Raw genomic sequence first — 144179 nt, 5'->3', positions numbered from 1 at the left:
CTAAAAAAGATACAAGTCTAGTATTATTGGTGTCATCTTTTTCTTTTATTTTTTTTTTTGATAGGATGTGTGTGTATGTGTGTATGTGTGTGTGAATACATGTGTGTAACAATGTTTCCCTCATGATCCATAGTTTTGTCTTAATTTGTCCATTGTTAGAAATTTGATACCCATTATTTCAGTTCTTTCTTGTCACACTTAGTAAAAAAATAAAAATGTGTCTTTTTATCATTATCATTTTCTTAATATTTAGTAGAGGTGAGAAAGTAAATCAAAAGAAAGCACTTTAAGGTTGACTAAAACCACATTAAATTATCTTTACAAAAGATGGTTATAGACTTATTTACAGTTTCAGTGAAATGTACATTTCAAAGTGGTGGGAGGGGGGTTCAGGGTTGGGAACTCATGTACACCTGTGGTGGATTCATGTCAATGTATGGCAAAACCAATACAGTATTGTAAAGTAAAAAAAATAAAATTTAAATAAAAAAATAATAAATAAAATAAAAATGAACAAATAAAAAAAAAACAGAAAGATAACTAGTCAAATAATTTACATTATTTTTTCTAAATTATATTTGCCCTTTGCTTTTTTGTGAACCTGTCCCTACCAGCACCAATAGGGCACTCTAAATGCAGAATTAATAAATAAACAAAAATGAATTATGAAAGAAAAAATAATGTTCACAGTGTTCATTGTGATTCAATTTTTCATTTACAGCAATTTAAGAACACTAAAAATGTCACTACAGCTCTGTTCCCCCATCTTAGACACTCAAATACACAGATTTCACATAAATCTGAAACAGTGGGCTCAAAGTAATGCTTAGGAACTTACCACATGGAATTTAATAAAAGATTGATACTCAGACTGTTCTCCATTGCATACACGTGTCTTTTATTAATGAAAAAGAATGTGCAACTCTCATCACATTCAATATGACCAAAATTACAGTTGTAACCCTGTAATGAAAAGAAAACCCTGTCACAGTTTATATGTATACAAAAATATAAGATTGCATTATATTACAGAGGTTAAATCTCATTCCAGTTCTATGAAAGTATTAAAAAAATCAACCAGGCCACAATCATTTCTATGAATCTTGCCTTTTATACAGTATTCTATGAATGAAAACAAAATAAGTCACTTTTGTGAGTATTGCAATATTCTTGACATAACATTATGAGAGCATGAAAAATTATACCTTTTAGAAGCATAAAGAAGGAAATATAGAAAAGAAATAAATTAGGTGATCAAAAAAACCATAATTTTCTAAATAACAAACTAAGTTTTACCAAAGATAGTAATCAAAAGAAATTAATTACACATATTCAAGGAGGATTGAATATGTACTCATAAATATAGGCATTCTCAACACTCACTGAGTTAGACTTTTTGCATCTATCTTTATTCAGTAAACTATACTTTATTTTTTTGTAGAGCCTAGACTTTTCCCACATAATATCTGACCCCTCACATAACCTGTAGCTTATGCTGTTAATGTTAGTAGCTTCAGTTGTTAATGTATCAACTTGAACAAAGATGACAATTGTGCAGCCATACTATTTTGGAAAATATCAACTTTCTCCTAAGTTGTTCCATTTCTTGTGGGAGGCTCTTCCCTGGCCTGTCACTCATAAGAGCTTTTGCATTAACCTCAGTCTAAAGCCATTTCAATCACACAGACTTCCTCTTACATGGACATCCTTGCCAAGCAAATTGAGAGAAGAGTAATTGAATGAGAGTGAAATGGTATAATCTATTGCACATAGCTGAGACCCTTATAAAACTCCCAGTTTTTCCTATGAATGCACTCTGTCTAAAGATGAGAAAGCATTGTGGTGGCCTTTTGTTACTTCTCTAAGTTTGTACAAAAAGATAAGGAAAATATGCCAGTCTTTGGGGTGACAGGATGTAACTGACAGATCTTGTTATTGAAGGAAAGTGTTATTTTTAGGAGATATATGAAAATTTTCACACCCATACCAGGTTGCTTTGGGCCCAGCCCTAGGAAAGAAGCACACCTACAGAAAGGACAATTCTGTATTCTATCATTCATTTTTTTGGTTCAGTGGGAAAAGAAATGTAATTATAAATAAATACCTGTTACTAAATTAAAAAAAAATTCTCAGTACATTCTCAGTGATGTATATATAAGAGTGGTGTACATTTAAAACAGGAATCAATGTAAGTATAGTATAAAGTCTATTTCAATAACTATTTATCTATTTTTAAAATTTATTTTTTATTGAAGGATAATTGCTTTACAGAATTTTGCTGTTTTCTGTCAAATGTCAACATGAATCAGCCATCAGTTCAGTTCAGTTCAGTTCAGTCGTGTCCGACTCTTTGCAACTCCATGAATTGCAGCCCGCCAGGCCTTCCTGTCCATCACAAACTCCCAGAGTTCACTCAGACTCGCATCCATCCAGTCCGTGATGCCATCCAGCCATCTCATCCTCTGTCGTCCCCTTCTCTTCCTGCCCCCAATCCCTCTCGGCATCAGAGTCTTTTCCAATGAGTCAACTCTTCGCATAAGGTGGCCAAAGTATTGGAGTTTCAGCTTTAGCATCATTCCTTCCAAAGAATCAGCCATAGATATACATATATCGCCTTCCTTTTGAAGCTCCCTCCCATCTCCTGCCCAGCCAACCCCTCTAGACTGATACAGAGCCCCTGTTAGAGTTTCTTGAGCCATACAGCAAATTCCTGTTGACTATCTATTTTACATATGGTAATATAAGTTTCCATGTTACTCTTTCCATACATCTCACCCTCTCCTCCCCTCTCGCCATGTTGATAAGTCTGTTTTCTATGTCTGTTTCTCCATTGTTGCCCTGTAAATAAATTCTTCAGTACCATTTGTCTAGATTTCATGTATATGGAATATATATATACATGTGTGTATATATGCATTAGAATATGATATTTATCTTTCTCTTTCTGACTCAATTCACTCTATATCATTAGTTCTAGGTCCATCCACTTCATCAGAACTGACTCAAATGTGTTCCTTTCTATGACTGAGTAATATTTCATTATGTATATGTGCCACAATTTCTTTATCCATTCATCTGACAATGGACATCTAGGTTGCTTCCATGTTCTAGCTATTGTAAATTGTGCTACAATAAACAATGGGATACATGTATCTTTTTCAATTTTGGTTTCCTCAGGGCATACGCCTAGGAGTGGGATTGCTGAGTCATTTGGTGGTTTTATTCCTAGCTTTTTTGGGAATCTCCATACCGTCTTCTATAGTGGCTATATCAATTTACGTTCCCACCAACAGTGCAAGAGCATTCCCTTCTCTCCACACCCTCTCTAGCATTTATTGTCTGTAGACATTTTGATGATGGTCATTCTGACTGGTGTGAGCTGATATCTCATTGTACTTTTGATTTGCATTTCTCTAATAGTAAGTGATGTTGAGCATCTTCTCATGTGTTTGTTAGACATCTGTGTATCTTCTTTGGAGACATGTCTGTTTAGGTCTTTTTCCCACGTTTTGATTGGGTTGTTTCTTTTTCTTACATTGAGTAGTATGAGCTACTTGTATATTTTGGATATTAATCCTTTGTTAGTTGTTTCATTTGTGATTATTTTCTCCCATTCTGAGGGTTGTCTTTTCACCTTGCTTATAGTTTCCTTTGCTGTGCAAAATCTTTTAAGTTTAATCAGGTCCCACTTGTTTACTTTTGTTTTTATTTCCACATTCTAGTAAGTGGGTCATGGATCTTGCTTTGATTTATGTCATCGAAATTTCTGCCTACGTCTTCCTCTAAGAGATTTATAGTTTTTGGTCTTACATTTAGGTCTTTAATCCATTTTGAGTTTGTCTTTGTGTATGGTGTTAGGAAGTGTTCTACTTTTATTCTCTTACATGTAGCTGTCCAGTTTTCCTGGCACCATTTATTGAAGAGGCTATCCTTGACCCATTGTATATTCTTGCCTCCTTTGTCAAAAATAAGATACCTATAGGTGCTTGGGTTTATTTATGGGCTTTCTGTCTTGTTCCATTGGTCTATATTTCTGTTTTTGTGCCAGTACCATACTGTCTTGATGACTGTACTTTTGTAGTATAATCTGAATTCAGAACGGTTGATTCCTCCCGCTCCATTCATCTTTCTCAAGACTGCTTTGGCTATTCAGGGTCTTTTGTATTTCCACTTGAAGTGTGAAAATTTTGGTTCTAGTTCTGTGAAAAATTCCATTGGTAATTTGATAGGGATTGCATTGAGTCTGTGGATTGCATTGAGTTTGTAGATTGCATTTAGTAGTATAGTCATTTTCACAATATTGATTCTTCCTACCCAGGAACATGGAATATCTCTCCATCTGTTCATGTCATCTTTGATTTCTGTCATTAGTGTCTTATAAATTTCTGTGTACAGTTCTTTTGTCTCCTTAGGTTTATTCTTAGATATGTCATTCTTTTTGTTACAATTGTGAATGGGATTGATTCCTTAATTTCTCTTTCTGCATTATCATTGTTAGTATATAAAAATGCAAGTGATTTCTGGGTATTGGTTTTGTATCCTGCAACTTTGCTAAGTTCACTGACTAGCTCTAATAATTTTCTTATACTATCTTCATGGTTTTCTATGTAGAATATCATGTCATCTGCAAATAGAGCTTTACTTCTTTTCCTATCTTGATTCCTTTTATTTCTTTTCCTTCTCTGATTTCTGTAGCAAGGGCTTCCAGAACTATGTTGAATAATAGTGATGAAAATAGAGATCCTTTTCTTTTTCCTGATCTTAGGGGGAAAGATTTCAGTTTTTCACCATTGAGAATAATGTTTGCTGTAGGTATATCATATACAGCCTTTACTATGTTAAGGTAGGTTTCTTCTATTCCCATTTTGTGAAGAGTTTTAATCATAATTCGGTGCTGAATTTTGTCAAGGGCTTTTTCTGCATCTATTGAGATGATCATAGGGCTTTTATCCTTCAGTTTGTTAATATGGTGTATCACAGTGATCGATTTGCATATACTGAATAATCTTTTCATTCCTGGATAAATCCAAATTGATCATGGTGCATGAGCTTTTTGATGGGTTGTTGAATTCTGTTTGCTAAAATTTTGTGGAGGATTTTGGGGCCTTGGTTCATCAGTGATATTGGCCTCTAGTTTTCTTTTTTCACATTGTCTTTGTCTGGTTTTGGTATCAGGGTGATGCTGGCCTTGTAGAATGAATTTGGACATGTTCCTTCATCTGCAAGTTTTTTCAAAGAGTTTTAGAAGAATAGGCACTAGGTCTTCTCTAAATGTTTGATAGAATTCTGTGAAGCCATCTGGTCCTGGGCTTTTGTTTTTTGGGAGATTTTTTTTTTCACAGCTTCAATTTCAGTGCTTGTAATTTGCTTGTTCATTATTTCTTCCTGGTTCAGTCTTGGAAATTGAACTTCCTAAGAATTTGTCCAAACCTTCCAAGTTATCCATTTTATTGTCATATAGTTGTTCATAATAGTCTCTTATACTCTTTTGTATTTCTGCATTGTCTGCTATAACCTCTACTTTTTAGAACATTTCTAATTTTGTTGATTTGATTCTTCTTTTTTTCTTGATGAGTCTGGCTAAAGGCTTGTTAATTTTGTTTATCTTCTCAAAGAAGCAACTTTTAGTTTTATTAATCTTTTTTGTTGTTTCTTTCTTTTTCATTTATCTGCTCAGTTCTTTATGATTTATCTCCTTCTACTAATTTTGGGGCTTTTTTGTTCTTCTTTTCCCACTTGTTTTAGGTATAAAGTTAGGTTGTCTACTCGATGTTTTTCTTGTTTCTTGAGGTAGGATTGTATTGCTGTAAACTTCCTTCTTAAAACTACTTTTGCTACATCCAATAGGTTTTGAGTTGTCATGTTTTCATTTGTTTCTAGAAACTTTTTGACTTCTCTTTTGATTTCTTCAGTATCCTGTTGAGAAGGTGTATTCTTCTGCATTTGAATGGAAACTCCTAAACATCTCAATGAGTTCCATGTCATCTAATGTATCATTTAAGACTTGTGTTTCCTTATTAATTTTCTGTTTTGATGATCAGTCCATTGGTGTGAGTGGGTTGTTAAAGTCTCCTGCTATTTTAGTGTTATTGTCAATTTATCCTGTTATATGTGTAATGGTTTGTCTTATGTGTTGAGGTGCTCCTATGTTGGGTGCATAGATATTTACAATAGTTATGTCTTCCTCTTGGACTGATCCCTTGATCATTATGTAGTGTCCTTCCTTATCTCTAGTAATCTTCTTTATGTCAAGGTCTATTTTGTCTGATATGAGGATTGCTACTCCAGCTTTCTTTTGATTAGCATTTGCATAGAACATATGTTTCCATCCTCTCACTTTCAGTCTACGTGTGTCTTTAGGTCTGAAATGGGTTTCTTGTAGGCAGCACATATATGGGTCTTGTTTTTGTATCCATTCAGCCAATCTGTGTCTTTTGGTTGGAGCATTTAATCCATTTAATTTAAAGTAATTATTGATATATATATTCCTATAGCCATTTTCTTAATTGTTTGGGGTTGATTTTGTAGATCTTTATTCTTCTTTTGTATTTCATGACTATATAAGTTCCTTTAATATTTGTTTTAAAGCTAGTTCAGTGACACTGGATTCTATTAACTGTTGCTTGTCTGAAAGAAAAGCTTTTCATTTCTCTATCAATTTTTGAATGAGATCCTTGCCAGGTAGAGTAATCTTGGTTGTTGATTTTTTTTCCTTTCAGTACTTTAAATATATCCTGCCATTCCCTTCTTGCCTGCAGAGTTCTGCTGAAAGATTAGCTGTTAAGCATATAGGGTTTCCCTTATATGTTACTTGTTGCTTTTCCCTTGCTGCTTTTAATATTATTTCTTTGTGTTTAGTCTTTGTTAGTTTGATTAGTATGTATCTTGGCATGTTTCTCCTTGGGTTTATCCTGTATGGGACTCTTTGTGCCTCTTGGACTTGATTGACTCTTTCTTTTTCCATGTTGGGGAAATTTTCAACTATAATCTCTTCAAAAATTTTTCTTATACCCTTTCTTTTTCTCTTCTTCTGGGACCTCTGTAATTCAAATGTTGGTACAATTGTTATTGTCCCAGTTGTCTCTGAGACTATCCTCAGTTCTTTTCCTTCTTTTTACTTTATTCTACTTTTCAGAAGGTATTTTCAGCATTTTATCTTCCAGCTCACTGATTCATTCTGCTTCAGATATTCTGCTATTGATTCCTCCTAAAGTACTTTTAATTTCAGTACTTATGTTGTTTATCTCTGTATGTTTATTCTTTAATTCTTCTAGGTCTTCATTAATTGACTCTTGCATTTTCTGCATTTTATTTTCAAAGTTTTTGATCATCAATATTACTATCAATATTCTGAATTCTTTTTCAGGTAGTTTGTGTATTTCTTCTTTGTTTATGTGGACCTCTGTGTTTCTAGTTTATGTAGTATTTCTCTGGCTTTTCTTTCTTTTCTTTTTTTTTTTTTTAACTTATTGAGTTTGAGGTCTCCTTTTCCCAGGCTTAAAGGTTAAATTATTTCTTCCTTTTAGTGTCTTCCCTCCTAAGTTTGGTCCAGTTTTTTTCTGTAAGATTATAAAATGAGATTTGTGCTGAGATTTTGTTTGTTTGTTTGTTCTTCGTTTGATTGGCAAGGCTAAGTGAGGTGGTAACACTGTCTGCCGATGATTTGGTTTGTATTTTCATTTTGTTTGTTGTTTAGATGAGGTGTCCTGCACAGGGTGCTACTGGTGGTTGGGTTATGCCAGGTCTTGTATTGAAGTGGTTTCCTTTGTGTGAGTTCTTATTATTTGATACTCCCTAAAGTTAGATCTCTGGTAGTCTAGGGTTGGAGTCAGTGCTTCCACTCCAAAGGCTTAGGGATTGATCTCTGGTCAGGAACAAAGATTCCACAAGTGGTTTGTTATGGCAAAAATGAGATTAAAACAAACTCCCATGAACGAGAAACCAAAGATGAATCCTAGACAAATGGCCATTACAAAATCAGACAAATGATAATTAAAATGGCAGAATATACACCTACACATATACAGCAGTGAGCAAAGTCAACACAGTCCAACAAAAAAACAGTAGATTGATCTGACATACAAAAGAAATCAAAAATTATATTTACTTGTTAAGAACAAACCTTTCTAAAGCACAAACTGGAAAACAAAACTAAAGAAAGGTGCCGAGTGGGGAATAAAGGAATGAAAACAAAACTAACAAATATGTTAAGAGGAAAGGAATGAAAAAAAAAAAAAAAGAAAAAAGAATAGATATGCAAAGTTAAATAGCAGTCGATAAGGAAGATTTATATACATTAAAGATTAACTGCAAGGGGAAAAGAACAATAGGATAGGCAAGCAAAGGAATAAATGTAGAAATATATGATAGATTAAAAATTAAAATTATAAAAAAGAAAAAAGAAAATGGAAGAGGCTAGAAAAAAGGGGGGAAAAAATGGAACACACAGAACTGCAAAAGCCCAAAGTAGAGGCAGAGGTTCATAGCAACAGTAAAAAGTGTGACTGAATTTACACATACACATACATACCCATAAGCAAAATCAACAGTCAAACAAAAGTAAAGTACAATAGATTGATCAGGTAAAGAAAGGAAACCAAAAATTATATCTACCAGAAAAAAACTAACTAAAGCACAAACTGGGAAAAAAAAAAAAAAAAACTAAACAAGGTGCCAATCTGGGAATAAAGCAATATAAAAAAAAAAAACTAAGAAATATATAGAGAGGAAAGGAAAGAAATAAAGAACAGATATGCAAAGTTTAATAGAGGTAGATAAAGATATATATACATTAAAGATTAACTGCAAGGTGAAAAGAACAGTAGGGAAAGCAAATAAAAGAATAAATATAGAAAAAATAATAATAGGTTTAAAAATTAAAATAAAAGAAAAAACAGGAAAACTCCACAGAACTGCAAAAGCACAATGAAAAGGCAAAGTCTTTTCAGTTCAGTTCAGTTCAGTTCAGTCACTCAGGCGTGTCTGATTCTTTGCCACCCCATGAATCGCAGCGTGCCAAGCCTCCCTGTCCATCACCAACTCCCGGAGTTCACTGAAACTCACATCCATCGAGTCAGTGATGCCATCCAGCCATCTCATCCTCTGCCATCCCCTTCTCCTCCTGCCCCTGATCTCTCCCAGCATCAGAGTCTTTTCAAATGAGTCAGCTCTTCGCATGAGGTGGCCAAAGTATTGGAGTTTCAGCTTTAGCATCAGTCCTTCCAATTAACCCCCAGGATTGACTCCCTTTAGAATGGACTGGTTGAATCTCCTTGCAGTCCAAGGGACTCTCAAGAGTCTTTTAACAACAATAAAAAATGTGACTGAGAAAAAAATTTCAAAAGCTTAATTAGATTTCATAGTCCAATAAAATCAACAACTACAACAGAGTTGGGGGGAAAAGGAAGAGAAAAAGAAAAAACTCCAAAAGAATCTACAGAACAAGTCAAATCATACGAATAATAAATGTTTTTGTTAAGTCACTGCTGTCAGAGTCCTTTCCCTCACTGGGAGTCACAATCCACCTCTCCTCCTTAAGATGCCCTCCAATACTGTGCTGATCTCTGGACTTGCTGTGGGGCTAGCTCAGATTCTAATCTGGCCTTACTCCTGTGTGTTTTTGCCTCCAATGTCCACAACTATCAGAACTAGTGCATTTTCCTTTGTGGGAGCTCTCAATGACATTTTATATATTCCGTAGACACAGAGTCTGCCTAGTCGATCATGTGGATTTAATCTTCAGCTTTTACACCTGGTGGGAAGGTTTTGGGTCTTCTTCCTTAGCCACACTGCCCCTGGGTTTCAATTGTTTTATTACCACCTCTGCCTGTGGGTCGTCCACTGGGGTTTGCTCCTGAGGCTGCCCTGGAGGACTTGGGTTTGCGTCTGTCAGGGACAGATGTGAAGATGGTGCAGCTGCTTGTGTTACAGGGGTTCTGGCAGCACCAGGTACTGAGGGGTGTTGGCGGCTAGGGAAGCAAGGAATATAGTACTCTAGAAGGGTATGGCAACCAGTATTGGCTATGTTCCAGTACTCTTGCTTGGAGAACACCCCCACCCTAAAAGAGGAGCCTGACAGGCCACAGTCTACCGGGCTGCAAGGAATCAGACATAGACATAAGAGTCAAGGAGCATAGACACAAGACCTTTTTTGGCCTGTGGCAGCTCTGCCCCAGTGAGAGTTGAGCATGAAGGTAGTGTAGCTGCTTGGCTTATGGCGACACTGGCAGCACCAAGTGTGCAGGGACACAGACTGCTTCTGCCGCAAGAGTTATGCCACTATAGAGTCTTTTTATGAGCCTCTTGTAGCTGGTGATCAGAAGACCTCTTTGGAAGTTTTTCTCCATAGCTTTGCCTGTTCAGGCACTTAGAGGGCTCCCTTGCCTGGGGTACTTCTCTGTTGTTTGGTGTATGAGGCACATAGAGAGGCCCCCTGGCTGGGGTCCTACTCTGTTGATTGGCTCCAGGCACTTAAATCGGCACCCTGGGAGGGGTTCTACACTATAGTTCAGAGTATCAGTCACTTAAAGGAGCAGAGTGAGTGGGGTCATGCTCTGTAGTTCAGTGAGTCAGGCTCATTTGATGGGCTAGCCTGTCTGTTATTCAGTTGCCGATGCTGGCATGTTGGGAGAGAGAGGGGTGATGGCTCCCCCCTCCACGCACGACTCAGAAGTATCACCTTGCTTCTATGGCTGCCCGGCTTTCTTCCACTGGCATTTCCTACCACAGCCTCCTCCCTCACCTCCCTTTGATCTGGCTCTCTGCAGTCAACAGCAGCCCTTGCCTAGGAGTACTCCACAATCCCTTAACTCCAGCTCCTAGATGTTGCACCTTCCAGGGGACCTGCATCCCTGTCCAGGGTACGTATGGCTGTGGCAAGGTCTGATTCTCATCCATTTAGGCTGCCGCAGATCAGCTATTTCATTCTCAGCTTTAAATGTTTCTCCTCTGACTCAGACAGTTGTCCTGTTGTGGGGATCAGATCCCTGCTGAGGGCAGGTTCTGTTTTACTAACACTTCCCCCTAATTCTTTTGTCCCACCAAGCTTTACATTATTCTATATATTATTTTCTTCTGGTCAGTTACTCCTGTCTGCTCTCAGCTGATGTTCTACATGCACTTCTGTGTCCAAAAGTGTATTCCTGATATATCCGTAGAGACAGATGTACAGCATGTCCACCTACTCCTCCACCATCTTGTTCTCTCCTATATCTATTCATCTATTTTTATGTGTTAAGAATTTTTAAAACTTTTGATTCTTAAATATAACCCCACTATTTATAAATCCACTTTGGGTGTATCACACAGATGTAGCTGCAAAGGCCAATTAACTGTATTCCTTATCCTCCTCTCTAGATATTGGTCAGAGAGTATTATATGATAATTCAGAAAATCATCTGCCTTTTTAATAGGGCAGGAAATTTGTAGAGTTTCTTATATTTGACATTCTGATTAGTTTATAACTTTAACTTGCAAATTCTGACAATTATCAAGTATTCTTAATGCTTTTGTATTGCATAACTGCTTCTTAGAATCATTCCAATTACATCACTCTTCCTTTATTTAAATTCTGTCTAAATTCAGAGCAAACCTTTTATTCTGCCAAGGAACCTAAAAATCTCAGATCAGAAGAAACTCTAGGGCTGAACCATCTGCTGGAATTTCAATCCTGTTACTTCTCTGAATTGATAATTTAAGAACTGTAAGTGGAAGGAAAGTGGTGGATTAGAGATGCCAAAATAAAACTAAATAGAGGAAATATCTTTTAGGTATAAAAAATTAACTTACAACTTTTAATTGTGGATTTTAAAAGGTACTGAGATATTTTTATGGAGAAAGTTGTCACAATTTTGGAAATGCTTAAAGGCAATCGGTGCCTGTGATAGCATTGAATAGGGGGAATAGTTACTTCCATAATGTAACAACTCAATACACATTTACTGAACACTCCTCAAATGTGTTCAATCTGCTATAAAAGGATGAATTATTATTTTATAGAGAAGTAACTGTAGCTCCAAAAGAGAAAAGGATGTTCCTGAGGTCTCATAAGCAGTATTTGGAAGAAATGTAAATAAACTTTGATTAAAAAAAAAAAAAAATCCACAACCTTTGGGTTTTCTTTAAGATTTCCTTACACACTGGGGAAAGTGAGAAGACCAGATATCATGAAAAATGTGAAAATCTCGTATAAATGAACTGGTTGATTGTAGTGTCCCTTCAGGGAGCATTTGATTTGTCCTACAAAATTTTATTTATGCTGAAATGTTATTAGTATGAAAATAATAACCTACAATTACATATACGGAACATAATCTAAAAAATGGATCACTATTCATACTGTAATGTGTGCGTTACAATCCCACATTAAGCTCCCTATTAAGTCTGTCTCTTGAATGACTTTTATTATATGTAGCAATCTTAAAATGCATGCATTCTTTCATTTCATGCATTAATGTACTGTCTAGAAATTAGCTTGTATGTGTGTGTGCATCTGTTTATGTTTCATCTGGATTTGTTTCTCTTTTTCTCTACTTGCTTCTTTTCTTTTCTTTTAGCCTATAACTATGTGTATCTGAATGGCAGATAAAGGCTTGAAAGTTATTGTTTCTTTTTGTTACTATTCAAATTTCTTTTTTTGGTTTTATTCTGACGACCTTGCCAAAAAAGACATACATATTTTTTTAAGATACTCACAGACTCAGACAACAAACAATTAATTTAAATCTGACATTTTGTTAACTATCTGGGTATAGATATACAGATTTGTCTACAAGAACCCAAGAGTAAATTGAACAATGAGACAGTCTTTATGTCAATGTATGGCAAAACCAATACATTATTTTAAAGTAAAATAAAGTAAAAATAAAAATACAAAAAAATTAAAATACAAAAAATGAATAAGATAAAAGGAAAATTTACAATTGCACAGTAATATAAAAAATGTACACCCATGTAAACAAAACAAATGCAGCATAATTAAATTACAATTCATAAGGATGTGATACAGATGGTGTCAGTTTCACCCATGCATGCTTTGATAAAATATTCTACACACACTTGGTTAAAGGGAAATAGATGGGGAAACAGTGGAAACAGTGTCAGACTTTATTTGGGGGGGCTCCAAAATCACTGCAGATGGTAACTGCAGCCATTAAATTAAAAGACACTTACTCCTTAGAAGGAAAGTTATGACCACTTAGATAGAATATTGAAAAGCAGAGACATTACTTTGCCGACTAAGGTCCATCTAGTCAAGGCTATGGTTTTTTCCAGTGGACATACATGGATGTGAGAGTTGGACTGTGCAGAAAGTTGAGCACTGAAGAATTGATGCTTTTGAACTGTGGTGTTGGAGAAGACTCTTGAGAGTCCCTTGGACTGCAAGGAGATCCAACCAGTCCATTCTGAAGGAGATCAGCCCTGGGATCTCTTTGGAAGGAATGATGCTAAAGCTGAAACTCCAGTACTTTGGCCACCTCATGCGAAGAGTTGACTCATTGGAAAAGACTCTGATGCTGGGAGGGATTGGGGGCAGGAGGAGAAGTGGACAACAGAGGATGAGATGGCTGGATGGCATCACTGACTCGATGGACGTGAGTCTGAGTGAACTCCAGGAGCTGGTGATGGACAGGAAGGCCTGGTGTGCTGCGATTCATGGGCTGGCAAAGAGTCAGACACGACTGAGTGACTGAACTGAACTGAACTGAACTGAACTGAAAGTGACTTGTAGTAAAGAATTGCATCTTGTTTAGCAGTCAGCTCTCAGAGGCCACTCGTTATTTACACATGCTGCAAATTGATACTATAAAATATATTTCTAGTGGTTGAGATTTTGCCTGTTTAATTTGTTTAGAAGCATTACAATAGGAACTATGAAGATTGGGGTCCCAGCTAAGAGACTGATTCCTTGAAATGTTAATCACTTGTAGACTCACTGTTCTTATGACACTTCTTTGTCCTCAACTTTGTGAACAGCTACATTAATTGCAAGATGAATGATTGCCTAAAATACCAATTTGCAAAACAATTCCTTTTCAAATGACTATTTTGAAAAGCTAAGACTACCTGTATGTTACATTCTGATATTTAAAAAGCAGCAAAGATAAATGGGAAATAGAGAAACAAAATCATCATTCACACCCAGAAATTAAGAAACAAAAACCCAGTGTGTTAAAATAGCAATTTTCTTCATTATTTTATGCTACTGGAATGTTGTCTGTCTTTTACTATTAAGATGTACATCTAATTAAACCCTAGGGGTTTATTACTTTTGTTCTTCAATAAAGGGCACAATCTCATTTTAATATTGAAAGCGGATGTTTTTAAGTTTTTTTTTTTTTTACTTTCTGTATTATTTCAAATAATATTGTTTAAAAAATAATTGAAAAGAACAATAGTCATTAATGCAATGCTATATATTTTCCTCAGTTGAGAAACATGACTGATAATGTGTTGCAAGAATGTATATCAAAGTTTAGCAATATATTCAATAATAAGTTTGCAAATAAACCACTATAGTATTCAGTGTTTGGATGCTACTAATTAGCCCATAATAATTAATGCCAGTGACTGTACCAACACATCCAGAGTTCTCCATTGTTTCATATATTCCAAGAAAATGCCTGTTATACCAACCTATTATTATGCTTCCATTAGAAAATAATGGGGTTATGATTTTTTTTTTTAACATTACAAAGACTGTTTGTGCAATGGAACACATACCAATTTGAAAATCAAAGTGTCATAGTCCAAAGCTTGGTCTATTGATTAGCTATATATTCTTTGGTTAAGTCACATAATCTCCATTTTTCATCAGCAAAAGGAGAGAATTTGAGAATTGTTGTATCCCAATTTGTACTCAAGGAACAACTGATCTGAACCGTTGGTATTATCTAATATGTACATAGTAGTTCCAATGTCATTCTTTATATGAAAATAAGAATCCAATTCTCATATGCCCCTAAGATTCTTATGCATATTAAAAGATGAAAAAACCTGTCTACATTAGCTCTGCAGCTCCTTCAAGGTCCAATATTCTATGATTCTAAATTTTAATGAAATGATTACACACACCAAGTTTCAAGTAAAATCAAATCTAGTCTTAAGTAAGGAGAGGCTTAATTGGAAAGGATTACTGCAATAAGGAGTGGAGAATAACTGTAACAGGAGGAGGAGACTGTTGTAATAGAGAGATTTGCAAGAATCCTGAAGGTTAAGTAGACAAATGCTTTTATAAGGCAACAGAATGTGGCATGAGGTAGTAGGATGACAGGGTGGCATGATGGAACAGTTAATCAAGGAATGTCTTTCCTTGAAGTTAGCTGATTCCTAGGAAGGTCCCTTAAAGAAGGTTTTTATGCTAGCTCAGGCTGATAAGGGGTCAAAATTCAAGAGGGTAGAGAGAGCAGAAACCTAACTTGGTCAATCCCTTAACAAGGATTTGTTTTAATTGATCTTCAAACAGTGTTGCTGATCTTCGTGAAACAAAGAATAGAAATCTGAACGATCTGTGTGTAGCCTTGTCACAGGTAGTTATATGTCACAGTGAGTCATATGGGGAAAAGGGTTTCCTTGCACTAATTCATTTCTTGAATACAAATTTTGTTGTTGGTGGTGGGTTCTTAATATTTCTGTTTTCTAGGGCTCAGGTACAATTCAGAACTGTCAAAATCAAATTCTGAGTTAGAAAAATAAACCCTCTGAAACTGGTACAAAAACGAGCACTCTGTTTCAAAACTCCACAGGGGGAGGAATTGTTAAATTGAGGTCTCACTTCAGCAAAAACTTTAAGGATTTGAGTTTTCACAAAAGCAGAATACAATTTAGTCCAGCACCTCATTCTCACAGGGTGCTCTTCTGTAAAAGCATCCCACTTCACCTTTATTTCATGAATAATATACTTGGCCTTTATCAAATAGAGATTTTATATATATATATATATATATATATATATATATATATATATAGTGTCTATATGTTTTGTGAATATACACAAAGTTCCTTGTCAGCTTAGTGTCCCCAGCACAGGAAGGCTAGGAGAACTACTGATTTAGAACAAAAGCAGTGAATCTGGGGCATCATGCTCCCAAACTGCTCCAAGCAGAGTCTAAACTACCTTGTATAGCAATGGAAAGCATTAAACATATACACAGCTGCTTGTTATCAGAATTGCTTATCTTGTAGATTTTAATAATAACTCACTTGATTTCCTGTAGTGCATGGTTACTACCTAGAAAGAATTATCCTTAACTTTTTCTTTCCCTTAGGTATTTCTTCCATTTATTCCAGTCTGCCTTCTCTTGTCCTCCAACACACACACACACACACACACACACACATGCATGCATGCATGCACACAAACATATGCTCATGCTCTGATAATGAGCCACTCAAAGACGAAGATGTAGAGCAGTTTGAAGACAGAGAATGTGTATCATGCTCTCATAGAAACTGAGTGTTATTTATGGGCATGACTTGACAATTCATCTAGTATATGCTTTGTTTATAGGAAGGGTTTGGTTGACATAGTAAATAATTTCTTCTTAGATGTATCTGTGTTGTTATTGCTTGCAGACTATGTATGTTTGGATCTCTAAAAGAGTTTTCTTTCTTGAGGAGTACATGAGACAATAGGAAATCATTCTCAGACTTGAAGCTCATTAGCTACTTATATAATGCTCACTTTTACAAAAGGAGTGTGATAGAGGTGGAGAATGTGTCCATACTGAAGATCAAGCTTAATACTTAGGATTTTTTTAGTACCCTTTAAAATATATTGACATGTCAAATCACCTAACTCCTGACCTTGACTTAGTTCAGAAATAATTATCTTAGGATAATTCTTTGATAATTACAGGAAAGAAAGATTTTGGAAATACTGTATGTAAGCTGGATGTGGTCTATTGTTAAAATATACTAATAATATAAATTACAATTAATTCAAAAATATTAATGGTATCTACTGTGTTTATTTCATTTGAACAGTACTTTACAGTGTTGGATTCTTAAAAAATTTAATCATGTAAATATCACTATATCTGATTTTAGATGAAGAAAATGAAGGTAGAAAGACAGTATCATGTGGTTGTTAAAGGCATAAATTCTAGAGTTTGAATGCCTAGATTAGAATCTAAGTTCATTTAATATGCATATACATGAACTTTTAAAAAGGAAACATATTAAGAATGATAGTCATATGTAATCTATATGATTGGGTCGTTATGAGAATTAAGTTAAATTTTACAGCTAAAATATTTTCAAAACAAAGATTATGCCTGACAGAGTTAACTAGGTAAGTAAAGCTTTATTCAAGGCTACTACAGTAGGGGAGAGATAATAAAATGGAATCTGAACTCAATTCACCAAATAATATTTGTCAAGGGAGCCAAAAAAATCAGTGGAGAAAGGACAGTCTTTTTAGCAAATGATGTTGGGGAAATAGGATAAGCAGATGCATAAGAATGAAGTTAGACCCCTATTTTACACCCCTTCAAAAAACTAACTCAAAATGGATCAAAGACTTAAGCATAAGACCTGCTACCATAAATACCCTAGAAGAAAAGTAGGAAAGAAACTGCGGACATTGATCTTGGCAGTGATTTTTCTTTGGATATGACACTAAAAGCATAAGGCTCTAAAGAAAAAATCAACCAGTAAGATTACATCAAACTCAAAAGCTTCTGCTTAGCAAAAGAAACAATCAGCAGAATGAAAAAGCAACATATGGAGTGGGAGAAAATGTAAGAAAATGTACATTTAATTACATTAAATTTAGTTACATTAAATGTACATTTTCTTACATTTAAATATATTAAATGTAATTGGAGAATTTATAAAACTCTTACAATTCAATAATAGAAAAAATCTGATATGAAAATGAGAAAAGGAACTAAATAGACATTTTTTCAAAGAATATACACAAGTGGTCAACAGGTATATGAAAAATACTCAACATCACTAATAACAGAGGAAACACAAATCAAAACTGCAGTAAGGTAAAGCTCACAATTTTTAGAATGGTTATTATCAATAAGAAAAGAGATAACAAGTCTTGGTGAGGATATGGAGAAATGGGAACACTTGTGCACTGTCAGTGGGAACATAAATCAGTATAGGCAGTATGGAAAATAGTTTGGAGTCTCCTGAAAAAGTGAAAAATAAAACTACCACAAGATCAAGCAATCCTAATTCTGGATATATATCCAAAGAAAATGAAAACAGAGTTTCAAAGAGATATTTGCAATCCCATGATTATTGATCATTATTCACAATAGCCAAGATATGAACATTGTTTCTTTCAACTGATAAACGGAGATGACAAGTGGCAGAGAAAGAATTTATAATGATAAATTTTCTAAAATAAATACTCTAAGGAAAGGAAGGCTAGGGACCTAGACTTAGAAAAAATAAGCAGTCTAAAATTTAGTCAAGTTGAGGAGAATATTAAGGCCCTCTTGGTTAACACTTAGAAAGCTGTTTGACCCTTCTTAGGGTATGAGAAGGCAAATCATCTGTCCATGATGATAATGTAATTCTCAAATCAAATTTGTGAACCACTGGCTGCTTAATTTTAATGTGCATGAACTTAACTTCCTTGCTAACCTAGAATAGTAATTTAGGGGACCCCTTTTTATTTAGGGGATCTCATCTAGAGCACGTGGCTTGGTAACTTGCACTTAGTAGGTGTGTTTTTAAATGCTCTTTTATGCTATGAAATGCACTGCCTTTGGAAAATGTAGATTGCAGACAGCACTTGTTGAGAGGTTTCCAGAAAATAATTCTGCAATCAGAAACTCTTTTGAGCAGGACATTTCAAAAAAATCTTTGCTCAATATTCCCTATCTTGTGAAATAATCTCAAGGCAATAGGATATCTTAGTCAATAAAATTCAGTCCCTCAATAGGACAATTAAGATTGATTGTACATGGAAAGCAGTCAATTAATATTCCTCTGGTTTGCTTTCTGCTTCTTTTGGACAGATAAACAGAACCGGTCAAACGTGAAATCAGTTTCCATAGTTTTACAATTCTGTAATTAGATAAGAAGCCGAAAAAACTTGAAGGATGTTTTACCTTTGGGCAGGTACCCGAGGGCAAGCTAAAAATAAACAGATTTAAAAACTGTGAAATGTAGCATATGTACAAAATGGCACACACTTCATATGCTTAAGACAATGAATAGTTACAAAGTTGAACACTCCTGAACCACCTTGGAAGGAAGCCATGCTGACAGTCTCAGGGAGTTTCAACTTGTTTTTGATTAACATCTCGGGAGATTGAGAGGTTCACAAGAGAATTTAAACTCTGATCTTAATCTGAATGAACATTTCTGCCTGTATTTTTCTGAAGCTTTTCTCCTCATTATTCTATGAAAACTGCAATCTGAAATTCTCCTCCACTAGTTATTTCTGTATCTGTAAAGCCTCAGGACTATCCTTAACGGTCCTGTTAAAATCAATGTTCTTTTCCCTCTATCAGCAGAATCAAGTTGTTATTTTGAAATTAATTTAAGTCACTTTTCTTTGCACTATTCACTGAGATCCATCTTGTCACCCACATTTCACAGTGTGACATCTTGTCAAAGCCATTTTGCTGCAAGCCTTTTGAAACCAATTTCATAAGTCAAATGCCTGGTCTATATACTAAGAATAAGATTTTGTCCAGTCAGCTAAAATGTGGCTATTGTCATTTTAAATGAAACTGTCCTATAAGAGCAAAACAACCAACTCTGGCAGACTCATATATACTTATACAGGTATAAGACAGGTCTAAATGAATTCATCTTTAAATAAAAATTGAAACTGATTGCATATTTAGATAAGCTAATTTAATAAACACCGGCGGGGGGGCGGGGGGGGGACCCTTGTGTGATAGAAATGATATCCCTATAATTGTTTTGCTTTTGTCCGATCTGCCACTTGAAAGAATTAGGAAAAAGACTGCCAGTAGAATGGTACAGAAGATCAGCAAATTGTCTTTCTAGATAAGAATGCAAAGCCAGCACTCTCTATTTCCATCAGTCAGAAGGATAATTCAGTTCCCTTGCATCAGAATCTATTTTCTACCAGATTATAGGGACATATTCTTTTTAATTGTCAAATTTCCCTAATAAAGGACAGCTGTTGACTCTCCAGAGAGTAATTATATTCCAATATTCTAATGCAGCCTTGAAGATGTAAGCCATAGAAACAAACAAATAAAAAAATCACTGGGTAGTTGGCCTGAATAGATTAAAAAATATAAATGAAATACCTTAGGGGCTCTTTCATCAAATGAGCTCAATTGAGGCTATTTGCTTCTCTCAGTGCAAAGGAAAATCAGACACTTTATTTTGAGTGGTTCTTTTGAGGTTTTATTTTTTGACAATACAACTGTATTATATATTTGCCCAGGGATTTTTACTGAATCTTTAGGTAGTGCTTTACTGTATTCAAAGTCACCAAAGATCACAATCACTGTATAGAAAAATTGAGAAACACTAAATATTAGGTGTGACAAAACCAGAAGATTCTGTTTCTGGAATTTCAGGTAAAAGTCAGCATAACAAACTGAGGTTCATCTTCTATAGAACTAATTCTCAATTATAGATGATTTATTACTGACCTATAGAAATACGATTTTTTTCAGTCTTATTTTAATTAAGCAAAGTTTTCTATAATTCTCATTAAGGAATTATAGTGAAATATTATGGCTACAAATTAGAATATGATAGTTATTTAAAGTAAGTACTATCAAATCACCAATGTACAAGTCTGTATGGGATCAAGAAAAAAGAAATATAGAAAATAAGATTTTATGTATAATGTCTGTGTCAGAGCAGAAAAATCATTAAGTCATATGCTGTTTCCTTAAATTTTATTTCTTTTTTTTGGTGGGGGGGGCAGAGAGAGGGGGAGGAGATTGGCAAGCTATGACCATGTCACATACATGGCCTGTTGTTTTTATTTACTTTTTCCTTTCAGGACATGTTACTAAGAATATTTTTTTTTCCATTTTATGGCTAATAGGAACCGGATACATAAAGTCTTATATTGAATCCTCAACTTTGACTCTTGAACCCCAAAGAGTAAAATCTTTAACCATCTGGCTCTTTAAGAAAGTTTGTTGGTCTCTCTTTTGCTGATCATAGAGAAATTACAGTTGAAGTTTCTCATATAAATACTTTTTTTAAGCAACTTAAGGTCCCTTCTAAGTTTCATTTCCTAAGGGATTTTTAATAGCAACTGAAAGGTATAAAATAATGGCATTCATTGAGATGATCATATGTTTCTGTTCCTTTAATCTGTATATGTGGTTGATCACACTGATTTATTACTACTGAATGCTTCAAATTCAGGTGGTAATACTACTTTACAATTATAGATTATTATTTTAAAATAATGATGAAATAGGTTAGCTAATATTTTATTGAGAAACTTTGTAACTAATTTGATAATTAAAATGGACCTTTAATTTTCTCTCTCAGTCTTGCTCTCTTTGTTTTGTATTAATCTAATTTTTTCAGTAGTTACATGAACGTTATAAGACAAGATGGGTTTTAAAAAATTGTTCCAATTTTTGGGTAAACTTGCATATCATATAAACGAATTATTCTTTGAATATTGTAAGATGTGAATTATGAAGCAATATGAGCCTGGGTTTTTATTTGGAAGGCATATTTGTTATCTATTGTTGTGAAACAATGTGAAATGTAGAGAAAATATTTTTATATTTCTACATAGTTAGGGCTTTCTGAAAAAAAAAAAATGTACTTAACCTCAGAACCTATGTTACACAGCAAGCCACAGAAGTTAATTTCAAGCTGTACACATATGAAAAACTCTACAGAGATTTACGTAACTACAGAGGTACCTTTTCACACTTCACATTTTCTTTCGATTGTAAAGCTTGAGGCAATGGCTTTATATTTTCCCTAGAGAGGATTATTTACATTCCAAAGTATTAAAGTAGAAGTTTTCAAGAAGACTATGATGGATAGAGGAAGTTGTCTGCCTATTCTTTCTGTATATAAGTACAGAAAATTTATATTCTATATCCCTTGTCTATGAGACAGACTTTATATTTGACCTGGATCTCATGTTGGTGTTAGTGAACAACTGAGACACAAGGACACAACATATTTCTTATTATTAAATGAAATCTGGTCTCATTTAGAAATTGCATGGGTCAAAATCAAGAGTGTTACATTCAGGACAAAATAATAAAGATAAATAAAAAGATCACATTCTGTCAAATAAAATTCTAGGAGTTTTCCCAGGGATTGAACCCAAATCTCCCACATTATAGACAGACACTTTACCATCTGAGCCGTCAGGGAAGTCCTCCATTAAAATTTTATCATCCAATAAGTAACAAATGGAGATGGACATTTGCTACATTGAGTCTTCTAATCAATGAACTTGAAAAGTCTCTTCATTTATTTAGTTTTCTTAAATTTTAATTTCTTAAATTAAAATTTTCTTAATTTTAATTTTTGCTGGTTATTATAAATGAAATTGTATCTAATTTTGATTCCTACATGTTCAATTGTTTATATATAGAAATGCAACTGATTTAACTGTAATAATTCTGTATCTTGCAAAATTTTATAACATATTTGTAAAGGCTTTATTTTGCAAATTTATTTTACTTTTAAAGGTCAATCATTTCATCTGCAAATAAAGAGCTATTTTTTAAAATTCTTAATTTGCATGCCTTTCAGAATATTTAAGTAATTTTATTTGAACTTCATTTCCTTAAACAGCATGCATCTGAGTCTTTTTTCCACTCTAAACTCTGCATTTTGAATGACATTTATACCATGGTTGTTGTTCAGTTGCTAAATTGTGATTGACTCTTTGCAACCCCATGGACAGCAGCACACCAGCCTTCCGTGTTCTTCCCTATCACCTAGAGTTTGCTCAAATTCATGTCCATTAAGTTGATGATGCCCTCCAACCATCTCATCCTCTGTCACCCCTTTATCCTACTTCCCTCAGTCTTTCCAGCATCAGGGTACTTGTCCAGTGAGTCAGATTTTCCACGTGAGATGGCCAAAGTACTGGGGCTTCAGCTTTCAGCAGGAGTCCTTCCGAAGAATATTCAGGGTTGATTTTCTTTATGATTGACTGGTTTGATCTAATTACCCTCCAAGGAATCTCAAGAGTCTTGTCAAGCACCACAATTTGAAAGCATCAATTCTTTGGCACTCAGCCTTCTTTATGGTCCAAATCTCCCATGACTACTACAAAAACCACAGTTTTGATGAAACATATTTTTTGTCAGCAAAGTGATATCTATGCTTTTAAAAGTCCAGTCTTTGTTGTCATAACTTTCCTTCCAAGGAGAAAGCATCTTTTAATTTCATAGCTGCAGTCACCATCTGAAGTGATTTTGGAGCCCAAGAAAATAAAATTTGTCACTGTTTACAGGTTTTCCCATTCTGTTTGTCATGAAGTATTGGGACCAGATGCCATGACCTTAGTTTTTTGAATGTTGAGTTTTAAGCAAGCTTTTCCACTCTCTTCTTTGACCTTCACAAGAGGCTCTCAGTTCCTCTTCACTTTCCGCCTTAGAGAGGTATCATCTGCATATTTGAGATTGTTGATATTTCTTCCAGCAATCTTGATTCTGGCTTGTGAGTCATACAAACTTGCATTTCCCATGATGTACTCTGTATATCAGTTAATTAAGCAGAGTGACAATATATGGTCCTCACATACTACTTCCCCAATTTTGAATCAGTCCATAGTTTCATGTCTGGTTCTAACTGTTGCTTTTTGAACTGTATAGATTTCTCAGGAGACAGGTAAGATGGTCTATTATTCCCATCTCTATAAGAATTTTTCATAGTTTGTTGTGATCCATACAGTCAGAAGCTTTGTAATAGTCAATGAAGCAGAAGTAGATGTTTTCGTCTGGAATTCCCTTGCTTTCTCTATGATGCAATGGATGTTGGCAATCTAATAGCAAGTTCCTCTGCCTTTTCTAAATCCAGCTGGCACCTCTGGGATTTCTTGGTTCCAGTCCTGTGATCACTGCTATTGTTGTTGTTGTTCAGTCACTCTGTCATGTCCAACTCTTAGCAACCCCATGGACAGCAGCACGCCAGGCTTCCCTGTCTTCATCTCCAGAAGCTTGCTCAAACTCATGTCTATTGAATTGGTGATGCCATCCAACTATCTCGTCATCTGTCAACGCCTTCTCCTCCTGCCTTCAGTCTTTCCTAGAATCAATGTCTCTTCTAATAAGTCAGCTCTTCGCATCAGGTGACCAAAGTATTGAAACTTCAGCTTCAGCATAAGTCCTTCCGATGAATATTCTGGACTGATTTCCTTTAGGATTGACTGGTTTTATCTCCTTGCTATCCAAGGGACTCTCAAGCATCTTCTCCAATACCTCAGTTCAAAAGCATCAAGTCTTCAGCACTCAGCTTTTCATATGGTCCAACTCTCACATCCATACATGACTACTGGAAAAATCATAGCCTTAACTAGTTGGAAACTTTGTTGGCAAAGTAATGTCTCTGCTTTTTAATATGCCATCTAGGTTTGTCATGGCTTTCCTTCCAAGGAGCGAGCATCTTTTAATTTCATGGTTGCAGTCACCGTTTGCAGTCATTTTGGAACCCAAGAAAATAAAGTTTGTTACTGTTTCCATTGTTTCCCCATCTATTTGCTGTGAAGCAAAGGGACCGGATGCTATGATCTTCATTTCTGGAATAGCACTTCAAGAGGAAAAAGATTTTTCACTCTTCTCTTTCACTTTCATGTAGAAGTTTTTTAGTTACTCTTCGCTTTCTGTCGTAAGGGTGATGTCATCTCCATATCTAAGGTTACTGATTTTCTCCCAGGAATCTTGATCCTAGCTTCTGCTTCATCCAGCCCAGCATTTCACATGATGCTTATAAGTTAAATAAGAAGGTGACAGTATACAGCCTTAATGTATCCTTTTCCCAATTGGGAATTAGTTTGTGGTTCCATGTCCGGTTCTAACTGTTGCTTCTTGATCTGCATACAAATATTTCAGGATTCAGGTAAGGTGGTGTGGTATTCCAATTTATCTAAGAATTTCCCACAGTTTGCTGTGATCCATACAGTTAAAGGCTTTAACATAGTCAATGATGCAGATATAGGTGTTTTTCTGGAATTCTTTTTCTATGATCCAACAGATGTTGGCAATTTGATCTCTGGTTCCTCTGCCTTTTCTAACCCAGATTAGATGTCTGGATGTTCTCAGTTCACATACTTTTGAAGCCTGGCTTGGAGAATTTTAAGCGTTATTTTGCTAGTGTGTGAAATAAGGGCAATCGTTTGGTAATTTGAACATTCTTTGGCATTGCCTTTCTTTGGGAATGGAATGAAAACTGAGCTTTTCCAGTCCTGTGGCCACTGCTGAGTTTTCCAAATTTGCTGGCATATTGAGTGCAGCACCTTCATAGCATCATCTTTTAGTATTTGAAACAGCTCAACTGGAATTGCATCACCTCCACTAGCTTTGTTCATAGTGATGCTTCCCAAGGCCCACTCGACTTTGCATTCCAGGATGTCTGGCTCTTGGTGAGCGATGACACTATTGTGGTTATCTGGGTCATGAAGATCTTTTTTGTATAGTTTGTCTGTGTATTCTTGCCAACTCTTCTTAATATCTTCTGCTTATGTTAGGCCCGTACTATTTCTGTCCTTTATTGTGGCCATCTTTGTATGAAAAGTTCCCTTGGTATCTCTAATTTTCTTGAAGAGATCTATAGTAGTCTTTCTGACAAAATGTGGTCCACTGAAGAAGAAAATGTCAAACCACTCCAGTATTCTTGCCTCAAGAACCCCATGAACAGTATGAAAAGGAACAGAGAAAAGGCATTAGAAGTAGAGCCCAACAGGTCAGTAGATATCCAATATGCTACTGGGGAAGAGGGGACAAATACCTCCATAACGAGAGCTGGGGTAAAGCGGAAAAGACACTCAATTGTGGATATGATTAGATGCTGAAAGTAATGTCTGATTATGTGAAGAGCAATATTGCATAGGAACTTTGAATGTTAGGTCCATGAATCAAGGTAAACTTGACATGGTCAACCTGGAGATAACAAAAGTGAACATCAACATTTTAGGAATCAATGAACTAAAATGGACTGGAATGGGTGAATTTAGTTCAGATGAACTTTATATCTACTATTGTGGGCAAGAATCCCTTAGAAAAACAAATTAGCCCTCATAGTCAACAAGAGAGTCTGAAATGCAGTACTTGGGTGCCATTTTCAAAAATGACAGACTGATCTCAGTTTGTTTCCTAGGCAAACCTTTCAACATTACATAATCCAAGTCTATGCCCCAACCACTATTACCAAAGAATCTATAATTTTGTGGTTCTATGTAGACCGACAAGACCTTCTAGAACTAACACACAAACATGCAAAATATCATTAATTTTTATTTATAATATTTTTAAATATTATGGTATTTGTCTGCCCTCATTTTTTTTTTCTGTTTCTGTTTCTCTCTTTATTTCCTTCCTCACTTTTCTCTACAGAAGGATGGTTTTTTAATACTTTGAAGATTTTTAGGAATCTTTCTTGATTTATTTACCATATTTATTGTTGCATCATTCTATATAGGTTTCACAATAGCTGCTATAGGTATTATAATACATACATATACACTACTTACCATGGTCTAGTGATATCCTTATTTTACCACTTCAAGTGAGTTGTAGAAATCTTACTGAAGTGCAGTTCTCTTCAGTGCATCAGATGGTATTATAATTTTTGTTCCTATCATCAGATATGATTTTAAAATCTTAGAACAGAAGATAGTCTTTTATATTTTCCTTAATTTTGTCCTTTTATTGTTCTTCCTTTTTCTGTTTTAGTCCCAGTCTTTCTTTGCTATATTGTCTTTGCTGATTGGAGCATTTCTTTTGGCATTCTTTAAGGAATGTTCTCCTAGTGACAAATGTTCATCATTTTAATTTGCATGAGAATGTGTTTGTTTTCTCTGAATTCTTGAAGGATATAGAATGCAAGATTGACATTTATTATCTCTCAGACTTTTAAGCATTATGCCACTTATTTTGGGGCTCCATTGTTTTGGATGAAAAATCTATTATCATTTAGTTGGTTTTCTCCAATGAATAACCAACATTCTTCTTGATATGTTATAAATTTTATTGTTTGTCAGAGATTTTTGGCTCAGCTTAGCATCTCTTACTGAATTCATGGGCCAACTAAATTTTAAAAAGTATTTCTGAAAAGATCTCAAAGGAGTTTTCTTCCAAATATTTTTATTAGAAAGAGAACAAAGAATCAGAATTTTAACTGCTGTACTTAAGCACTTTTCTCATCCATAGTTCCCAGGGACACTGTTAACAACTTTTTAGAGAGTGCCTGAAGAACTATGGATGGAGGTTCATAACATTGTACAGGAGCCAGTAACCAAAAGCATCCCAAAGGAAAAGAAATGCAAGGAGGCAAAATGGTTGTCTGAAAAAGCTTTTCGAACAGTGGAGGAAAGAAGAGAAGCTAAAGGAAAGGAAAAAAAGGTAAGATAAACCCAACTGAATGCAGACCTCCAGAGCACAGCAAGGAGAGATAAGAAGGTCTTCTTAAATGAACAATGCAAAGAAATAGAGGAAAATAATAGAATAGGAAAAACTAGAGATTGCTTCAAGAAAGTTGGAGATATCAAAGGAATATTTCATGCAAGGATGGGCACAATAAAGGACAGGAACTGTAGGGACCTAACAGAAGCAGAAGAGATTAAGAAGAGGTGGCAGGAATACACAGAAGAATTATGTAAAAAACTCTTAATGGTCCAGATAACCGTGATGCTTAGGAAGCATTACAATGAACAAAGCTAGTGAATGTGACAGAATTTTAGCTGAGCTGTTTAAAATCCTGAAAGGTGATGCTGTTAAAATTCTGCTCTTAATATGTCAGCAACTTTTAAAAACACAAGTGACAGAGGACTGAAAAAGTCCATTTTCATGCCAATCCCAAAGAAGGGCAATGCCAAAGAATGTTCAAACTACTCTACAATTGGGCTTATTTCACATGCTAACAAGGTTATGCTCAAAATCTTTCAAGCTAGGCTTTAGAAGTACGTGAACCAAGAACTCCCAGGTGCATGTGAACCAAGAACTTCCAGATGCACAAACTGGGTTTTGAAAAAGTAAATTACCCAGAGATCAAACTGCCAACATTTGTTGGATCATGTTGGATCCAACAAGGATGAATTCCTAAGCCACTTGAACTCATGCTCCAGGATGTCTGGATCTAGGTGAGTGACCGTACCATCAAGGTTATCCATGCCATTGAGTGAAGTGAGTGAGTGAAGTTGCTCAGTCCTGTCCAACTCTTAGTGACCTCGTGGACTGAAGCCCACCAAGCTCCTCCATCCATGGGATTCTCCAGGCAAAAATACTGGAGTGGGTTGTCATTTCCTTCTCCAGGGGATCTTCCCGACCCAGGGATCAAACCCAGGTCTCCTGCATTGCAGGAAGATGCTTTAACCTCTGAGCCATCAGGGAAGCCATCTGGGCCATTAAGACCTTTTTTTTTTTTTTTTTTTTTAAATATAATTTTTTTGTGTATTGCCTCTTCTGAATCTCTTCTGTTTCTATTAGGCCCCTACAGTTTCTGTCCTCTATTGTGCCCATACAACATTTGTTGGATCATGCAAAGGAGTTTCAGAAAAACATCTACTTCTGCTTCACTGACTACACTAAAGCCTTTATGTGGATCATAACAAACTGTGGAAAATTCTTAATGAGATAGATGAGACTACCAGACTACCTTATTGGTTTCATGAGAAACGTGTATGTGGGTCAAGAAGCAGCATTTAGAACTGGACATGAAACAACTGACTGGTTCAAAATTGAGAAAGGAGTATGTCAAGGCTGTGTGTTGTCACCCTACTCATTTAACATATATGCTGTGTGTATGCATGCTAAGTAACTTCAGTTATGTCTGACTCTGTGTGACCCTAAAGACTAGCCTGCCAGGATCCTCCCTGTCCATGGACTTCTCCAGGCAAGAATACTAGAGTATCTTGCCATTCCCTCCTCCAGATGATCTTCCTGACCAAGGGATTGAGCCCATATCTCTTAGTTATCCTGCATTGGAAGATGTGTTCTTTACCATTAGCACCATAGATTAAATCAGGCAAGATGCCAGATTTGGTAAATCACAAGCTAGAATCAAGATTGCCAGGAGAAATACCAATATTTCTGCCATCTCTCTAATGGCAGAAAGTGAAGAGGAACTAAAGAGCCTCTTGATGTTGGTGAAAGAAGAGAGTGAAAAATCTGGCTTGAAATTAAACATTTAAAGAAAAAGTAAGATTGTGGCATCTGGTCCCATAATGTCACGGCAAATAGAAGACAAAAAAGTAGAAACAATGGCAGATTTTATTTTGTTGGACTCAAATCGCCGTGATTGGTGACTGCAGTCATGAAATTAAAAGACACTTACTCCTTGGAAGGAAAGCTATGACAAACTTAGTGTCTAGACCTAAACATCAAAGATATGACTTTGCCAACAAATTTCCATTATAGTCAAAGCTATGATTTTTCCAGTGGTCACGTATGGATGTGAGAGTTTTACCATAAATAAGGCTGAGTGGTTGCACCATAAAGTGGCTAAAATATTGATGAATTCCAATTGTGATGCTGGAGAAGACTCTTCAGAAGACTAGCCAACTGTAAAAGAAATCAACTCTGAATATTCACTGGAAGGACTGATGCTAAAGCTGAAGCTCCAATACTTTGGCTACCTGAGGCAAAGAGCCAACTCATTGGAAAAGACCTGATGCTGGGGAAGATTGAGGGCAAAAGAAGAAGGAGGTGGCAAAGGATGAGATGGTTAGATAGCATCACTCAATGGAGATGGATTTGAGCAAACAGAGATACTGGAGGGCAGAGGAGCCTAGTGTACTACAGTCTATAAGATCAGAAAGAATCAGATAGTACTTAGCGACTGGACAACAACAACAAGCTGTATTTATGATGCTTGACCACCAACAGAACATATATTAGCTTTGAAAACCCCCTTGTTTCTTGGCCTGTTCTCTAGAGAGCTAATGTTTTGTTTTGTTTTTTCCTTATCTGCCATATCCATACATTAGATAAATTAGGTTAGTAAGATATTTCTAGTGAATTTCTTTTCACTTTGATACAAGTAAGTTGGATTCTGACTGTTTTAAAAACAAAAGTATCAGCTTTTGGTTAAATCCAATCATTCATTGGATAGGCTAGTCCCAAGCCTCTAAAGCTGAAAACATCTTTATCCTTTGATGAACAATGTGTATGTGATTCCCTAGTTTAGATGTTTAATCTTTAAAATGTTATTCAACATATTTCACATTTCAAGTTTGTCTATATGTCAGTAAGTTTTTGCTGTAAAACAAACTCCCCCAAAATTAGTGACTTAAAACAATAACCATGTATATAACTTACAATTCTCTGAATTAGAAATTTGGGCTGGACTCAGATAAGTGTTTTTACTGCTCTCTGCTGGGCACACAAAATCAGATGATGATTTAGCTGCCTGGCTATTCAGGCATCCTCAAGTTTAACTCTTTCATGTGTTTGATCCTTATCCTCCAAGCTATTCCAGGCCTTTCCACATGCAAAATCTCTTGTGGTCCTGACTCAGAACTGGCACTTCATTTCTGCTACATTCTACAGGCTGAAGCAAGCCAGTAGTCTAATATAAACCACAGAAGTGGGGAGATAGCCCCTAACCCTTGATGAATAGAGATTCACATATACATTATAAAGACAATCATACTGGAAAGAAATAAAGTATGGCCAATTTTCAAATCCAGTAGAGTATTTTTTTCATGTTTCCTGTTACTCCATTTAAATTTCTATTTGTTTTGTTTAATTTACATTAAAAATTACCTGAAAAGTTTTCTTTTTTTTATTTTTCAAATTGATCTAGAAACTCCCATTATAGAGAGTAATCACAATTTTTATGTCTATGGTGACATCAGTAGGGATAGTGTATGTATGTGTGTGTGCTTGTGTGTAGCAGTGCTGAAAATGGTGAAAGTGTCTCATTTCTTTTGTTATCTGAAAATTTTGCTTAAGACTGTTGAAGTTCTTTTTCTTTGTTTTTTATTTTTGTATTTTTCCCTGTATGTCCCTGAAGTTCTATGTGTCCAAGAGTGTTAGTGAAATATTCCTACATAGTACCAGTGGTATGAAATTTAATTTTATTCTATACCTACAAAAGGTCAGTTTTCATTCCAATCATGAAGAAAGGTAATACCAAAGAATGCTCAAACTACCGCACAACTGCACTCATCTCACATGCTAGTAAAGTAATGCTCAAAATTCTCTAAGCCAGGCTTCAACAGTACATGAACCGTGAACTTCCAGATGTTCAAGCTAGATTTAGGAAAGTCAGAGGAACCAGAGATCAAATTGCCAAAATCTGTTGGATCATCAAAAAAAGCAAGAGAGTTCCAGAAAATCATCTACTTCTGCTTTATTGACTATGCCAAAGCCTTTGACTGTGTGGATCACAATAAACTGTGGAAAATTCTGAAAGAGATGGGGATACCAGTCCCCCTGACCTGCCTCTTGAGAAATCTGTATGCAGGTCAGAAAGCAAGAGTTAGAACTGAACATGCAACAACAGATTGGTTCCAAATAGGGAAAGGAGTATGTCAAGGCTGTGTACTGTCACCTTGCTTATTTAACTTATATGCAGAGTTCTTCACGTGAAATGCCGGGCTGGATGAAGCACAAGCTGGAATTAAGATTGCTGTTAAATTCAGTCGCTCAGTCTTGTCTAACTCTTTGCAACCCCATGAATCGCAACACTCCAGGCGTCCATGTCCATCACCAACTCCCGGAGTTCACTCAGACTCACGTCCATGGAGTCAGTGATGCCATCACAGCCATCTCATCCTCTGTCCTCCCCTTCTCCTGCTGCCCCCAATCCCTCCCAACATCAAAGTCTTTTCCAATAAGTCAACTCTTCACATGAGGTGGCCAAAGTACTGGAGTTTCAGCTTTAGTATCATTCCTTCCAAAGAAATCCCAGGGCTGATTTCCTTCAGAATGGACTGGTTGGATCTCCTGGCAGTCCGGGAGACTCTCAAGAGTCTTCTCCAACACCACAGTTCAAAAGCATCAATTATTTGGCACTCAGCCTTCTTCACAGTCCAATTCTCACATCCATACATGACTACTGGAAAAACCATAGCCTTGACTAGACGGACCTAAGATTGCTGAGAGAAGCATAAATAATATCAGATATGTAGATGACACCACCCTTATGGAAGAAAATGAAGAAGAACTAAAAAAGCCTCTCGATGAAAGTGAAAGAGGAAAGTGAAAAAGTTGGCTTAAACTCCAACATTCACGTGGCATCCAGTCCCATCAGTTCATGGCAAATAGATGGGGAAACAGTGGAAACAGTATCAGACTATTTTTTTTTGTGCTTCAAAATCACTGCAGATGGTGACTGCAGCCACGAAATTAAAGGACACTTGCTCCTCAGAAGAAAAGTTATGACCAACCCTAGACAGCATATTAAAAAGCAGAAACATTACTTTGCCAACAAAGGTCTGTCTAGCCAACACAATGGTTTTTCCAGTAGTCATGTATGGATGTGATAGTTGGATTATAAAGAAAGCTGAGCACTGAAGAATTGATGCTTTTGGACTGTGGTGTTGGGGAAGACTCCCGAGAGTCCCTTGGACTGCAAGGGGATCCAACAAGTCCATCCTAAAGGAAATCAGTCCTGAATATTCATTGGAAGGACTGATGCTGAAGCTGAAACTCCAATACTTTTGGCCACCTCATGCGAAGAACTGACTCATTGGAAAAGACCCTGATGCCGGGAGGAATTGAGGGCAGGAGGAGAAGAGGATGACAGAGGATGAGATGGCTGGATGGCATCACTGACTCAATGGACATGAGTTTGAGTAAACTCCGGAAGTTGGTGATGGACAGAGAGGCCTGGCGTACTGGAGTCCATGGGGTGGCAAACAGTCGGATAGGACTGAGTGACTGAACTGAACTGATACCTACAGAATATTAACTTCTCAAAACATCAGGTAGAAATAACCACCCATGTTGCTTCTCAGTGAAAATAGCAGAATTTTCTTGTCTGTGTTTACTAGTGTGTGCATGCTCAGTTGCTCAGTCATGTCCAACTGTCCGTGACTTCATGGTCTGTAGTCTTCCAAGCTCCTCTGTCTGTGGCATTTTCCAGGCAAGCATACTGGAATAAGTTGCCATTTCCTCCTCCAGAGCATCTTCCTGACCCATGTATCAAAGCTGCTTCTCCTGATTCCACTTCATTGTTTTAAGACTTCAGTTGTTCAGACCTTTTGGTTTCATCTCCCCTATTTGGCCTGTGATGATAAAATATTGGCCTCAAACTCCCTCAGTGCTTATATCCTCAGTGTTTCCCACTTTCCTAGTATCAGCTTGTGATTTTGTTTCTTGGTTGAAATCTAAAATTTATTTTTGGTCACGGGATTTTTTTCTTTCTTTTATTTTTAATTTAAAATTTTCATTGCTGTTTGTGTATTTTATTTTAAAATTTCTGTGTGTTTGAAGCAGGATGGATAATCTGTATTAGCTCTGAAACTGTACCAAAGTAATTATAAGAGGTGCTTTTTGCTTGTTCTTATAAATCTTCCAGACTATAGGACACATTTAACTGACTTTAGGACCCATCAATAACCATGCATCATGAAAGTTCACTTTAGTGATTTAATAAGCCAGCCATGCCCATCTTAAACATTAGAGAGTGTTTCCATTTTAATTGAATCCTGATTTTTTTTTAAATCAAGAAACATGTCTCATTAGGAAATAGATACTATCTCCTTTTATCTACTGTGGCCTTTGAAGTTACTGAAATATTAAAGCATAATGGTGCTATATCTGGTTATACTCCCTTCTAAAATCCTGACTTTCTCTGTTTACAAATTCCATGTAGATTGTTGTCTCAGTATCAGAAGTGGTTTCACTAACCTCTTGAGTTGTCTTTTGTGTGTGCAGAGATTCTATAAACTTGTAGTTTTAAGTGGAACTTTAAGCTTTTACACAGCACATTGTAATTGTAGGATATGAACGTCTCTTCCAGGTAATATCTTATATATATATATTAGGGTAGAATAGAATATTTTTCAAACTGAGTTTTAACAAACACTAACCTCAGGAGTTTATTGAGTGAAAAAATGAGGCAAGGAGTCAAACTATTTTGAAAAATGCTATACACTATCCCATTTTAGGATATTCATAATGTATATTCAAATTATAAAACTTATAAAAATACTGTCATAAAGAACTTAGTTTTATTTTAAATCTTATATATTTTAAGACATATTAAAGAAGAGTTTTAGGTTTATGATAAAAAAGTGAGAAAGATACAGAAATTTTATATATGTTCTCTACCCCTGCACATACATAGCCTCCTCTGATATAAATATGCAGAAAGGTACTTTTTTATTTTTTTTAACAAAAGATCAACCTTCATTGTTAAAACAAAATTAACCAAAGTTTATAGCTTTCATTAGAGCTCACTGTTAGTGCTCTGAATTCTGTTGGTTGAACAAATATATAATACATATATCCATCCTTATAATATGATGCAGAATATTTTCACTACTCTAATAATCCTCTATGCTCTGCCTATTCATGTCTTTTCCTTTATCCCATAGCAATCACTGATCTTCTTACTCTTTTTATTATCTCCATAGTTTTGTCCTTTGCATAATGTCTTATAGATCAAATTATATAATGAGGCAGACTTTTTCAGTTTCGCTGCTTTCACTCAGAATTATGTATTTAAGGTACCTTCTTATCTCTTTTTATGGCTCCAGAGCTCATTTTCTTTTAGAGATGAATAATATTTCATTTTTTGAATGTACCACAGTTTGTTTATCCATATACCTCCCTAAGTATATTTTGCTGCTGCTACTAATTCACTTCAGTCATGTCCGACTCTGTGTGACCCTATAGACGGCAGCCCACCAGGCTCCCCAGTCCCTGGGATTCTCCAGGCAAAGAACACTGGAGTGGGTTGCCATTTCCTTCTCCAATGCATGAAAGTGAAAAGCAAAAGGGAAGTCACTCAGCCATGTCCAACTCTTCGCGACCCCATGGACTGCAGCCCACCAGGCTCCTCCATCCATGGGACTTTCCAGGCAAGAGTACAGGAGTGGGGTGCCATTGCCTTCTCCAAGGATGTCTTAAGTGCTACCAATTTTGGTAATTATGAATAAAGCTGTCATAAATATCTCTAAACAGGATTCTCCATAAATATAAATTTTCAATTTTCTTTGCCAAAGAGCATGATTGCTGTATCATATGAGTACCTATAGTTTTCTAAGAAGCTAACAAAATGTCTTCATACTGGCTCTTCCATTTTTCATTCACACCATCAGTAAATGAGAATTCCTGTTGCTCCATATATTACCCCACACTGTGGGTTGTCAGTGTTCTGGAGTTTGGCAATTCTAGTTGGCTGTGTAGTCTCATCATTTTAATTTGTATTTACCTGATGACACATGATGTGAAACATATTTTCATTTGATTAACTGTCATAAAAATATCTTGTTTGCTTGGGTATCTACTCAAGCCTTTGGTCCACTTTTTTGTATTCTTTTCTTGTTGTTTTAAAAGTTCTTCACATATTTAGGATATGTAATGATGTCCTTTATCAGATGTGCATTTTGCAAATATTTTCTCCCATTTTGAGTCTTGCTTTTTCATTCTCTTGACAGTATCCTTCACAGAGCAAGCTTTTTTTTTTTGTTTTTTTTTTTTTTTTTTTTTTGTGACACTGGATGGTTTATGGAATCTTAGTTTCTTGTTGTTGTTCAGTCACTGAGTCATGTCCAACTCATTGTGACCCCATGAACTGCAGGATTCCAGGCTTACTTGTCCTTCACTATCTACCAGAGCTTCCTCATACTCATATCCATGAGTCAGTGATGCCATCCAAGCATTTCATCCTATTGTTCCCTTCTCCTGCTGCCTTCAATATATCCCAGAATCAGGGTCTTTTCTAAGGAGTCAGTTCCCTGCATTAGGTGGCTAAAGTATTGGAGCTTTAGCTTCTGCATCAGTCCTTCCAATAAATATTCAGGATTGATTTCCATTAAGATTGACTGGTTTGATCTCTTTCCGTCAAAGGAAATCTCAAGAGTCTTCTCCAGTACCACAGCACAAAAGCATCAATTATTTGGTATTCAGCCTTCTTTATGGTCCAACTCTCACATCCATACATGACTACTGGAAAAACCATCACTTTGAATATATGAGCCTTTGTTGACAAACTAATATACCTGTTTTTTTAAATATACTGTCTAGTTTGGTCATAGCTTTTCTTCCAATGAGCAAGTGTCTTTTAATTTCATGGCTGCAGCCACCATCTGCAGTGATTTTGGAGCCCAATAAAATAAAATTTCTCACTGTTCCCATTGTTTCCCTATCTATTTGCCATGAAGTGATGGGACTGGATGCCATGATCTTCGTTTTTTGAGTGTTGAGTTTTAAGCCAGCTTTTTCACTCCTCTCTTTCACCTTCATCAATAAGCTCCTTAGTTCCTCTTCACTTTCTGCCAGAAGGGTAGTATCATCTGCATATCTGATGTGATTGATATTTCTCCCAGCAGTCTTGATTCCAACCTGTGCTTCATCCAGCCTAGCATTTCACATGATGTAATCAGCATATACAGATTCATAATGGTGGAGAGGTCTGACAAAATGTGGTCCACTGGAGAAGGGAGCAAACCACTTCAGTATTCTTGCCTTGAGAACCCCATGAACAATATGAAAAGGCAAAATGATAGGATACTGAAAGAGGAACTCCCCAGGTCAGTAGGTGCCCAATATGCTACTGGAGATCAGTGGGGAAATAACACCAGAAAGAATGAAGGAATGGAGCCAAAGCAAAAACAATACCCAGATGTGGATGTGACTGGTGATAGAAGCAAGGTCTGATGCTGTAAAGAGCAATATTGCATAGGAACCTGGAATGTCAGGTCCATGAATCAAGGCAAATTGGAAGTGGTCAAACAGGAGATGGCAAGAGTGAATGTCGACATTCTAGGAATCAGCGAACTACAATGGACTGGAATGGGTGAATTTAACTCAAATAATCATTATATCTACTACTGTGGACAGGAATCCCTTAGAAGAAATGGTGTAGCCATCATGGTCAACAAAATAATCCAAAAGGCAGTACTTGGATGCAATCTCAAAAACGACAGAATGACCTCTGTTTGTTTCCAAGGCAAACCATTCAATATCACAGTAATCCAAGTCTATGCCCCAACCAGTAATGCTGAAGAAACTGAGGTTGAACGGTTCTATGAAGACCTACAGGAACTTTTAGAACTAACACCCTAAAATGATGTCCTTTTCATTATAGGAGATTGGAATGTTAAATATAAGAAGTCAAGAAACATCAGGAGTAACAGGCATATTTGGCCTTGGAGTATGGAATGAAGCAGGGCAAAGGCTAAGAGTTTTGCCAAGAGAACACACTGGTCATAGCAAACACCCTCTTCCAACAACATAAGAGAAGACTCTACACATGGAAATCACCAGATGGTAAACACTGGAATCAGATTGATTATATTGTTTGCATCCAAAGATGGAGAAGCTCTATAGAGTCAGCAAATCAAGACAGGGAGCTAACTGTGGCTCCTTATTCAGATCATTAACTCCTTATTGCCAAATTCAGACTTAAACTGAAGAAAGTAGGCTACTAGACCATTTAGGTATGACCTAAATCAAATTCCTTATGATTATGCAGTGGAAGTGAGAAATAGTTTTAAGGGACTAGATCATAGACAGAGTGCCTGATGAACTATGGATGGAGGTTCATGACATTATACATGAGACAGGGATCAAGACCATCCCCATGGAAAAGAAATGCAAAAAAGCAAAATGGGTGTCTGGGAAGGCCTTATAAATAGCTGTGAAAAGAAGAGAAGCAAAAAGCAAAGGAGAAAAGGAATGATATAAGCATCTGAATGGAGAGTTCCAAAGAATAGCAAGAAGAGATAAGAAAGCCTTCCCCAGCAATCAATGCAAAGAAATAGAGGAAAACAACAAAATGGGAAAGACTAGAGATCTCTTCAAGAAAATTAGAGATACCAAAGGAACATTTCATGCAAAGATGGTCTCAAATAAAGACAGAAATTGTATGAACCTACAGAAGCAGAAGATATTAAGAAGAGGTGGCAAGAATACACAGAAGAAATGTACAAAAAAAATCTTCATGACCAAGATAATCATGAAGGTGCGATCACTCACCAAGAGCCATACATCCTGGAATGTGAAGTCAAGTGGCCCATAGAAAGCATCACTATTAACAAACCTAGTGGAGGGAATGGAATTCCAGTTGAGCTATTTCAAATCCTGAAAGATGATGCTGTGAAAGTGCTGCACTCAATATGCTAGAAAATTTGGAAAACTTAGTAGTGGCCAAAGGACTGAAAAAGTTAGTTTTCATTCCAATCCCAAAGAAAGGTAATGCCAAAGAATGCTCAAACTACCACACAATTGCACTCATCTCACATGCTAGGAAAGTAATGCTCAAAATTCTCCAAGCCAGGCTTCAGTAATACGTGAACCGTGAACTTCCAGATGTTCAAGCTGGTTTTAGAAAAGGCAGAAGGAACCAGAGATCAAATTGCCAACATCTGCTGGATCATGGAAAAAGCAAGAGAATTCCAGAAAAACAACTATCTTTGCTTTATTGACTATGCCAAAGCCTTTGACTGTGTGGATCACAATAAACTGTGGAAAATTCTGAAAGAGATGGGAATATCAGACCACCTGACCTGCCTCTTGAGAAACCTATTTGCAGGTCAGGAAGCATCAGTTAGAACTGGACATGGAACAACACACTGGTTCCAAATAGGAAAAGGAGTACCTCAAGGCTGTATATTGTCACCCTGCTTATTTAACTTCTATGCAGAGTACATCATGAGAAACACTGGGCTGGAGGAAGCACAGGCTGGGGTCAAGATTGCCAGGAGAAATATTAATAACCTCAGATATGCAGATGACACCACTCATCGCAGAAAGTGAAGAGAAACTAAGGAGTCTCTTGATGACAGTGAAAGAGGAGAGTGAAAAAGTTGGCTTAAAGCTCAACATTCAGAAAACGAAGATCATGGCATCTGGTCCCATCACTTCATGGGAAACAGATGGGGAAACAGTGGAAACAGTGTTAGACTTTATTTTGGGGGGCTCCAAAATTACTGCAGATGGTGACTGCAGCCATGAAATTAAAGGATGCTTACTCCTTGCAAGAAAAGTTATGACCAACCTAGATAGCATATTGAAAAACAGAGACATTATTTTGCCAACAAAGGTCCATCTAGTCAAGGCTGTGGTTTTTCCAGTGGTCATGTAAGATGTGAGAGTTGGACTGTGAAGAAAGCTGAACACCGAAGAATTGATGCTTTTGAACTGTGGTGTTGGAGAAGACTCTTGAGAGTCCCTTGGACTGCAAGGAGATCCAACCAGTCCATTCTGAAGGAGATCAGCCCTGGGTGTTCTTTGGAAGGAATGATGCTGAAGCTGAAACTCCAGTACTTTGGCCACCTCATGCAAAGAGTTGACTCACTGGAAGAGACTGTGATGGTGGGAGGGATTGGAAGCAGGAGGAAAAGGGGATGACAGAGGATGAGATGGCTGAATGGCATCACTGACTCGATGGACGTGAGTCTGAGTGAACTCCAGGAGTTGGTGATGGACAGGGAGGCTTGGCGTGCTGTGATTCATGGGGTCGCAAAGAGTCGGACACGACTGAGTGACTGAATTGAACTGAACTGAATCTGCATATAAGTTAAATAAGCAAGGTGACAATATTCGGCCTTGACATACTCTTTTCCCAATTTTGAACCCGTCCATTGTTCCATGTCGGTTCTAACTGTTGCATCTTGACCTGCGTAAAGGTTTCTCAAAAGATAAGTAAGGTGATCTCTTATTCCCATCTCTTTTAGACAGTCAACAAAGCTGAAGTAGATCTTTTTTCTGGAGCTCTCTTGCTTTTTCAATGATCCAGTGGATGTTGGCAATTTGATCTCTGGTTCCTCTACCTTTTCTAAATCCAGCTTGAACCTCTGGGAGTTCTCAGTTCACGTACTGTTGAAGCCTGGCTTGTAGAATTTTGTAATGACTAGTGTTACTTTGCTGGCATGTGAAATGAGTGAAATAGTGTGATAGTTTGAATATTCTTTGGCATTACCCTTCTTTGGGATTGGAATGAAAATGTACCTTTTCCAGTCCTGTGGCCACTGCTGAGTTTTCCATATTTGCTAGCATACTGAGTGAAGCACTTCCACAACATCATCTTTTAGGATTTCAAATAGCCCAGCTGGATTCCATCACTTCCACTAACCTTGTTCATTGTGATACTTCCTAAGGCCCACTTGCCTTCGCACTCCAGGATGTCTGGCTCTAGGTGCGTGATCACACCACTGTGGTTATCTGTGTTATTAAGATCTTTTTTGTATAGTTCTTCTGTGTATTCCAGGCTTCCCTTGTGGCTCACCTGATAAAGAATCTGCCTTCAATGCAGGAGACCTGGGTTTTATCCCTGAGTTGGGAAGACCCCCTGGTGAAAGGAAAGGCTACCCACTCTAGTATTCTGGCCTGGAGAATCCCATGCACTGTATAGTCCACAAGGTCACAAACTCAGACCCGACTGAGCAACTTTCACTTTCACTTTCAGTTTCTGTGTATTCTTACCACTTCTTAATATCTTCCCCTTCTGTTAGGTCTATACCGTTTCTGTCCTTTATTATACCCATCTTTGCATGAAATGTTCCCTTGATATCTCTAATTTTTTTGAAATGATCTCTAGTGTTTCCCTTTCTATTGTTTTCCTCTATTTCTTTGCTTTGTTCACTTAGGAAGGCTTTCTTATCTCTCCTTGCTATTCTTTGGAACTCTGCATTCAGATGTGTGTATCTTTCCTTTTATCTTTTGCCTTTTGCTTCTCTTCTCCTCTCAGCTAATTGTAAGGCCTCCTCAGACAGACATTTTACCATTTTGCATGTTTTTTTTCCTTGGGGATGGTTTTGATAACCCTGTTCTGCAGAGTATCATGTTAGTCCTCTGACCAGGGATTATACCCAGTCCCACAACAGTGAAAGCACTGAGTCCTAAACCTGAACTTCTAGGGAATTCCCTAAAGTATTTATTTAATGAAGTCCAGGTTACAGATGACTTACCTCATGGATTATGCCTTTGGTATTATATCTAAAAAAGGTAACAATATATCTCAAGGCAATAGAATTTCCCCCAAGGCAATAGAATAAGTTATATCAAGGTGCTGTATAATTGTATGTTCTACATTTAGATCTGTGACCCATGTAGAATTATCTTTTATGAATATTGTAATTTCTGTGTAAATTACTTTTTTAAATTTCCATTTAATCTCCCAATATTTGTTTTTTAAAATATTTGTTTTCTCCATTGTCAAAACATTATAAGTTGACCATATTTATGGGAGTCTATTTCTGCGCTCAGTATTTTGTTCCATTGATCTATTTGTCTATTCTTTCATAAATGTCAAGGTGTCTTAATTAGTTACTTTATAGACAGTCTTGAAGTTGCATAGTATTAGTCCTCTAGATTTCCTTTTCTTCTTCAATTTATGTTGTCTATTCTGAGTCTTTTGCTTCCCTATATAAGCTTCAGAATCAGTTTATCGTGTGTGTGTGTGTGTGTGTGTGTGTGTGTGTGTTAGTTGCTCAGTCATGTTCAACTCTTTGCGAACCCATGGACTGTAGCCTGCCAAGCTCCTCTGTCCTTGGAATTCTCGGCAAGAATGAAGTGGATTGCCATTTCCTTCTCCAGGGGATCTTCCTGACTCAGTGATTGAACCCAGTTCTTCTACATTGCTGGTGGATTCTTTACCATTTGAGCCACCAGGAAAGCCCCTTTAGTGCAACATATTCACTTTTAAAAACTTGCTGGAATTTTCATGGATATTGCATTGAATCTATGGATCAAGTTGGGAGTAAATGGTATTCTTAACACTATTTTGTCTTAGTATGAACACAGATTTTTTTTGATTTATTTACTTCATTGTTTTGGTTCAGTTTTGTTTACAGTTTTCATCTCCATTTTATTCATTACCTCTCTAATCTTTATAATATAATTCCTTTTCTGACTTTAGTCTATTTTTGTTTTTCTAATACTTTTAGCTGGAAAGCTAGGTTGCTTGAAATCTTTCCTGTTGATTGAGCACCCCATGTGGCTATGAACTTACCTCTTAGAACTGCTTTTGCTACATTCTGTAGATTTGGGGGAGCTGCATTTCCATTTTCATTTGTCTCTAGATATTTTCTGATTTCCTCTTTGATTTCATGGTTGGCTCACAGATTGAGCAGAATGTTGTTCAGTCTCCACGTTTGTGTTCTATGTTCTTTTTTTTTTTTGTATAAATTTTTAGTTTCGTACTGTTTTGTCACAAAAAGAAATACTTGTTATAATTTCTATCGCCTTAAATTTGTCAAGACTTGTTTCTGTGACTTACTCTGTGAACAACCTGTAGAACATTTCATGCACACTTGAAATGAATATGTATTCTACTTTTTCAGTACATAAAATCCTAAACATGTTACTTAAGTCCAACTGGTTCAATGTGTCGTTTAAGATTACTGTTGCTTATTGATTTTCTTTCTAGATGATCTATCCATTGATGTCAGTGTGCTGTTAAAGTCCCATACTATTTGTTCTTTAATTGTAAATTCCTCCACAATATCTGTTAGTATATATTTAGGTGCTCCTGTGTCATGTACTTTTATGTAACAAGTGTAATATCTTCTTCTTATATTGATCGCTTTACCATTATATAACCCCCTCCTTTGGGTTTTGTTATAGACTTTTATTTTAAAGGATCATTTCATAGGGCACAGAATGGGTTGATGTGTTATTTCTCTCAATATTTCAAAGATTTTGCTCAGCTTTTTTCTTTCTTTCATGCTTTCTGAGGAGTCAGATGTAATTCTTATATTTATTTGTCTATAGGTAAAGTTTATTTTTCTCCTCTGGGATTGTTCAGGATTGTTTATCTTTGTTTTTCTGTAGTTTGAAGATAATATAACTAATTGTAGTTTGTGGGCATTTTCCTAGTTTGTGTTCTCTAAATTCCTTGGATCTTTGTTTTGGTATGTGACATAACTTGGGAAAAATTCTCAGTCTTTATTGATTTAAATGGTATTTCTGTTTCCTGCTTCTTTTTCTCCTTCTCATATTTCTATTACATGTACTGTACAACTTTTGTAGTTGCCCCCAAGGTCTTTGAACATTATGTTTATTTCTTTTTTCAGTCTATATTCTCTTTGTTCTTTGAGGATTCTACTGATGTATGCTCTGGCACAGGTGGCCTCATGGTAAAGAATCCACCTTCCAGAGCAGGAGACATAAGAGATGCAGGTTGGATCTCTGGTTCAGGAAGATCCCCTGAAGTAGGGCATGGCAACCCACTCCAGTATTCTTGCCTGGCGACTCTGATGGACAGAGGAACCTGGTGGGCTACAGTCCATATGGCCACAGAAAGTTGGGCGTAACTAAAGCGAATTAGCATGCATGCAGCACTAGCACAGAAATTTTATATCTCATCTATGTTCAATCTACTAATGACTACTTCAAATGCATTTTTCATTTCTGTTATAGTTTTTAAAAACATCTTTAGTATTTATTTTTTGTTCTTTCTTAAGATTTGCATCTCTCTACTTATATTGTTTATCTGTTCTCACATGCTGTCTACTTTATCCATTAGAGCCCTTGGCATATTAATCATGAAAAAGAAAAGTGGGAGGTGCTACCTTGGAAGCCTGGCAGGCTACAGTCCATGGGGTCACAAAGAGCTAGACACAACTGAGTGACTGACACACACTGAACTTTAGCCGCCAGACTCCTCTGACCATGGAATTCTCCAGGCGAGAATACTGGAGTGGATTGCCATTCCATTCTCCAGAGGATCTTCCCAACCCAGGGATCAAACCTGGGTCTCCTACATTGCAGGCAGATTCTTAACTGTCTGAGAGTTGTTTTAACTTTCTGGTCTAAGAATCCAGCCCCACTGATGGGTCTGGTTCTGGTGCTTTCTCTATATCTTCAAATTATGTTTTTGCCATCTGGTGTGTCTTGTAATTTTTTTTTCTTACTGGCTAAAAACGAATTGCTGTAAATGGTTTTTTTCTTTCTTTCTTTTCATACTGTTTATGGGGTTCTCATGGTAAGAATACTGGAGCGCTTTCCCATTTCCTCCTCCAGTGGACCGCATTTTGTCAGAACTCTCTACTGTAACCTAACCATCTTTGGTGGCCCTACACGGCATGGCTCATAGATTCATTGAGTTTTGCAAGCCCCTCACTATGACAAGGCTGTGATCCATGAAGGGGAAAAAGACCCTGATGCTTAGAAAGATTGAAGGCAAAAACAGAAGGGGATGGCAGAGGATGAGATGGTTAGTTAGCATTACTGACTCAGTGGACATGAATCTGAGCAAACTCCAGGGGATGGTGAAGGACAGGGAAGCCTGGAGTGTTGCAGTCTACAGATTTGCTAAGAGTCGATACAACTTAGTGACTAAATAACAACAGGTTTTTAATCATGTGGTGTTGAAGTCTGAACGGAGAGGAAACTTTCTTTAGTTAGTTCTGTGATTTAATCTCCATTTTTGTGTGTGAACCTATGCCTTTGAAATATGAACTTTATAAGTGTTTATTATTTTTTGTCCTCTCCCTCATAGATTGGATAAAATGGCTAGCATGAAAGGGAATGAGTAATTTTCTTCCCCAGGTCACTCATGCTCCGGAAGTTTAGAGTCTTCTTAGTTAATTTTCCCAAAAGGCAGGCCTTGTTATAAATAGACTGCTTTGGCATATTTCAAAATGGGTTCTTGCCCCTGTACCTGCTGGAAGACTTAGGGTGCTTTTTCTGGTATTTACTGTGGGACCGTGGTAAAGCTCCTGGAGGTATGTCTCACATATTGTAGGGGTTCCCTAATGACTGGGTCCTCTTGAGTTTTTAATTTTCAGACTTGTCTGTACTAAAACTCCAGGTGTTCTTCAATTACAGTTCATGTTTTCCTAGCTAGGCACATTTCCTGTGGGAGTTTCTGCTTATGAATATGCTCTGGTGAAACGACTCCCTTTATTTGCCTATTTCTCCAGTATTGAGAGCAGGACTTTGCCCTGTGTTTGTGTCTTTCTTATGGATCCCCCTAAAGTGACTGATTTTCAGTTTGTTCAGTAGTTGCTTGTTAGGATGTGGCCCAGAAAAAGAAATCTTACAATACAACTGAATACAAAGATTAAAATGTCTTATGAAACCTACCTATATCCCTTTGCTAAGAATAATTGTCTTCCAAACTTTACTACAATGCTATGTATTATGTTTTATAAAATATTTTTATAGGTGATCTTTTTCTATGTTCTTATATTAATAAGTAGAAACCTGCCTCAAAATAATTATTACAGAAAGATTGGGTTTGTTTGGGAATATTCTGCTCATTAATGGCACTTTAAAAAAAAGGAAGCCACTTATTAATGATTATATTGTCAGATATTTTGCATTAATATGTTATTTATTTTGCAGAAGAAAAAGGAAGTTTCTGTATTCTGTACACCATTTGCTAAGTCTATACCAAGGGACTGAATACTCAATCTAAACAGAAAAATGACTTAAGGAGAAAATGTAAGATAATAAGAAAGGTTAATTCATGACTAATTCCAAACTTTTACTAAATCCCCCTGTGTCTCAATCACTATGTAGATATTACAGATACAAGTAGAATGATTAGACTTTGTGTTTCTCTCTGGTCTTCTAGATATTATCTAAAACTGTATCCCAGTTTTAGTTTGTCCAGCTGAATTATTTTCAGTTTGTCCAACTAACATGTTCTATGATGCTTCTCTCTTGTATTCAATCTCTTCAGCCTTCTAAGATTAATTTCTTATACCACCCTGGGTGTAAATGTTTTATAATTTTTATCTATTAGCCATGACAGAGTCTCTATCTGTTTCAGAAGAGCCCTATTATACCACCAGCTGGAAATCTTTACATTTGCTGGTTTTTCAACCGCTTGTGCAGAATTCTAATCTCGCATCATCTACCCTATAACCCTGAAGCTAAATTGGCAATATTTCTTAAGACACCATGTAGAGAGATTTAATCCTAAAGCAACCATGTAAAATAATGCATGTGCTAACAATTTAAGTGCTGCACTTTATGTGTGCAGTTTGACGGGAGAAATTATACATTGTTGCAATGATATTGTAAGAAAACCAGGGAGTTTTCAAAGATCATAAAAAGCAGTACATTTATCTGCATTAATAATTAATAATTAATCTGACTAAACACTATGTAAAAATTGATTACATTGTAGAATTGTATTTAATTTTATTCAGTGTGAATTTGGGCACAGCATTTTACTTACTTAATTTCAAGTAGTGTATAACAAAGAGACAAGTGTTTGTTTTTTAGCCATAAGATTCTCCATGAAGAACTGCATACACTGATATAAAAAGCAACATATTCATTTGTTCACTTATCAATTTATCCAATATTATTAAGCAACAACTCTCTCCCTAAGGAACCCTGTAATTTTTTGTCATTCACAGATGGCTAACATAGGCTTATTTGCTCAATAACTGTTTTCAAAGGGGCTTTCATAAAATTATTTGTTTGAAAACAAATAATCATTTCCACTTTTCTTAGATTTGAAAAGAGCTTTAAAAAACAGTGATTTTGTATTCATACCAATTATGTCATTTTTCTATCCTGATTAAGCAAGTCAGGTAAACTTTCTGATACGAGATTTCCTTATGTGTTTATTGTTTATCAATCCACTTTAGATATCTGAAATATACCAGACCATGTGTTCTGCACAAATTTATATGAGTTGCCACTTGTTATATTATCTACAAAGATAATTTTTTTCTCATTTTCTCATTTTTAATTAAGGAAATGATGAAACAAATTAAATTCATTATGCATTTCTTAATATTAGGCAATCCTCCTTACTGTGGTGATATTGGGAATTCTACTTCAGAGTGTTGTGAGGATTTTTCAGCAACTGAGAAAATATCTCTGAATTCTTTTGAACTTATAGATGTCTACAAATGTAAAACATATATTCACAATCTACTTTACTATTTCTCCCAAAAGCCTTATAAACTTGAATATGTTTGTCTTCCTTATAAAATTTTTCTTTGATTTACATAGAGTTATTTTTATGTACAATATATGACTCTATGAATTAGTCACACAGTAATCAAAATATAAATACACATAAATGCAAATTTGGCAAATGAAATCTTGATACTCAAAGAAAAATATTTTAACTTTCCCCTGTTATTTAAAGTGATTAGAAAAAGGAAAGTAACTGATACTTTAAAACATTAAAAACTGCAGTATTTATTTTATTTCAGTTTCAAATCATTGATGACTCACAATGTCAAAATAAATTTGTTGAGTTGATATTAACTTTCTTTTATCTGAGACTACTAATTCCCCCGGCATATTTGAATAATAGTTTTGTGAGCTATGGGCTTCCCTGGTGGCTCAGGTGGTAAATAATCCACCTGTATTGTGGAAGACCTGGGTTCAATCCCTGGGTTGGGAAGATAGCTTGGAGAAGGGAACAGCTACCCACTCGAGGATTCTGGCCTGGAAATTCCATGGACAGAGCAGCCTGGCAGGGGAGTCCCTGGGGTTGCAAAGAGCTGGACATGACTGAACAACTACCACTTTTCACTTTGTGAACTATAAAATGCACTATTGACAATTATTTTCTTTCACCACTTTCTTCTCACCTCCATGGTTTCAAATGGAAATCTGTGGTTATTTGAATTGGCATTCCTATTAATGCTAACAAATAACCTCTCTCTCCTTTCAGTTTATTTATCTTTTTACTTTTTTCTATTCTAAGTTGACTTTTGATTAATCTTAAGGTGGAGTTCTTTGGAACTATACTGTTTGTGTTCACTCAGCTGCTTGGATCTGTAAATTTGTGTCTTTCCCAAATTTGGGAAGTTTCAGACATTATCTTTTCACATACTCTTTCAGCGCAAATCCCTTTTTCCTCTCCTCTGAAACTTCTGTGATACAAATCTTGGACCTTCTATAACAATCCATGATAACTGAGGCTTTTGTTATTCTTTTACTCCTTTTCTTCTCTGTCGTTTAGATTTGCTGAATATTGTTCTTCCCTTAAGTTCACTAATTCTCTCTTCTGATATCTGCACCAGAGCCCATCCAATGTGTGTTATATTCTGTTATTGTATTATTCACATCTATAATAACCATTTGTGTCTTTTTTTATAACACATTACTTTGCTAAGATTTTCTATTGTTTTCATTTGTTTCAAGAAAACGGTATTTAATTGTTTGAAGTGCTTTTTTTTTTTTCTTTATGATGGCTGCTTTAAATTCCTTGTCAGTTAAATCTACCTTCAGATATATCTCAATATTGGCATGAGTTAAATGTCTTTTCTCATTTAAGATATGCTGTTTGGTTCTTTACATGACAGGTGATTGTAACCTGAACATTTTGTCTATTATGTTAGGATTTTGTCTATTATGTTAGGAGAGACTGTGACCCAGATTAGGTTCAGCACTTGGGTCTTAAGCTTAATTTTCTGGGCTGTGGTTCCAATGACAGTTTAATATTGAGGACTTTGAGGTGTTATTCTAGTCTGATTGATTTGTCTTGTACCTCTGAGGCTCCCAGATGTGGCCTGAGGGGATGGATAATGTTTCTCTAGGCCTCGGGCTGTCTGATATGTCTGTGTGTAGGGTGTATTGAGACCTCATATCAGTGCCCTACATACTGCCAGATGTCTCTGAGCAATCAGGAGTCTTGTCCTACAATAATAAAGAGGCTTCCCATACTATGACTGTAACTGGATTCCACCTGACATTGAAGTGATACTAAACAGGATTTGTGGACCAGTTTGCTTCATGTAGTTTGGTCTCTCCTGTAAGGAGATCCAACCAGTCCATTCTGAAGGAGATCAACCCTGGGATTTCTTTGGAAGGAATGATGCTAAAGCTGAAGCTCCAGTACCTTGGCCACCTCATGCAAAGAGTTGACTCATTGGAAAAGACTCTGATGCTGGGAGGGATTGGGGGCAGAAGGAGAAGGGGATGACAGAGGATGAGATGGCTGGATGGCATCACGGACTCGATGGACGTGAGTCTGAGTGACCTCCGGGAGATGGTGATGGACAGGGAAGCCTGGCGTGCTGCGATTCATGAGGTCGCAAAGAGTCGGACACGACTGAGCAACTGAACTGAACTGTCATCTCTGCCTGCTACCATCCATATCTCTCAGTGTCATTGTCTCTTACATTATTACCAGGTTTATAGTATTGCCTAGTGACTAGGATCAAGGAGATACAAATCTATCTTGTTTGAAATGAAAGTCCAATGTTAATTTTCCTACTACCAGCAACATAAATCCAGGAAAACATATAATGTAACAATCAGTAAACTTCTTTCTATGTATTTTAAGAGTGCTTGTTGGTTTATTATCATTTAACTGAGAATAAATGTTCATATAAAATAAACACAACATCTACCATTTCTTAATGTTGTACCAATTCTCATTCTCCAATGTATTATTTAGCCTTGCTCATTTTAGGAAACTCTAACCCTTATTCTTAATGAATTACAAAATAAAACAGAATTCTTATGAGAATGAGTTGAGGTAAAAACCTGAAACTTACCTAACAAAGACCAAAGATTCTTTCTTTATTTCTGTCTAAAAATACTTTATTGAGTTATGATTAACAGCAAAAAGCTATACATTTTGAATGTATACCATTTGATGCTTAACGTATACACACATAAATCCATTACCATATTCAGTGTCATAAACTTATCTAGCATTTTCAAAAGTTTCCCATATTTATATGGTGAGAATGTTTAACGCAAGATCTACATTCTAGGCAATTGTTTAAGTATTAAATCCAATATTATCAACTACAGATTGTATGCTATATAATAGATTTCTAGGATTTATTCATCTCTCATAATTCATACATTATATCCTTTGACTAACACTCCCATTTTCCTTCTCCCCAGATCCTAGAAACCTCCATTTTACTCTGCTTCTATGAGTTGACAATTTTAGATTTCTCAGATTCTCTAGTATTTGCCCTATTATATCTGTCTTATTTCAGTTGTCATAATGTGCTCCAAGTTCAGCTCTGCTGTTGCAAATTGTGGGGCTCGCTTCATTTTAAAAGTTCAATAATATTCCATTGCATTTAAGAACAATATTTTCTTTGCCCATGTATCTGTCAATGGGCACTTCAGTTGCTTCAGTATCTTGGCTAATGTGAATGGTGGTGGTTGATTAGTCACTAAGACATGTCCAAACCTCGTGACCCCATGAACTGTAGCCCTCTAGGCTCCTCTGTCCATGGAATTTCTCAGCCAAGAATAGTGGAGTGAGTTGCCATTTCCTACCCTAGGGAATCTTCCTACACAGGATTGAACCCACAGATCCATGTCTGCCACACTGGAGGCAGATTATTTACTGCTGAGCCACTAGGGAAGCCCAGCTACTGTGAATAGTGCTGCAGTAAACATGGGAATACAGATAGCTCTTTGAGACACGCATTTTGTTTCCCTTGGATATGTACCTTAAAGTGTGATAACTAGATCATATTCTGTGTTTAATTTTTGTTGTTGTTCAGTCGCCCAGTTGCACCCAACTCTTAGTGACCCCGTGGACTGCAGCATGCCAGGCCTCCCTGTCCCTCACCATTTCCTGGAGTTCACCAAAGTTCATGTTCATTGCATCAGTGATTGGGTCCAACCACCTCTATTTAATTTTATATGGCCCCAAATAAGAAGGTCTTAGAGTGAACAGTGGGTAAACATCTATTGCCTGAAGAGAAAATTTACAGGAAGAAAAGAATGTTTTTTATCTTCTGTCTTCTGTAGACTATCTCTCCAGTTGTTTCCACAACACAACAATTTTCAATGTAATAGAACAAATCACTCCTGTGTTCAAAACTAACAGCTTTCATCATCACACTAAGTGTGCACTAAAGTAATTACAATGGCTCTGAGTCTTTATTATGGTCTTTGCCACCTCATCACTTTACCTTTCCTCACTCTCCCTGTCAGTTACCACAGTCTTGCCAAATAGATCTCTATGTTCTCCTTCATGCTCAGAAAGCAGACCCCATCATAATGTAAGTGGCATCTTACTCTTCCCTTCATGGGATGCTATTTGTGACATTTCATGACTCTCTCCTTCACCTCCTCTTGGCTCTATTGTCTTGCTAGACCTTTGCTAACTGTTCTATTTATTATTCTAGTTGCTCTGCATTCATGTTCTCTGTCGTAGATTCTCTGTGCCAGTTTTTTTCATTACAAAAGAGTATATATTTCATTTGTTTATGGACTTATACACTATCTTCTGACTTGAAAATCCAACTTCCACAAAAGTGATCACATCTGTCTTTTTCTTCATTACATCTATGTGTAGCAAATAATAATATCTTTTGAATGTATGAAATGCATAGAGGCTTTCAAGATATAAATATTATTATCTATTGCCATACTCTAATAGAATATCTGTTACTTTTTTTATGTAATTAATATTTTTCATGGTTACCTATAGCTTTTGGGTTGAGGTCAAGTTCCAGAACTCTCAAGACCTTTCATTTCTGATTTCTACCTAGTCACTTGACTCCACTTATTATTTTCTCCACACATACAGAGAATTATTTCAATTTTCTCCAACTCTATCCTGTAATTTCACACATTCTTCACATTATATATTATATATATATACAATAATATCATTCATTATATTATATATATAATATATATTATATATATTTCCACTTCTTTGGAGAAGATAGTTAATCCCGCTTATGTTTTTAATAATAATTATAAAATAATAATTAGAGAGTATGAGAAATTTAAAGGAGATTAATAAAATAAATTTCTGGGAGGAGAACAAGATGGTGGAGGAGTAGGTGTATATTCCTACTATATATCAGGAATATACCTTTAGACACATAAGTGTGTGCAGAACACCAGCTGAGAGCAGGCAAAAGTACCTGACCAACAGAAAAGAATATACAGAACCATGCAAAACTCAGTAGGATGAAGGAACTAGGGGGAAAACAGGAGTGTTAGTAAAACTGGACCTGCCCTCATCAGGTGGGGAAACTGAAGCAGGGGTCTGATCTCCACGTCAGGGCAACTGTCTGAGTCAGAGGAGAAACATTTAAGGCTGAGAGTTAAACAACTGATATGTGGCAGCCTAACTGGAATGAGAATCAGATAGTCCTTGGTACAGTCATATATACCCCAGATAAGTATGCAGGTATCCTAGAAATCACAGTGGTTGGGAGCTGGAGTTTAGGGATTGTGGAGCAATCCCAGGGTGAGCGCTGCTGTTGACTGCAGCAGGACCTGTGGAGGGGAGGGGAGGGAGGAGATTGTGGTGGGAAATGCCTGTGAAGGAAAGCCAGGTAGCCATGGAAGCAAGGCGATACTGCTGAGTCATGTATAGGCAGTGGAGTCATCATAATAGCCTCTCTCTCTCCTCAAGCCAGCAATGACAGCTGAATAATAGAGGCTGGCCCATCAAACACCTGACCCACTGAACTACAGACTAGGACACCACCCAGTGTGCTCTTTCAAGTGACTGATGCCACAAACTAGAGCAGGACCCAACCCAGGATGCCCCTTTAAGTGCCTGATGCCCTGATCTACAGAGTAGGACCCCACCAGTGGGACCCCACTATGTTCTGACCCGCTGAACAACAGAGAAGGACCCCAGGCAAGGGAGCCTTCTAAGGGCCTGAATGGGCAGAGCTATGTAGAAAGACTGGCCAAAGAGGCCTTCTGATCGCCAGCTACAAGAGGCTTGAAAAAAGACTGATGGTGCCATAACTCCTGTGGCAGAGGCAGTCCATGTCCCTGTACACTTGGTGCCACTAGGGTCTCCACAAGCCAAGCAGCTGAGCCACCTTCAATTCTCTGAGCCACATTCAACTCTCACTGGGGAAGAGCTACCACAGGCAAAAAAGTCTTGCATCTGTGCATTCAGGGTCACTTTAGTCGTGTCCAACAATTTGCAACCCTGTGGACTATGGCCTGCCAGGCTTTTCTGTTCAGGAGGTTTTCTAGGCAAGAATACTGGAGTGTATTGGCCAATACTGGTTGTCATACCCTTCTAGAGCACTACATTTCCTGCTGCCCTAGCCACCAACTCCCCTGAGTACCTAGTGCTGCCAGAATGCCTGCAACACAAGCAGCTGCACCACCTCCTCACCTGACCCTCACTGGGGCAGACCCAAGTCCTCCAGGGCAGCCTCAGGAACAAACCCCAGTGGATGACTCACATGCACAGATGGAAATAAAACCACAGTTGAAACCCAGGGGCAGTGTGGAAGAAGACCACTTAAGGAAGAAGACTCAAACCTTCCCTCCAGCTGTACAAGCTGCAGACTAAATCCGCACAATCAACTAGGCAGACTCTGTGTCTATGGAATATATAAAATGTCACTGAGAGATCCTAAAAAAGAAAATGCACTAGGTCTGATAGTTGTGGACATTGGAGGCAAAAACACATGGGAGTAGGACCAGATTAGAACCTGAGCTGCACCCACAGCAGGTCCAGAGATCAGCACAGTATTGGAGTGCATCCTAGGAAGGTGAGGTGGACTGTGTACTTTATTTTTATTGAACATTTTTCATTTTATTTTCATTCCTTTATTCCCCACTTGGCACTTTGCTTTAGTTTTGTTTTCCAGTTTGTGCTTTAGTGAGGTTTGTTCTTAAATGATAAATATAATTTTTGATTTCCTTTGTATGCCAGGTCAGTCTACTGTATTTTTGTTGGGCTGTTTTGACTTTGCTCATGGTATATATGTATATGTGTATATTCCATCATTTTAATTAGTATTTGTCTGATTTTGTAATGGTCATTTGTCTGGGGTTCATCTTTGGTTTCTCATTCATGGGAGTTTGTTTTAATCTCATTTTTTGCCATAACAAACCACTGTGGAAACTTTGTTCCTGACAAGAGATCAAGCTCTGAGCCTTTGGAGTGGGGGCACTGACTCCAACCATAGACTACCAGAGATCTAACTTTAGGGAGTATCAAACAGTAAGAACTCAAACAAAGGAAACCACTTCAATACAAGACCTGGCATCACCCAACCATCAGTAGCACCCTGTGCAGGACACCTCATCTAAACAACAAGCAAAACGAAAGTGCAGACCCAGTCTTAGCAGACAGGATTACCACCTCACTCAGCCTTGCTAATGAAAGGAAAAACAAACAAAAACTCAGCACAAATCTCACCCTATAAGTTTTCAGAAACCACTGGACCAAACTTAGGAGGTAAGAAACCAAAAGGATGAAAGAATTCAACTTAAAACCTGGGAAAGGGAGACCACAAACATAATAAGGTTTTAAAAAATAATGAAAAGGCAGAGAAATACTACAAAAATAAAGGAACAAACTAGAAACAGAGAAGTCCAAATAAAAGAAAGGGAAATAGGCAAACTACCTGAAAAATAATTCAGAATAATGATATTAAAGATGATCAAAAACCTTGAAAATATAATGGAGAAAATGCAAGAGTTAATTAACAAAGACCTAGAAGAATTAAAGAATAAACATAGAGAGAGAACAATTACCAAAATTAAAAATATTCTAAAAGGAATCAATAGCAGAATATCTGAAGCAGAAGAACGAATCAGTGAGCTGGAAGATAAAATGTTGGAAGTAACTTCTGAAGAGCAGAATAAAGTAAAAAGGATGAAAAGAGCAGAGGACAGTCTCAGAGACACGGGAACAATATCAAAAATGCACCAACATTTGAATTACAGGGGTCCCAGAAGAAGAAGATAAAAAGAAAGGGTATGAGAATTTTTTTTTTTTTTTTTTTTTTTTAGGAACTCCATCCAGGTTGTTTGCACAGAAAATTTTTGAAGAGATTATAGTTGAAAATTTCCCCAACATGGAAAAGGAAAGAGTCAATCAAGTCCAAGAGGCACAGAGTCCCATACAGGATGAACTCAAGGAGAAACATGCCAAGACACATGCTAATCAAACTAACAAAGATTAAACACAAAGAAAGAATATTAAAAGCAGCAAGGGAGAAGCAACAAGTAACATACAAGGGAAACCCAATATGAATAACAGCTAATCTTTCACCAGAAAGTCTGCAGGCCAGAAAGGAAAAGTGGGATATATTTAAAGTACTGAAAGGGAAAAATCAACAACCAAGATTACTGTACCATCAAGGATCTCATTCAGAATTGATGGAGAAATAAAAAGCTTTTCAGATAAGCAAAAGTTAAGAGATCCAGTGCCACCAAACTAGCTTTACAACAAATGTTAAAGGGACTTATATAGTCAAGAAATACAAGAGAAGGATAAAGATCTACAAAATCAACCCCAAACAATTAATAAAATGGACATAGGAACATATATATCAATAATTACTTTAAATGTAAATGGATTAAATGCTCCAACCAAAAGACACAGGCTGTCTGAATGGATACACAAACAAGACCCATCTATATGCTATCTATGAGAAACCCACTTCAGACCTAAAGACACATACAGACTGAAAGTGAGAGAATGCAAAAATATATTCCAGGCAAACGGGAAGCAAAAGAAATGATTAGCAATCCTCATACCTGACAAAATACACCTTAACATAAAGAAGATGACAAGAGATAAGGAAGGATACTATATAATGATCAAGGGATCAATCTAAGAGGAAGACATAACAATTGTAAATATCTATGCATCCAACATAGGAGCTCCTCAATACATAAGACAAACACTAACAGACATAAAAGAAGAAATTTACAGTAACATAATAATAGTAGGAGACTTTAACACCCCACTCACACCAATGGACAGATCATCAAAACAGAAAATTAATAAGGAAACACAAGTTTTAAATGATACATTAGATGAGATGGATGTCATTGATTTCTTTAGGACATTCAGTGTGATCCTTATCAAATTACCAATGGCATTTTTCATGAAACTACAACAAAAAATTTCATAATACTTATGGAAACACAAAAGAATCCAAATAGCAAACGCAGAATGGAGCTGGAGGAATCAACCTTCTTGACTTCAGATTATCTTGCAAAAGTACTGTCATCAAGACATATGGTTCTGCCACAAAAACAGAAATATAGACCAATGGAACAAGATAAAAAGCTCAGAAAAAGACCCATGCACATTTGGGTTCCTTAGTTTTGACAAAGGACGTAAGAATATACAATGGGTGCAAAGACAGCCTCTTCAATAAATGGTGCTGGGAAAACTGGACAGTTACATAGAAAAGAATAAAATTAGAACACTTCCTAACACCATGCACACAGATAAACTCAAAATGGATTAAAGACCTAAATGTAAGACCAAAAACTATAAAACTCTTAGAGGAAAACATAAGCAGAACAATCAATGACATAAATCAAAGCAAATTCCTCTATGACCCACCTCCTAGAGTCACAGAAATAAAAACAAAAGTAATCAACTGGGACCTGACTATACTTAAAAGCTTTTGAACAGCAAAGGAAACTATAAACAAGGTGAAAAGACAACCCTCAGAATGGGAGAAAATAATAACAAAGGAAACAACTGACAAAGGATTAATTTCCAAAATATACAAGCAGCTCATACAACTCAATGTCAGAAAAACAAACAGCCCAATCAAAAATCGGAAAAAAAGACCTAAACAGACATTTCTCCAAAGAAGACACACAGATGTCTAACAAACACATGAAAAGATGCTCAACATCGCTCACTATTAGAGAAATGCAAATCAAAACCTACAATGAGATATCACCTCACACTAGTCAGAATAGCTATCATCAAAATTTCTACAGACAATAAATGCTGGAGAGGGTGGAGAGAAAAGGAAATGCTCTTGCACTGTTGGTGGGAATGTAAATTGATACAGCCACTATGGAAAATGGTATGGAGATTCCTTAAAAAGCTAGGAATAAAACCACCATGTGACTCAGCAATCCCACTCCAAGGCATATACCCTGAGGAAACGAAAACTGAAAAAGATACATGTATCCCATTGTTCATTGTAGCAGAATTTACAATAGCTCGAACATGGAAGCAACTTAGATGTCCATTGACAGATAAATGGATAAAGAAGTCGTGGTACATACACACAATGGAATATCACTCATCCATAAAAGGAACACATTTAAATCAGTTCTAATGAGGTGGATGAACCTAGAATCTATTATACAGAGTGAAGTAAATCAGAAAGAGAAAGGTAAATATTGTATTCTAATGCTTATATATGGAATTTAGAGAAATGGTACTGAAGAATTTATTTACAGGGCAACAATGGAGAAACAGACAGAGAGCACAGACTTATGGACATGAGGAGAGGGTAGGAAAGGGTGAATTGTATGGAAAGAATAACATGAAAACTTACATTACCAGATGTAATAGATAGCTGATGAGAATTTACTGTATGGCTCAGGAAACTCAGAGGCTCTGTATCAACCTAGAGGTGTAGGATCCAGAGAGAGACGGGAGTAAGGTTCAAGAGGGAGGGGATATATGTAGAGTTATGGCTGATTCATATTGAAATTTGACAGAAAATGACAAAATTATGTAAAGCAATTATCCTTCAATTAAAAATAACTTTAAAAATGAATTTCCAATTGTATGCCACTCTGGTTAAGAAATAGAACATTTCCATTAGCTTGCAAGGGCTTCTCAGTCCCTCTTAAGTCACATTCATTCTATTCTCTTCTTCACCCCTTCTCAGTGATAAAACAGTACAATTCAGTCATTCAATCATGTCCGACTCTTTGCCACTCCATGGACTGCAGCATACCAGGCTTCCCTGTCCTTTACCAACTCCCAGAGCTTGCTCAAACTCATGTCCATCGAGTTGGTAATGCCATCCAACCATTTAATCATCTGTTTTCCCTCTTTCCTCCTGCCTTCAATCTTTCCCAGCATCAGGGTCCTTTCCAAAGAGTCAGTTCTTCGCATAAGGAGGCCAAAGTATCAGAGTTTCAGCTTCAGCATCAATCCTTCCAATGCATATTCAGAACTAATTTCCTTTAGGCTTGACTGGTTTGATCTCCTTGCTGTCCAAGGGATTCTCAAGGGTCTTCTCTAATACCATAGTTCAAAAGCATCAGTTCTTCGGCACTTTCTTTTTAGTCCAATACTATAAAGACTATAGTCCAATAGTCTACACTCCTTTATAGACTATAAAGCTTTCTTTATAGTCCAACTGTCACATCCATACATGACTACTGAGAAAACGATAGCTTTGATTTGAAGGACCTTTGTTGGCAAAATAATGTCTCTGCTTTTTAATATGCTTTTTCAGTTGGTCATACGGTTTCTACCAAGGAGCAAGCATCTTTTAATTTCCATGGAAACAGTGAGAGATTTTATTTTTGGGTTTCAAAATCACTGCAGTTGGTGACTGCAGCCATGAAATTAAAAGTGATAAAACAATTATTAATTATTTGTTAAGCACTCTCTTGCTCTATGTTTAGTTTAGCCAAGTAGGTATTTAGACTAAAGTAATATGGGGTTAGAGTTGGACATGAGTGAGTGACTAAGCACAACACAATATATATTTTAGATTTTCTTGTGATAATACTTTTCTTGTTTTAATACTTTTCAAATGTGGAACTGCATGAGCTCTTTGAATGTGAAGGAGAAATAGAGATAGGTCAAGAAAAGGAAAAACAAAGAGTGTGCTAAATGTGGTAGGATAAAGCAGGGTAAATCTAAAGGCATAGAGTCATTTATAAAGGAAAGGAAATATAATAATCTGAAAACATCAATGGAGAGTTGTCAAGACAATCCAGAGACTGTAACCATCACCTTCTTATAATATGTCTTGCAGCTGGTCCCTCTTTTCCTCCTAGTCATTTAGTCAAGACTGTCTTTCTGAACTTGAATTTAGCTTCATTCTGTCTTCCATGTTTGCTGTTTCTGACTATTGACCCTAGATTCCATTCTTGCTTTCTTTCTCTTTGTGCATATTAGTTTGGATGTTCCATTGTTTTTCGTGCTTACCTGGAGCATGGGCAGCAATCACACTTTCTCAGAGCTCAAGATTCGTATGTTAGTCTTACTTACATTTTACCAAACTATCCAAAACCTTCAGTTTGTGCTAGAATCCCAAACATTCCCAAACATTCTGTAAAAGAGGGTGAACTGCACTATGCAAACATTTATATTCAATCTTCTCAAACTGAATTAGATAGAGATGGATTATACTTTTGACTGACATATTTATCTTTGTTTCAATATTGCAAACTAATGACCTCCTACTACCATTACCAACCTCTACCACTAATGTTTGGCTCATGGTTGGTTCTCAATAAATTCTTACTACATGAATTAAAGAATAAATGATTGAATGCCAGTTGCAAAATGTTACAATTTAAACAGAAATAGGATAACTGTTCCAAGAGTTAAACTTGCATTCTTAGAGTCACATCATAATCCTTTCCTTTATGGTTCTGTGACCTTGGACAAATTACTTATTGTTCTTGAATCTGCTGCTGCTAAGTCACTTCAGTCATGTGCGACTCTGTGCGACCCCGTAGGTGGCAGCCCACCAGGCTCCCCCATCCCTGGGATTCTCCAGGCAAGAACACTGAAGTGGGTTGCCATTTCTTTCTCCAATCTATTTATCTGTAAAATGAGAGATAATAACAAACCTATCTCATTGAATTTCTATTAAAATTATCAATAGCTGAGTCCAGTGCCTGATAAAAGTTATTAAAACAATGTGCTTTTTTAAAAAAAATCCATTTATCTATTTATTTAATTATATATTTGTTTATTATAAGAAGCTATTACACAGAATGGAATACAAGTAAATCTGTTGGGGATTCTATTTTTAAATGTCACTTTTTAAAAACTAATTTGCTTGTATTCATTTGTTTTCCTTGAGTACAAAAAAAAAAAGTTTCATCTATCTGGATTCTTAGCACACCTCTGCCAAATTAATTAGAAGAGATGTACTCCTCACTACATTAAAAATAGTAAGTCACACTATAGAAATCTGAATGACTTTATTATTGCCTTACTTTTTTTCCTTTGAAATAGGCAACAGAGTGTCTATTATACACAGAAAGAGATTACTTGGAAACATAACTGTGGAAACATTTTTCTTTTTTTGTATTTGCAAGAGATGTCTATTTCCTACTTGAACACTGCTTTTTCATTTAGTAACCAGGAAAAAGCTTACTGCGGTAATATATTTAAGTTTTTGGTCTACTTCTGCATAATCTAATTTTTATATACTCTGCACAAATTGTAGCCACTTCATCAATGTCTTGCTATTTTTTCTCTTAACAATACAATGACAGTGATTAATTTCTAAAGACTGGCAAACAAAAACCTTACCTTGGAAATGATTAAAACTGAGCTGCATACTGTGTGAGGGCTAACAGATTTACACACATGCTAGTGGCCCACACATAATCTTATGAACAGGATAATTTGTATGCCTAAATATTCCTATAAAAAGAAGAGAAAACAAGATTATATACTCCACTACATTTTGATAAATATATTGCCTATACCTGGTTACATTATAATCATTAAAACAATGTATGTTAATGGCCATATGTGAGAATGTTAATTAATTCTAAAGTAAATATTTCAATATAAAATGAAGCCCAGAACACTACTCAAAGATGGTGAAGGAATAGGATGGGGAGACCACTTTTTCCCCACAAATTCATCGAAAGATCATTCAAACACTGAGCAAATTCCACAAAACAAATTCTGAATGCTGGCAGAGGACACAAGGCACCCAGAAAGTCAGCCCATTGTCTTCAAAAGGAGGTAGGACAAAATATAAAAGATAAAAGAGAGATAAAAGAGTTAAGGAAGGAGAGAGGTCCCGGGGAAGGAGTTGTAAAAGAGGAGAAGTTTCCAAACACCAGGAAACTCTCTTACCAGTGGATATGTGGGGAGTTTTGGAATCTCAGAGGGCAACATAACTGGGAGGAAAAACAAATAAATAAGTAAATAAAAGCCACAGATTAAGAGTTTAACAGCAACTCCCAGTGGAGAAGTAGCCCAGACGCTTGCATCCTCCACCAGCAACAGGGACTGAACAGGGACGCACAGGCTGCATTGCTCAGGGTAGGGACAGGGCCTGAATGCCCTGAGGACAATCTGAAGGAGCTAACGTGAGATTCAGTTCAGTTCAGTCACTCTGCCATGTCCGACTCTTTGCAACTCCATGAATCACAGCACACCAGGCCTCCCTGTCCATCACCAACTCCTGGAGTTCACTCAAACTCATGTCCATCAAGTCGGTGATGCCATCCAGCCATCTCATCCTCTGTTGTCCCCTTCTCCTCCTGCCCTCAATCCCTCCCAGCATCAATTCTTTGGCGCTCAGCTTTCTTCACAGTCCAACTCTCACCTCCATACATGACCACTGGAAAAACTACAGCCTTGACTACATGGACCTTCGTTGGCAAATTAACGTCTCTGCTTTTGAATATGCTATTTAGGTTTTCATAACTTTCCTTCCAAGAAGTGCCTTTTAATTTCATTGCTACAATCACCATCTGCAGTGACTTTGGAGCCCCCCAAAATAAAGTCTAACACTGTTTCCACTGTTTCCCCATCTCTCTGCCATGAAACGATGGGGCCAGATACCATGATCTTAGTTTTCTGAATGTTGAGCTTTAAGCCAACTTTTTTATTCTCCTCTTTCACTTTCATCAAGAGGCTTTTTAGTTCCTCTTCACTTTCTGCCATAAGGGTGGTGTCATCTGCATATCTGAGGTTACTGATACTTCTCCCGGCAATCTTGATTCCAGCTGTGCTTCCTCCAGCCCAACGTTTCTAATAATGTACTCTGCATATAAGTTAAGGAAGCAGGGTGACAATATACAGCCTTGACGTACTCCTTTTCCTATTTGGAACCAATCTGTTGTTCCATGTTCATTTCTAACTGTTGCTTCCTGACCTGCATGTAGGTTTCTCAAGAGGCAGGTCAGGTGGTCTGGTATTCCCATCTCTTTCAGAATTTTCAACAGTTGATTGTGATCCACACAGTCAAAGGCTTTGGCATAGTCAGTAAGGCAGAAATAGATGTTTTTCTGGAACTCTCTTGCTTTTTCGATGATCCATCAGATGGTAGTAACATTCGATATAAATGGATTAAACACTCCAATAAAAATGCAAAGATAATCAAAAGGGGTTAAGCTACATGATCTGACTAGCTGCAGCCCACAAAAAACTCATTCAGATTAAAAAAGAGTAGTTTGAAAAAAATGAATAAAAAATAAACATTAGAATGTGTTTATGTATATATATATATATATATATATATCAGGAAAACTAGACCATAAACATATAAATGTTACTAGAGACAAGGGAGAATATTTAGTAATTTTAATAATAAGAGACTCAATTCATAAAATTTACTAATTTTAAACATATATGACTTGATAAGCAGAGCCATCAAAGTAATTGAAAGGAGTAAGATACAGTTCAATAAAAGTTCGAAAGTCAGCATTCTGTTTCAATAATGGTTAGAACAAGTAAAACTAAAGCTCAACAATGAAATAGAAGACTTTAACAGATTACAAAGTAGACATAGCAAACAAAGGTGGAACATGCCAGCTACCCAAGAGCAGAATGCAGATTCTTTTCAAGTGCACCTGGAATACATGCCAAGACAGACCATATGTGAGATCACAAAGATACATATCAATAATGTCAAAAAACTGAAATCATGCTAAGTATGTTTTCCAACCACAATAAAATGAAAATAAAACTCAATTATGAAAGGAAATATGGAAATTTACAGATATTTGAAATTTGAGCAACACCATCCAAAAGAAGAAAAAGAAATCATAATGGATATTAGAAAAATAATTTAATATGAGTGGAAACTATAAAAGAAGACATACCAAAAATTATGAGATAAAGCCAAAGCAGTTCTTAGAGGGAAATCCATAGCTGTAAATGACAATTATTAAAATAAGATCTATAGTAAATTAACATAAAATTTTACCTAAAGAAAATAAAAAATAATAAAGTAAGAAATAACAAAACATTTCCAGAAACTTCATTATATATTTGAAAAGAACTTCCTCTATGGCAATAAAACAGCCAATAAATTGAATTACCTGGAATCAGAATATAGCATCTAGGTATAATATTTAAAATTTCTTCCACAGGATCTATCTTATATCTTGAGTAGTTATAAAATGACTCAGATTCTTGCACAAAAAAGAAACTACTTTAAATAGAAAAATAATAAGATAAGTTATTGTTTCAATTATGGAAATTTGTTCAATATTAAGGAGAAAAGCCTCAAGAAATTTTGCAAAATCTGCAATTAAGCCAACAAACCATTGATGATAAAACATTTTCATGACAAAACTAATACTAATTATGTGAAATGAGACACTGCTCAATTAATGCTTCAGATTAACTGTTGTCTCCAAAGGTTTCCATATTTACAACAATAAATTGTCATCCTGTAGCCTAAAAAAATTCACACATGCAGTTTTTAATATTAGTTCAAGAAGAATCTTATTTAAATACATAAATTTTATGTCTGTCACAATGTACTAAGATATATATTGTTTCCATCATGATGTTCTGGAAATCTCCAAAGATTTCCAGTTAAAGTCTGAAATAGGGAATATTTTAAGAGAAAAAGTTAATGTTTCCTTTAATTAATCAAATAATGATGTGATATAGATTAAAAATACTCATGCACTGTTTTATTTAGCAGGTTCTATGAAAAATATTTTTGATTCTATTGTTACTGTCATTCAGTATATATGTACAAAGATCACTGTGAGCTTATGACACTGCTTAAAGAAATAGAAGAAAATTAGTTTAAAATGTAATGTTCTTTGCCATATGCATCATTTATGTTCATGAAATATATTATTGTACATTTAATGTCCGTTTATGTCCGTTTGAAAGAAATGGAATGCATGTAAATAAATACTCAATAATCAAAGGAAAATAAATAGCAATGTGATTAACTTTGCCTCCATGTCTTCATGCTGTTTATGAATAAGCTAAATATAGAACTATAGAAATGGAAAAATCTTTAAAAATAACTTTAAAAATTTAAGTTGAAATTAAAAGAGTTTATGAGCAAAAGTATAAAAATTATACATTTGTAATGAATCAGTGCCAACTGTATTATTTAAGCTGGCTCCAAAACTAAAATAAAATTTGAATAGTATATTGAGATTTAAAATATAAATTTGTTTCCAATTTATTAAAGACGTTTGAATTTTAGCTTAATAAAAATAGGTGACAAATGTCATGGCACACTTTATTAGACAAATATAACTTTAAAAATTTGAAATTCATATAGATATGTAATTATTTAAAAAATAAATTTTAATATTAATTCAGTCATTGAATAGCCAGTGAAAATGTTCTGTACAAAGTGAGGTGTGGTGTAAGTGTAAAATGTATGTCAGATTTCAAAAGTATATGAATATAAAAATATAAAATAAATCACTATTAATTATAAACATTAGAAATGATATTATTTTGAACTATTAAATAAAGTAAAACATATTGCTAATATTAATCTCATCTTTTTCTTTTTAGTTTTTAATATGCCACTAGAGATGTTAATATTTCAATTGTACCCTGCAATATATTGGAGGGCTTGGTATATGAGATGTATTGCACTTCTTTTCTACAAATTATTTAGATATTATTGATTTTTATCTTCTTTAAGTGTCACCCATACTCTCAAGTATTTATTGAAAAGTTGTTAATATTATTTTGATAAATTTCCCTATACATTGTCCCACCTGGATCTGGATATAAATTACCTAGAAAAAGTGAATTATGTTATAAGGTCATTTCAAGAATTCTCAACTTTGATTATCTCAAAAAGATGTTAGTTCTATTATTTTAAATATCCTTGGTTATTCTCTTTAACAATACATTTCAAAATTGGAGCTGGCAATTTGCAGTCATTTATCTGTTATAAAACTCCATAAACTTCAATTAGTTTTTCTGTTTTCTTTCTTACTCTGAATAGAACTTTAAAAGCATTTGTTGTTGCTATCATCAGCTTTCTTCACAAACTTGTGCCTTTAAGCTTCTTGATGCAAATTTATAAGCCTGTGACATTCATATTTGGTCCTTAGTCAATGATTCTCTTTTCATTTTTGAATGTGTAATTGTTTTACTTTTGGGTTTTTCATATCTGGTTTATAAAATGCTGCTTACAGTCTTAGACTTCTTAAATAGTACTCAAAAGTGATATTAAAGTAAATATACCTTAATGAACTTAAAGGAAAACTCCTGGGTTAGCTAGGGACAGACTATCCAGTGAACTGCAAGCAGTGCTTTTAACTGTTTGCCTCTAGATGATATTGTCTTCACTATTTTCATACATTTCTACTCTGTGATGGTTAATTTTTTTCATCTTGTCTAGGCTATACTATCTTGAATAGGCTAAAATATTTATTCTTTTTCTTTGAGAACCCTGAAAGACCTATTTCCCCCTTAGAAATAAAAGTATCTAATTTGCTCTTCTTTTGGTAAGAGAAGATGAGAATAGAAACGTTGATTGTCATATAGTATTTCAGTTTTTGTGATTTGAAACTTTCTTTGTTGTTGTTGATTCTCGAAATGGTTTTGTTATACTGAATTTTTGAAATTCTGTCTGTATAAGATTTATTAAGAGCAGTACTTGGAAAATATGGTATTATAAACCAAAAGTATTTGGTTTACAAAAGGTATACTAAAAACCCTTCTGAAGGTAGGGTTTTAGAATACCTTCTAAAAAGGTATACTAAAAACCCTTCAAACTCTCCATTGAGCATTGATTTCTCTATAGTGCTTCACATGGTACATAGAGCACAAAGTAGTGATATATTTGCATCTGCATATGTATTTGTGCTGTGAACAAGACTGCCAGCAATATACTAGCAGAAAATGATAACTCAATTGATTTTCAAAGAGTAAATGAAGAATATGTACCTACATCAATATAACACATAATAAAGAAAGTATGAGACAGGTTTATCCTAGTGTTAACAATCTTTGAAGTAAACATAAAATTGTTAAGTGAAACCTGACTAAACACTAGGATCAAGGCTCATAAAATAAGAAAACTCTGAAGCAAAGGGAATCTCTGGAAGATTGGCATGAATAGGCTGAAATTGAGTGGAATCTAGCTTGGAGCTGAGCGTGATCAATTCAGTTTCATGAGGGTCAGTTATTATTTCTGCTATAGAGTGGGGACAAAAAAGTAACAATGGCAAGACAACTTTGAATGTAAATGAGAGGTGAGAGAGTGTCATCTCAAGGTTAATTTTCTAGGTAAGAAACTGAGATGGCCTTTGTACTAAGAATTAACTCTTGGGATGCTCAAACCCTGCATAACTCAAACAAAGGACTAGCCTTTGAATAGCTCCTGTGAGATTAACTCTGAACCCTTGGAAATGGTTTTGGTCAGAAAGTGTTTTTGTATACCTAAGAGTTTAGGCCACATCAGATATTTTATGCCGAATAATGTTTTTTTTTTAGAGTGAACATCTGTTTCTTTTCACTGGAGGTCTTGTTTGAAACAATATCAGTTTGACCTCTATGAGGTAGAAGACTGGAGACTAAGTAGCTAAATTCAGTTACATGAGCACTCTAAGACTGCACGAGTGACCTCCAATAATTATTTTGGACACAAAAGCTTAAGTGAGCTTCCCTGGTTGGAAGCACTGACTCAGCGCTGTACTGATCAGAAAAGGAAGCACTGTCCACTAGAAGAAAAGTGGAAGCTCATACCTGATTTCTCCTGGATTCCACTCTATGAAATAATTTTGTATTTGTGCTGATTTTAATCTGTATCTCATAATTATGAGAAAAATAGCTCTTCTCGAGTTTCTGAGTTCTGGAAAATCATGGAACCTAAGGATCATCCTGAGCATCTGTCATTGGCACCATGATATCATTCCATGGGAAAAAAAAAAAAAAAGAAAAGAAAAATAATGAAGCATTTCACCTTGGTAAGGGTAATCCATTAAGCATGGATTATTAGACCAGGACCTACGCCAGCTGCACCCAGAAAAATATGGATATTCTAGATAACATTACAAAGTGGTGAGGGCTACTGAGAACTAGAGTTTACTATTTAGCTCTTTCCAAATAATCAATAAATTGCAAGTTCAGAAAGCTCCTCCTTGATTGTATTGGTATTCTTAAGGGTAACCACAATTTATAAAGTACATATTATGCATCAAAGATTAATTTGTTGTGTTGTTTAGTCGCTAAGATGTTTCCAACTCTTTTGCAACCTGCCCCGCGCCCCCCCCCCCCACTCCCCACACCATGGGCTATAGCCCGCCAGGCTCCTCTGTCCATGGGATTTCCCAGGAGAGAATACTTTGTCAGGTTGCCATTTCCTTCTCCAGGAGATCTTTCCAAACCAGTAATCAAACCTGTGTCTCCTGCATTGGCAGGCAGATTCTTTACCACTGAACCAACAGGAAAGTCCAAAACTTGGTTATGTAAAATTAATTTGGGCCATTGACTGTCCCATTGAGTTTTATCTCTTTTTGAATTTCTTAGACTTTGAATCTTCCTGCTGTCATTAACACACCCAATTCATGTTATAATCTATGGGTTTTTGTCCCAATATTGTAAAACAAACAAACAACAACAAAATAAAAACTGAAGAACACAGAGAGAAAGTTCAGTTCACTTCAGTTGCTCAGCCATGTCTGACTCTTTGTGACCCCATGAATAGCAGCATGCCAGGCCTCCCTGTCTATCACCAACTCCCGGAGTTCACTCAGATTCACGTCCATCGAGTCAGTGATGTCATCCAGCCATCTCATCCTCTGTCGTCTCCTTCCCCTCCTGCCCCCAATCCTTCCCAGCATCACAGTCTTTTCCAATGAGTCAACTCTTCACATGAAGTGGCCAAAGTACTAGAATTTCAGCTTTAGTATCATTCCTTCCAAAGAAATCCCAGGGCTGGTCTCATTCAGAATGGACTGGTTGGATCTCCTTGCAGTCCAAGGGACTCTCAAGAGTCTTCTCCAACACCAGAGTTCAAAAGCATCAATTCTTCAGCACTCAGCCTTCTTCGCAGTCCAGCTCTCACATCCATACATGACCACTGGAAAAACCATAGCCTTGACTAGACGGACCTTTGTTGGCAAAGTAATGTCTCTGCTTTTGAATATGCTATCTAGGTTGGTCATAATTTTCCTTCCAATGAGTAAACGTCTTTTAATTTCATGGCTGCAGTCACCATCTGCAGTGATTTTGGAGCCCCAAATATAAAGTCTGACACTGTTTCCACTGTTTTCCCATCTATTCACCATGAAGTGATGGGACCAGAGCCATGATCTTCGTTTTCTGAATGTTGAGCTTTCAGCCAACTTTTTCATTCTCCTCTTTTACTTTCATCAAGAGGCTTTTTTGTTCCTCTTCACTTTCTGCGATAAGAGTGGTGTCATCTGCATATCTGAGGTTATTAATATTTCTCCGGGCCATTTTGATTTCAGCTTGTGCTTCTTCAAGCCCAGCATTTCTCATAATGTACTCTGCATATAAGATAAATAAGGAAGGTGACAATATACAGCCTTGACATACTCCTTTTCCTATTTGGAACCAGTCTGTTTTTCCATGTCCAGTTCTAACTGTTGCTTCCTGACCTGAATATAGGTTTCTCAAGAGCAAGGTCAGGTGGTCTGATATTCCCATCTCTTTCAGAATTTCCCACAGTTTATTGTGATCCACACAGTCAAAGGCTTTGGCATAGTCAATAAAGCAAAAAGTTACTTACACTAAATTACTTATACAGCTGATATGTAACAGAGTAAGGGTTTAAAATCATGTTTTATGTGTGAGTCTTTAATATTTTTTTCATGTTGCACAACATGTACGCAAGAAAATAAAATTTTTCATTTTTCTTCCCACCCCCCTCTCTTTCATTTTTGTGTTTTGTAAGATCCTTTTAGAAATGGTAGGCCTCATTTGTAGTTGTAGTATCCTAGATTTTTGAGCTGCAGAGAGCTTTCCAAAACTGTTTCAAAATTAGAAAGGGACACTTTTGGATACTAGGTATGGTTTGTGATAGCTGGAGGCATCAATGTCTGATAATCTCAATGGTATAAAGCACAATGGGTCAAAGTCAAAGGACTGAATTGCTTGCTGATATCCATCTTAAAGTCTGTTTTTACTACCTGGATTGTATAAAAACAGACTGAAAGCTGTGATTGGCACATTTGTCATAGTTTTCCAACCCCTGCTCTAAGGAAATAAGTAGCATAGTCAAGAACTAGAGCTGGGGCAAAGACTTCTATTCACAGCTCACATTCCATCCATCTAGGTTTGGTAGAAAGATCCAAGATAAATTTTCAAACAGAAATTCAGTGGCCATAGATGACATACTGATAATTTCAAAGCACACACAGGAGAAGAAAGCCCCACTTGCTATCTATGGTCATCATCTCCTTCACATTTTAAGTGTCTTAGGACAAAGCCATTCCTACTAAAGGACGGTGTTAAATCTCTAAAAATCTCTGAATGTATGCTAAAATTTTACCCCTGGTATGAATGAGCAGAATCCTTTCTGACAAGGCATATGCATATCTGTAAATATGAGATTTTGTGCCCTTTTTCAGACTAATATCAATTGAGGATTTCAAACAGAAATTATTTATTTCTTTGTGTTTTTCAATGAGAAAAAGAAAATAGTCCTATCCACTATAAAAATGAATGACAAGATAAAAATAGATCTTAATCAATTCATTGTAGCAAACTATATTATTCATGAATAACAAATGTTGGAGTTTGCCTAGACAGAAAATAAATAATTGGATTGCATGCTCATTTTTTATTCTTATCTTTCAGTATCAACACAGAATCAGGGAGGGAGAAAGAAGTGAACATTGAAAGGTAAGATTCTTCTTATTTAACCCTGACCAATCCAAGTTAATCTTAACTTTCCTTTTGATGATATCCCACATTCAAAATCTATGAGAACATCATATCCTGAGGCCAATCTTTCTCAAAACAGGAGCCTCAGAGCAGAGGCCCACGGCAAAGGAAGTCAGAGCTGGGAAATTCTCAAATTTCCTGTTCTGCTCAGAATTAAACAATGATCAATCTTGCCCACAGGTTGATGATGTGAGATGTATTGGAAGGAAACATTTGTTGGCTTTAGAGGCAGTACTTTTGAGTACAGATATGTACAAGTTGTTAACTCTCCTAGGTTTCAGAGTCCTCCTTTGACAGATCACCTGGCTTGCAAAATTCATAGGTTGTCTGTAATTATTAACTAGGATAATGTGATTTAAATCACTTAAAACAAGGTATATCATTGAACATAAATGAACACTGCAATTGTTGCCATAGATCATTTGACTTTGTCCTAATCCCTGGAGCTCTCAGAGTTATTTGTTATTGTAAAATGCTGTTTCCAATCAGCCATCCTTCTCAGTATTCTGTCTATAGTTATCACTTAGCTTGTCCTTTTACTTCATGTAATCCTCATATTTTCACACCTTAGAGAATTTATCTGAGTATAACTGAGGTGACACAGGATCTGAGTTATCTCAACAATAGTTGATTAACCTCTTTTTATCTTTCCTGTATTCCTCTCCTTTATGTAGCTTATGAAATTCTGAGGTCCCAGTGTAGCTTAGTATTGACAATGGAGTGAGAAATGAGAAGGAATAAGATGTGAGATAAAACCTTTGAAAATGTCTAAATGGAGAATTGTGAAGTCAGGGATGTGGGGACGATGATACCACTAGACCTGCTTAGCTGTTATGTCACTATTCTTCTTCTGGCTACAGCTTGTACCTTTTGTCTTCTTAGCCACCTGGGCAAGCTTTTGGTTGATGGCAACTTTCCACAGCAGTTGCAGCAAGATTTCTGCCTTTAAGGATCTGAGAGCTTGACCATGGAAGATAAACATCTGCTCTTTTTTTGGAAAGCCTGTGGAAGATGCTGCTCCTTCTTTGACCCTTTTGGCTTTACAACTTCTCCAAGTCAACATTATATCTTACCTCTTTATTTATGAACTACACTCTTGGACAAAATTTCCTCAATTTCCACTTTATCGCCAAAACAACTGGGCACCTCTCTACCACCACAAATAATTTACCACTAAATTCTCCACTTATTATGGTCTGTTTGTATACATCCCCACCCCCAACCTTATTGCTTTTTCTCCTCTATCTCTGGCACACACTAACTCAATCGAACCTGTTTCCAGCTGGAACTTGCTCTTTTTCCACGACCTTGCCTACTTATTTGACTTATAACTCTTCCCTGTCAGAGTATCATTTTCTCATGGCACTTGATTCACCTCCATGATTCCACTGACTTGACTTTCATCTCTCCATTCCAAAAGATCTCTACTATATCCTCAGTTCAGTCCAGTTCAGTTGCTCAGTCCTGTCTAGCTCTTTGTGATCCCATGAATCGCAGCACGCCAGGTCTCCCTGTCCTTCACCATCTCCCAGAGTTCACTCAGACTCATGTCCATCGAGTCCGTGATGCCATCCAGCCATCTCATCCTCAGTCATCCCCTTCTCCTTCTGCCCCCAATCCCTCCCAGCATCAGAGTATTTTCCAAAGAGTCAACTCTTTGCAGGAGGTGGCCAAATTATTGGAGCTTTAGCTTTAGCATCATTCCTTCCAAAGAAATCCCAGGGTTGATCTCCTTCAGAATGGACTGGTTGGATCTCCTTGCAGTCCAAAGGACTCACAAGAGTCTTCTCCAACACCACAGTTCAAAAGCATCAATGCTTCGACGCTTAGCCTTCTTCATAGTCCAACTCTCACATCCATACATGACCACTGGAAAAACCATAGCCTTGACTAGATGGACCTTTGTTGGCAAAGTAATGTATTTGCTTTTGAATATGCTATCTAAGTTGGTCATAACTTTTCTTCCAAGGAGTAAGCGTCTTTTAATTTCATGGCTGCAGTTACCATCTGCAGTGATTGTTGAGCCCCCCAAAATAAAATATGACACTGTTTCCACTGTTTCCCCATCTATTTGCCATCAAGTGATGGGGCTGGATACCATGATCTTCGTTTTCTGTATGTTGAGCTTTAAGCCAACTTTTTCACTCTCCTCTTTCACTTTCATCAAGAGGCTTTTTAGTTCCTCTTCACTTTCTGCCATAAGGGTGGTGTCATCTGCATATCTGAGGTTATTGATATTTCTCCCAGCAATCTTGATTCCAGTTTGTGCTTCTTCCAGTCCAGCGTTTCTCATGATGTACTCTGCATATAAGTTAAATAACCGGGGTGACAATATACAGCCTTGACGTACTCCTTTTCCTATTTGGAACCAGTCTGTTGTTCCATGTCCAGTTCTAACTGTTGCTTCCTGACCTGCATATAGATTTCTCAAGAGGCAGGTTGGGTGGTCTGGTTTTCCCATCTCTTTCAGAATTTTCCAGTTTCTTGTGATCCACACAGTCAAAGGCTTTGGCATAGTCAATAGGGCAGAAATAGATGTTTTTCCGGAACTCTCTTGCTTTTTCCATGATCCAGCAGATGTTGGCAATTTGATCTCTGGTTCCTCTGCCTTTTCTAAAACCATCTTGAACATCAGGGAGTTTATGGTTCACGTATTGCTGAAGCCTGGCTTGGAGAATTTTGAGCATTACTTTACTAGCATGTGAGATGAGTACAATTGTGCTGTAGTTTGAGCATTCTTTGGCATTGCCTTTCTCTGGGATTAGAATGAAAACTGACGTTTTCCAGTCTTGTGGCCACTGCTGAGTTTTCCAAATGTGCTGGCATATTGAGTGCAGCACTTTCACAGCATCATCTTTCAGGATTTGAAATAGCTCAACTGGAATGCCATCACCTCTGCTAGCTTTGCTCGTAGTGATGCTTTCTAAGGCCCACTCCACTTCATATTCCAAAATATCTGGCTCTAGATTAGTGATCACATCATCATGATTATCTGTGTCATGATCTTTTTTGTACAGTTCTTTTGTGTATTCTTGCCACCTCTTCTTAATATCTCCTGCTTCTGTTAGGTCCATACCATTTCTGTCCTTTATCGAGCCCATCTTTGCATGAAATGTTCCCTTGGTATCTCTAATTATCTTGAAGAGATCTCTAGTCTTTCCCATTCTGATGTTTTCCTCTATTTCTTTACATTGATCGCTGAAGAAGGCTTTTTTATCTCTTCTTGTTATTCTTTGAAACTCTGCATTCAGATTCTTATAGCCTTCCTTTTCTCCTTTGCTTTTTGCCTCTCTTCTTCTCACAGCTATTTTTTTTTATTTTATTTTATTATTTTTTAGAGTTTTAAAATGTTTTATTTTTTTATTTTATTATTTTTTTAATTTTAAAATCTTTAATTCTTACATGTGTTCCCAAACATGAACCCCCCCTCCCACCTCCCTCCCCATAACATCTCTGTGGGTCATCCCCATGCACCAGCCCCCAGACAGCGATTTTGCTTTTTTGCATTTCTTTTCCATGGGGATGATCTTGATCCAATCAGTCTTTATTTTAACTCTGACAGTCTGACTAAATTCCAATCCTAATGAACACTTACCCAACAAATTTATGTACAGAACATCACTGTTAGTTAATATTGCTGTCTCAGCCATCTCAGATGTTGACTATACATGCCTGCACATGGCAGCCTTCTCCTGGTGACAGACATCTGCCAAGGATTTGTTCTGCAGCATCTTTTTGTGCTAAGTTCTCCTGCAATGGCTTATTTCTCACCACCCACTAGTGCCTATTCTTTGGAGATACTCTGAATCTAGATCTTTGGAGGTCTGTGCCCTCTTCTTCTTAGTACTGATGACCAGGAGCTCCTGGAGATACAAATTATGAAACAGCTTATTTTCATATTTTAGAAGAGAAATCAAATAAAAACAAATTATTTTTGACACAACTCATCCAGAATATGAACACAGTTTTTTAAAGAAGGACTTTAGTGTTATCTCGTGGCTATCAAGACTCAAATCCACCCCCAGTACCTCTGGAAAATGAAAGAAAAAGTGAGCCGAGAGAGAAAACCCAGGATTCCAGGTTCATCATAATGATCTCTGTGTATTCCAGTCTCTGACGGTTTGTATGTCCTGTTACTAGATATACAGTCTCTTCTGGTCAGCCAGAAAATTCTATTCATTCCCTTCCAAGGAAGTATTTCAAAGCAAATATTTTAATCTGTTTAGAGAAAACCTCAAGTTGGTAATCTTCTGAGATGGAAGGTGTCTGTTTCCCATAGCCAAGTATATTTACTCTTCCCAAGGGTTATGATTGTCATAAGAGCAGAGTGTTGTCTCATGTGTTGTATGCTGTTTTTGTCATATAGAGTATCCCAGGAGTTTTGGTTTAGTGAAACCAAGTGGATTAACTCAGCTTCTTACTGGATGCCTGCTGTGGCTTCTACAAATGGCCAAGGTCTGGCGTGAAGCTTCTAGTGACATTAACTATATCAAATGATATTCCTTGGCACCTGAATGAGTGTTTTATTTCTAAAATCCTTTATTGTTTCATGAATTTACCAAATATACAGTAACAAAAACAGCTATAAAACTACTATAAAAATATCCAAGGGCTTTTCACAGTAAGAATATCTAATTAACATAAGATATAATGACATCAATCTTTCTTCCTGTCCTTTCAGCTGTAAAGATTGGGTAACACATAAAAGGGCCAGAAATTTCTTATTCAATGCTTATAGAAAAGATAAGAGATAAATTGCTTAACATGTGATAAAAGTAAGAACTAAGAATTCAGAGATGACTAGGACCTTATTTAAGAGAAGAAATGTATGACACTAACTCTTTTGCTGGGAAATAGCAGCCACCTCACTCTTAAGTTTCCTCTTTATTTCCTGAAAAAGGCTGCAGGGAGAGGTATTTCTCCACTCTCTTAAATAAGCTTTACTGAAAAATATATAGTAGTCTATCACTATGTCCTTTATTTTCTTTTTGAAATTTTATTTGCTTATTTTTAACTGGGTGATAATTGCTTTGCAATGTTCTGTTGGTTTCTGCCATACCTAACAGAAATCACCCATAGACATACAAATGTCCCCTCCCTCTTAAACCTCCCTCCTACCTCCCACCAGTGAAGCAGGAAGCAAGAAATTCTTTCTACCTGAGTATGTAAGTGGTGATTTCTCAGGGAAATGTCAGTGGTTCTAGGTTGTCTTCTTGCCTTGGGTAAAAAGTGCCTGATTCTCAATATCCCTTCTTGGCCAGAGAAATCCCAGAGGTCAGCTCTCATAAATTGCAGTGTAATAGTAAAATGTTGCATCTGCTTTGGAAAATGATTAAAACCTATGAAGTTAAACACAGAGCTTTCTTATGACCCAACAATGTAACTCTTAATTATTTACATAAAAATACTAAAGACATACGGAATCCCTAAGAAGGGCCATGCGAAAGAATGTTCAACTATACAACTGTGGTCATTTCACACGCTAGCAAGGTAGTGATCAAAATCCTTCAAGCTAGACTTCAGTAGCACATGAGCTGAGAACTTCCAGGTATAGAAGCTGGGTTTAGAAAAGGCAAAGGAACCAGAGATTAAATTGCTAACATCCACTGGATCATAGAAAAAGCAAGGAAATTCTAAAAAGACATCTACTTCTGCTTAGTTGACTACACTAAAGCTTTTGACTGTGTGGATCACAACAAACTGTGGAAAATTCTTAAAGAAATGGGGATACCAGACCACCTTACCTGTCTCCTGAGAAACGTATATGCAGGTCAGAAAGCAACAGTTAGAATCAAACATGAAACAACAGACTGGTTCCAAGTTGGGAAAGGGGTATGATAAAGCTGTATATTGTCACCCTGCATATTTAACTAATATGTAGAGTACATCATACAAAATATTGGGCTAGATGACTCACAAGCCACAATCAAGATTGCTGGTACAAATATCAACAACCTCAGATATGCAGATGATGCCACTCTAATGGCAGAAAGTGAAGAACTAAAGAGCCTCTTGATGACTGAGAAAGAGGAGAGTGAAAAATCTGCCTTGAGACTCAACATTCACAAAATGAAGATTATGGCATCTGGTCCCTTCACTTCATAACAAATGGAGAAAAAGTGGAAACAGTGACAGACTTTATTTTCTTGGGCTCCAAAATCACTGTAGACAGTGATTACAGCAATGAAATTAAAAGACCCTTGATCCTTGGAACAAAAGCTATAACAAACCTAGACAGTGTATTAAAAAGCAGAGACATCAGTTGGCCAACAAAGGGCCATATAAATCAAAGCCATGGTTTTTCCAGTAGTCGTGTATGGATGTAATAGTTAGACCATAAAGAAGACTGAGTGCCAAAGAATTCATGCTTTTGAACTGTGATGCAGGAGAAGACTCTTGAGAGCATCTTGGATAACAAGGAAATCAACCAGCCAATCCTAAAGGAAATCAACCCTGAATACTCATTGGAAGGACCAATGCAGAAGCTAAAGCTCCAATGCTTTGGCCACCTGATGCCAAGAGCTGACTCAATGGGAAAAGACCCTGATGCTGGAAAGACTGAGGACAGGAGGAGACAGGGCAACAGAGAGTGAGATGGTTGAATGGCATCATTGACTCAATAGGCATTAGTTTGAGCGGACCTGGGACAATACTGAAGGCCAGGGAAGCATGGCATACTATAGTCCATAGGGTCACAAAGAGTTGGACATGACTTAGGGACTGAAAAACAACAACACAAAAATGTGTTTAAGAATGTTTGTGGTAACTTTTTTTCCATAATAGCCAAAAACTGGAAATAATCCTAATGTCTGTCAATTGATGAATGGATAAACCAAAAGTACTGTATAATTAAATGAAATGTTATTAAACAATAAGAAAGTGAAGTCTAAAATGGGAAACATTATGAATTGACCTCAAAAAATTTATACCAAGTGAAAGAAGTCAGTTGCAAAAGGCCACATAGTGTTTATCACAGGATGGGGTGGTAGTCAAAGAATATGGTGTGAATGATGATGGTTATATGGAGCTTCTTCTTAGAGTGATATAAGTACTTGGAATAAGGTAATTATGATTATTTCACAACTTTATGAATACACTAAACATCACTGAATAGTACACTTTAAAGTGTTTAATTGTATGGTATGTGAATTATACATCAATAAAAATACCTGTTCACACAATGTTATAAAAATTGGCAAAATATTTCTAGAGTTCATTCATGTGAAAGAAACCATATTGAAGATCAGCAAAAACGATGTTTTACATGAAGAATCAAACTGAAGTCTTGCTTTACCTCAGTTCAAGACTTACGAATCTCCTATTTTAAAAAATATTATATTTGAAAATTTACATATATAATAAAATTAATCAAGCATTAATTTATTGTTAATAAAATAAATTTAATTAATTAAAATTAATAAAACAGACAAGAGAGTTAAGAATAGACAAGTACAAGTGAGTACTTTGTTTGATGGGAGGAAAAGAACTTTAAAACTAGCTGAGGAAAAATGGATCTTTTAAAATGAATGAATTGGAAATGTTTCTAATTGAATGGGAAAAACATGATTAGATCTATTTCTGGGACCATATGCATATTAAATTTCTGACAATTTGTATATCAAATGCAAAACTCAAAATGTTGTCAAAATACTTATCCTCAAAGTTTAGGTTAAGGAATATTTTTTAAGGCACAAAAAGCAGCAATCATAAAGGAACATAATGTTAAATAATAAAATGAAAAAACAATCAGATCTATGCACAAAATAGCAGCAAAATATATGAACAAGTAACTCATAAAACAGAAAAATGGGCCAATAAACTTGTTAACTAAATGCAAATTTTATAAAAAAGGATAAACGGATAATCATTTTATTGAGAAAATATGACCCTGCTTTTGAAAAGACAGCAAAGTCAAACTCTTCTTACGTCTAAGAGTTTTGCAGCATAGTATCTTGAACACCTTCTGGAATTGTAAGCTTGAAAAAGTACATATTCCAAAATCCATAAATTCTATAAGCATCTCTTTATCCTAGAAAAATGTTTACCTATGTGCAAAATAAGACTTATAAAAGCATGTTCTATAGCAAATGACTGGGAAAACCAACATAATTAACAATTAAGGGAAAAAATGGAAAACGGAAATAAACCATGGTAATAATTAAATCTAAATGTATCCACGTGTGTAAAACTACAAAAGATAATGGTGAATTAAAGACTTAGATATAAGACCATGTCTAATACATTTTGACTGCATTTGTGTAGATATACAAAATAATAATCTATGATATTTATGGATACAAATATTAAAAAATCAATAAGAAGAATGTATACCATGATCATCACAGGAGCTTTATTGAGGCAGTGTACAGGAAAATAGTTGCAAAAAAAAAAGTGAAGCTTCAGAACCCAGCGAGAGGCAACAGGACAAAATATTAACTTTTGCTAGTTGTGTTTTTAAAATTGTTTTGCGTTTTATGTTTGAATTTTTCACCTGAAAAATGCATTAAGAATTAGCCAAGTTTTAATTCTCTTGTATTTTTAGTTTACATACCAACTATATGATACAAATTAAAAAATAAGTCATCTGGCATTGTTCTGCCTAAAATTAAAAGGAATCTCTCCGATACTTTGCCTTTATGGTGTGATGATGTGTTCGTCATTAAATGAGGTGTCCAATAGGTGAAAGAGTAGGAAACTACTTGAGGGAGAACATAACCCTTTGAGTAAAAGCAACTACTTCTTAAATTAATCACTTGTGACAATCAGCAGCTGACCTTTTTATTATCATATTCTATAACTTTTACTTCGTATCCAGAACAGTGAGGCTTTCCTTCTGAGATTAAGAAATAACTGAGATACCCTTATAATTTTCTTAAAAGCTGTATGATGGACTTATTATAGTGATCATTTTGCAATATATACATATATTATATCATAATGCGAGCCTGAAATTAATACAATGCTAAGTGCCAATCATATCTCATTTTAAAAGCCTATACATTTGTTGGGCTTTCGTGTTGGGGACACAGGAATCCAAGGAGTTAAGAGCACAGGGAGAGGAAAAACAAATGAGAACAGAACTATAGACTGAAGTCCAAATATTTTTTGTATTTGAGCAAATTTTCTTCACTGTCTTGAAAATTCTAAAGGGACACTTCTTTTCAAGAGTCACTTCTGTTGAAAAAGGGAGAAAAAAAAATCTAGCCAAGATTAAAAGAAATTGTCTGCCTCAAAATAAATGAACTAAGGCAGATATGTTCTTACTTTATTCAGTTTGATTGGCTATGCAGAACTTTCCCTAAATTATTCTTAGTATCTTTTATGCTGCATTTGTGAATATAATAAAAGGCCAAAAAAAAAGAAAGGAATAAGTACCAATGGCATATCCTCTTTCTACTTGAAAACTATTTAATTCACAATATTTACTGAAATTAAGTAAATAAAACATTACCTGAGACCTAACTTTTAGCTAGCCATCCCATGAAATGTTTCTTCAGTGCATTATCATATAATGAAAGCCTTCCAATTAAAGTTCCAGTTTTAAAAGTCTTAGTGGAAATAGCAGTTTTCTTTATTTCACCTTATCAATCTTTGAGTCCTGATTGAAACCTGTATCTGTACTAGAAGGTTACTGTGTTGCAATGAATATGAAAAAAGAAATCATAGAACTTAGATTTAATAGACTTGGCTTAATGTTCTGGTTTACATCCTGCTTCCCTCATTTCTGTTAGGTAAGACTAGAGAGAGCATCATAAAATATTAGTAATTTCATTTTTATAAGTCTTACTTTTCTCCCTGGAAACCAATTTCATGTTATACATCTGTTTATGAATCCTACATTTTCAGGGTCTCTAAAAAGTTCTGTATTTTCAAAATTCAAATTCTTCCCTAGCCATCAGACCTATTTCATGATTTTTCCTACCACAGCATTTGCATTCTCTAATACAAATCTAACTAATTCCCTGTATTAAATTCCCCTATAATATATGAGATTTCTGTTTTATTGACATCAAGCAGTTAAAATTTCTATGAAGATTCAAGTAAAATAGTTAATTAGCCTTCTAGTAATTTGATAAGAATTGTGACAAAAATCTATCTATCCATTCATTCAATAAGAAAAGTAGAATAGCCTTTGGTTAAAATCATAAACTCTGAAAATAAATAAATAAATAAATAAATAAAAAAAATCATAAACTCTGGAATTTAGATTCTTTTGTTACAATCCTGGCTCTGCCAATTACTATGTGGCCAGGGAAAGATCACTAGATTTGGGACATATTTTTCATTAACTCTATGCTTATTTCCTAAGTTTGTAATACTGAATTCATTGCAGTCCTTATAGATAAATAATTGAGATGACTGTTTTACCTTGGGGTTTATAGTCTGCTAGAAAATGTAGATAATTCAACAATAATAATGTTAAGTTTTATTGGTAATGAAATATTTGTCTAGAGCAAAGGTATTTTAAATTTTATTTTAAATATGAAAATAATCTAAGTGTTTAGTAAAGTATGAGAGATTAAAATGCATTCATGATTAATATGTTTATATGTAATATAAGGTATTCATGTAGCCACTCTCCAAATTTATCAGATTTTAACATCTTACTCCTTGTTTCAGAATCTAGTCTGTTTTTGCTACAACTAGAAGTAAATATATAATATATACAAGTGAAACATCTTGTATTTTCCCAGTCCCCCCACAGATCCCTTGATTTTTCAGAGATAACTGCAATAATCAGTAATTTATAGGTTACATATCCAGCTGGTATGTAAGATATGTGCATTATATCATTTGTAGATATTTAAAAATTGTTCTTCAAGATATTTCTGTCATTTTACACTTCTGCCTTCCAGGAATATTTCTCTTGTACTAGATTGTTGCCTTTATTTGCTCCAGTAGACTAGATTATTGCACTATTGTGGCTGAGGGCCAACTGTGACATACTACATTGCAGGTCTATCGTTGTAGAGCTTGACCAACAGAGTATTAGCAAATGTAATGAAAACAGAAGCTTCAAATATGCTCATACAGATTTTTTGTGCTTAACCTGACTTGCCATGGGGAGAGCATGCCCTACATGGTGTGTTCAACAACTGGTATGGCTGAAGCTATTGTTTTATTAATAAGTTCCATAAAAACTAATGCACTTTACCTGACAACTAATGCCAGTTATTTTCTCAAACAAGTTATACTTAAGGCTGGATTATCTCACTGTGCTATGGTGAAACTTTACAGCAGAACTCCTTGACTCTAAATATAGTCATGGACTGTTCATATTTTTGCATGGAAACTGAAAGTGTGAGTTACTCAGTCATGTCTGACTCTTTGTGATCCCTTGGACTGTAGCCCGCCATTCTCCTCTGTCCATGGGATTCTGCAGGCAAAAATACTGGAGTGAGTAGCCATTTCTTTCTCCAGGAGATTTTCCTGACTGAGATATCAAACCTAGGTCACCCACATTGCAGGCAGTTTCTTTACCATCTGAGCCATCAGGAAAGCCCTAATAGTGACCACACTACTTGACTTGAGCAATGTCTTTCATATGCCTTTCCTCTAAAAGAGAATTCAGATCTCATTATCCACTGATAATTGACCCAAGCATTCCTTCATTTCCTATTTGCTTTAATTGTTGAACTCCAGAGAGTGTATTTGTTCAATTCTTCATTTTATCTCCTTTAATATGGACATTAATTACACATTGCTACTCTAGAATTCAGTGTAATGTCAGTGTTGTTCGTTCTTAATAAATCTATGAAATCTATGAAATATATCTGGGAAACTCTGAAAGTGCTGGGGTAGAGCTACCTATCTTCACCATCATCCTTAGGAACACTCTTGGATACCAAGAGATTTGCTTCATTAATTGACAAAAATAATTATAACTGAGACTACTCATATTTATGCTCAAGTTCTCATTTTGCTAATATCTGTATGACTGAGACAGAGATTTTCGTGGGCTTTTCCCTTCCTTGTCTTGTAGCCACAGCCATTTTGGACTCCTTTTCCCTGTTCTACCTAACATATCCATGCTAAATTGAGACAAAATATCAATAATCATGCACTCTGCTTTTGAACTATTTTCTTAGGCTCAAGCAGGCTGCCTTGAACTTGGCAAATTTCTAGAACCAAGAGATCCTGTCATATTTCATCTTGAGAACTATCATTCTTCAGAATAGCAATTGTCTAGCTTTCTTACATGTCCTTCTCTGTAGTTTATGACTTAACCAATTTCACAGCTTTTACTATTTCCTAAGTGGGACACCTCTTCATATTAGGCCATCAACTGAAAAAAAAAAAAAAAAAAGTATTTACAATTGATGTACGTTTGCTTTCCAAATGAGGTTATGCCTTCATCTTCTCATGCCTACTTTCCTAAAGTCTCTAAACTTCAATTAACAGCATTTAACTGGACTTTATGTCTTGTTATTGTTGCATGCTCCCTTGGGGATTTTGTAAAATATATACTATATATGTTCATCATTCAGAACTTTGGACATGCATCTATCAGTATTTTTTTTTTCTCTCTACAAGACTATACATTTGTAATTCTAACATATTTCTCCCGATTCTATCTAGAGTGGTAACCTATATTAGGAGACAAAAATTGCATCAGTTCTGGATGTGGCAGATACATCAGTTTGGCAAACCTGTCTTGCCTGCTTTCTCCATTTTTGAAAAATTCCAATTAAGGGAGTGTTTTGTAACTTTTATTGTGTCAGGGATCTTTTTGGAAGTTTTATGGTGAAGCCAGTTTTATGACGGCCTTTGAGGGAACTCCGGGAGTTGGTGATGGACAGGGAGGCCTGGCATGCTGTGATTCATGGGGTTGCAAAGAGACGGACACGACTGTGCAACTGAACTGAACTGAACTTCTTATAATATTGCTAAAACTATAAAATAAACCAATAATATTGATATAGATATCAAATATTTGCTATTATGTTTCTTTATTAATCTATTTTTATTAATATATAGCTCCTCTCTAAAAAAATGACATAATTTTTTTTTAAGATTTATTTTTGATTGAAGTAACTAAAGAGGCTCTTGATAAAAGTGAAAGAGGAGAGTGAAAAAGTTGGCTTAAAACTCAACATTCAGAAAACTAAGATCATGGCATCTGGTACCATCACTTCATGGCAAATAGATGGGGAAACAGTGGAAACAGTGACAGACTTTATTTTTTTTTGTACTTCAAAATCACGGCAGATGGTGACTGCAGCCATGAAATTAATAGATGCTTGCTCTGTGGAAGGAAAGTTATGACCAACCTAGACAGTTTATTAAAAAGCAAAGACATTACTTTGCCAACAAAGGTCTGTCTAGTCAAAACTATGGTTTTTCCAGTAGTCATGTATGGATGTGAGAGTTGGACTATTAAGCTGAGCACCAAAGAATTGATGCTTTTGAACTGTGGTGTTGGACTAGACTCTTGAAAGTCCCTTGGACTGCAAGGAGAACAAACCAGTTCATCCTAAAGGAAATCAGTCCTGAATATTCATTGGAAGGACTGATGCTGAAGCTGAAACTCAAATAATTTACCACCTGATGTGAAGAACTGACTTATTGAAAAAGACTCTGATGCTGGGAAAGATTGAAGGTGGGAGAAGGAGATAGAGGATGAGATGGTTGGATAGCATCACTGACTCAATGGACATGAGTTTGAGTAACCTTCGTGAGTTGTGATGGACTGGGAGGCCTGGTGTGCTGCAGTCCATGGGGTCACAAAGAGTCAGACATGACTGAGTGACTGAACTGATATGAACTGAACATTGGTTTATAGCATTGTGTAAAATTCCTGTGTACAATATTGTATTTCTACATTTGCATAACCCACAATATTGTTGTTGTATTAGTCACTTAGTCCTGTCCAACTCTTTTGAGACCCCATGGACTGTAGCCTGCCAATCACCTCTGTCAGTGAAATTCTCTAGGCAAGCATATTGAAGTGAGTAGCCATTCCCTTCTCCAGGGGATCTTCCTGACCCAGGGATTGAACTCAGGTCTCCTACATTACAGGCAGAGTCTTTACCATCTGAATCACCAGAGAAGTCCAACCCAGAGCATGCTTACCACCAAAAGTTTAGTTTCCATCTGTCACCATACAGTTGATTCTTTTTTCCCCTTTTGTCCTCCCCGCTATTCCTTTCCCTCTGGTAACCACTAATCTGTTCTCTGAAACTTTTTTTTTTTTTGGTTTGTTCATTTACTTTGTTTTATTTATTTTTTTATATTCCATATATGAGTGAAATCAGATAGTATTTGTCTTTCTTTGACCTATTTCATTTAAGCATTATACCTTTAAGGTCCATTCACATCACAAATGGCAAGATGTTATCTTTTATGACAATAATATTCTATTATATACATACACCACACCTTCTTTATTTATTCACCCATGGGTAGGCACTTACGTTGTTTCCATATCTTCAGTCAGTTCAGTTCAGTCACTTAGTCGTGTCCGACTCTTGTGACCCCATGAATCACAGCATGCCAGGCCTCCCTGTCCATCATGAACTCCTGGAGTTCACCCAAACACACGTCCATTGAGTCGATGATGCCATCCAACCATCTCATCCTCTGTCATCCCCTTCTCCTCTTGCCCTCATTCTTTCCAGCATCAGGGTCTTTTCAAGTGAGTCAGCTCTTCACATCAGGTGGCCAAAGTATTGGAGTTTCAGCTTCAACATCAGTCCTTCCAATGAACACCAAGGACTGATTTCCTTTAGGATGGACAGGTTGGATCGCCTTGCAGTTGGATCTCCAAGGGACTCTCAAGAGTCTTCTCCAACACCACAGTTCAAAAGTATCAATTCTTTGGTGTTCAGCTTTCTTTATAATCCAAATTTCACATCCATACACGACCACTGGAAAAACCATAGCCTTGACAAGACGGACCTTTGTTGGCAAAGTAATGTCTCTGCTTTTCAATAGGCTATCTAGGTTGGTCATAATTTTTCTTCCAAGGAGTAAGCATCTTTTAATTTCATGGCTGCAATCACCATCTGTGGTGATTTTGGAGCCCCCCCAAAAATAAAGTCAGCCACTGTTTCCACTGTTTCCCCCATCTATTTGCCATGAAATGATGGGACCAGATGCCGTGTTCTTTGTTTTCTGAATGTTGAGCTTTCAGCCAACTTTTTCACTCTCCTCTTTCACTTTCATCAAGAGGCTTTTTAGTTCCTCTTCACTTTCTGCCATGAGTGTTGTCATCTGCGTATCTGAGGTTAATGATATTTCTCCTGGCAATCTTGATTCCAGCTTGTGCTTCTTCCAGCCCAGCATTTCTCATGATGTACTCTGCACAGAAGTTAAATAAGCAGGGTGACAGTAAAAAGCCTTGACGTACTCCTTTTCCTATTTGGAACCAGTCTGTTGTTCCATGTCCAGTTCTAACTGTTGCTTCCTCGCCTGCACACAGATTTCTCAAGAGGCAGGTCAGGTGGCCTGGTATTCCCATCTCTTTCAGAATTTTCCACAGTTTATTGTGATCCACACAGTCAAAGGCTTTGGCATTGTCAATAAAGCAGAAGTAGATCTTTTTCTGGATATGATAAATAATGCCACAGTGATCATAGGGGTACATATATATTTTTTGAAATAATATTTTCATGATCTTGAATAAGAATACCCAAGAATAAGATAGCTGTATCATATAGTAGTTCTGTTCTTAATTATTTTCTTAATTATTTGAGGAATCTCCATGGTTAAATTTTTCAGGAATTACTATAGTAGTAGCACCAGTTTACATTCCCACCAACAGTGCACGAATGCCCTTCTTTCTCTACATTTATTTCTTACCTTTTTGATAATAGCCATTCTAAAAGTAAACTGCCATAATTTTTACTAAGTGATAACATAAGGAATATTTCAAAATATATGTAGAAAACAGTCTTTTTTTTTTTTATTTTATTTTTTTTTTTTATTAAATTTTAAAATCTTTAATTCTTACATGTGTTCCCAAACATGAAACCCCCTCCCACCTCCCTCCCCATAACATCTCTGTGGGTGATCCCCATGCACCAGCCCCAATCATGCTGTATCCTGTGTCAGACATAGACTGGCGATTCAATTCTTACATGATAGTATACATGATAGAATGCCATTCTCCCAAATCATCCCGCCCTCTCCCTCTCTCTCTGAGTCCAAAAGTCCGTTATACACAGCTGTATCTTTTTTCCTGTCTTGCATACAGGGTCGTCATTGCCATCTTTCTAAATTCCATATATATGTGTTAGTATACTGTATTGGTGTTTTTCTTTCTGGCTTACTTCACTCTGTATAATCGGCTCCAGTTTCATCCATCTCATCAGAACTGATTCAAATGAATTCTTTTTAACGGCTGAGTAATACTCCATCGTGTATATGTACCAAAGCTTCCTTATCCATTCATCTGCTGATGGACATCTAGGTTGTTTCCATGTCCTGGCTATTATAAACAGTGCTGCGATGAACATTGGGGTACATGTGTCTCTTTCACTTCTGGTTTCCTCGGTGTGTATACCCAGCAGTGGGATTGCTGGGTCATGCTTACTAAGATGGGAAGGGGTGGGAGAGATAAACTGAAATGTTGAGATTGGCATATACACGCTACTATATATAAAATAGATAACTAATAATTACCTACTGTATAGCACAGCAAACACTACTCAATATCCTGTAATGACCTTTTGAAATAGAATCTAAAAATGAGTGGATATATGTATATGTATAACTGGTTCAATTTGCTGTACAGTAGGAACTAACACAACACTGAAAATCAACTATACTCCAATAAAAATTAATTTAAAAATACAAGTCTATTTGATACAAGCTATCTATGAATTCTGTTAGTAAAAAAGTCATGGTATTGCTAGTATGAATATTACCGACTACAGTTATAATTGCAAGTAATACTATAACTTAGAACTGAGTGAAAATAAAAGTGTAAAATTTTCCCATTCAACTTTATGATTCTCTAAACTGTATTCGTGTTTCCTTTAGTGTCCATGTACTCTTGCAAAGACATGACCTAAGGCTTAGTCTTCCTCAGTCCCAACTATAGCTGAAGCTATGATTCTACCAATGCTATCCCTGATTATCTCTTTCTTAGCTTCATCTTCCTTGCTTCAGCTTCTTATAGCATCCTCATTTCATATGTCTGAGGAGCATATTTCCTAACATTATAGTCAATATTTCAATCTCAATTTATAGAAACATAATTGAGTTACCTTAAAATTCACTAAAGAATTACTAGCATTAATTACACTTATCTTTCATGTTTCTTCCTCTCATAATTCTAAACATTATATATCATCATTTGATATGTGTTCCAGTCTTCAAATTATGGTTCTCCAAATAATTTTACTATGAAATTTCAATTGGTAGCTTTGAGATGATTCTTCTCAATAGTTTCCTGAGTCCTAGTTACCACTTGGTAGTAGTTGTGAATAACGTACGCCAGATCCTTTTATTTACTGAGGAATAAAATCTGTGAAATTTCTGAGGACAAAGTCACAATCTCTGTCTCTAAATTTCACAAGAATGAGTAACACTTTTTAGAATGAATAATACTTTGTAGAAAATAAAGCTATAAGAAGAATGCAAAAAAAAAAATAAAAATAAAAACTAAAAGCCTCGCCACTTGATTTCCAGACTTTTCTTTTAGATAAAGGTCAGGATTTACAACTCCAGTGTCAAAAATTCTCTAATGGCCAACAGATCTGCCTGAGAAACAAAATAGAGAGAGCAAAATTATTTTACTTACCAGTGCTTATGAAGTCTTTAGAGAGAAAGTGTTCTAAAATGGATGTCAAAAGAATCTGAATAAAAAAATGTCAGTATCAAAGATGCACCTGGGAAATTTGCTTAAGTCCAAAGCCCAAAGCCATGTGCTCTGACCCAATGCAAATATATATATAGATATATAAAATATTGATTCCCCCAAAGTTACTCATAAATTTAACATTGTTAAATTTCCCAGCCACTATGTAAAACATTGTGTTATTTTAGAATTCTCAGCATGTTTGTGGTAGGCAGCCTCTACACAGTCCCCAGTGATTCCCATTCCTAATATTTGTGTCCTTGTGTATTTCCCTCCCATTCAACATGGGCTGAGCTCGGTAACTTAATTCTTATGGATAGACTACACCAAAGGTGATAGGATGACACTTCTAAGAATAGGCAAAAAAAAAAAAAGGATTGCAATTTTCTTCTAGGGTATTTTTTGTTTGTTTTTTAAAATTTATTTTGGAGTATAGTTGATTTGCAATATTATGTTAGTTTCAGGTGTATAGCAAAGTGATTCAAGTATACATATACATATATTCATTTCCTTCAGATTTTTTTTTTTTTCATATGATTATCATTGACTATTGAACAGACTTCCTTGTGCTGAACAGTAGGTTCCTGGTGTCCTGGTGGTTATTTATCTTACACATAGTAGTGTATATGTGTGTGTTAATCTCAATCTCCTGATTTATCTCTTTTTTGATGTTTCTGTTTTGGTAATCATAAATTTGTTTTTGATAGCAGTAAGACTGTTTCTGTTTTGTAAAGAAATTCATTTATATCATTTTTAAAAATTGAATTTCACATATGTGTTATCATATAATATCTTTCTTTCTCTATCTGATTTACTTTGCTCAGTATAATAATCTCTTGGTCTATCCATGTTGCTGCAAAAAGCATTATTTTGCTATTTTTATGACTAATATTCCGTTTTATATATGCATCACATTGTCTTTATCTAATACTCTGTCAATAGATATTTAGGTTGCTTCTATGCTTTGGCTATGAACACAGAGGTGCATGTATCTTTTCTAATTATGGTTTTCTCTGGATATATGCCCAGGAGTTGGACTGCTGGATCATATAGTAGTTCTCTTTTAGTTTTTTTAAGGAACCTCCATACTCTACTCCATAGTGGTTGTACCAACTTATATTTCCACCAACAGTGTAGGAGGGTTCCCCTTGGGATACTCTCTCACACATGCTTTCTCTCTAAGAGCTTTTGCTCTGGGGGAAGCAAGAGACATAGGTCTCTCTTGTGAGTAGACCTATGAATAAGCCCATATGCCAAGGAACTGCTGTCTACACACAACTTTGAGAGAGAACCTGGGGCTTGTCAACAGCCACATGGATGAACTTGTAGGTGAATCCTCCCTGAGTAGACCTATGAGATGATGGAAACTTTGATAAATGACTTCATCACAGTCTTTTTTAGAAACTTTGACTCAGAGTTACCCAGTTATGCCATGACATACCCAGATTCCTGAACTTCAAAAGTTATTGTGTAATAATTGCTGATTATTCTAAACTGTTGTTTAGGTGCTATTTTTTTATGGAGATACTTTAAAATCAATAATATCCTCCACTTAATTTTTATATTTCCCCTGAAAAATATTTTCTTCAATTAAGTTTTGCAACAATTCAGAAGTAAGAAATAATTAGAAGTTAAAATATAATTTTCAGTTTTTGTACTGATTGATAGGGGTGTGAAGCTTATAGGTTAGTGTGAAAGCCCAGCAGCCCTTGAGTGCCCTATCTGGAAATCAGGACAGCCCATCTGATGGGAAGTATGAGGTCAGAGAGTAAAAACAGTAATTAATATCTTTGCCTCCTGTTTCTTGAAAAGTTGTTAGAATCTGCCATTTAGCACTCTTTATCTATTAAATGCATATAGTAGTTTTCAATCATAAAATAAGAACCAATAACTATCCTGTTGTATACCGTCATCAAAAACAAGACCTGGAACTTACTGTGGCTCAGATAATCAGCTTCTCATAGCAAAATTCAGGTATACATTATATAAAAAAAAAAAAAAAAAGACAGGCAAACCACTAGGCCAGCCAGGTGCTACTTAAATCAAATCACCTATGAATATTCAGCAGAGGTGGCAAATAAATTCAAAGGAGTATATCTAGTAAACAGTGTGCTGGAAGAACTATGGACAGAGGTCTGTAATATCATACAGGAGGTAGTGAACAAAACCATCGGAAAGAAAAAGAAAAACAAGAAGGCAAAATGGTTATCTGAGGAGGCTTTATAAATAGCTGAAGAAAGGAGAGAAACAAAAAGCAAAGGAGAAAGGGGAAAGGTACATCCAACTAAAGGTAGAGTTCTAAAGGATAGCATGGAGAGACAAGAAGGCCTTCTTCAATGAACAGTGCATAAAACCAGAGGTGGGGGGTGGGGGGAAACAGAAGGGGAAAGACTAGAGATCTCTTCAGTAAAATTGAAAATATCAAGGGAATAGTTAGTCCAAAGACGGGCACAATAAAGGACAGAAATGGTAGAGACCAGGTAGATGCTGAAAAGATCAAAAAGAGGTGGAAAGAATACACTGAAGAACTGTAGAAAAAAATCTTAATGAACCAGATTACTACAATGGTGTGGCTAGTAGCCCAGAGCCAGACATTCTGGAGTGTGAAGTCAAGCAGGCCTTAAGAAGTTCTACTGTTAATAAAGCTAGTGGATGCAATGGAATTCCAGCAGAACAATTAAAAACCCTAAAGGATGATGTCATCAAGAAGTTCCACGCAATATTTCAGCAAATCTGGAAGACCCAGAAGTGGCCACTGGACTGGAAAAGGTCAGTCCTCCTCCCAGTTCTCAAGAAGGATAGTAGTACTAAGAATGTTCAAACCACTGTACAAATGCATTCATCTCTCATGCTAGTAAGATAATGCTTAAAATCTTGCATGCTAGGATTCAGTGTTATGTGAATTAAGAAATTCTAGATGTCCAAGCTGGGTTTAGAAAAGGCAGAGGAACCAAAGATAAAATTGCCAACATTCACTGGACCATAGAGAAAGCAAGGTAGTTCCATCAGCTATACTAAAGCCTTTGACTGTGTGGATCATAACAAACTGTGGAAAGCGCTTAAAGAGATAGGAATCCCAAACCATCTTAACCACCTCTTGAGAAACCTGTATGTGAGTCAAGAAGCAACAGTTAGAACTCTGTATGGAAAAATTGATTGGTTGAATGAAGACTGAGAAAAGAGTACAACAGGGCTGTCTGCTGTCACCCTGTTAATTTATACACTGAGCACAACATGAGAAAAGCCAGGCTAGATGAGTTATAAGCTGGAATCAAGATAGTCAGGAGGAACAAAAATAACCTCAGATATGCAAGTGAAGAGGAACTAAAGAGCCTTTTGATGAAGGTGAGGGAGAAGAGTGAAAGAGCCAACTTAAAACTAAATATTAAAAAACTATGATCATGGCATCTGGCCCCATTACTTCATGACAAATAGAAGGGGTAAAAATGGAAGTAGTATCAGATTTCCTCTTCTTGGGCTCTAAAATCACTGCAGATGGTGACTGCAGCCATGAAATCAGAAGGTAGTTTCTTCTTGGCAGGAAAGCTATGACAAATATAGACATGTGTTGAAAAGCAGAGACATCACTCTGCTAACAGAGATCCATATAGTCAAGGCAATGGTCTTCCCAGAGGTCGTGTACAGGTGTGAGAGCTGGACTGTAAAGAAGGCAGAGAGCCAAAGAATCGATACCTTCAAACTGTGGTGCTGGAGAAGATTCTCAAGTATCCCTTTCACAGCAAAGACATCAAACCAGTCAATCGTAAGAGAAATCAACCCTGAATACTCATTGGAAAGACTGATGCTGAAGTTGAAGCTCCAGTATTTTGGTCATCTGATGCAAACAGCCAACTTGTTGGAAAAGTCCCTGATGCTAGGAAAGATTGAGGGCAGTAGGAGAAGAGAGCGTCAGCAGATGAGATGGCTGGATGGCATCATCAATGCAGGTGACATGAATTTGGACATACTTTGGGAGATGGTGAGGGACAGGGAGCCCTGCTGTGCTGCAGTCCATGGGGTTGCAAAGAGCTGGGCACAACTGGGCGACTGAACAGCAACAGCAGGCTATCCTATCCCCAAATAATACATTTTGTCTTGGAAGGAAAGGCAAGGGATAGAACAGCCAATCACAAAATATATGAAAAATCTATTACTGAGAGAACCAGAGTAGTAGAGAAACAGTGGTGAAGAGTAACTATTGAAAATGCTTACTTCTTGGAAGAAAAGTTATGACCAACCTAGATAGTATATTCAAAAGCAGAGACATGACTTTGCCACTAAGGTCTGTCTAGTCAAGGCTATGGTTTTTCCAGTGGTCATGTATGGATGTGAGAGTTGGACTGTGAAGAAAGCTGAGTGCCAAAGAATTGATGCTTTTGAACTGTGGTGTTGGAGAAGACTCTTGAGAGTCCCTTGGACTGCAAGGAGATCCAACCAGTCCATTCTGAAGGAGATCAGCCCTGGGATTTCTTTGGAAAGAATGATGCTAAAGCTGAAGCTCCAGTATTTTGGCCACCTCATGTGAAGAATTGACTCATTGGAAAAGACTCTGATGCTGGGAGGGATTGGGGGCAGGAGGAGAAGGGGACGACCGAGGATGAGATCGCTGGATGGCATCACTGATTCGATGGACGTGAGTCGGAGTGAACTCCGGGAGTTGGTGATGGACAGGGAGGCCTGGCGTGCTGCAATTCATGGGATTGCAAAGAGTTGGACACGACTGAGCGACTGAAATGAACTGAACTGAACTGATGCTTAATTTTTCTGCTTTCAGAATATCTCATTGAATGGAAAAAATATTTTCTGTGTGTGGGGGAGGCAATTCACTAATTTATTTAAATGACTGTATAACTGTTATATAATTAGTATTGTTATTGGTGGAAATAATAAATAATAGTGTTTTTTTTTTTTCTTCCACTCTACGCTTATTTGGAAGACATAACAGGTGTATATGGGAAAGTGTAGCACTCATTTGTTGTTTTTGCTAAGTAAGATATTACTAGATGTTCAGAGATGTTGGTAATTACTCTGTCTGTTTTCTTTCATACTATTAGATCACTCTCCTGGTTCTTTCAGAGTAAGATTTGCTCTTCTTTTCCTCCCTATGACATCACCTTAATCAGGCACTTTTGTAACCAGCCTCTCCAGACAAAGCAAAAACTGTGTCGTAGTTGAGAAATCTCTATGAAATTTTTATTCTTGCTAAACCACTTTCTTAAAATATCTTGGCCTCATAATATTTTCTATAAGTCAGGTATACATCTATCCTTAATATTTTCATGTAATGTAGTTATATGCCTTCTCATAACTATTTGTGAAAATGGCCTAGCTGGCTATATGTTGTTACTCTCATGTTTCAAAATTTGTTTAACAGAATTTGATAGATTTTACCAGGGTCACAAATTTATAAGCAGAGTCAGAGAATGTTTGGTTGCTAATTCCATTGCTTTTCTCCATCACCATCATCATTTTTTTATGCCATTTTGCTCAAGGATTAAATGTGACCTTCAGTATCTTTCCTATCATATGTGTCACGTCACTAGTACCACAAGTCTATATGCTGCAGGGACCTATATCATCAGAATCATTATTTTCACATTTTTGTTTAAAATCTCAATCTTAATGCTACATCAAACCTGTCTATTCTCTTGAATATGTCTTATTTTCACCTATATTGTGACTACATCTTTTCTTAGCATCCTATACGAACACTCATTTAAATCCCCAGCTCATATCCCACTTTTCCAATGAAGACTACCTCACAGTTACTTGTCCCTCCTTTGACCACCTTCTCCCAGTGTAAAGCATGTCATAATGCTCACTACTTGTTTTATTTATTTTTCATGTGCCAGTTGTTTTCTCATCTATGTCTTGCATTCTTCTGTCTCCTCAGTATTCCATGAAAATGTGATTTGTTTCATTTACTTATCCAGAAACATTTTTTGAAAGCCTACTGTGTGCTAGACTCAGGGTTTACAAATATGAAAAAAATTAAAAAACATGGTCATTGTCCTGGTGGAGTTCCAATTCCAGCACTAGATATGCCAGAGGCACACACCATACTTATTTATTAATAAATGGTTTTATCCTATAGGACTTTCCAAAGATATCATATAACTGACATCAAAAACCTATTTTCCTGTTACAAAAATATTGAAGACTCTCAGATACTTCAGGAAATAAATAATGAACTGGGAGATTGAGTTTGTTCCTTCACAAATAGACCTAGGTCTTTGATCTTTATTACTTCTCTGGGTATTTCTCTTTTTCCCCTCTGCTTGGATTTCTCCATGTATTTCTCATTCTATTTCATTGTCTTGTCCTTTTACAGCTCTTTATTTTTCTCGTGTTCTCTGTTTTAGCAGATTATAAGAGTGAGCATGACAACTTTAATGGTTTCTGAACTTAGAAAGCTCTTATGATGGATATTTATTTAATCATGGTTCAATTTTCCTGGAATTGACTCATTTTAAAACTTTTATTTTTTTATTTTTTTGTCAGAAGGAAGGATAGGGTATTGCTGCCTTTAGGCAGAAAACTGTATCATAAAATGTCCATATAATAGTCTTTCTCTGCCACATGTTAGCATAATTTTTAATGTTTTTAATAATTTTAAAAATATTAATTTACCATTTTTCAGTGTGATTTCTTCACTGGGCTACTCTGCCAATTGTTTGATACAATGTGCGTTATTTTCTTATGCTGTAAGTAGATGGATGCATCATTTAAGAATTGAACTGAAAAAAAAAAAAAAAAAGAATTGCACTGGCCACAAGGAGCACAAAAGTTAAAACGCATCAATTATTCAGTGCTCAACATTCTTTACGGTCCACTTCTCACATCCATACATGATTACTGGAAAAAAATCATACATTTGACTACATGGACCTTTGTCGGTAAAGTGATGTCCCTGCATTTTAACATGCTATCTAAGTTTGTCATAGCTCTCCTTCCAAGGAGCAAGTATCTTTTAATTTCTTTGCTACAGTCAGCATTTGCAGTGATTTTGGAGCCCAAGAAAATAAAGTCTGGCACTGCTTCTAGTTTTTCTCCTTCGATTTGCCATGAAGTAATAAGAACAATGCCTTGATCTTAGATTTTTTGAATGTTGAATCTTAAGTCAGCTTTTCCACTCTCCTCTTTCACCCTCATCAAGAGACTCTTTAGTTCCTCTTTGCTTTCTGCCGTTAGAGTAGAATCATCTGCAAAGTTGAGGTTTTGATGCTTCATCTGGCAATCTTGATTGCAGTTTGTGATTCATTTGGCCTGGCATTTTTCAGGATGTAATCTGCAGGACTTCCCTGGTGGCTCAGACAATAAAGTGTCTGCCTATAGTGTGGAAGACCTGGGTTCGAGCCCTGGGTTGGGAAGATCCCCTGCAGAAGGAAATGGCAATCCACTCCAATACTATTGCCTGGAAAATCCCATGAACAGAGGAGCCTGGTAGGCTACAGACTATGGGGTCGCAAAGAGTCGGACATGACTGAGGGACTTCACTTTCACTTTTCAATCTGCATATAAGTTAAATGAGCAGGGTGATAATATAAGGCCTTCACATACTCCTATGCCAATTTTGAACCAGTCCATTGTTCCATGTCTGGTTCTGTTGCTTCTTGATCTGCATACAAGTTTCTCAGAAGACAGATGAGATGGTCTGGTAGTCCCATCTCTTGAAGAATTTTCCACAATTCGTTGTGATCCAGATTCAAAGACTTTAGCTTAGTCAATGAAGCAAAACCCGACATTTTTTTTCTGATATTCTCTTGCTTTCTCTATGATCCAGCAATGTTGGCAGTTTAATCTCTGGTTGATCTGCCTTTTCTAAACACCACTTGTACCTCTGGAAGTTCTCAGTTCATTTACTGCTGAACCTAGCTGGTAGAATTTTGAGCATCACCTTGCTAGCATGTGAAATGAACACAGTTGTACAGTATTTCCATCATCTCCACTAGCTATGTTCATAGTAATGCTTTTCTGAAGACTTAATTTCATATTCCAGGCTGTCTGGCTCTAGGTGAGTGACTACATCATAATGATTATCCAGGTCATAAGACCTTTTTTATATAGTTCTTCTGTGTATTCTTGCCACCTCTTCTTAATCTCTTATGCTTCTATTAGGTCCTTACATGACCAGGTCTCGTTTTTGTTGACTGTATAGAGCTTCTCCCTCTTTGGCTGCAAAGAATATAATCAATCTGATTTTGGTGTGGACCATCTGTGATATCTATATGTAAAGTCATCTCTTGAGTTATTGAAAAAGGGTGTTTAATATGACAAGTGTTTTCTTGACAAAACTCTGTTAGCCTTTTCCCTGTTTCATTTTGTACTCCCAGGCCAAATATGCCTGTTACTCCAGGTATCTCTTGACTTCCTACTTTTGCATTCCAATCCCCTATGATGAAAAGGACATCATATTTTGTTAGTTCTAGAAGTTCTTAGATTTTCATAGAACCTTTCAACTTTGGCTTCTTTGGCATTAGTGCTTGGGACATAGACTTCGATTATTGCGATGTTAAATGGTTTGCCTTGGAAATGAACTTATTTTGCATTTTTGAGATTGCATTCAAGTATTGTATTTCAGACTTTTATTGAGTGTTAAGGCTGCTCTATTTCTTCTATTTCTTCTCTATTACTTCTTGCCTGCAGTAGTAGATATAATGGTCATCCGAATTAAATTCTCCCGTTCCTGTCCATTTTAGTTCACTGATTCCTAATTCTGTTTTAATCAATGTCTAATTTGCTGAAGACATTTTCTTCCAATTGCTGTTTTTATCTTCCTGTAATCTGGTAAAACTCACCATATTAAATTCCTTTGCATAGTAATTATATTTATTGACATACTCTAATCCCATAGCTTCATTTTCTTGCTATCTGGTCATGTTATTTCCTATGTTTCTGTTTTGCTGGCTTTTTGGTCAACTTTCTTTATTCTAATTTACTTTTTTTTTTTGAGACTATGACTTCATATATGAAATACTGTAGAAACTAATGGAGCATCTTATGGTATCTTCTTTTGTAACTGTTCACTTCCTTTTCTAATGAAAGAAAGTGACCTAGAACTGTTTAATATATTTGTCAACTAGAAATAGATAAGTAGACTAATTATATTCCTTGGCGGAAGTCATAAAAAATTATATCTTCACCCATACATTGTTCTGTTCAGGTCTCTCCAATCTCCAATAGGAATTCAAATAATTTATATTTGTTAGGGCTATCAAACATTATCTCTTGTGTGAGTTTGTATGTGTTCATGCACGTAATTATAGTAAAAAGTCAATATTTAGATAACCAAGATAAAACTTATCTGCCTATTTTTAATGCTTAGCACTATTATGCTAATGAAAAACTGCCAGTTATTTTTATATTTTCTATCGGTTTTTTCTTACATTAAATAAGAACTCCTCATTTGAATGCACTATTTCCTATATGCTGGATACATAAAAAATTTTACAGGAAATGAGATAACTTTAAATAATTACTTCAACTCTTCCAAAGGGCAAGAGTGTAACATATAAATCTCCAAAGGGTATACCAAGCCATAACTTCTTAGAAAGTTCTTTTGTGTTAACAAGATATTTCTCATAGCTTTTTTTAATAAACTTGGCAGGAGTCCCATTATCATGACCTCAGTCATTCAAAACTATCTTAATATTCTACACAATTCCTCAATTTTATTTCCTTTATCTAAAACAGCAGTTTTTAATATATGATAGCCTATACTTTTTTCTAGAAGTATAAACACCAGTCATATACTTCATAATTTAAAAAAAAATTGAGCAATAATTTGCAAGATTATAATAAGTTCAGGTGTACAACATAGCAATTTAATATTTTTATAAATTATACTGCATTTTAAATTATTATAAAATACTAGCTATATACCCTGTTCTCTATATGTCCTTGTAGCTTATTTATTTTATACACGCTACTTTTTGCCTCTTAATCTTCTATCCCTATTTTGCCCCTCTCCATTCACTCTCTCCAATGGTAACTACTATTTTGATCTATATGTGTGAGTGCTTTCTGTTTTGTTTTTTAATATTTATTCATTTTAATTTTTAAGTTCCACACTTAAGTAATAACAGTAATTTTCTCTTTCTGAGGTACTTTACTAGTATAATACACTTTAGATCCATTCATTTTGTTGGAAATTGCAGATTTTTATTCCTTTTTTTGTTACTGAGTAGTATTATATTATGTGTATGCACAAAAATATAAAGTAAAATTTTGCAATCATACAAGTAAAAGAAATAAAAGGTATCTGAATTGAAAAGGAAAATGTTATAAAACTGTCAATATTTGTAGATGGCATGATACTGTATATAGAAAACCCTCCACCAAAAACTACTAGAACTAATAAATGACTTTAGTAAAGTTACAAGATGCAAAATTAATATACAGAAATATATTGCTTTTCTACACCCTAAATATGTACTATCATAAAGATAAATTAAGAAAATAATCTTCTGTACAATTCCATCAAAAATAATAATCTACCTAGGAATTATTTATCAAAGGAGGTACAAGATCTGTACTCTGAAAACTATAAAACACTGATATAGGAATTTGAAAATGATGAAAGAAAGAAAAGGTACCCTGTGTCCTTGGATTTGAAGAAGTGATATTGTTATATTGTTCACACTATCCAGAGCAATTTATAGATATAATACAATTCCTATCAGAATACCCATGACATTTTTCAGAGAATTAGAGCAAATAATCCTATGATTTTTATGGAACCACAAAAAAAAGAAAAAGAAAAAGAAAACACCAAATTGCCAAAGCAATCTTGAAAAAAAAAAAATTAAAGGAAGTCTTAAAGTATCACACACTCTGACTTCAGCCTATTATACATAGCTACAATAATCAAAACAGAAAGGTACTGACACAAATACAGACACATAGTTCAATGCAACAGAATAAAGAGACCAAAAATTAACTCATATATATGGTTAACTGATCTGTGACAAAAGGGGTGGGGAAATACAGTGGAAGAAAGACAGTCTTTTCAACAAGTGGTGCTGAAAAAACTGGACAGCCACATGTAAAATAATGAAATTAAGACATTTTCTAACACCATATTAAAAAAAAAAAAAAACTCAAAATGGATTAAAGACCTAAATGTAAGATTATAAACCATAACATTCCTGAAAGAAAACATAGGCAAAACACTCTTTGAGATTAATCATACCAATATCTTTTTGGCTCTGTTTCATATAACAAAGGAAACAAAAGTTAAGGAAAAAAAAATAAGCAAACAAAACAAAACAAAAAAGAACCTAACTAAATTTAAGTTTTTTCACAGCAAAGGAAACCAATGACAAAATGGGATGACAACCTACTTGAATGGGAGAAAACATTTGTGAATTATATGACTGAGAAGAGGTCAATATACAAAATATATAAATAGATGACACAACTAAATTTTAAAAACCAAATAATTGAATTCAAAATGGGAAGAAGACTTGAATAGACATTTCTCCAAAGAAGACATTCAGATGGCCAACTGGTACGTGAAAAAGTTCTCTGCTGCTGCTGCTGCTAAGTCACTTGAGTCGTGCCCAACTCTGTGTGACCCCATAGATGGCAGCCCACCAGGCTTCCCTGTCCCTGGGATTCTCCAGACAAGAATACTGGAGTGGGTCGCCATTTCCTTCTCCAATGCATGAAAGTGAAAAGTGAAAGTGAAATCATTCAATGGTGTCCGACTCTTAGCGACCCCATGGACTGCAGTCTACCAGGCTCCTTTGTCCATGGGATTTTCCAGTCAAGAATACCGGAGTGGGTTGCTTACCTTCTCCAAAAAATTTTCTCAACATGATTAATTATAGGAGATAGCCAACCTATTAGAATGACGCAGCAGCAGCCGCATTATCAAAAGTCTACAAAAAACAATGATCAGTGAAGATATAGAGAAAGGGAACACTTGTACACTGTGGGTGGGAATTGAAATTGATATAACCATTGCGGACAGCACTATGGAGATTCCTCAAAAACCTAGAATTAGAACTAACTCCTGATCCAGCAACTACACTTGGTATATATCTTGGTATATATCTGAAAAAAAAAAAAAAAAAAAGAAAAGGCTAATTCAAAAAGATAAATATATCCCAATGTTTATAGCAGCATTGCTTAACAATCACCAGAATATAGAAGTAACCCAAATAACCATCAAGAGATAAATGTATAAAGAAGATTGCTTTGGCAATATGAAGCTTTTTCGATTGTCATCAAACAATTTACAGTAAATAGCTTTACAATATCAAAGATTACCTATATATGGTAAGACATTGCTTAATGACTTTTTTACATAAATTTTGTCTCCAGACTTTCAATATGCAATAAGTTGTAAATCTATATCCTAAAAAGAAATCAAAGTTGTGGGATGTTTAGTATTTGTCAAAGAAGTGTCTTAAATAAATATATTGTTTCTTTCTATCATAAGTATATTTCTCCAAATATATCAAGTCAAAAGTCTGAATTTAAGACTATTTTTAAATAAGAATTTAATGTTTCCTTAAATAAATGATAAAGATTAAAAATACTTTTCTGCTTTTTTTTGTATTTATTCAGTATGTTTATACAAATAACTTGGATCTTTGGCCACTTATGGAATTGCTTAAACAAGTAAAAGACAATGAATTTAACAATTTACTGTTCTTTGACATACTCATTAGTTATTTTGCAGATAAGTGTTACAAAAATTTACTGTACTGTTAATGGTTAACATCAGTTCAAGTTTATCCTGAAAGATAAGGAATGCATACAAGAAATATTAAATAACCAATGGGGAAAATTTGTCAGTGTGATTAACTATAGTTTTATGATATTATCCTGACTATGCATTAGCTAAATATGATCTGAAGAAAAGAAAAAAATTCTGTGACAACTAGATGAGTATAAAACTTATTTTGAAATTAAAATTTTCTAAAATCCCAAAATATAAAAAGACTATACAAGTTTCTAACTTGAATCAATATTCAAAAGATACTAAGTATAATCAACAGTTATGTAAATTTTCTAATAAACTAAGAAAAATTTGATGAACATACTGATATTCATTACTTTAAAATTTCTTTTCAGTTCATTGAACACTTAAATTTGATATTTATAATAATGAATGCACAATGAATATATTTTATGATCTTAGAAAATATATTAAAGTTTTGAAATCAAATATAGAAGTCAATGTTAAAGGAAATTAGTATACAATTCAGTTATTAAATAGCCAGTAAAAATTTGGGGGCAAATTGAGATGTACTATAAGCATAGGATTGATATGTACACTGATATATCTGGGATGAATGGCCAACAGGAACCTACTGTGTAGAACAGAAAACTAATTGATAGTATGTGGCAACCTAGATATGCAGAAAATTTGAGAAAGAATGTATGTGTGTGGCTGAATCACTTTTCTTCATGGCTTGAGCCTAGCACAACATTGTTAATCAACCATGCTGCTGCTGCTGCTGCTAAGTGGCATCAGTAGTGTCCGACTCTGTGCGACCACATAGACGGCAGCCCACCAGGCTCCCCCATCCCTGGGATTCTCCAGGCAAGAACACTGGAGTGGGTTGCCATTTCCTTCTCCAATGCATGGAAGTGAAGAGTGAAAGTGAAGTCGCTGCCATGTCTGACTCAGCGACCCCATGGACTGCATGCAGCCTACCAGGCTCCTCTGTCCATAGAATTTTCCAGGAAAGAGTACTGGAGTGGGGCCATACTCCAAAATAAAATAAAGAGTTAAAAAAAAGTGTAAAATGTATGACAAATTTTGAAAAATTATTGCTAAAATAATATAAAATATCTCATTGTTAATTTTGCTATATAATCATATCAATGATAATGACATTATTTTGTATCTAACTGATTAAATAAAATATAACATTATCATATGTTTCTTTTTTTGTTTATTATGTCAGACAGAGAATTTAAAATTACAAATGTGCCCTGCATTATTCTTTTAATGGAGAGCACTAGTATATAGATAAATTTTCCTCATTTTTCACATATTATTACTGCAGTATTTATTTCTATCATATGCAAGTATTACTCATGCTCTCAGTTATTTCTTAAATACTTTCAGTGATATTTTGATAAATTTCTATACATTATGAACCAGTTGGATACAGAGGACAGAAACATAACAGCTGAATTATTTATAGAAGCTTTTCATTTTTTTTTTTCAATTTTAATGACATTCAGTTCAGTTCAGTCACTCAGTCGTGTCCGAGTCTTTGTGACCCCATGAATCGCAGCACGCCAGGCCTCCCTGTCCATCAGCAAATCCCAGAGTCTACTCAGACTCACGTTCATCGAGTCGGTGATGCTATGCAGTCATCTCATCCTCTGTCATCCCCTTCTCCTCCTGCCCCCAATCCCTCCCAGCATCAGAGTCTTTTCCAATGAGTCAACTCTTCACATGAGGTGGCCAAAGTACTGGAGTTTCAGCTTTAGCATCAATCCTTCCAAAGAAATCTCAGGGTTGATCTCCTTCAGAATGGACTGGTTGGATCTCCTTGCAGTCCAAGGGACTCTCAAGAGTCTTCTCCAGCACCACAGTTCAAAAGCATCAATTCTTCGGCACTCAGCCTTCTTCACAGTCCAACTCTCACATCCATACATGACCACTGGAAAAACCATAGCCTTCACTAGAGGGACCTTAGTCGGCAAAGTAATGTCTCTGCTTTAGAATATGCTATCTAGGTTGGTCATAATTTTTCTTCCAAGGAGTAAGCGTCTTTTAATTTCATGGCTGCAGTCACCATCTGCACTGATTTTGGAGCCCCAAAAATATAAAGTCTGACACTGTTTCCACTGTTTGCCCATCTGTTTCCCATGAAGTGATGGGACCGGATGCCATGATCTTCTTTTTCTGAATGTTGAGCTTTAAGCCAACTTTTTCACTTTCCACTTTCCCTTTCATCAAGAGGCTTTTTAGTTCCTCTTCACTTTCTGCCATAAGGGTGGTGTCATCTGCATATCTGAGGTTATTGATATTTCTCCCAGCAATCTCGATGCCAGCTTGTGCTTCTTCCAGTCCAGCGTTTCTCATAATCTACTCTGCATATAAGTTAAATAAGCAGGGTGACAATATACAGCCTTGACGTACTCCTTTTCCTATTTGGAACCAGTCTGTTGTTCCATGTCCAGTTCTAACTGTTGCTTCCTGACCTGCATATAGATTTCTCAAGAGGCAGGTCAGGTGGTCTGGTATTCCCATCTCAGAATTTTCCACAGTTTATTATGATCCACACAGTCAAAGGCTTTGGCATAGTCAATAAAGCCAAAATAGATGTTTTTCTGGAACTCTCTTGCTTTTTCCATGATCCAGCGGATGTTGGCAATTTGATCTCTGGTTCCTCTGCCTTTTCTAAAACCAGCTTGAACATCAGGAAGTTCACGGTTCACCTATTACTGAAGCCTGGCTTGGAGAATGTTGAGCATTACTTTCCTAGCGTGTGAGATGAGTGCAATTGTGTGGTAGTTTGAGCATTCTTTGGCATTGCCTTTCTTTGGGATTGGAATGAAAACTGACCTTTTCCAGTCCTGTGGCCACTGCTGAGTTTTCCAAATGTGCTGGCATATTGAGTGCAGCACTTTCACAGCATCATCTTTCAGGACTTGAAATAGCTCCCCTGGAATTCCATCACCTCCACTAGCTTTGTTTGTAGTGGTGCTTTCTAAGGCCCGCTTGACTTCACATTCCAGGATGTTTGATAAAATATATTAATTCTATTTTTTTAATATCTTTGGTTATTCTTTTTGACAAATAATCATCAAAATAAGAGCAGGCAATTTAGAAATATTTGTTGATTATAAAACTTTATAAACTTCAAGTTGCTTTTCTATTTTCTTCTAGCTTTGAAAGACTATTAAAAATATATTTTTTTATTTTTCTTCTTGTTGTACAAGCCTCTCCCTTTAGACTTCTTCATGCAATTTTTTAAAACTTGTGATATTCATATTGGTCCTCAATGATACTCGTTCCATTTGGGGATATGTAATTGTCTTGTTTATTTCTGGTTGGATTTTAAATATCTGATTTATAAAGCATTGCATGCCATTTTGGAGAAGGCAATGGCAACCCACTCCAGTACTCTTGCCTGGCAAATCCCATGGATGGAGGAGCCTGGTGAGCTGCAGTCCCTGGGGTGGCACAGAGTCAGACACCACTGAAGCGACTTAGCAGCAGCAGCAGCATGCCATTTTAGTACACCAAAGTGTATATGAGTTTAAACAAAAATGCCTGGGACAGCCATAGGTGAAATTTCACTATGCTTCAAGGAGTGCTATTAGCTGACAGACTATAGCTTTTAGTCTCTTCATACATTTCTATAATTTTTATCCTCCATTCTTGAAATCCTTTATCTACACTGTGATAGTTTTTGTCATCCTGTCTAGCTGACTGTATCAAACAGTAGTTTAAATGTTGCTGTGAAAGCATTTTGTAGCTGAGGTTAGTATCTACAATCAAATGTCTTTAAGGAAAGGACATGACCTTTCATAGTGAGCTTGAGCATCATCCAAACAGGCTGAAACCTGAAAGGCTAAAAAGTAAGATTTCCCAGAGAACTTTCCTCCCCAGTGTTGCAGCCTGATTTCATGGGTTTCCAAACTAATTGCTCACCAACAATTTTAGACATGCCAGATGCCACAACACTATAATATATGATTATATTTAATATATTTTATAGTCTTTAAATATATATATATATATATATATCTTTCTAGTTTTTTCTATGGAGAACACTAAATTATATATTAGAACACTAAAAAAAAGTGTATTTAATTTGTTCTTCTTTTTGTAAAGGAAGATGGGAACAGAAATGTTGATTTTCATGTAATATTACAGATACTTGTGGTTTGAAAATATTTTTGGCTCTCAAAATTACGTGGTTACACTGAGCCTTGATATTCTCTGTCTGTATAACTTTCTAAGAGGAGTACTTGAAAAAATGTAGGAATAGAGACCAAAAGCTCCTACAAAGGTGTGAATCGGCCTGCTGTGGGGACAGGCACACAGGCAGCAGCAGTTCTGAGAGGCCTGTGTTGGTATAAGTCCTCTTTGAGTTTGCCCATAGCCCTACCACAGAGGCTATAGTCTCCGTGTGTGGGTCACCTCAGGCCAAACAACTAACAGGAAGGGACCACAGCCCCATCCAACAGCAGACAATTGGATTAAAGATTTACTGAACATGGTCCTGCCCACTAGAGTAAGATTCAGTTTTCCCAACAGCCAGTCCTTCCTATCAGGAAGCTTGCACAAGCCTATTATCATCATTCATCAGAGGGCAGACAGAAGAAGCAAGAACTACAATCCCATAGACTTCAGAATGAAAAATCACAATTACAGAAAGCTAACCAAAATGATCACATGGGTTACAGTCTTGTATAACTCAATGAAGCTATGAGCCATGCTGTGCAGGGCCACCCAAGACAGATGGGTTCTGATGGTGAGTTCTGACAAAATGTGGTCCACTGGAGAAAGGAATGGCAAACCACTTCAGTATTTTTGTCTTGAGAACCCCATGAAAAATACAAAAGGGCAAAAAGATATGACATCAAAATATGAGCTCCCCCAGATTAGTAGCCATCCAGTATGCTACTGGGGAAGAGCAGAGAAATAGTTACAGAAAGAATGAAGAACCCAGGCCAAAGCATAAAAGATGCTCAATTGTGGATGTGACTGGTATTAATATAAAGTCTGATGTTGTAAAGAACAAAACTGCATAGGAACCTCGAATGTTAGGTCCATGAATCAATGTAAACTGGACATGGTCAAGCAGGAGAAGGTGAGTGAATATCGACATTCTAGAAATCAGTGAATTAAAGTGACAAGAATGGGAGAGTTTAATTCAGATGACCATTATATATACTACTGTGGGCAAGAACCCCTTAGAAGAAATGGAGTCGCCCTCACAGTTAACAAAATAGTCTGAAATGCAGTACTTAGGTGCAGTCTCAAAAATGACAGGGATTTTGTTTTGTTTCTAAGGCAAGCCATTCAACATCACGATAGTCCAATCTTACTCAAACCACTAATGCTGAAGAAGCTGAATTTGAGCAGTTATCTGAAGACCTACAACAACTTCTAGAACTAAAAAGGAAAAAGAAAAAAAAATGATATATTTTTCATCATGAGGGATTGGAATGCAAAAGTAGGAAGTCAAGAGATACCTAGAGTAACAGGCAAGTTTGGCCTTAGGGTACAAAATGAGACAGGGCAAAGACTAATGTAGCATTGTCAGGAGAACACACTGGTCATAGCAAACACCCTCTTCCAACAATGCAAGAGATGACTCTACACATAGACATCACCAGATGGTCAACACCAAAATCAGTTTGATTATATTTTTTGCAGCTGAATATGGAGAAGCACTATACAGTCAGCAAAAACAAGACCTGGTTGTGGAGGGACCTAACAAAAGCAGAAGAGATTAATGAGAGGTGGCAAGAATACACAGAAGAACTAAATGAAAAAGGTCTTAATGACCCAGATAATCACTGTGGTGTAGTCACTGGTGTAGAACTAGACATCCTAGAGTGTGAAGTTAAGTGGGCCTTTGGAAGCATGACTACAAACATACCTGGTGGAAGTGATGGAACTCCAGCTGAGCTATTTAAAACCCTAAATGACTGCTTTTAAAATGCTATACTCAAGATCTCAGGACATTTGGAAAACTCAGCAGTAGCCACAGGACTGGAAAAGCTCAGTTTTCATTCCAATCCAAGGAATGGGTTGGAATTCCAAGAAAGGCAATGCCAAAGAGTGTTCAAACTACTGCAAAATTGCATTCATTTCTTATGCTAGCAAAGTAATGCTCAAAATCCTTCCAGATAGTTCAGAAGTGCATAAACCAAGAACTTTCAGATGTGCATGTGGGGTTTAGAAAAGGCAAAGAAACCAGAGATCAAATTGCCAACATCCACTGGATCAAAGAGAAAGCAAGGGAATTCCAGAAAAACATCTACTTATGTTTCATTGACTATGCTAAAGACTTTCACTGTTTGAGTCACAATAAATTGGGAAATTCTTAAAGAGATGGGAAAAGCAGACCACCTTACCTGTCTCCTGAGAAACTCGTATGCAGATCAAGAAGCAACAGTTAGAACATGGAACATTTCTAACAGTTCAACAGTTAGAACATGGAACAATGCTGCTGCTGCTGCTGCTGCTAAGTCGCTTCAGTCATGTCTGACTCTGTGTGATGCCATAGACGGCAGCCCACCAGGATCCTCTGTCCTTGGGATTCTCTAGGCAAGAATACTGGAGTGGGTTGCCATTTCCTTCTCCAATGCATGCATGCATGTTAAGTTGCTTCAGTTGTGTCCAACTCTGTGCGACCCTATGGACAGCAGCCCACCAAGCTCCTCTGCCCACAGGATTCTCTAGGCAAGAATACTGGAGTGGATTGTCGTTTCCTTCTCCACATGGAACAATGGACTGGTTCAAAATTGGGAAGGGAGTATGTTAAGGCTGTATATTGTCACCCTGCTTATTTACATCATGTGAAATGCTGGGCTGGATGACTCACAAGCTGGAGTCAAGATTTCTGGGAGAAATATCAGCAACCTCAGATATGCAGATGATACCAACCTTATGGTAGAAAGTGAACAGGAACTAAAAAGCCTCTTGATGAGGGTGAAAGAAGAGTGTTAAAAAGCTGGATTAAAATTCAACATTCAAGAAACTAAGATCATGGCATCTGGTCCCATCATTTTATGGCAAATAGAAGACAAAAAAGTGGATACAATGAAAGACTTTATGTTCTTGGGCTCCAAAATCACTGCAGAGGTGACTGCAACCATGAAATTAAAAGATGCTTTAGTCCTTGGAATAAAAGCTATAACAACCTAGACAGTGTATTATAAAGCTGAGACATCGATTTGCTGACAAACATATAGTCAAAGCTATGATTTTTCCAGTAAAAACCATAAAGAAGCCTGTGCCATAAAGAAGCCTGTGTGCTGAAGAATTGATTCTTTTGAATTGTGACACTGGAGAAGACTCTGGAGAGTTCCTTGGACCTCAAGGAGATCAGATCAGTCAATCCTAAAGAAAATCAACCCTGAATACTCATTGGAAGGATTGAAGCTGAAGCTGAAGCTCCAGTACTTTGGCCACCCGACTGAGAAGCCAGGTCATTGGGAAAGATCCTGATGGTGGGAAAGATTGAGGGCAGGAGGAAAAGGGAATGACAGAGGTTGAGAGGGTTGAATGGCATCACTGACTCAATGGCCATGAGTTTGAGCAATTCTGGGAGATAGTGAAGGGCAGGGGAGCTCATATGCTGCAGTCCATGGGGTTGAAAAGAGTCAAACACAACTTAGTGACTGAACAACAACAATGAGAAACTACTCTTAAAAACTTCTATATAACAGTATATATATGAGGGAAATATATATACTGTTATATAGAAGTAGGTTATCCCAGTTTCATATTCATTATTCTTTCTTTTACTGTTAGAATTTTTGCATTGGTATACCAAACATATTCTCATATTCCATCATATTGTTTCCAAATTGGAAATTGCTATTGTTTAATCAAGAATCTCCTCAAGCATCATGTCTCTTGACTCATCATGTCAAGATTTCACATATTAACATTTCAATATGTAATTCAAACGCCATTGAATCATAGTTTCCTCTCTGAATGTTTAACCGGGTGCATGGAGCACAGAAGAGTGAGATATTCACATCTTCATTTTGGTTTGTGTTCTGAATGAGGCTAGCAGCAATGTTCTACTATTTAAAATGACAACTAAATTGGTCTTCAAAGAGTAAATGAGGATTAAACACTAAAGTGAACATAACATATGGTAAAGAAAATATGGGACAGGTATACTCTAGTGCAGAAAATCTTTGAAATGAAAACAAAACTGTAAGTCAAATTTTGTAACATAAGGAGTGAGGTTCATAATATTAGAAAACTCTGAAGCAAAGGTTGCTCCCTGGAAAACTGCCACATATAGGCTGAAATGAAGTGGAATTCAGCTTGAAGTTAATCCTAATCAGTTCAGCTTCATGGTGGGTGTGCGGTGGATAGAGTTTTATTTCTTCTATAAAATGTGTGTGGTGGGGAAAGCAAAAGCAGTCAAAACAGGCAAGATAATTTTTAGTTTAAATGAGAGGTGAGTGTCATCTTAAAGTTGGTTTTATGGGTAAGACACTAAGATTGCCTGTGTACTAAGAATTAACCACTTTTGGGATGCTCAAGCCCTGCAAATTTCAAAGTACTAGTCTTTGACCAGCTCCTGTGAGGTGAACTCTGAACACTTGGAAAAGATCTTGTCAGACAAGAATGTCTTTGTATACCTGAGACCTTACACCACATCAGATAGTTTATGCTGAATAATGTTATTTAGAGTGTACATCTATTTTTGTTTACATGGGCCCCTGATTCAAACTATATCAGATTGACCTCTGTGGGGTATGGGTCTGGAGACTTATTAATCTAAGGTCAGTTGTATGAGCATTCCAAGACTCCATCAATGACCTCCAACAAAAATTCTGGATACAAAGGCTTGAGAGAGCTTTCCTGGTTGGAAAAACTTTCTATTAAAATGTTGACTCACACTATTGCTGAGAGAAGGAAGCACTATCCACTGGAAGAAGACAGTGGAAGCCCTACGTGGTTCCTCCTGCACTTCTTCGTATGAAAACTATTTAAAATGGTTTTATTCTGCATCCCTTTGATATGATAAACCATAACTCTGAGAATAACAGATCTTATTCCTCAATTTTCTGATTTCTGGCAAATTGTGGAACCCACAGATTCCTGACATACTGCCTCAGTGGCACTATGATATCATAACATGGAGGAGAAAAAAGAAAAGAAAAAGAATTAAGCATTCCACTTTTATAAGAATAATCTATTATGCATGAGTTACTATACCAAAAGCTGTGACAGTTGTAGCTAGAAAAATTAACATCTTATATACAAAGTAATATAGGCCACTCAGAACTAGAGTTTACTATTTACCTATTTCTGAATAAATAAATAAAATTCAGATCCAGAAGGGTCCTTCTTGATTATATTAGTAAGCTTAATTATAAGCTTAATTATATAGAATTGTATAAATTATTATTTAGAATCATATAAATGTATGATTCTTGAAATCATTTTCATGTTACACAACATGTACACAGCATGAAAATTTGCAAAATTACTTTTTTACTTTTTGTTCCACTTTTTTTCCACTTTCATTTTTGTTCCATTTTGTTGTTCAGTTTTTCTTCTTGTATAATTTCCATGTTGAAATGGTAGAACCTCAACTGTAACTGCGGTATCTTGATCGTTACAGCTGTGACAGAGTCTACTAAACTGTTTTAACATGGGAAAAGCATACTTCTGGGAACTAGGTGTAGAGGTATTTTTAAAAATAATCTCTCTATGCTTACGCTTTATTATATATTTTACCTGAATGATACTATTAAGTTATTCTTTCTATGTCCAGCATTCTTTTGGATCTTCCTAAACAGTTAAATTATTTTTATAGAGAAGTTGAAGAACAGGGAAGCCTGGCATGCTGCAATCCATGGGGTCACAAAGAGTCAGACATGACTGAGAGACTGAACAACAAGAAATGACTCCTTACATTTGAATCCCTTCTTTTGTATTCATTTCTTCTTGAGAAAGTGAATGTTTCAATGGTACTTCCAAAGACTCTAATCAGAAATTTTCACAACTTATAACTAGATACAATTTTTGATAATTTTTTTGCAGTTTAAAGTATTTTTGATTGTCTTCTGTTGTCTATATTTATTGATGAGAAGACTACTGACTTGAATAGTCCTTTCTTTTTATTTTTAAATGTACTTTTCTTTCAATTCTATTTTAACTTTATTATGCCACATTAGTATTATTAATTGACTTTCTTCAAAAGCATGGTGCAGTATGTAGTTTCCACATTGCCATTGCAGAGTTTTATTCTATTCAAGGGTCCACATAGGCCACAGTTATTCTTTACACTTCCACTTGACAATCAGCACATATTTTCACTTTTGCATCAGTCCTTTATAACTTTCAAATAGCTACAGTTGTCTCAGTTGTTACACTTTTCATAAGTATTAAACTATAGATTTGCTCCCTTAAAGATATCTGGGGCATAAATTCTTAAAGTGTGGTCTGGGATTTCTGAGTGTCCTAAGATCTTTTCAGAGGGCCTGGGAGATCAAAACAATCTCCTCACTGGGAAGGGAGGTGGGCATGATGTTCAAGTGGGAGGGGATATAGGTAAACCGATGGCTGATTCATGTTGATGTTTGGTAGAAAACAGCATAATATTGTAAAGCAATTATCCTTCAATAATAAATAAATAAATTAGAGGAATTACAATTTTTTAAAAAATATTCACTTATTCTCTCAGGAGTGTCAAGTTTCTAAATGACCTGGGATACCGAAAGAGATTGAATGAAAAAGGCAGATAGGGGAATATCATCATAATCTATTAATGCACACAGGAAAGAAATGTGTAAATCCTATAAAACAATGCAGATCTTCTTAAAAAAATTTCTTTGTTGAAAAATATATTTATAAGAAATAAAATACTATTTATGTTAACTGATGGATTAATTACTGCTTTTTAAAATAACATATATATTTTTAAATTATCAGTTTTAATTTCTAAGGAATGATATCAATCTATCAATATAGTATAATAAATAAACATAAGTATCTTTATTAATTTTTAAGGGTAAATGGTTTTAAGACCAAGTGTTGGAGAACCACTGTTCTGGGCCATCAAATCTTTGCCATTAAGGATTATCTTTTCTTTTTGTTCAGTCCCTAAGTCATGTTCGACTCTTTGCGATCCCATGAACTGCAGCACTGATCACTAAGGAAGGCTTTCATATCTCTCCTTGCTATTCTTTGGAACTCTGCATTCAGATAGGTATAGCTTTCCTTTTCTCCTTTTCCTTTTGCTTGTCTTCTTTTCTCAGCTATTTTAAGGCCCCCTCAGATAATCATTTTGCATCTTTGCATTTCTTTTTCTTAGCGATGGTCTTGATCACTGCTTGCTGTACAATGTTACAAACCTCTGTCCATAGTTCTTCAGGCACTCTATTAGATCTAATTCCTTGAATCTTTAACCACTTTCATTGTATAATGTTAAGGGGTTTGATTTAAGTCATACCTGAATGATCTAGTGGTTTTCCCTACTTTTTTCATGTAAGTCTGAATTCTGCACTATGAAGTTCATAATCTGAGCCATGCTGACCGTACAGGCTTCGCCATCTTCAGCTGCAAAGAATGCAATCAGTCTGATTTTGGTACTGACCATTTCGTGATGTCCATGTGTAGAGCCATCTCTTGGGTTGTTGGAAGAGGGTGTTTGCTATGACCAGTGCATTCTCTTGGCAAAACTCTGTTAGCCCTTGCCCTGCTTCATTATGTACTCCAAAGTCAAACTGGCCTGTTACTGCAGGTATTACTTGTTACTCCAGGAAGTATTTGATCCTACTTTTGCATTCCAGTCTGCTATGATGAAAAGGACATATTTTTTGGTGTTAGTTCCAGCATGTGAGAACTCATCTCAACACTAGGATAGTAATGCTCAAAACTCTCCAAGCTAGGCTTCAACAGTACATGAACCTAAGAACTTCCTGATTTTCAAGCTGGATGTAGAAAAGGGAGAGGAAACAGAGATCAAATTGCCAACATCCATTTACTCATAGGAAAAACAAGAGAATTCCAGGAAAACATCTACTTCTGCTTCATTGACTACACTAAAACCTTTGACTGTGTGGATCACAACAAACTGCGGAAAATTCTTAGTACCAGACCACCTTACCTGCCTCCTGAGAAATCGTATGCAAGTCAAGAATCAGCAGTTAGAATTGTACATGGAACAAAGGTCTAGCTCCAAATTGGGAAAGGAGTACATCAAGGCTGAGTATTGTCAACCTGTTTATTTAACTTATATGCAGAGTACATCATGGAAAATGCTAGGCTGGATGAAGTACAAGGTGGAATCATGATTTCCAGGAGAAATATCAACAACCTCAGATAGGCAGATGGCACCACCCTTATGGCAGAAAGCAAAGAGAAACTAAAGAGCCTCTTGATGAAAGTGAAAGAGGAGAGTGAAAAAGCAGGCTTAAAAACTCAACATTCAAAACCTAAGATAATGGCATCTGTCCCATCACTTCACAGCAAATAGATGGGGAAACATTGGAAACACAGAGAGATTATTTTCTTAGGCTCCAAATTCATGCAGATGGTGACTGCAGCCATGAAATTTAAAGACACTCCTTGGAAGAAAGGCTATGACCAACCTATACAACATATTAAAAAGCAGAGACATTAGCTTGCCAACAGATATCCATCTAGTCAAAGCTATGTTTTTTTGAGTAGTCATATATGGATGTGAGAGTTGGACTTTAAAGAAAACTTCACACCACAAAAATTATGCTTTTGAACTGTGGTGTTGGAGAACACTCTTGAGAGTCCCTTGAACTGTAAGGAGATCAAACCAGTTAATCCTAAAGGAAATCAACCCTGAATATTCATTGGAAGGACTGATGCTGAAGCTGAAACTCTAGTACTTTGGCCACCTGATGCGAGGAACTGAGTCATTGGAAAATACCCTGATGAAGGGAAAGATTGAAGACAAGAGGAAAAGGGGATGACAGAGGATTAGATGGTTGGATGGCATCCCTGACTCAAGGGACATGAATTTGAACAAGTTCCAAGAGATGGTGGTGGACAAGAATGCCTGGGGTGCTGCAGTCCATGCCTTCAAAAACAGTCTGACACAACTGAGCCACTGAACTGAACTTTCTTTGTCTATGATTCAGTGAATATTGCCAATTTGATCTCTGATTCCTATGCATCTTTGAGATGTACCCAGCTCGTACATTTGAAAGTTCTCTTCACATACTGCTCAAGCCTATTTTGAAGAAGTTTGAGTACTACCTTGCTAGCATGTGAAATAAGCGCAATTATATGGTAGTTTGAACATTTTTTGGCATTGCCTTTCTTTGGGACTGGAACTAAACTGACCTTTTCCTGTCTGTGACTTTTTCCTGTCTGTGACCACTGCTAAGTTTTACAAATTTGCTGTTATATTGAGTGCAGCCCTTTAACGGTATTGTATTTTAGGATTTGAAATGGTTCAATTGGAATTTCATCCACTAGCTTTATTCATAGTGATGCTTCCTAGGGCCTTCTTGATTTTACATTCCAGGATGTCTGGCTCTAAGTGAGTGACAACATCATGTTTATCTGGGTCAGTAAGATCTTTTCTGTATAGTTCTTCTGTGTATTCTTGCTACTTCTTCTTAATCTCTTCTGCTTCTGTTATATCCTTACTGTTTCTGTCCTTTATCATGCTCATCCTTACATGATATCTCCAGTTTTCTTGAAGAGATCTCTAGTCTTTCCCATTCTATTGGTTTCCTCTATTTCTTTGCATTGTTTGTTTAAAAAGGCTTTCCTGTTTCTTATCTCTCTTTATCTCTCTTTGCTATTATCTGATACACTGCATTGCTCCCTTTCCTTTCACTTCTCTTCTTTCCTTTGATAGTTGTAAAGCATCCTTACACAGTCACTTTGCATTTTTCTCTTTTTTTCTTTGAGATGGTTTCAGTCTCTTCCTCTTGCACCGTTACAAACCTCCATCCATACTTCTTCAAGAAATCCATCTATGAAATCTATTCCCTTGTATATATTTGTCACCTCCACTGTATAATCATAAGGGATTTGATTTTGACCACACTTGAGTGACATAGTGCTTTACCCTACTTTCTTTGATTTAAGCCTGAATTTTGCAATAAGGGGCTCATGATCTAAGCCACAGTCAATTCCAGTTCTGGTTTTTGCTCACTCTATAGGTTTTTCACATCTTCAGCTGCAAAGAATATAATCTGTCTACTTTCTATATTGACCATCTGGTTGATATCTATGTGTAGAGTTGTCTCATGGGTTGTTGAAAAATGATATTTGCCAAAACTACTGTGTTCTCTTACAAAACTCTATTAGACTTTGCCCTGCTTCACTTTCTACTCCAAGGTCAAATCTTCCTATTACTCCAGGTATGTCTTGACTTCCCTCTTTTGCATTCCAATCCCCTGTTATGGGAAAGGACATTTTTTGGGAGGTGAGTTCTAAAAGGTTTTATAGTTCTCATAGATTGCATCAATTTCAGCTTCTTTGATGCCTGTGTTTGGGCCATATTACTTGGATTACTGAAATGTTGAATATTTTGCCTTGGAAGAAAATAGAGATCATTCTGTCATTTTTGAGGTTTCACCCAAGTACTGCATTTTGGACTCTTGTTGCCTGTGGAAGCTAATCCATTTCTTCTAAGGGGTTTTTGGCCGCAGTAGTAGATATAATGGTCATCTGAGTTAAGTTTGCCCATTCCCATTCATTTTAGTCCACTGATTCCTAACATGTTGAAGTTCAATCTTGCCATCTCCCGCTTGGCCATATCCAATTCACCTTGATTATGGATCTAACATTCCAGGATCCTATGTAATTTTGTCCTTTACAGAATTGGACTTTACCTTCATCACCTAGAAACATATACAACTCAGTGTCATTTCTACTGTGATCTGACCTCTTCATTCTTTCTGGAGCTTTTAGTAATTGCCCCTTGCTCTTCCCTGTGAACACCTTCTGACCTGGGGGACTCAACTTTTGGTGTCATATCTTTTTGCATTTTCTTACTGTTCAAGGGGTCCTTGTAGAAAGAATACTGGAGTGGTTTCCTATCTCCTCCTACAGTGGATCACATTTTGTCAGAACTCTGACAAATGTGATGATAGTTGTGATAGAAATATAAAGCAAACTTAGAAGTTTTGAGGGTAAAATCTTTCAATATAGAATTTTTGTATTTCAAATGTTATATGTAATATGTATCATATAATGTATATTATATTATATTATATTATATACTATATTATCTTTCAAGATTGACTAGCTACTACTGCTAGGCTTCAGTTACAATCACCAGTCCCCCACTGCTGTGAAGAACAATGAAATACAAATGATTTCAGTTAGATACAGTCACTCCATGCTCATTTAGAAAAAGCTAAAATTTCACACTAAAGAAGTTTTATCAAGGTGTTTATTAAATTTCCAAACTATATTATATTGTATTTTGCTTTGAATGTAAGAAAATAAAGTCACTCTAATTTTTATAATCACATAGCTCGAATTGATAAGAAGCATTGTGTAAATTGTCTGTAGCATGATTGTATTAGAATTTCACATTTACAATGAATTCATTAAAAAATGTATTTTTTCTTTTAAACTGAGTAGAACTGATTTGGCAGCTGGCATGCAATTAAAGACGGACTCAAGTTCAAAATAAAATATATTCTGTATTGGACTCATTTGCTCACTATCTTATCTTATCTGGCACTTGAAGATAGCTCTCAAAGCATACAGTTAATTATAGTGGTTTATTTTACACACATAATTCTAAGAATTTTTAAAAAATGCTTAGGTTCTTGAGTTTTTTTTTTTTTTTTTGAGATCTCCAATTTCTCAAGTATTTTGAAAAATGTGTTTCCAAGTTATATTACATCCTTTAAGAGATACTTGATTCTTACTTCAAAACAATATATTTCCTAGTAGCATTATTTAAATAAACAAATATAATAGCAATTGAATTAGAAAGATTAAGTTATCTGGAAATATTAGTTTTATATCTGACTTTTTAGGATCCTGAAATGGAACTATGTATTTAATCTTTATTATTGCATTTATTGAAGTTCTTCCAGAACAATCCCCTTGACAAAAAGAAAACACAAAATTGAAGGGGATGTAGAAAACTTTATTTTTTTACTAACAGATGATTCACTTTTAATCATTTACTTTAAAAAAAACCTAATGAAAGTTTTACCTTTTATCTTCCAAAAAAATCTTATGCATATCTTTAGCAAATGGCTTAAAGCCAAACCACACAGTGAAATTTTCATGTTCATGAATAGAATGAGTTAGCTTAAAAAGAAAGTTCAATCATTAGGTATAATTTCCAACTTCTAACAAATTTTATCACTCACAATCTATTATTAATTATCATTAGTCTGTAAACTCTTTCTTCAGATTGTAGAAGGAAAACAGTTTATTCTGTGCCACTTTGTGTGATATATTGAGACAACTCAGAGAATAATCAATAAACTGAATTATCTCCCTTCCTTCCTTTTGGCTTCCAACAGCAAAAAAAGATAATAGAAAACTCTCAAATGATACTGTTTTCAAATTAGCCAGATTATCATTAATACCAAGAAAATGAAAAAAATAATACTTGGATATGAGAATTGAAGCAAAATAGAATATATATTTGCAACCTTTGAAGAGATAAATGACATTAAAAAAAAAAATGTTTTACTGCAGTATGTTTGAATGGATATTGTTTTTTAAATGGCTATAATGAGTCACATGAGTAATGGTACCATACTTTTGGGGGAGCCAATAAACACCCTTTTGTGGTTTTTTGAGCACATTTTATTCTCACACTAAATAGATACTTAAACAAATAGTAAAGAGGTTAAAAAAAAAATTAAAAAAAAGGTCATTCAGGTACAGTCATCCCTAGGTATCTGCAGGGGATTTGTTCCAGGAACCAAATCCACAGATGCTCAAGTTCCTTAAATAAAAGGATGCATTTTTTGCATACAACCCGCACACATCCTCCCATCTACTTTGAAATAATCTTTTGATTGCTTATAATACCTAATACAATGTAAATACTATGTAAACAGTTTAAATATAATGTAAATGTTATGTAAAAAGTTGCTGGAGCATGGCAAATTCAAGTATAATTTTTGGGGAATTTCTGGACTTGTTTCTCCAAATATTTTCTATGCGAGTTTGGTTGAACCTGAGGATGTGGAACCCACAATTATGGAGGACCAAATGTGAAAGTGTTTTCATATAGTATTATCCTCAAGGATTTGCATTTTGAGATAGCCCACTAGTACTAAAAGTCAAAAATAACCAATTTTGCAATGTTCACAGGCTGTTTCCTTAGACTTATACATACGCATAATTTTCTTAGCCTTGGCTCTGGCCCTAAATATATACTCAAAATTAAACTGTTTAAGACATCCTTAATAATTACTAATAAAGAGAAGCTAAAGATCAAAAATATTTCTCCTCTAGTTACTTTTAGAAATAAAGGGTTATCAATTAATAGTCAAACTAATAAAATTATGATATCTTTTAAAAATAATAGATATATCCATTTTCACTTACATTTCTTAATAAACATTGAATTTTCATTGCAAATAATATACCAAAATGTTATTACTGAATACAAAATATTAAAAATATTAAAAGCTTAAGACTATACCATCTTCTTACTTGATATCTCCTGTGATCTGTTTTTAAATATCAATTTGCACTATTTTAAAGAGTAAAATTTGATGAGTATTGATAAACATAAACCCACAACAAAATTGAAAGAGAAAATTTTCATAACATAATTTTTTTTTTTTTGCATTATTATAATTCATTCACTCCCTACACCCTTGGTACAGAACTCGTGTGGCTTCAGCTTGCAGTGACTCAGAACAGGGCTTGGGTTCCCAGCCAGAGAGTGGGCTGGATAACAGTGATGAATGCACCAGATCCTAGGCACTAGACCAGTGGTCAGTGACAAGAGCCCTGGCACTTCACCTTTGCAGAAAAGAATTCCCACAAAGATGAAAAGCAGTGAAATAAGTATTTATTAAGAGAAAGAGAGTACAGTACTTGTGCCTAGGCACACGGGCAGACTCAGAGAAAGAGAGAAAGTCATTGAGTCATGCCCTTATGGGTAGTTTGAGTTACTTTTATGGGGCATTTCTTCTGGGTTTCCTTTGGTCAATCATTTTGATTTGTTTGGTTCAAAGTCCTTATTTGGTATATTTCAGGATCCTCCCTTGTGTGTCCAGGCATCTCTTAGCCAAAATGAATTTTACCAAAAAGGAGTATGGGTAGGAAACATTCCTTGAAATAACTGCCCCTTTGATCTGCAAGGAGCCTTTCTGCACACATGTGGTTTGAGAGGTCTCCTGACTTCAAGAATAATAAATAGGTGATCTGGGAAGGAGGCAGCCTCCTCCCATCATTGTCCTCCTATTCTTGTCTTAGAGATTCCATCCACAGGGAATGAATCTCCAGTCACTTTGCCCTGGGAAAAGGACATCTACCTCCTGCCTCAGTACCAGATAATCAGTGTATTCCTCTCTTTCTCTGCATATCATTTTGCATTATCTAGAATTTTATGTAATTTGTATGTACAGTTTGGTATCTAGCTTCTTTATAATTATTTGAGGTAATAATATTGAGATCTATCAATGCTGTTGTCATTAGTTCCTTCTTCAGTTCAGTTCAGTCACTCAGTCGTGTCCAACTCTTTGCGACCCCATGAATCGCAGCACGCCAGGCCTCCCTGTCCATCACCATCTCACGGAGTTCACTCAGACTCATGTTCATCGAGTCCATGATGCCATCCAGCCAAATATTCAGAAAACGAAGATAATGGCATCTGGTCCCATCACTTCATGGGAAATAGATGAGGAAACAGTAGAAACAGTGTCAGACTTTATTTTTGGGGGGCTCCAAAATCACTGCAAATGGTGACTGCAGCCATGAAATTAAAAGATGCTTACTCCTTGGAAGAAAAGTTATGACCAACCTAGATAGCATATTCAAAAGCAGAGACATTACTTTGCCGACTAAGGTCCTTCTAGTCAAGGCTATGGTTGTTCCTGTGGTCATGTATGGATGTGAGAGTTGGACTGTGAAGAAGGCTGAGCGCTGAAGAATTGATGCTTTTGAAGTGTGGTGTTGGAGAAGACTCTTGAGAGTCCCTTGGACTGCAAGGAGATCCAACCAGTCCATTCTGAAGGAGATCAGCCCTGGGATTTCTTTGGAAGGAATGATGCTAAAGCTGAAACTGCAGTACTTTGGCCACCTCATGCGAAGAGTTGACTCATTGGAAAAGACTCTGATGCTGGGAGGGATTGGGGGCAGGAGGAGAATTGATTAATAATCTATTACATAAAGATAACACATTTGTATATCAATTTCCTTATTGAAAGTTGTTTGAGTTGTTTATAGTTTTTGGCTTTAGGAATTAATGCTGCTATAAACTTTCTTGTGATTTTTTTCTATGGCCTTGTGTTTTCATATCTCTTGGTAAAGATCAAGCTCTTATGTCTAGTGTATATTGAAATTCATAAGAAAATACCAGTGTTATCCAGTGTTTGTATTATTTAAATTCTCTTTCAGCAGTGCATGAGATTTGCTGTTGCTCTACATTCTAATGCCTTTTTATATATTTATATGAAGTCTCCAAAATTTTGCTGATATTATATTTGTCATCCTATTAATGAGTTACAAAAGTTATTTATGTATCATAGTTAAGGATTATTTACCAGATGTATGTATCCAAATAAATTTTCTCATTTCGTGCTATTTTTTTCATTTTTGTATGTGTGTTTCAAAGTACAAATAATCTATTATTAAAGTCAGCTTCTGGTCTTTTTTTTGCTGACTGTATAGAGCTTCTCCATCTTTGGCTGCAAAGAATATAATCAATCTGATTTCAGTGTTGACCATCTTGTGATGTCCATGTGTAGAGTCTTCTCTTGTGTTGTTGGAAGAGGGTGTTTACTATGACAAGTGCATTCTCTTGGCAAAACTCTATTAGCCATTTCCCTGCTCCATTCCATATTCCAAGGCCAAATTTTCCTGTTACTCCAAGTGTTTCTTGGCTTCCTACTTTTGCATTTGGTCAGTTTGCTCAGGTTTCATTGAATTCAACTGGTTTCAGTTCATAACCTCATGTCTCCTCTCAGTCTGCCTTGTTTCTGTAAATCCAAATCCTTTGATGTTTATCCTCTACAGATATTAAATCTCAAGTCTTCTGCTGAAGGGGCAATTACCTGGTTGCTCAGGCTGGAGCAGGCTTACTAAGCTTACTTAACATAGTGTTTAAATAGTCCTGTTTTCAGTTTCATTAACATGGTTTCCTTCCTAGAGATCTGAATCCTAGATTCACTAAGTCTCTGGGGTTCCTCTAACAAAATTATGGCTTTCCCTCTTTTATTACACAGAATTCAGCCTTGTTTGCTCTCATGATTTTTTTCTTTTAGCGTTTGTCCTTCAATTTCCCAGCCTCAGATTTTGTTGACATCTTTGTGTTCTCTTTGACAGTATGCATGTACATGTATTATTGTGAATTTTACCTAATTTAGCTAGAGTTCAGAGGGAGCATAAGCATTCATATGTCTCAAATGATGTTTTGGTTTTCTTTTTTAAAGTATGATACCACTTGTTAAGAGATGTATTCTCTTAACAAAATTTTAGTTGCTCAATGTAATATTTTAACTATAGAAACAGTGTTGTACAGTAGATCTCTACAACTTATTCATCTTGTGTAACTGAAACTTTTATCAGTTCAGTTCAGTTCAGTCACTCAGTTGTGTCCTTTACTCTGCTCGTTTAGTATAATTTGTAGAAAATTATAAAGTGAAAGCCAATAATGGGGATAAATTCACCCTGTATTTGTTTATGAACATATTTCATCAGATGAATAATTCTTTTGTTCTAAGAGTGAGAATTAATTTTGCCTATAATATTTCAATTATTGGCGGTGGTGTTGGTTTAGTTACTAAGTCGTGTTTGACTCTTGTGACTCCATGGACCCTAGCCTGCTGGGCTCCTCTGTCCATGGAATTCTTCAGGCAAGAATTCTGAAGTGGATTGCCATTTCCTTCTCCAACTTCAATTATTACCTGAGCGAAAATAAAATAAAATATTTCAGAACACTCTATTATGTTTATACTATGTCATTTAATGTTGGATATATTTTTTGGCTTAACCTCATGTGACCCCATAAATCGCAGCATGCCAGGCCTCCCTGTCCCGTTGGTCTAAGGTCATCAAAGAAAAAGAAGTCATAAGAGAGGGCAATGCAAGTAAACGTTAACATAAAAAAAGCCACATGACTACTACCACTTCCAAGGGACTCATCCAAAATACTAGTTCAAAATTGAGTTGTTAATGGTATGCTCCAGTACTTTGGCCACCTCATGCAAAGAGTTGACTCATTGGAAAAGACTCCGATGCTGAGAGGGATTGGGGGCAGGAGAAGGGGACGACCGAGGATGAGATCGGTGGATGGCATCACTGACTCGATGGACATGAGTCTGAGTGAACTCCGGGAGTTGGTAATGGACAGGGAGGCCTGGCGTGCTGCAATTCATGGGGTTGCAAAGAGTTGGACACGACTGAGTGACTGAACTGAACTGAACTGAATCTACTGATGAACTGCAGATTCATCTCTTGTGTTGTTGGAAGAGGGTGTTTGCTATGACCAGTGAGTTCTCTTAGCAAAACTCTGTTAAACTTTTTGTACTCCAAGGTTAATTTGTGGTCATTTTGTATCCCAAGGTTAAATGTGCCTGTTACTCAGGGTATCTCTTGACTTCTTACTCTTGCTTTCTCATCCCTTTGATGCTTAGGACACTTTTTTTGTGTGTTTGTTTGTTCTAGAAAATCTTGTGAATCTTCATAGAACCATTCAACTTCAGCTATTAATATTTGGCATAGACTTGGATTATGGTGATGTCGAATGATTTGCCTTGGAAATAAACTGGAATTCTCCTGTTGTTTTTGAGATTTCACCCACATACTGCATTTCAGATTCTTTTGTTGACTATGAGGGCTACTCCATTTCTAAAGAATTCTTCCCTACAGTGATAGATACAATGGTCATCTGAATTTAATCCACCCTTTCCCATCCAGTTTAGTTCACTGATTCCTAAAATGTCGACGTTCACTCTTGCTATTTCCTTTTTGATCACTATGAATTTACCTTGATTCATGGACCTAACATTCCAGGTTCTTATGCAATATAGTTTTTTATAGCATTGAACTTTACTTTCACCATCAGACACATCCACCACTGGGTGCCCTTTCCACTTTCTTTGACATTTATTTTAGTTTTCATAACTTGTAAAAAAAAAGTTATGTGGCTATATTTGCACATATCAGCCACATCTATCCTCAAATATAATACTAATATGATAAGAACATAACCAAAATGCAATTATTATTTCTTTTTTAAATATATGTAATGAATTTCATTTACATATATAATAAATAACAGTCTTCTGTCCATATGTATTAAATAACACCAAATGAGATTATACTTGATCTGGTGTCTACATTTCTGTCAAGAATTTTCTGCTACCAGCTTCCTTCTTTTCCCACTTTACTTTGCCATATTAGGCAGTTTGCTATTCCCTGAACATCTAGAATACCCTTTCTTCTGAGCTTATTACACACTCATCTTTCATAATTCACCTGGAATACAGTCTCTACTGTTTCTTTGATTTCCCACAAGTTAAGGCATTCAGCTCTCTCTTTTCTACCATGTTCTTCATTTATATACAGCCTTACTTATAGTATTTATGGGCAATAGCATTTATTTGTTTGCCTCACTTTCCACTAAACTGTGAATATTTATGTTCCCAAGTCTTAACAATATTTACATTTCAAAATGCAGCAGTATTTGATGAATGAAAGTAAATAAGTGATTTATGATGCTTCATTGATAGTGCTCAAAGGCTAAATAAAGTTGCAAAATTAGTGTCATTTCCTTGGTGAGAATGAATAATACCTATCCTGCTTCAGTTTTAGAAATGCAATAGTCAAATATGTGCATATGTATATATTGTATGCATATGCATATATTATTTTAAAAAGCTTTATTTGGTTAAAATATTTCAGACATTCTTTCCTTAGATAATTCTATTTTTTAACTTCAAGTTTATATAAATATTTTGTTAGACAAAAAATTGCAGATTTATGACCTTCTTTATTAAATCATATATATGTTTATATATACATTTATGTATATAAACAAATTCATCACATACTCTCACACCTAAAATATCTTCTAATCAACTTTTGATTGAAATGTTATTTGAAAAGAAAACTATTCCCTTGATTTCAGTTTACTTTTGGATTACAATTTCATTTTTATGAGATAAGGATTGCCTTTGTATAGGAGAATAATAAATCTGTACTTTTGACCTTATGTAATTTGAAATATTGATATCCATAGATGTAAATTGAAATGCTACAAATCTAGATTTTGCACTGTTGACAGATTGTATATTATATATGCGGGCTTCCCTGGTAGTTCAGATGATAAAGAATATGCCAGCAACGTGGGAGACTGGGGTTTGATCCCTAGGTTGGAAAATCCCCTGGAGGAGGACATGGTAACCCACTCCAGTATACTTGACCAGAGAATACCCATGGGCAAAAGAACGTGGCGGGATACATTCCATTGGATCACAAAGAGTCAGGCATGACTGAGTGACTAAGCACACACACATTATATACACATCAATTCAGTTCAGTTCAGTTCAGTCACTCAGTCGTGTCCAACTCTTTGTGACCCCATTAATCGCAGCACGCCAGGACTCCCTGTCTATCACCAACTCCCGGAGTTCACTCAGACTCAAGTCCATTGGGTCAGTGGTGCCATCCAGCCATCTCATCCTCTGTCGTCCCCTTCTCCTCCTGCCCCCAATTCCTCCCAGCATCAGAGTCTTTTCAAATGAGTCAGCTCTTCGCATGAGGTGGCCAAAATACTGCAGTTTCAGCTTTAGCATCATTCCTTCCAAAGAAATCTCAGGGCTGATCTCCTTCAGAATGGACTGGTTGGATCTCCTTGCAGTCCAAGGGACTCTCAAGAGTCTTCTCCAACACCACACTTCAAAAGCATCAATTCTTCAGCGCTCAGCCTTCTTCACAGTCCAACTCTCACATCCATACATGACCACAGGAACAACCATAGCCTTGACTAGAAGGACCTTAGTCGGCAAAGTAATGTCTCTGCTTTAGAATTTGCTATCTAGGTTGGTCATAACTTTTCTTCCAAGGAGTAAGCGTCTTTTAATTTCATAACTGCAGTCACTATCTGCAGTGATTTTAGAGCCCCCCCAAAATAAAGTCTGACACTGTTTCCACTGTTTCCCCATCTATTTCCCATGAAGTGATGGGACCAGATGCTATGATCTTCGTTTTCTGAATGTTGAGCTTTAAGCCAACTTTTTCACTCTTGAGAAGAGCTCATTACATGGTATTTATATTAACAACTAATCTACCAAAGACAGTTTGCAACTTTTAAATGCAGATTTGATAGCTATTTGGTACTCTCACACTAGATTATAGCAATATGCATCAGTACCAGTCAATAGGCATGATCAAGTCCAACTAAGACAATATAGAATGGAGATAGAAAAGGGAGGATTAAAGACAGGTCTATGTAACACACACTTGAGTTGAAGAGGCTTCAAGTCTAGTGAGTAGACAGCATTACCTTGAAAAGTTTGGAGTTAAGCATGGCATCTGGTCCCATCACTTCATGGGAATTAGATGGGGAAACAATGGAAACAGTGTCAGACATTATTTTTTTGGGCTCCAAAATCACTGCAGATGGTGACTGCAGTCATGAAATTAAAATACGTTTACTCCTTGGAAGAAAAGTTATGACCAACCTAGATAGCATATTCAAAAGCAGAGACATTACTTTGCCAACAAAGGTCCGTCTAGTCAAGGCTATGGTTTTTCCAGTGGTCATGAATGGATGTGAGAGTTGGACTGTGAAGAAGGCTGAGCGCTGAAGAATTGATGCTTTTGAAGTGTGATGTTGGAGGAGACTCTTGAGAGTCCCTTGGACTGCAAGGAGATCCAGCCAATCCTTTCTGAAGGAGATCAGCCCTGGGATTTCTTTGGAAGGAATGATACTAAAGCTGAAACTCCAGTACTTTGGCCACCTCATGCGAAGAGTTGACTCATTGGAAAAGACTCTGATGCTGAGAGGGATTGGGGGCAGGAGGAGAAGGGGACGTCAGAGGATGAGATGGCTGGAGGGCATCACTGACTCGATGGATGTGAGTCTGAGTGAACTCCGCGAGTTGGTGATGGACAGGAAGTCCCGGCGTGCTGCGATCCATGGGGTCACAAAGAGTCGAACAGGACTGAGCGACTGAACTGAACTGAAGCACTTCAAATGAGTTTTCATCAGTGAGTATCAAATAGAGACAGATGAATAAAATGTTAAAAATGTTAACCCAGTGTCCAAAATGAAAATATAGTTCCAGAAGAGATAATTATTTTTAAAAGGGGCATATGGACAATATATGTAGTGCATTGAGTTTAAAATTACTTGACAAGGCTATCTTCAGAGAAGAGCATAATATGTCTGTTCTTGTAACTGTATGTTGCCTTCATGGTTCATGCTTCTGACCTGTTCTGTCATTCCAATTCTTAATAAAATATTTATTTTGATTGTCATTATATGAAGGAATATAAAATGTTCATGATAATTTGGTCACTTATATTGAACAAATATTTGTGGTGTATTATAAGTGTTTAGTTGTGACACTGTTTATATTTATACAAACACTCTACAAAGTTTGCACAAAATTTTTAGGATGAAATGGAAGTATGGGTGGACATGCATGTACTTGCACATATGTGTATTAGATTTTTTAGATATTAAATCACAACATAAGATCAAAAATATAACTGATGTATAGAGTTCATGTTTATCATTCTCCATTCTCATACTGCTTTAATTTTAGTTTACCTGTATATCTCATAATGGAAAAACACCAAAAAAGGTAAAATATTGAGATTCTGCATTCAAATTTTATAATTAAAGTAGCTCTTTTTATTTAAAAATATCTAGACACAGAATTTGAATATGTGGTGAATGAAATGCTTCCGTTCAGCTGTTTGTACAGCAGAAAGTAACACAACATTGTAAATCAACTGTACTTCAATTTAAAAAAGAAAACATAGAGTTCCTTTAAAAATACAAACTGACATGCCAAATATTGGATGTCTACTTTTATTAAAATATAGGAAATATGGTCAACAAAGACTCCCTATTTTTTGAGAGGAAAAAACATTGTATGTCTCAAAGTAGACTACTCATCATTAGAGACTGTTTATGTGTTTTGATACAGTTCTGTGTCTATTTCCAGAAAGGATCTGATATTAAAACTTTTGATAAGAGAAATCTAGGAAATGAATCTCCCAAGATTTAGATAGCTGTGGAAACAAACAAAATTTAGTAGCAGCTCAAATGAAGGCATATAAACTTTTCAACTTCCAAGTATCCTACTTATCTGTACCAAATATTTTAGCCACACATTTTGGTGACACAACAAGATTTATAATTCCATTGAAAGTATTTTTTTTTTCTTGCATAAAATGGAAAACAAAACATACTTCGATTTAATACTGAGTGTGAGGCAGAAATAAATAATATTGAATGATTTCACTTATAGAAGGAATCTAATAAAAAAAATTATAGAAATTAGATTAGTGTTTGCCAGGAGCAGGGTGAGTGAATTGGTTATTACTGGTCAAAGAATATATACATTTAGTTATCAGATGAATGACCTCTGAGGATCTAATGTACAGTATCATAACTTTACTTAGCAATACTTTGTTGTCCGTGCATGTTTGAGAAAACAGTTGCTCAGTCATGTCTTACTCTATGCACCCTCGAGGGTTGTAGCCCCCAGGATCCGCAGTTTGTGGGATTAGTCAGGCAAGAATATTGGAGTGGGTTGCCATTTTGTTTTCCAGGGGATCTTCCAGACCCAGGGGTGGAAATCACGTCTCCTGCATTGGCAGGTGGATTCTCTACCACTGAGCCATCGGGGAAGCCTTCACTGTGTTGTATACTTGAAAGTTAACTGAGTTCAGTTCAGTCACTCAGTCGTGTCTGACTCTTTGCAACGCCATGGAGTGCAGCACACCAGGCTTCACTGTCCATCACCAACTCCCAGAGCTTGCTCAAACTCATGTCCTTTGAGTCAGGGATGCCATCCAACCATCTTATCCTCTGTTGTCCCCTTCTCCTCCTGCCTGCAGTCTTTCCCAGCATCAAGATTTTTTCCAGTGAGTCAGTTCTTCACATCAGGTGGTGAAAGTATTGGAGCTTCAACTTCAGCATCAGTCCCTCCAATGAATATTCAGGACTGATTTCCTTTAGGACTGACTGGTTCGATCTCCTTACAGTCAAAGGGACTCTCAAGAGTCTTCTCCAACACCACAGTTCAAAAGTATCAGTTCTTCAGTGCTCAGCTTTCTTTATAGACCAACTCTCACATCCATACATGACTACTGGAAAAACAATAGCTTTGATTATATGGACCTTTGTCAACAAAGTAATGTCTCTGCTTTAACATGTTGTCAAATTTGGTCATAGCTTTTCTTCCAAGGAGCAAGCACCTTTTAATTTCATGGCTGAAGTCACCATCTGCAGTGATTTTGGATCCCAAGAAGATAAAGTATTTCACTGTTTCTATTCTTTCCCCATCTATTTGCTGTGAAGTAATGAGACTGGATGCCAAGATCTTAGTTTTTTGAATGCTGAGTGTTAACCCAGCTTTTTCACTCTCTTTTTCATTTTCATCAAGAGACTCATTATGTATTCTTAGCTTTCTAAATGGACAAAATGGCAACTATGTAAGATAATGGATGTGTTAACTAATATTATTGTGGTAATCATTTCAGGGTGTATGTGTTTGTGTATTCACATTGTATCACTGAAACTTGTGTAATGCTATACGTTAATTATATCTCAGTAAAACTTGGAAAAATAGTGTCACTGTGAATATTTTAATTTTACTTAAATATATTTTAATATACATCTAATCATATGAGAACTTTATTATTAGGATGAGTTAAATATATAAAAATATAGTCAGCTTATTCCTTCTAATTAAACACTAGTATCTTCCTCATGCTGTTATTTACACTGCATAAATTATATCTCTTTAATCAAATGACCAGTTTGACCTCTAGAAAAGTTTTTCTTACATTTTTTTTCACATATCCTCTCTTCTAACCCTGTACTGATAAGCTCTGTCATACAACCAATAATTTTAAGTCATGGAATTAATAATTTTTAAACACTACTTTAAGGGATCATTTTTTTCCCTAAGTTTTTCATTGGAAAGAGAACATACTGAATCTTTGCTCTTGTCGTTCACAAAAAAATCTTAAGATGTTGTATAAGTTAATTTGAATTTGCATCAGTAGGTTTGTTGGCATTCTATTCTCATTTAAGCCAAGAGATAATTTATTTTGTATAACATCTCCCAAAAGAAAAAAGTAGAGAGGTGAGACATACTCCACAAATACATTACACTAGTAGAAATAAATATATGTAGTCAAATTTCAAAAGAATAGTTATTCATTATTCAAATATTCTTTTGCTAAGGGCCATACTGATTTGCACCTTCAATTTATTTATTGAAGGGATGTGACTGGTACTTGTCAGTGTGAAATATCCAGTTCTCTGAGGATGTATAGAAGACTACTTGGGATTACAATACTTTTAAAAATTAATATAGCATTTTGTAAATAAAATTTCAAACACTAATATTATTTTAACTATAAAAGTCATTTTAAATGCCTTATTATGTATATATTTTGTACAGTTTGTTTTTAAGAGAATTTGACTATGTATCTAATTGTTTCACTAAATATCATGAAATACATTTATAAATGTTTTTTTCTGAATTTCAGCTGCCAAACAACAAATGCTCTTTAAGTATTTTGAAAACCAGTTTGTTTCCCTCAGTTCAGTTCAGTTGCTCAGTCGTGTCCGACTCTTTGCGACCCTATGAATCGCAGCTCACCAGGCTTCCCTCTCCATCACCAACTCCTGGAGTTTACCCAAACTCATCTCCATCAAGTCAGTTATGCCATCCAGCCATCTCATCCTCTGCTGTTCCCTCATCCTCCTGCCCCCAATCCCTCCCAGCATCAGGGTCTTTTCCAGTGGGTCAACTCTTCGCATGAGATGGCCTAAGTATTGGAGTTTCAGCTTCAGCATCAGTCCTTCCAATGAACACCCAGGACTGGTCTCCTTTAGGATGTACTGTTTGGATCTCCTTGCAGTCCAAGGGACTCTCAAGAGTCTTCTCCAACACCACAGTTCAAAAGCATCAATTCTTCAGCACTCAGCTTTCTTCACAGTCCACTTCTCACATCCCTGCTGCTGCTGCTGCTAAGTCACTTCGGTCATGTCTGACTCTGTGTGACCCCATAGACGGCAGCCCACCAGGCTCCCCTATCCCTAAATATAATCAAATGAGTATGTGTATTTTATTTTAAGCACTCTTTCTAATAGACATATTGTACTCAAATGTGTGTATGTGCGCTGTTGCTTTGTGACCCTGTGGACTGTAGCTCATCAGGCCCCTCTGCCCATGGAATTCTTGAATGGGTTGAATACTGAAACGAGTTGCATGCCCTCCTTCGGGGGATCTTCCCAACCCATGGATAGAACCCACGTCTCTATGCCTTCTCCTTTGCCAGTGGGTTCTTTACCACTACTTCCACCTGGAAAGCCCACTGTACTCAAATACTTAGTCCTAATAAATCTCACAAATTAAATTAATAAATGTGGTCATTTATAAGTTTTCATGAACACTCTGTGTTTTAAAATTTAGCTAAATTTTTATCTTAACATCATTCATCTAAAATAAACAGTTATTATTAGTTGGAATAAAAATAACTGTAATTTTAATGTCTTTATTTTACATAGCTTAAATACCAAATATCCACATTTGTTTCCTAAGTTTATAAAAAATACTAAAGATATAGATTTGATTTACCATGCTTATATACTTTCTCAGGGTGTTAAATCCTTGTACAGGCTTCTCTGTCCATGGGATTCTCAGGCAAGAATACTGAAGTGGGATGCTGTGTCCTTCTCCAGGGCATCTTCCTAACCTAGGGATATAACCCAGGTCTCCCATATTGCAGTTGGGAGGCACAAGGGAAACCATCTGAGCCACCAGGGAAGCCCATGTTATCCAATAGCAATTTAATATAAGGTAGAGTTAGAATTACAGATCAGAATAGGTTGGTGTGAGTTTTCTAGTGTACTTAGATTAATTAGGTATCAGATTTCTTACCTGACCATGGAATGTAGAACTACAAGTATCTAGCATGATTTCCCTGTGATGACAACAAATAGAATGAAACTGGTGTTATAAACTCTGTGACAATGTGAAGCTAAATAGCATATGGAAAACCAAATTCTTTTCACAGGCTGTCCTTTGACATCAGATGTAATCCTTTTCTTTCTTTTTCTTTTTCTGTTTTTTTTTTTTTAACTGCCTTGGACTTTATCCTAATTACTATAGATGAACAACAGTAACTCTCACCTAGGATGCTTTACCACTGTATTAGGTTTAACTAACTTATTTAACATTAGTTCAGTTTTAAATTATTTAAATCTCTGATGTTCTCAGGTTTTCGACTTAAGCCTCCTGTCTCTGGTTTTCAGTCTTATTCTTACAGTAGCCACAAGACTTCTCCATCTGTACAGCACCAATGACAAAACATCTAGGTTAATGATGAAACATTTCTCCACAGTGAGGGATAAAACCTGAGAACACCAGAGAACTCCTTACAGAACTCCTGACTCCAGGGAACATTAATTGACAGGAGCTCATCAAAAGCCTCCATACCTACACTGAAACCAAGCACCACCCAAGGGCCAACAAGATCCAGAGCAAGATATAACATGCAAAGTCTCCAGCAACATGGGAATATAGCCCTGAGCTTCAATATACAGGTAGCCCAAAGTCACACCAAACACACTGATATCTCAAAACTCACTACTGGACACCTCATTGCACTCCAGAGAGAAGAAACCCAGCTCCACCCGCCAGAACACCAACACAGGCTTCCCTAACCAGGAAACCTTCACAAGCCACCCATCCAACCCCATCCACAGTGAGGAACCTCTACAATAAAGAGGAACCACAAACTGGCAGAATACAGAAAGGCCACCCAAGCACAGCAATATAAACAGATGAAAAGGTAGAGAAATACTCAGCAGGTAAAGAAACAGGATAAATGCCCACAAAACCAAACAAAAGAGAGAGAGATTAGAAATCTACCTGAAAAAGAATTCAGAATAATGATAGTGAAAATGAACCAAAATCTTGGGGAAAAAAAAAAAAAAAAAGGAGTTACAGATAAGTAGGCAGGACACAAGGATTGAGAAGATGCAACAAATGTTTAACAAGGACCTCAGTTCAGTTCAGTTCAGTTCAGTTCAGTTGCTCAGTCGTGTCCGACTCCTTGCGACCCCATGAATCGCAGCACGCCAGGCCTCCCTGTCCATCACCATCTCCCGGAGTTCACTCAGACTCACGTCTATCGAGTCCGTGATCCCATCCAGCCATCTCATCCTGGGTCGTCCCCTTCTCCTCCTGCCCCCAATCTCTCCCAGCACCAGAGTCTTTTCCAATGAGTCAACTCTTTGCATGAGGTGGCCAAAGTACTGGAGCTTCAGCTTTAGCATCATTCCTTCCAAAGAAATCTCAGGGTTGATCTCCTTCAGAATGGACTGGTTGGATCTCCTTGCAGTCCAACGACCTAGAAGAAATAAAAAGAGGCAATATATAATGAATAATGCAGGAAATGAGATTAAAAAAAAAAAACACTCTGGAGAGAACCAACAGTAGAATAATGGAGGAAGAAGGCAGGATAAGTGAGGTAGAAGATAGAATGGTAGAAATAAATGAAGCAGAGAGAAAAAAGAAAAAAAAAGAATTAAAAGAAATGAGGACAACATCAGAGACCTCTGGGACAATGATAAATGCCTCAACATTCGAATCATAGGAGTTACAGAAGAAGAAGACAAAAAGGAAGCCCATGAGAAAATACTTGAGGAGATAATAGTTGAAATCCTTCCTAAAATGGGGAAGGAAATTGTCACCCAAGTTTAAGAAACCCAGAGAGTCCCATACAAGATAAACCCAAGGCAAAACACCACAGTTCAGTTCAGTTCAGTAGCTCAGTCATGTCCAACTCTTTGCAACCCCATGAATCGCAGCACGCCAGGCCTCCCTGTCCATCACCAACTCCCGGAGTTCATTCAGACTCACGTCCATTGAGTCAGTGATGTCCTCCAGCCATCTCATCCTCTGACGTCCCCTTCTCCTCCTGCCCCCAATCCCTCTCAGCATCAGAGTCTTTTCCAATGAGTCAACACTTCCCATGAGGTGGGCAAAGTACTGGAGATTCAGCTTCAGCATCATTTCTTCCAAAGAAATCCCAGGGCTGATCTCCTTTGGAATGGACTGGTTGGGTCTCCTTGCAGTCCAAGGGACTCTCAAGAGTCTTCTCCAGCACCACAGTTCAAAAGCATCAATTCTTCAGTGCTCAGCCTTCTTCACAGTCCAATTCTCACATCCATACATGACCACAGGAAAAACCATAGCCTTGACTAGATGGACCTTTGTTAGCAAGGTAATGTCTGTGCTTTTCAACATGCTATCTAGGTTGGTCATAACCTTTCTTCTAAGGAGTAAGTGTCTTTTAATTTCATGACTGCAGTCACCATCTGCACTGATTTTGGAGCCCCCAAAAATAAAGTCTGACACTGTTTCCCCATCTATTTGCCATCAAGTGATAGGACCGGATGCCATGATCTTCGTTTTCTGAATGTTGAGATTTAAGCCAGCTTTTTCACTCTCCACTTTACTTTCATCAAGAGGATTTTAGTTCCTCTTCACTTTCTGCCATAAGGGTTCTGTCATCTGCATATCTGAGGTTATTGATATTTCTCCTGGCAATCTTGATTCCAGCTTGTGTTTCTTCCAGGCCAATGTTCCTCATGATGTACTCTGCATATAAGTTAAATAAGCAAGGTGACAATATACAGCTTTAACGTACTCCTTTTCCTATTTGGAACCAGTGTGTTGTTCCATGTCCAGTTCTAACTGTTGCTTCCTGACCTGCATACGGATTTCTCAAGAGGCAGGTTAGGTGGTCTGGTTTTCCCATATCTTTCAGAATTTTCCACAGTTTCTTGTGATCCACACAGTCAAAGGCTTTGGCATAGTCAATAAAGCCGAAATAGATGTTTTTCTGGAACTCTCTTGCTTTTTCCATGATCCAGCGGATGTTGGCATTTTGATCTCTGGTTCCTCTGCCTTTTCTAAAACCAGCTTGAACAGCAGGGAGTTCACGGTTCACATATTGCTGAAATCTGGCTTGGAGAATTTTGAGCATTGATTTACTAGTATGTGAGATGAGTGCAATTGTGTGATAGTTTGAGCATTCTTTGGCGTTGCCTTTCTTTGGGATTGGAATGAAAACTGACCTTTTCCAGTCCTGTGGCCACTGCTGAGTTTTCCAAATGTGCTGGCATATTGAGTGCAGTACTTTCACAGCATCATCTTTCAGGATTTGAAACGGCTCAACTGGAATTCCATCACCTCCACTAGATTTGTTCATAGTGATGCTTTCTAAGCCCCACTTGAATTCACATTCCAGAATGTCTGGCTCTAGATTAGTGATCACACCATCGTGATTATCTGGGTCATGAAGATCTTTTTTGTACAGTTGTTCTCTGTATTCTTGCCATCTCTTCTTAATATCTTCTGCTTCTCTTAGGTCCATACCATTTCTGTCCTTTATCGAGCCCATCTTTGCATGAAATGTTCCCTTGGTATCTCCAATTTTTTTGAAGAGCTCTCTAGTCTTTCCCATTCTGTTAGTTTCCTCTATTTCTTTGCATTGATCACTGAAGAAGGCTTTCTTATCTCTTCTTGCTATTCTTTGGAACTCTGCATTCAGATGCTTATATCTTTCCTTTTCTCCTTTGTTTTTTGCTTCTCTCCTTTCACAGCTATTTGTAAGGCCTCCCCAGAGAGCCATATTGCTTTTATGTATTTCTTTTCCATGGGGATTGTCTTGATCCCTGTCTCATGTACAGTGTCACAAACCTCATTCCATAGTTCATCGGGCACTCTCAGATCTAGGCCCTTAAATCTATTTCTCACTTCCACTGTATAATCATAAGGGATTTGATTTAGGTCATACCTGAATGGTCTAGCAGTTTTCCATACTTTCTTCAATTTAAGTCTGAATTTGGTAATAAGGAGTTCATGATCTGAGCCACAGTCAGCTCCTGGTCTTGTTTTTGTTGACTGTATAGAGCTTCTCCATATTTGGCTGCAAAGAATATAATCAATCTGATTTCAGTGTTGACCATCTGGTGCTGTCCATATGTAGAGTCTTCTCTTGTGTTGTTGGAAGGGGGCGTTTGCTATGACCAGTGCATTTTCTTGGCAAAACTCTATTAGTCTTTGCCCTGCCTCATTCCGCATTCCAAGGCCAAATTTGCCTGTTACTCCAGGGGTTTCTTCACTTCCTACTTTTGCATTCCAGTCCCCTATAATGAAAAGGACATCTTTTTTAGGTGTTAGTTCTAAAAGTTCTTGTAGGTCTTCATAGAACTGTTTCAGCTTCTTCAGCATTACTGTTTGGACCATAGACTTGGATTACTGTGATATTGAATGGTTTGCCTTAGAATCGAACAGAGATCATTCTGTCGTTTTTGAGATTGCATCCAAGTACTGCATTCTGGACTCTTTTGTTGACCTTGATGGCTACTCCATTTCTTCTGAGGGATTCCTGCCTGCAGTAGTAGATATAATGGTCATTTGAGTTAAATTCACCCATTCCAGTCCATTTCAGCTTGCTGATTCCTAGAATGTTGATGTTCACCTTTGCCATCTCCTGTTTGACCACTTCCAATTTGCCTTGACTCATGGACCTGACATTCCAGGTTCCTATGCAATATTGCTCTTTAGATCATCGGACCTTGCTTCTATCACCAGTCACATCCACTGCTGGGTATTGTTTTTGCTTTGGCTCCATCCCTTCATTCTTTCTGGAGTTATTTCTCCACTGATCTCCAGTAGCGTGTTGGGCACCTACTGACCTGGAGAGTTCCTCTTTCAGTATCCTATCATTTTGCCTTTTCATACTGTTCATGGGGTTCTCAAGGCAAGAATACTGAAGTGGTTTGCCATTCCCTTCTCCAGTGGGCCACATTCTGTCAGACCTCTCCACCATGACCTGTCCATGTTGGGTTGCCCCACAGGCATAGCTTAGTTTCATTGAGTTAGACAAAGCTGTGGTCCTAGTGTGATTAGATTGACTAGTTTTCTGTGAGTATGGTTTCAATGTATCTGCCCTCTGATGCCCTCTTGCAATACCTACCATCTTACTTGGATTTCTCTTCCTTGGGTGTGGGGTGTCTCCTCACAGCTGCTCCAGCAAATTGCAGCCACTGCTCCTTACCTTGGATGAAGGGTATCTCCTCACCGCTGCCCTTCCTGACCTCAACGTGGGATAGCTCCTCTAGTCCCTCCTGTGCCTGTGCAGCCACCACTCCTTGGACACGGGGTGGCTCCTCCCAGATGCCCCTGACCTCGGCCGCGGGGTAGCTCCTCTCAGCCGTTCCTGCACTGTCACAGCATGGCACTCTCGGCTGCTGCCCCTGACCTCAGATATGGGGTAACTCCTCTTGGCTGCCACCCTTCGGGCATGGGGTCCTCCCAGTTTCTGCCCCGACCTTTGATGTGGGGTAGCTCCTCTCGGCCATGCTTAGTGTGCCAGTCACAGCCACCTGCACTTAGTGTGCCAGGATAACGGCTGATCTTTCAATAGAAACTCTTCAGGCAAAAAGGGAATGCCAGGACATACTTAAAGTGTTGAAAAAGAAAAACCTACAGCCCAGATTATAGTACCCAAAAAGAATTTCATTCCAATATGAAGGAGAAATCAAAAGCTTTACAGACAAGCAAAAGCTGAGCGAATTCATCACCACCAAACCAGCTCCTCAACAAATGCCAAAGGATGTTCTCTAAACAGGAAACATAGAAAAAGTGTTTAATCGTGAACCCAAAACAATAAACACAATGGCAACAGGATCAAATTTATCAATAATTACCTTATATGTAAATGGGTTGACTGCCCCAACCAAAAGATGAAGACTGGCTGAATGGATACAAAAACAAGACCCCTATATATGCAATCTACAAGACCTCCACCTCAAAACAAGGGACACATACAGACTGGAAGTGAAGGGCTGGAAAAATACTCATATCAGATAAAATAGACTTTAAAATAAAAGCTGTGAAAAGAGACAAGAAGGACACTACATAATGATCAAAAGATAAATCCAAGAAGAAGATATAACAATTATAAATATATATGCACCCAACATAGGAGCACTGCAATATGTAAGACTAATGCTAACAAGTATGAAAGGGAAATTAACAATAACACAATAATAGTGGGAGACTTTAATACCCCACTCACACCTAAAGATAGCTCAACTAAACAAAAAATTAACAAGGAAACACAAACTTTAAATGATACAATAGACCAGTTAGACTTAATTGATATCTATAGGGCATTTCACCCCCAAACAATGAATTTCACCTTTTTCTCAAGTGCACATGGAACCGTCTCCAGGATAGATCACATCCTGGGCCATAAATCTAGCTTTAGTAAATTTAAAAAAAATTTGAAATATTTCCCAGTATCTTTTCTGACCACAATGCAGTAAGATGAGATGTCAGTTACAGGAGAAAAACTATTAAAAATTCCAACATATGGAGACTGACCAACACGTTGCTGAATAACAAATAAATCACAGAAGAAATAAAAAAAGAAATCAAAATATGCATAGAAATGAATGAAAGTGAAAACACAACAACCCCAAACCTATGGGACACTGTAAAAGCAGCACTAAGGGGAAGGTTCATAGCAATACAGGCTTACCTCAAGAAAGAAAAAAATAAAATAAAATAAAACCTCAAATGAATAACCTAACTGTACACCTAAGCAACTAAAAAAGGAAGAAATGAAGAACCCCAGGGTTAGTAGAAGTAAAGAAATCTTAAAACTTAGGGCAGAAACGGGGTCTTTGAGAAGATAAATAAAATAGACAAACCATTAGCCAGACTCATCAAGAAACAAAGGGAGAAGAACGAAATCAACAAAATTAGAAATGAAAACGGAGAGATCACAACAGACAACACAGAAATACAAAGGATCATAAGAGACTACTATCAGCAAGGATATGCCAATAAAATGGACAACCTGGAGGAAAAGAACAAATTCTTAGCAAAGTATAACTTTCCAAAACTGAACCAAGAAGAAACAGAAAATCTTAACAAAACCATCACAAGCACTGAATACAAAACTATAATCAGAAATATTCCAGGAAACAAAAGCCCAAGACCAGAAGACTTCACAGCTGAATTCTACCAAAAATTTAGAGAAAAGCTAACACCTATCTTTACACTCTAGTAAAATAATGCACGAAATTCTCCAAGCCAGGCTTCAGCAATAGGTGAACGGTGAACTTCCAGATGTTCAAGCTGGTTTTAGAAAAGGCAGAGAAGCCAGAGATCAAATTGCCAACATCCGCTGGATCATCAAAAAAGCAAGAGAGTTCCAGAAAAACATCTATTTCTGCTTTATTGACTATGCCAAAGCCTTTGACTGTGTGGATCACAATAACCTGTGGAAAATTTTGAAAGAGATGGGAATACCAGACCACCTGACCTACCTCTTGAGAAATCTGTATGCAGGTCAGGAAGCAACAGTTAGAACTGGACATGGAACAACACACTGGTTCCAAATAGGAAAAGGAGTACGTCAAGGCTGTATATTGTCACACTGCTTCTTTAACTTATATGGAGAGTACATCATGAGAAATGCTGGGCTGGAAGAAACACAAGCTAGAATCAAGATTACCAGGAGAAATATCAATAACCTCAGATATGCAGATGATACCACCCTTATGGCAGAAAGTGAAGAGGAACTAAAAAGCCTCTTGATGAAAGTGAAAGTGAAGAGTGAAAAAGCTGGCTTAAAGCTCAACATTCAGAAAATGAAGATCGTGGCATCTGGTCCCATCACTTCAAGGGAAATAGATGGGGAAACGGTGGAAATAGTGTCAGACTTTATTTTTGGGGGGCTCCAAAATCGCTGCAGATGGTGAATGTAGCCATGAAATTAAAAGACACTTACTCCTTGGAATAAAAGTTATTACCAACCTAGATAGCATATTGAAAAGCAGAGATATTACTTTGCCAACAAAGGTCCATCTAGTTAAGGCTATGATTTTTCCAGTGATCATGTATGGATGTGAGAGTTGGACTGTGAAGAAGGCTGAGCACTGAAGAATTGATGCTTTTGAACTGTGGTGTTGGAGAAGACTCTTGAGAGTTGTTTGGATTGCAAGGAGACCCAACCAGTCCATTCCAAAGGAGATCAACCCTGGGATTTCTTTGGAAGGAATGATGCTAAAGCTGAAACTCCAGTATTTTGGCCACCTCATGTGAAGAATTGACTCTTTGGAAAAGACTCTGATGCTGGGAGGGATTGGGGGCAGGAGGAGAAGGGGACGACAGAGGATGAGATGGCTGGATGGCATCACTGACTCATTGGACGTGAGTCTGAGTGAACTCTGGGACTTGGTGACGGACAGGGAGGCCTGGCATGCTGCAATCACTGGGTCACAAAGAGTCAAGCATGACTGAGCAACTGAACTGAACTGAACACGTATCCTACTCAAACTCATTCTATGAGGTCACCATCACCCTAATACCAAAACCAGACCAAGATGCCACAAAAAAAGAAAACCACAGGCCAATATCACTGATGAACTTAGATGCAAGAATCCTTAACAAAATTCTAGCAGATGGAATCCAACAACACATTAAAAAGATCATACATCATGACCAAGTGGGCTTTATCCCAGGAATGCAAGGATTCTTCAATATCCACAAGTCAATCAATGTAATGCACCACATTAACAAATTGAAAGATAAAAACCATATGATTATCTCAATAGATCCAGAGAAAGCCTTTGACAAAATTCAACATCCATTTATGATAAAAACCCTCCAGAAAGCAGGAATAGAAGGAACATACCTCAACATAATGAAAGCAATATATGACAAACCCACAACAAACCTTATCCTCAATGGTGGAAATTTGAAAGCGTTTCCCATAACTTCAGGAACAAGACAAGGGTACCCACTCTCACCTCTATTCAATATAGTTTTGGAAGTTTTTGCCAGAACAATCAGAGAAGAAAAAGAAATAAAAGGAATCCAGATTGAAAAAAAAGAAGTAAAACTCTCACTGTTTGCAGATGACATGATCCTGTATATAGAAAACGCTAAAGACTCCACCAGAAAATTCCTAGAGCTAATCAATGAATAGAGTAAATTTGCAGGATATAAAATTAACTCACTGAAATCCCTTGCATTCCTATACACTAACAATGAGAATACAGAAAGAGAAATTAAGGAAACAATTCCTTAATGAAATGCAATGAAAAGAATAAAGTACTTAGGAATATATCTACCTAAGGAAAGAAAAGACCTATATATAGAAAACTTTAAAACCATGATGAGAGAAATCAAAGAGGACACAAAAAATGGAGAAATATACCATGTTCATGGATTGGAAGAATTAATATAGTGGAAATGTGTATATTACACAAAGCAATCTATAGATTCAATGCAATCCCTATCAAACTACCAACAGTATTTTTCACAGAACTAGAACAAATAATTTTACAATTTCTATGGAAATACAAAAAACCTCAAATAGCCAAGCAATCTTGAGAAAGAATGAAACTGGAGAAATCAACCTGCCTGACTTCAGGCCATACTACAAAGCCACAGTCATCAAGACAGTATGGTACTGGCACAAAGACAGAAATATAGATCAATGGAACAAAATAGAAAGCCCAGAGATATTTCCACACACCTATGGGCACTTTATCTTCGACAAAGGAGACAAGAATATACAATGGAGAAAAGACAGTCTCTTTAACAAGTGGTTCTGGGACACTGGTCAACCACTTGTAAAAGAATGAAACTAGAACAATTTCTAACACCATACACAAAAATAAACTCAAAATGGATTAAAGATCTAAATGTAAGACCAGAAACTATAAAACTGCTAGAGGAAAAAAGGCAGAACACTCTCCAACATAAATCACAGCAAGATCCTCTATGACCCACCTCCCAGAGTAATGGAAATAAAAGGAAAAATTTAAAAAAATTACTTAATTAAACTTAAAAGCTTTTGCACAACAAAGGAAACTATAAGCAAGGTGAAAAGAAAACTTTCAGACTGGGAGAAAATAATAGCAAGTGAAGTAACTGACAGAGAATTAATCTCAAAAATATACAAGCAGCTCCTGTAGCTCAATTCCAGAAAAATAAATGACCCAATCAAAAAAGGGCCAAAAAAACTAAACAGATATTTCTCCTAAGAAGACATACAAATAGCTAAGAAATACATGAAAAGATGCTCAACATCACTCATTATCAGAGAAACGTGAATCAAAACCACAATGAGGTACCATCTCATGCCAGTCAGAATGGTTGCTATCCAAAAGTCTACAAACAATAAATGCTGTAGAGGGTGTTGAGTAAAGGGAATCCTCTTACACTGTTGGTGGGAATGCGAACTAGTACAGACACTATGGGGAACAGTGTGAAGATTCCTTAAAAAACTGGAAAAAGAACTGCCATATGACCCAGCAATCTCATTGCTGGGCATACACACGGAGGAAACCAGAACTGAAAGAGACACATGTACCCCAATGTTCATCACAGCAGTGTTTATAATAGTCAGGATTGTAAGCAACCTAGATGTCCATCAGCAGACAAATGGATAAGAAAGCTGTGGCACATATACACTATGGAATATTACTCAATCATTAAAAAGAATACATTTGAATCAGTTCTAATGAGGTGAATGAAACTGGAGCCTATTATACAGAGTGAAGTAAGCCAGAAAGAAAAACACCAATACAGTATACTAATGCACATATATGGAATTTAGAAAGATGGTAATGATAACCCTATATGTGAGGGAGCAAAACAGACACAGATGTATGGAACATTCTTTTGGACTTGTGGGAGAGGGCGAGGGTGAGATGATTTGGGAGAATGGCATTGAAACATGTATATTATTAAGTTAATTGTTAAGTGGATTGCCAGTCCATGTTCGAGGCATGAGACAGTGTGCTCAGGGATGGTGCACTGGGATGACCTAGAGGGATGGGATGAGGAGGGAGGAGGGAGGGGGTTCAAGATGTGAAACACATGTACACCCATGGCAGATCCATGTCAATGTATGTCAAAACCACTACAATATTAGACAGTAATTAGCCTCCAATTAAAATAAATTTATATTAAAAAATAAACAATTTAAATCATGTCTGATCTTAACAAATATATTCTATAGCTTATATAGGCAAGAATCTCACTTATATGAAAGTATAGTTTTTATCTTTTTATATCTTAGTTAGTAATCTAGCCACTTTTGCAAGGACATGTAAAAATGGTTAATACATATTTAACATATTAAAAAGTTAAAGGAATAATGGTTTCATGGATAACTCTATGACTATATGATGACTATTATGAACTAATTATTTAAATATGCTTGCATAAGTATGCCTCCATGTTTTCCCATCCTCACAAACACCTTCCTTCCCACTGAACTTGATGTTTAAAAGATAACTGAAACTTACAAAATATCCTAGCAATTTTTTAGCCATTAAACAGTGCACATGGCTCTCTTGGGCTTTCCATGTAGCTCAGATGGTGAAGAATCTACCTGCAATTCAGGAGAACCTAGTTCAATTCCTGAGTTGGGAAGATTCCCTGGAGAAGGGATAGACTACCCACTTCAGTTTTCTTGAGTTTCCCTCATGGGTCAGACAGTAAAGAATCTGCCTACAATGGGGAAGACCTGGGTTCATTCCCTGGGTTGGGAAGATCCCCTAGAGGAGGGCATGGCAACCCACTCCAGTATTCTAGCTTAGAGAATCCCCATGGACAGAGGAGCCTGGCAGGCTACAGTCCGTGGAGTCGCAAAGAGTCAGACATGACTGAGCAACTAAGCACAACACAGCTCAGCATGGCTCTCCTGGGGGCTTCCCAGGTGTAACAGTGGTAAAGAATCTGCCTGCCTAGCAAGAGACACCAGAAACGTGGACTGGATCCCTGGTATTCTTTCCTGAGAAATCCCTGGAGAGAGGAACCTGGTGGGCTAAAGTCAATGGCGTCCAAAGAGTTGGACATAGATTGAGCAACTAACAACAACATGGTTCTCTAGTACCAGCCCCGTTCTTGAAAGATTTCTTTGTTTCCTATTACTCCATCCTCTTTTTCCTTAAAACTTTATGTTTTTTCTCCAATCTCTTCAATTATACCTTCTCTTAAAATTTTTCTCTTAAAAATTTTATCACCAATTCAATGGACATTAATTTGAGCAAACTCAGGGAGATAGTGGAGAACAGAGGACCATGGTGTGCTACAAGTCCATGGGATCGCAAAAAGTCGGACACAACTTAGTGACCGAACAACAACAAAAAATTTCTTAAGTTACTAATGTTCCTGAAAATTCTGATTTCGCCCTCCTTCAATCCCAATTGCCATCTACCTAATCGTGTTTCATATTGAGAAAGATAAACCAGTCCTTGATAAGCAAAAGCTGGGCTGGTGCTGTCATTCAGACCCTAGTATTACTACAGTTTGGCACTTTCAGTTAGGTCCTGGTATTCTCTTGTGGAGAAGAAACTATTTCATAGAACAGAAATGTCAGATAAGGTTATTCTGTGACCATACTGTTTCAAGACAAAAGTAAGAACACTCATAGTGATGACTGAATACAGATAAAACTGGAATGCTTCCTGTGCCAGAGAATGCCAAGTAAACTTGGCTAAAATGAGTCACTGACTATTCCTTTACCAATTCAGCTTTCAGTTCAATTCAGTTCAGTTCCCCAGTCATGTCCGACTCTTTGTGACCCCATGAATTGCAGCACGCCAGGCCTCCCTGTCCATCACCAACTCCTGGAGTTCACTCAGACTCACGTCCATCGAGTCTGTGATGCCATCCAGCCATCTCATCCACTGTCATCCCCTTCTCCTCCTGCCCTCAATCCCTCCCAGCATCAGAGTCTTTTCCAATGAGTCAACTCTTCACATGAGGTGGCCAAAATACTGAAGTTTCAGCTTTAGCATCATTCCTTCCAAAGAAATCCCAGGGCTGATCTCCTTCAGAATGGACTGGTTGGGTCTCCTTGCAGTCCAAGGGACTCTCAAGAGTCTTCTCCAACACCACAGTTCAAAAGCATCAATTCTTCAGTGCTCAGCTTTCTTCACAGTCCAACTCTCACATCCATTCATGACCACAGGAAATACCATAGCCTTGACTAGATGGACCTTTGTTAGCAAGGTAATGTCTGTGCTTTTCAACATGCTATCTAGGTTGGTCATAACTTTTCTTCCAAGGTGTAAGCATGTTTTAATTTCACTGCAGTCACCATCTGCAGTGATTTTGGAGCCCCCAAAAATAAAGTCTTAGCTGTGCTCTAATCTCCCTTCCCTATAGATTTTTTTTTTTTTAAGATACCTAACCATATTTTTTTTCCTTTATTGCCTAATAAAGGAAAAGTGTCTCATGCCAAGCAAAACACAGCTTTCATTAAATA

The sequence above is a fragment of the Capricornis sumatraensis genome, chromosome 6 (genome assembly GCF_032405125.1).
Source record: "Capricornis sumatraensis isolate serow.1 chromosome 6, serow.2, whole genome shotgun sequence".
Lineage (NCBI taxonomy): Eukaryota > Metazoa > Chordata > Mammalia > Artiodactyla > Bovidae > Capricornis > Capricornis sumatraensis.
This window is presented reverse-complemented; position numbering follows the sequence as displayed.